The sequence below is a fragment of the Aptenodytes patagonicus genome, chromosome 18, assembly GCF_965638725.1.
Source record: "Aptenodytes patagonicus chromosome 18, bAptPat1.pri.cur, whole genome shotgun sequence".
Classification (NCBI taxonomy): Eukaryota; Metazoa; Chordata; class Aves; order Sphenisciformes; family Spheniscidae; genus Aptenodytes; species Aptenodytes patagonicus.
Genome location: NC_134966.1, coordinates 12912501 through 13056588, shown reverse-complemented (window position 1 = coordinate 13056588; position 144088 = coordinate 12912501). Strand labels below are relative to the sequence as shown.

General features: G+C 49.3%; 1 protein-coding gene and 1 long non-coding RNA gene across 5 annotated transcripts; both read right to left on the bottom strand.

The window, feature by feature from the left end:
* Positions 1-61563: 61563 nt before the first annotated feature.
* LOC143168799 (uncharacterized) lies at positions 61564-66124 on the bottom strand. The gene is made up of 2 exons (XR_012996781.1): positions 65123-66124; positions 61564-64849 (listed from the first exon to the last, which is right to left on the bottom strand). It is a non-coding gene; the product is annotated as an uncharacterized LOC143168799 (long non-coding RNA).
* A 130-nt stretch (positions 66125-66254) lies between these two features.
* MVB12B (multivesicular body subunit 12B) lies at positions 66255-131769 on the bottom strand. 4 transcript variants are annotated; one of them, XM_076355643.1, is made up of 11 exons: positions 131749-131769; positions 125299-125384; positions 124110-124232; positions 117896-118003; positions 114096-114192; positions 110886-111015; positions 110457-110579; positions 95798-95895; positions 72807-72862; positions 70919-70978; positions 66255-66440 (listed from the first exon to the last, which is right to left on the bottom strand). In XM_076355643.1, the coding sequence occupies exons 3-11, from the start codon at positions 124218-124220 to the stop codon at positions 66354-66356; spliced, it is 870 nt and encodes a 289-aa protein (XP_076211758.1). In that variant the 5' UTR covers positions 124221-124232; positions 125299-125384; positions 131749-131769; the 3' UTR covers positions 66255-66353. The 4 variants fall into 4 exon arrangements, with proteins under 4 accessions (XP_076211758.1, XP_076211756.1, XP_076211755.1 ...); XM_076355641.1 differs by lacking the exon at positions 131749-131769 and adding an exon at positions 131311-131379; XM_076355640.1 differs by lacking the exons at positions 125299-125384; positions 131749-131769 and adding an exon at positions 131311-131396.
* Positions 131770-144088: the final 12319 nt, after the last annotated feature.

Sequence of the window (144088 nt, the reverse complement as noted above, 5' to 3'; positions counted from 1 at the left end):
GCGCGGCCGGTGGGTGGGTGGGCTGGAGCCGGCGGGGTCTGCGCTCCGAGCCCGCCGCGCTCGGTGCCGGCGCGGCCCTTCAAAGGGCCCGACCGCCGCCCGGGGAGCCGGGGAACTCCCGCGCCGTCCCGGGGGGAGCGGGCCGGCAGACCGCGGTCGGAGGCCGCGCCGCGTGGAAGGCGGTGAACACCGAGCTGGTATTTTAATTAAGCAGGGTCTCTTTGATATAGGCAGCCTGATGCTATCTCTGCGCGCTGTTCCCTTCACGGCAGCTTTTGGGTAGGAAAATTGCTGAGAAAGCTGGATCACACGAAGTGCCGGAGCTGCTCCGAGCAGCGCCAGAAAGCCCCGGGGAAGGCGGCGGGTGCGTGTGCGAGTGCGCGGCGCGCTGGGAGTTCCAGCTCTGCTGTGGTGCGGTGCGCGCTGTGTGCATTTTCGGGGGGCCTGGAGCAACTAAGTCAATTTACCATGATTAAAGGCACAAGCAAGGAGGCGCCACACATTTGCATGCGCCTTCATCTTTCCTAAGTGGATTTTTGAGGGCAGCGCGGCAGACAGACTTGGGCTCCGCGTCCCCCTCCGCCGGCGGAGCGCCTCGCCGTGCGGCCTCGGGGACTGGAGGTCTCGGGCCCCTCGTCCGCCCGAGGGCCTCGGAAGCCGCAGGACGGGCCTGGCACCAGGACACCGTCGGGGCCGCGCTGCCCCAGAGCGGTGCCGCTCCGCCGCCCGGTCCCTCCTGCGGCGACAGGCGCGGCTCCGCGCTGTCCCCCCTCTCGCCGCGGGCCAGCGGCGCGCCCGGCGCCGGGCACGACGCGCAAGGGCCGCGCCCGCGGAGAGGACTGCGCGGGCGGCGCGCACTGCGCGCCCCGTCTCCCGCTGCCTGGTCGCCCGGCTCAGCCCTCGCCCCTCCGACCCTCCTCCACCCACCTCCCCCGGTCCCGCGTCCGGGCACGGCCCGCGTTACCAGCGCAGCGCCGTCCCTCGCCCGGGCCAAGAGCAGGCGGGGCAGCCCCCCCGAGCCCCCGTTCTGAGCCGCATGGTCGGGCCCGGCCCAGCAGCAGCCGCGCTGCGGAGCGGCCATCGCGCCCGGCCCAGCGGCCCCGGGGCAGACGGCTGAGGCCCAGGGGCAGCAGTGCCGGATGCCGGGGTCGGGTCTCCCGGCTCCGGGTCCAGATCGGACCAAACCGAAGCGCTCTCGCTCCCGACCGGCTCGCCTCCCCCACCAACCCGGCTCGCCCTCCCGGGGCTCCTTGCGCGCCAGGCGCGAGCAGGGACCCGACGGGGCGGCCGGGGCAGGCCGAGCCCCGGCTGGCAGCGGCGTGGCGCGCACATGTGTCCTCGCGGCGGCCGGTGCCAGGTGCAGGGCTGGGGGCAGAGTTTACCGACAGGCTCTGACGGCTCCGCGGGTTTCCCAGCCCGGGGGGCTGGGGGGGTCTTTCCCCAGTTCAGGGCAAATACCTTCGTTTCACTGGGAAATTTAACCTCTCCTTGGAGTTGGATCCATTATACGGGTTTAATATCCGCTCTTTTACAGCTCAGTGTTGTAAAGGCAGCAGCCAGGTCTGTGAACTCTGACATGTGCACCCGCGGGGGGGGGGACGGGACCTGCCGGCGCGGGCCGCGCCTGCGAGCGCAGCCTTTCATCTGCGGGGCCGCCGCACCGGCCCCGCCGGCCGGCAGCGGGAGGGCGCGGCGGCGCTCCCCACCCGTGCCGCCCGGCCGGGCCCGAAGCGCCCGCGCTCCCGCCCGGTCCCTCGTGGCCCCCGCCGCGGCCCCGGGGTTCCGCAGCCCCCGAGGCGCCCCCGGGGGTGCTGGCGGGGCTCCATCGCTCCGCCGCTCCCGGGGAGCGGGCTGGGCCGGCGCGGCGGAGGCCGTGCCCGCGTCGGTGGCCTCCCCTGCGCCACGACACGGCAGGTGCCCCGGGGGCGCGGGCGGAGGCCGGGAGCCCCGGCTAGCCGGGCCGGGCGCCGCCGGCGCCGCCTGTCCCGAGGGCTGTCCCTGCTCCCGCAGAGACCCGCTCCAGAGAGCCGCCTATCCCGCACGGGCGTGAACGGGGCGGTGCGTCGGAGGGACGGGAAGGGACGAGGCGACCCCGAACCTTCCGCTTTTTCTCCCGCGAACTGGCAGGTGCGTGGGGCGGCCCGGGCGGGGGCACCGGGCCAGCGCCGACCGTGGGGCCGGGCCGGGTCCTCGGCCCTCGCTAGCGGGGCAGGAGGGACCGGCGGTAGCGACCCGGCCTGGCCCGGCCCGGCCCCACGGGCACGGCGAGCGCTCGGCGCCTGCACTGCCGCCGGGCGGGCGGTGGTACGGGGCGGCGCCGGGAACCGCGCCGGGAGCCTGCTCTGCCGGTGCGGCCGGCCGCGCCAGGCTGCCCGGCAGGATCCCGGCACCCGCGGGAGCAGCCGCCGGGGACCGCGGGTCCCGACGCCCCCCGAGCAGCAGCCCCGGCTCCCGGTGTGCGCGGGCAGCCCGTGCCGAGCGGCGTTGGGGCCCGTTGGGCCGGGGCGGCCGCGGGAGCGTCTGTGCGGCTGCTGAGGGCGACGGAGCCGCTCGCCGGGCGGGGAGCAGGTTCCCGTCGGAGGGGGCCCGCTCCTCGGAGGGGAGGGAGCCGGCCGGTCCTCTGCTTTTCCGACGCGCTGCGGGATCATTTCTATACGTTTAATCGAGGAATCTAAATAAAACTCGATTTTCAAAAAAAAAAAATCCCAGAATTCCAACAACGAGAAATCGTTTCCTCCTGGGGCTGGGCAGCCTCTCGGTTTCGACTAACGTTTCCCCCCGCCGTGTCGACGGGAGCGCGGACCGCGGCCGCGCCGAGCCGCTCTCCTTCCTCCCCCGCAGCGCCGGGGCCGGCGGAGCGCGGGCAAGACGGCGCCGGGCCCCATCGACACCGGCTCCATCGGCCGCCCGCCGTTCCGCGCATCCCGCGCTCCCAGGCCCGCCTCGCCCCTCGGCCGGCGGCGCAGGGTCCGCTGCGCGGAGGGAGCCCCGCCTGTGCCCGCGGCCCTTCCGCGCCCCTCGCAGCTGAGCCCGCTCCGCACCCAGCTCTCCGCCGGGAGCACGGGGACAGCGCGGCGGCCGGGGCCCGACCCGCCGAGCCCGCCGCCGCAGGATGCTTCTCCCCTCTCAGACCGTCCCCGATCGCCCGGGGCCCCGCGTGGGGCCGGTGCGTGGGCCAGGTAGGGCCGCGGCCCGGCCCGTGGAAAGTAGCCGGCCCTGCCCCGGGGCCGCGCAGACACCGGTCCGCCGGCGTGCCCTTTGCGCGCCCGCGCAGCGCCGCGCTACCCGCGGGCCGGCTTGGGCCGGGAGCCTCCACCGGGGCAGCGTCTTCCGGATCGGTGCTGCCCCCGCTCCCCCGTCCTGCCCCGCCGTCCCGGGGAGACCGGGCCAGTCCCTTAGCGGCCCCCCCCCCCCCCCCCGGGCATCCCCTCCCGCGGGAGCCCGGGCCCCGGCCGGTCCCGTCCTGGCAGAAGGCCGGGGCGCAGCGGGGGCGAGCGCCCACTCCCCCCGGGGTCCGGCGGGCAGGGGGACGCCGGTGCGGAGCCCTCTCCTCGGACAGGGCTGCCCTGCAGCCCCCGGAGCCCCGCGCCCAGCGGGCCGCCGGTAGCTGGAGTCCGTCCCCGGCGCGGTGCCGGGATGGACAGAGCCCCGCTCCCCCCCGGCGCGGCTGCTCTGCCCGGTGCTTCTTGAAGGGAGAAATGAAAAGCAAAGAGTTTGGAGAGAAAGAGGAGAGGGCTTTGCCTGCAAGACGGTATCGCTTTTTACATAAAGATATTAATAGTTAGCAGAAAATGCAGTCCGTAGGTAATTGTGTTACATTTTCTGATTGTGCTTTTCTGCTGTGGCTCTCCTGAACCGCCTTTGTAAATAGAAAACGATCACGTAAAATGGGGAAATATCAGAAGCCGTGCAAATAAATAGTGCTGCTAACCTCGCCGGTCTGAGCACTCCCTTGAAGAGCGGAGCGGAGAGGAGAGCTCCTTTCTGGTTTGTATTAGTGATTATTGCACTGTCATTAAGGAATGCAGGGGTGGAAATATTTGCTTCGGGACTCTAAGCATACGCGGTACAACAAGAGGGAAGCAAAACGCCGAAGCGTGCGTGCCGCACAGAAAGCGGAATAACGCTCAACAAACCCTGAGAATATCCACAGGCAGGAGAGCCTGGGCGGGGAGGACCCGGTCCTGCCTGCTCCGACGTGAGCCCCCAGCCCTGCGGAGCTGCTCCTGCCTCTCTCCGCTTCAGATCCATCTTGCTTACAGGCTTCTGCTTCCCATCTCCCCAACGCACATGCCTGGCAGCTTGTCATGCAGAGTGGTTGCGTGATGTAATTCCCCAGCATGACACGTTCTCACCTGATGCCAACTGATCACTCTGAAGATGCACACGAAGCTGCAGGCTCTTCTGGCAGCATTTTCTTGTCCTCTCTCTTTCTCTTCCATGTCTGCGTTTTTATCTGACATGCTGAGTACTGGCAAGACGAGTCCTGGAGCAGCCCTTGGAGGTCTCCGAGACGTGAGGGCTCCGATCGCCCAGCGTCGGGTCTGCGCTTTGCTGGCACCGGCTGCCCTCGCCGTGTTCCCTCAGCTGCCCGCCCTGCCTGCAATCCTGTCCCGTTCTGGGACACCGGCAGGCACGGAAGAACACGGTTATTTTTTCTCCCGTTATCAATAAGCACAAAGCTTACTATTTGTAGTTATCTCGGAACGTAAGTTTATATAAACTCAGCTGTGGCATCGGATTGAACAGGAATCCCTTCTAAAGGTGTTTTCCTAAAAGAAATCCTCTGATCCCGGGGCTCAAAGGTTATCACGAACAATAAACACTTTCACCCTCAGCCTCATTTAGGCAATGACAGATGAGCCAATTTGACACTCCTCCCCGCACTACAGCTTTGCTCCTCTAATTATTTTAGCATTTTCATTTTTGGCCAGAATGCGAGATCTGCATCATTTTCGCTGGAGTTGCGGTGCCCGATTTTGCCTCTATTGCACGTTTTGGTGTCTTGCAGCTCCGCATGTGGAAAACGGGGGAGGACAGTCAGAGGGCGATGGAGCTGGTTCGCCCGCTTCTAGCCCAAGCCTCGGTTTTGCTCTTCCCGTAGAGATTCCCTGGGTATTTCTGAAGTTCAATATTTGCATAATGCACGGGGAAAGGTGTTCCCGAGAACAGTCAGGTTATCCGATAAACGTGTACCGAAACAGTCACATTTACCACAGATTTGGAGCACCCTTTCAACCTGGCTGAAAAGGGACTATAAAGCAGATAACTGGAACAGTGGATGGAGAACTTCAAAGTCTGATTTTCAATGGGATCCCTGCAGACGTGAATGCATTCGGTTGCAGTCTCGGTCACCTGAAAGCTTGGGGTATATAGCATGCCACTCCCCTCTCTCCCCCCCCGATAATGATCTTATACTTCTGAAGCAGCGAGTTTCATAGCATAAATTCTGATTTGTTCAGTCACTTGTCCACACAGAGCGAGAGTTAAACTCTTGTTCAACTCGTAGCATTGTTTAAGCGCGATTTAAAAAACCAAAACACCACCCCCCCCACCCCCAAGAAGCCCGTCATACACACTAATCGATAAAAGCATTTACATTTCTGATTTCGGCTGCAACAGTATGATTAGAGTGACCGGGTTACTACACTAGAGCAGACGGTCAGCTCCACGGCCGTAGGCGAGCACCGCACCTTCGAAAGCCCTCGCTCAGGACCCCCCCGCCACGGCTCGGCGTTTCAGCCTGGCTCAGCGCTGCGCTGAACCCGGCAGACTCGAAAGGAAAAACAAAAAAAAAAGGAGGAAAGGCAAGAGAGAGCCGGCCTCCCCCCTCGCTCCCTGTGCGGGCTCTGCGCGTTCTCCCGGCGGAGGCTCCCGACCCGCGGCAGCCCCGGGCCGGCGGTGCGGGACCCCGCGGCAGCCCCAGCGGGCTGCCCCCGCCCGCGGCACCGGCTGCGGAGCCGGGATCTGCTGGGACAGACACCTAGGCTCAGATTCTTAAATACCAACAGCACACGAGCGCCCGGGTCTTAATTTTTACTAGTGTCAAGGAATAAACCCATTGCTCATAAAAGTGGGGGAAGACTGAGTATGTTGATGTGTTGTTATACCGGTTTTTTATATGACAGGTTATAAGATTACTCAGGAGGCCAATACAGCACGTTAAAGGGGCTCTCACGTCCTGTTTTCCTCAGCTGTGAAAGCTGGTGAAGTGATGGGATTAGGGGTCATACACATTTAGACTCCCTTTATCATATGGAGGAATTTCGCAGCAGAACACAAGGAAAGCATGAAACCTCAATTAGTTGATTTCAAGCTATCATCATACACTGGACAGTGCGCGGTATTTTTAAAATTTTGTTTCTGACACCTTTTGTGCTCGAGATTCTTTTCCCTGCCTTTGTGTGGGAAGAAGGATTTGCAATCAAAGATGCTAAGAAAAAGTGTGGTTAATTAGTAAAAAATTATATTAAAATATTAATGTCTTTATTAATATCTTATAAGTTATTGATAAGGTATTAAAATGCTGCTGTTAAAATGGGAAAAGACAGTCGTGAAGCCTGTAAGACTTCAAATTTTCAAGCTCAGTTCGCCAAAGAAGATGGAGAAATGTTGCACAATGTTAACATTTTGTTGTGAAATCCCAAAGCATCTCTGTTGTCAGAGCAGCTGCTGCTCACTGAAGCAACTGCTGTTAGTTTCAGATATCTCTGGATCCATCACCTGAGGACAGATATGATGACCCTGGGACCCCATTGCTCCTGGAAGGGACGATGTCTCTGTTTGCCATAGGCACAGATGGGCCAGCCCCTGTCGAGGACTGGGCTCTGTGTGAAGAGGCAGAGAGGAGGGCGAGACAAAGATGGGCTGAAACTGCTTGAATTTGAACGCCAAAAAGGCTGGGAAGAGGCAGATAACAGGATGTATGAAGGGCAAAACATGGTAAAGAAGAAGAGGAATTTTCAGGGTAACATTTCATTTCCTTCTGGCAGGTGAAAGACATACAAAGCAGTTGTTATTGGTGGCTAAACAGAGTTTCCAGTGCTCTGAGATGCACAGCTGAAAACATCATATGTCCACCAGCAAGAATGCATGCTTCTAAAACATAATTACCTTGGAAAAAATAGCATTTTAATTTCAATTACAATTGTTCTATGAGAGACAGATGTGAACTGCTAAAATGTTTATAACGTGGCTTAACAGTAAAAAAACAAATATTAATGAAATGTGTTTCACTGATGGGATTTGATTGGCATGCTGTATTAATTACAGGCCTTTCACCTCTGAAACTGCTGTTCTAATCCTGTCAGTGCCCAGGGAAAACAATTTAAAGCTTGTTTATATATTCTAAAATGATATAGAACCATACAGGCATCTTTAAAAAAAAAAAAAAAAAAGGCTGAATTTCAGCCTTGGTTTCACTACAGTGAAATACTTAAAATGGAGCATCTGCCAACTTATATATTCTGGTCACCATCCTACAACCCCAATACACCTAGAATATTTACAGACACTACTACGTGCAAATAATATCTGTCGGATCCGTAATTTGGAATGAAAATTAAAATGGTAACCAAATTTCTCTAGCATGACACAGCCGAGACCTCTAGGTCTCCAGCAGGTGGAGACAAGAACACTGGCGTCCTTTATTTAAATAATAATAAAATAATCAACGAAGGGCAGCTATTTTCAGTATCACTAAGCCAAGGTGTTCAAAATCCATCATTTAGCTTTAAAAATATCATAAAGGCAGTTTAAAAGCATGGGATCTTAAACCATCCTTTATTTTTATTCCCAGTGGCTAAAGCAGAGGGTACTTTCTGGTCACATTTGTAAGTTTTTCTTTGCAGCCAGAAGAAGAACGAACTTTCTTAACCTCAGAGTTAAGAGGTTTCATTGCTTGAGATGTACCTGTACCCAGGGAAAAGCCAAACTTCTCTCCACTGAGCATCCCATGCTGATTCAGTACAGACCGAGAGAGGAGACAGACACCCCCAACCACGGAGCCAGAACCAACGTTAACACCTGCGTTCACGGGGCAGTCTCTGCCTGCGCAAGCCAGAGCACTCTTGGCTTTAGCAGAGACACTCTGTCCCCTTCCAGTCTTGGGCACTTCACGCCCCTGCGCACCCACAACCAGGGAGACACCAGGGCCCTCTCCTTTCTGTACCGGGTAAGAGCACACACTGCTCTGCCAGGCTCTGTATGGCACCCGCATCTGGCAGACCACAGGAGAGGACAGCTGAAGGAGAATTTACTAAGGGGAGAGTGTTTTAACCCTTTCCGTAAGTAGGAAACGTAAATAAAGAGAGAATAAGCCATTTATTTAGAGCCCAGAGACCTTAAGTGCAAAGAAGCTGTTTGGCCTTTAAGCTTCCACCAAGCTAACGTTAGGGTACCGTAAGCACAAGAAAACAGCAGAATAAACTGGCACTGCTAACCAGCAATACTAACCAGCAATACTAATGCGCAGGGATGAAAGGCAGCACAAGCAGCCTAAATCCTGCAGTAACCCACTCCTCAAGACCTCAACCCTCTCCCTACTTGTACTGGGGATGGCATCCCGTGTAACAGAGACCCTCACAGGTGACATCGACAGAGCAAATGGTCCATCAGCTGCCTGCTGAGAAATCCTGTGTGGGACCTAAAGTGATCAGCGTAACCTGTGGGCTGATTTAGGTAAATGAAGAGACCTAGTTTGCAAATACTAAGGATGTGTTTTTCTCTGTAGTAGAAACACTAACATTTAAAGCACCATAATGTAGAAAGCAACTTAGCCCCTGTGTCAAAATGGAAGTGGGAAGAAAAAAAACTGTAATAGGATAATATTTTGAACTGTAAACCCCATTTTAGTCTATTCTACATGTTCTATGGCAGGGCATTTTATGTGATTTGGATACAACTCCACTAGCACATTAAAGTTTATTGGCCTTGAAAAAATGGATGCATCACTGGTGATAGAAGACTTGGTGTTATACTGTCGATGCATATTTTATTTGATCTCTGTCTTAAATACAACTCAGACCTTTGGACTCCATACAGAGTTGGACTTTAGCCTTTTCCTGTAATTATTTGGTGTCTTGTTAACATTTTATGAGCATGTCTGTTTAAATAAACTTATTTGATGTGCATTTATTTTGGCTGTAGCCTGCTGTAGAGGATGGATGTGCTTTTCTCTTTGTCTTTTAAAAGAAATCAAAATAAAGCTGAACAATGGAACTGCAAGGGGAATAAATTTAAATACAGTGTTTGTTTCATTTAACAACAATACAATACAGTTGAAATCAAATAGGCCTGACAACATTGTTTATGAGGATTTAATATTTATGTGCTAAGTGTAGAACATTTGGATAATTACAACTGTAAAGCATCGGTTTGTTTGCCAGTTGCATTGACTGACTTATATCTGAGCACTACAGGCATAATTTGTTTGCAGTAATGGACTGTAAAAAAGGCTGGAGTTTTAGAGGGCTTTTTGAAACCACCCTTCTACTCTTTTTATTCGCCTTCTGAATACTTTTAGAGAAATAGAATATCTTCAGAATTTTTACCTGTTTGCATGAAAAGATCTCACTCATTTCTGTCTCTGCAACTATCTTGGCACACAGAGAAGAGGCACCGAGAACAGCGAGGCACGGCCAGCCCTCCTCAGCCACCTGCACGGAGGCCTCGAGGTGAAGAGAGAGCACACGTGCATCCTCCCCGCTGCCGTACTCTTCCTCCCCCAAAATGCCTGCAACCAAAGGGCCCAATGTATCCACCCAAATGCTGCTTTAATAATTCAGTAAGCTGTGTAGATTGTGTGCTTTCTATACCTCCTTTTAGGTCTGTTGGTACCATTGGTCATATACTAAAGGTGTAAAAGTGTCTTGTGTGAGAATTACGACATGCCTCCCCACCTCTGCTCTCGAACTCCCAACCTGCAGAGTGATGCTGGCCGTGTCACACCCAATGCAGGCTCAGGAGGGGAGGAAGACAGGTGATAGCAGAGGAAGCTTGGAATAACGTCAAGCTATTTATTTTTCCTCTCTATTCTTTACATGCAAAGTATTCCTGGCAAGGTTTTAAACTTCAGGCGCTGAAAATAAAACAAATGCAGAAACAGAAAGAACCATACTAAATTACATCTTGCCTTTCTTTATCACCTTTCACCATACGACATTCAAGAGAACTTGCAAACATGCAGAGATGTGTTTGCTGACCACTAGAATGCAGCAACTTCCAAAATAAAGAGCATCTGCATAGAGCAACATTCAGCAAGAACTAAAAATAAAGACATTAAACAAAGAAATATTCTCAGTTTGAGTTGCGGGGAGGGTTCAATACTATCTCCTTTGTCCTTTACTATTTCAGCTCCAGTAACAGTCGCCTAAACAAACTGCTGTGAGTTGCTCGGAGGCACGTAGACGCCAACGGTGGTGTCCTCTGCTCTGCCCCCCCAGCAGTGCTCTGCCCTCGCCCTGTCCAGCCATCCTCCTGCTCCCGGGGCTGAGACAAGTCCCGCCTGGCACAAGGCCATCGGGGCGGTGGGGGCAAACGCTCCTGTTGGTTTTGCTGAGCTCTCACCCGGACATTCACCTGCCCTAATCCCCCGAGCTCTGGGGGTCGGCTGAGCCGGCAGCACCGAGCAGCCGGTGCAAGGCAGGACAGCCCTGGGCTGGGAGGGGAACAGCACTGCCTCAGTGAGGCGCAGCTGGGGCCTGAGCGGCAGAACTCTGTCAAACCATCAACTCATTTAGTAACTATCCTGCACTGAAAACAGAGACTTTTGTGAGCACTTGAGGTTTTTTCCACAGGTTTTCCATTTCTCCTGGTAAGTAAAGTTTTTTTCCCACAAACATGGAGATGGTTTGGTGTAAGCAAAATAGCACACATTCTAGAATATGCCTTGGTCAAAATGTTACCATTCCAACATCTTTCCTAATGAAGTGGGCTGATTGTCAGTGTGGATGTGGCCTTTCATTTTGGTGTAACAGGTACTGATGTACAGTTTACTCAGTGTGCAGAAAGCAAATTTCCTCTGTTTTTCTAGCAATTATAATCCTTTCTCCTCACAGACTACTACTGTTATATTGTAGCAGAAAGAAGCAAAAGAAAAGGTTTCACAATTCCTGGAGCTCAGTGATGCTTTTTAATCCTTGTGTTCTCTGTATTTCGCCTTGCACAGTAATATCAGGGGCTCCTCCTGGGTTCCTGTCTGATGTTTTCATATGGTTAATATGTGAAAACAACAGTGCTGTTGAGAAGGTACAGTCAAATAAAATCACTGTCATGAGGCTGGAAAATATTATCAGACATCACAAAATATGACAAAAATGATGGATGACTTTGGAGTATAAGTTTGCATGTGAGCATCTTTACCGATGCAAGCAGTATTAAGAGTTTTCAGATTCACGTGCCTACACCCTAAGCCTTTTGCAACAGAGGTTTGCTGAGCACACCACCTGCACTCCACAGCTTGGTGAATCGTGCGGTCCACGGTTAGATAATGTTGCATTACCATTCATCAACCTCAGTTTGTTCAAACTGGAGGTCCCCATAGCAAGCTTGTGCAAGCCCATTACAGAGGATGAATTTCACCTTCCATGTACCTCCTGCTATTGTTGTCAAGAAGATAGCTTCTCCGGGGAAGCTCTGTGACAGTGGATGATGGCACTGGTACTGCACCTATTCCCTGAATCTGCTTCCCAGGCTTGTCACATCAAGAGCGCATCCTCTGAGATGCTGAGGATAATTAATGCCCAGCTGAGTAACTTTCCAGGGTTCACTGAAGAGGAACGAATATTTCAGTGCCCAAAACCCTATTGCCACCCTCACAGATTACTCTGCTCATCTCTCACTTCCCAGAAAAATAAAGCAACTATCCTCTTTCCCTTTCCCTGTATACTTTGTCCCTCAGGCTAAACTGCCTCCAAGTCTTTACTTTTCCAGAAGTCACTGTTTTCCACTGGGTATCGTGCTGGCAGAGCTACACATAACTATTCCCCATATTACTTTCAAAGCATCAGGAACTAAATGAGAGATTTTTTCCTAATCAGGTCAAATCAAGAGCTAAACCTGCACCGTGGGAGAAACACTCAAACACTCTAATCTTTCTTTTCTCACTTAGCTCCATCTACTGATATTACAGCAGATTGCACACAGTTGCAGAGCTGTGCTACACATACCAGACATGCTTTGTCTTCCATCAATAATAATTTTAAGGTTAATTCTTCAAGAGATTAGAAAAAAACTGCTATCAAGCGAAAGACAAGTGCTTGTGTATGTTTACCCTGTGGGGTTTTTACATCAGAAGTGTGAAGTGAATTACAGGGTACGATAACCCAGAAGAAAGTTAGCTGCTTCTTGGTGAAAAGCATTTTGGAGCCAGTTCAATAAAACCCACCATGAGACCACACATCAGAATTGTATTTATTTAGGGAGCTAATTGAAATGGAGCCTGTAAGGAGGAGCCGACATCAGAGGCAAGATGTAGTTAAGATCTGGGAAAAGGCAGTGCTTGTGGGCAGAAATAGCAAAGAGTGTATATGAGGCCAAACGTGGTAGCCCTCACCCAGGCAGAGTTCCCACTGAATGGGATGGGTTGAAGTCACGAGGTGGTTTGCCAGGGAAAGGCTTGTTAGCTCAAGCCTCTGGGTAATTTTCCCGGGCTGTGATGCAGGTCTGCTTGCACAAGTGCTGGCACTCTGTCTGCCTCTTAGCTCTTCTGAGTCCATTCTCCATTTTGCTAAAAATCTAACCACCAAACCAAGCTGTGTCCCCCTCCCAGTGCAAACTGATCAGACGGTTGATAGCATTTCACATTTGGTCTAGTGGTATTGTCTGATTACTGTTATTTTGTTGGTCTGTGCTGCAAGATGTTCTAAGCTTGTTTTTACCAAAGGAAAAAAAAAGGAATGTCAGATTGGAAAAACCTGTCATCATTTAAATGTGAACAAGCATTTTGGGGCAAAATGCTGAAATCCTTATTTGGAAAAAAGCTTCAAAATCAGACTCTTAAAACCCACTCAGGTGGCTTAAAACCATTAAGATCAGTAAATTATGGTTGAGTTTGCCTCCTGCTCTCAGAGTACCACAAGTCACACTGTCAGCTCTTAGCTGTGAGCACGAGGATTAGAATCTCACATTTTAAAGTAAGTGCTAGGAGTCCCATATAGCCCGAGGGCTCCTGGAGCTGGGGCTTTAACAGCAGTATTGAATCCCACGACACCTATGATAAAACCCCAATATTGTATACAGCGGGGTCATAGTCACTCATTTAAGAAAAGGCTCAATAAAAGTGCGATGGGATCACAAACAGCTGCACTTTGCCTTTTATTTTAACTTTGGAACAGCACTTTTAGAGCTCATATTTTGCAGAATTTAGTTAGAAAAACCATAGTTGTTACTGGGGCAAACAGCTTCAAGGAGAAGCAGACGTTGTCAGCCATTTCCCTCCACCGTGGTCCCCTCCTCCTAGCACTGGGCATATACTCCAAGGTAAAACTTGCTCTACTTATGTTAAACTGATAGTGTAAGTAGTAAAGTCTTTTCCCTTTTGGTTTAAATGAATCCTTGCCACTTAAGTTCATGTTTATTTTTATAATATGGACTCTCTGTCATTTATTGCTCCCAAAGGGACTCCAAATACTGTGATGGTTATGAGTGAACCTGGGAATATACTTCTGAATTGCTTGTGATTTATCCTGTTTCTGATGCACATAATAACACAGCTCTTCCAAAGCCTGTTCAAGGCTTTTAATTATTAATTTCTGTATTTTGTGTGGCACCATGTGACAGTTATTGCTGCTGTGGGTGGGAATTACTGTGTCTGTGCTTTCTGGTAACAGCATTGTCATTGGGAATTTCATATTTCATGCTAACTGCTGAATGGCTTTGGAACAGCTTGAACCTGTCCCCAGCAATGGAACAAATGTCATTTAAAACTAGGCCCTTTGCAGCATCAGGATGCTGAGGAGTGCAGAGCTCAAGGGAAAGATGAGACCAATAGGAGCTGTGAAAATACATGGTGGGAACAGAAGAGCGACTTGCTCTGTAAACATGTAGCACACCTTCTGAGTTGCCCCAGACTTCACTAAACCTCTTACTAAAGATAATACAAGAATAGGATGACTCTGCATATAAGCAAATTTTTATTCCTCAGTGCCAGTTGCCAACAGCTCTAACCCCATATAACTCTTTGAAAAAGCCAACAGATCCAAACAGGTAACAGTCTGATAATTTCAGTGTGCCCATCTGCTCTGATGAGGCAGGGCCTCCCATACCGTTCGAGGACATTTTGCAGCACTGTGTAAGCAGTACACACTGGTAAGCATTCATCCTCCTGAGCAGCACAGGACACTTTCGGTTGCAGAGTCTGTGTTGCCCTGCGTGGTAAAACGGGTCCCCAGCTTTGTCCCGCTCCATGCTCCCCTCTCTGCCTCATGCACCCAGCTTTTCTCAAGAGAGACAGAGATTTTACCACCCCAAACACGTATCATGCCAGGTGCTGCATGCAGGGCTGGACCCTTACACCAAGGACGCTGCAGAACTGGGTCCGTGCAGAGGACCTTCAGCAGCAACCAGAGGAGAAGCCCTCCCTCCCCCCTTACCCCTCAGTTACTAAATCTGTTTAAACTAGGGGAGAGGGGTGAGGAAGCGAGACCTTTTGGAGAAGCCACATAGATGTTTGTTTTCCTTGGGGGTTTATATCAACATTGGTCTTGACATTTTGCCTCTTATTATGTGTGGCTCTTTAAAGGGTGAAATAATATTTTCTTTTGCTTGAGAAAAGGACAAAGTTCAGACAAAGCGCTCAACCCAAAATAATTTTCTTCTTTCCCAACAGTTTACACATTGTCTACACTATGGCTCTGTGTAATGCGCCACTCTGCAAACAAAAGGAGACTGGCAGAGAGATGCTGCTTCTCCAGGCCCACCCAGCCCACGTGGACCCGGTGCTCTGCACCGTGCCGTGTCCCTGCCTGCTCCACAGGCAGAGGGCACACCACAAACCCGCTCTGGTACACTTCCTAGCGCCTGACTTTAACAGGTTTCATAATAGGCAAAATGTGCTTTGAAGTTTGAAAATACAGTTTTTTCTCTCTGCCAATCTAATCCTCCTTCATCTGGCAAAAGCCTGTTTCCAGCACAGGCTGTTTATTTGTGCACCACAGTGTTGATGAAGTCCCCAGTCAAAGCATCTAGTAGCAACCAGGGCAGCATCTTTTTTGCGCGCTGCCCAGAAAGAGCTTCCTCTGCCTTTTCCAGCTGTGGCCTCGAGCTACACAGGTTTGGAGGGGAAGCAGCAGCAGGGACAGGGAAGGGTCAGGCATGAAGTTACTGCCTCCGAGCAGAAGTTACAGGATCAGGAGGAAGCCTACCCTTAGCCCATATTGATGTTTAATTAGGGTCAATCTAACTCTTGTGACTCTTCACCTGTATCCCAAAGGGAGTAAAAGCAAAAGCTTAGTTAAAATGCCAGCTTTAAAATTATTTCTATGCTGCCCCTCACAAAGAAAAGAGAGTCATCTGAGCAGGAAACCCTGGCAAAACATACTAGCAATTGCAGAGGCTCAGATATGATTGAGAAGCAAACCGAGAGAGTAACATGGGGGGGGGGGATATATATATGAAAGACAAAGATGTGGGAAAACCACTGGCTTCAGAAAGCTGCCAGAGTTTTCGGATAACTTCTCCTGGTGGTTTTAAGTGAACAGTCAATAACGCATCCTGTCACAGCTCCACAACCCACCCCGACCCTCCCTGTGGACACAGGAGCCGACAGAGCAGGCTGGCAAGTTGGTGCAGAAGGGAGGTCACTCCCTCTGCACCGTGCAAGTGTGGAGGGAAGGAAACGGGGGATCAAAATTAATTTGGTGATAGAATTCATAAGACAAAGATGCAAAGGGCCTAAGCCAGAGGAAAGCGAGTTTGGGAAGAAGGATGCTGCTGGGCTCAGCGCTGCTGGTCATGGTGGGGACACAAAGACCAATTTCCTTTGCTAACCCATAAACTTAAATGTCAGAGCTGTAAGACGCTGGACCGTCTCTCCTCCCTGCTTTGCTGAACATGCTGTCGCGAAGCAAAGGGTGCCTGACACCATCAGGAATGAGGGTAAAGTATTTTCCTAGCTGGCACTGAAAGGTGCTGACGGCAGTGAGAGCTGAGGCCAAGCAGATGCACCACTGTGCAAGAACCATCTCACTGCAGCTTCAGCTGGAGATCAGGTGGGCAAATGGTTCACGGCAAAGGACCTCAGGTATCGCCATGGGTCGGTGGGATGGGGGGCAGAGTGGGAGGTGCAGGAGGGATGTGGGGAGGAGACTGGGCCAGGGTGAAACAGTCCGTGATTGACAAGTGCAGACAGGAAATCAAAGATGAAAGCCCATCCTTGCCGTAACGTCCTCTGAACACGAATCACACCACAGCACATGCATCTATCAGGGCACACTGCCTCTCGCATGCTTTAAACCTAAATAATGCCCTTTCGTTACGCACTTTCCTAGGTTTTTAGTGGCATTGCGTCTTCTAATCCTACCTGAAGCTCAGAAGTGCTAATGGTTGGGTAAATAAAGTATTTTCTACTTTGCAAAGCTGGGGTTGTTTCTTATTAGCATAAAGTTGTAGTTCATTTTTGAATTAGATAAGGTTAGCCAGGTCTATTGTCCTTTGTAGACAGATTTTATTTTGCGAAAGATGCTGGAATTTGGGTTTGATTACATTCAGTAGACAGCTAAATATAATACTTAAATTGTAACATACTAATTGCTATAGATACAGAGCATCATGTTATAAACACAGTACATCACTCAGTTGCAGAATTATTTTACCCCGATATTTAATTGTAACCTAATAAATCTGCATAGTGTGAAATCAAGTGAAAACAGACCCAAATAATAATCTGCAAACCTCTGGTAGTAAAATGGGATTTTTCTGTAACTCATGCACTTCTATTTCAGACTTTTTTTTTTATTCAGTGTTCTCTCTAGGAATGTATTTCACAGACAGACAGCCTTCAAGCAATACAAGCCCATAAAATATGTATCAACAGAAAGTTAGCAAATGTTTTACAGAGTCACATAACTAGTTGTGATAAGAAATAAACACAGAGGCTACACCGTGCTCTCTAGGTGGGATGGAAGGGGTCGCCCTGCTAAGTTTGCTCACTGTGATGTAACCTACCCAAATGACTCTGAAGTACGCGACGCATTACCATTACCTCAAAACAGCTGTTCAAATGCTGTAGGACATGCAGTGGACCTCTGACCTGCAGGTGATGAGGGAATGAATGCAAATCATAATTCCCCAATTATTTGGGGGTGAAATGTGACACTGGAGTTAGTGCTCACCAATCAGGTTAACAAGTTAGCTGAAACTTTATCTTTCTGTACTTAAATTACTAGGAAATCATCTTGCTGCCCTGATTGAAGAGATATCGATCATCCCTTGTTTACAGAAGGGCTGCAGGGGTCGGACGCTGTCCCCGACCGGGCGCTGCAGCATCCCCCACCCTGCGGCACTGCTGGGCTGCAGCCGTCCCAGGCACGGCCCCAGCTGCCCTCGCCTTCCCGTTCCCACCACGCGGCTCAGCCACCGCAGCCCGCGCTCCACAACTGGGAAGTGTCATGCAGTTTCTGTCTTGCACATGTGGGAGCTGGAGCAAGCATGGCAACACATCTCTGGTCTTGAAGCCTTTAAGTAGTCATGTTTACTAGGCATTTACCTACAGAAAACAAGACTAGCTCACTGCAAAATGAGAAGCTAATGAGAAGCTCAGGAGCTCTCCATATGTCCAACACCTCCATGTCGTCAGCACAGGGTCGCCAGCCTTGCTCAGGAACGGGCAGGCGAGACCAGGAACGCTGCTCCAGAGCACCCAGCAGCAGCTGCAGCTCTGCCCAGGAGCCGGAGGCCGAGAGACACAGACCCCTGCCCGTCCCGCTGGGTGCAGCCATGCTCCCGCTCCACAGCACCTGGACGGAGCAGCACGGTGCAAACAAGGACCGTGGACGCACCCCAACATCCACAGAGCAAACCTCTCCTCCCCCTGATAACTGCACAGTAATTTAAGGGCCCCATTACAGCAGTAATGGTATTTTGGGTGAAGGCTGATGCTTCTTTGAGTTTAATAGCTCATGGTAAATATGGTGTATGTTGTCAGGGTAAGATTTATCCTTTCCTTCCATTCTACCAGCTGTCAAATGTGTTTGATTTTTCTCAAGCTTTGAGTGTAGCAGGAATTTAGCCAATAAATACAACTGATTATGATTTTCACTTCGGTTTAAAGCATCTGCCATTCATAACAAAGCCTGATTAAAAATGTAAGAAGATTATTTTTAGTTTTAGAATGTGGCAGAGCCTCACTGCAAAACATGGTGTGAGGCATGAATAATTAACTTAAAAAAAAAATCAAGGTATATCAAGCTCCATAAAGCAAATGAGTGAACCCTCCCTAGAGCGCTGCCTTTGCTGTGAGGCATCCTGGGTGCAGAGCACAGCGTAGCAGGCATGCCTCCTGTGCAACAGCCAAGTCTTCAGCTCTCATTAAAATTTCTGTGCTTTTTTTTGTGTCTTACTGGCAGTGAGTTGCAAGTTGGTGACTCCCTGCCCTGTGAACAACTTCAGCATTGTTTTAGAGCCTGCGAATCCTTCAGAAAGTGATGGGGGAAATGCAAGAGCAGCTCTCCAGGTGGTGGCAGGAGCAGACAGGACTGTTGAAATCAGTTTTTCTTCTCTCTGTAGGGCTCGGTGGCTCTGTGTGTGGAGAGAGGCTTCCCTCCCTGCTGAGCTGGGCCTGCAGAGATGTAGCTTTTGCACTGCATAAAGCCCTGCCAGCAGCAGCATGCGCACACATCTAGTGTCTCCCCAGCGGGAACCTGCCCCCCGAGCCCTGCCAGCACCTCCCTGCAGCGGTACCAGGGCCCACGGATGCGCCTCCACCTCACTGCTGCTGAACCCGCTGCTGGAGCCTCTCTGCCTTTCTCCATTTTCACAGGGTGGATGTTAAAAAGAGCTTTTCCTAGAAACTGTGCAGCAGGTAGGACGTTGTGGCGCAGAGCGGGGACTCGCTCTGTTACTCCCCATCTGTGCCAGGAGCTGGTGGGCATTCCCATGGTGGGACACAGGAGATGGTGGGAGAAGATGAAGGAAGGTAATACGGCTGCAGGCCCCAACTCTGGCAGTAGTTGCTGTCATGCCTGTCGTACTGTTAACTCCTGAATGTTTAGTATACGAAGATGTAAACGATGAGGATCAGTTGTTTTAGGGATGCACTTACTTTTACACACGTTACAAAACCACCTCTAGTGTCTTGGAAGGAATTGATATTGACAGGACCGAATTGTCTGATAATAAATTTATCAAGATGTTAATGATCATCAGCTTCTCTGTGTACTACTTGGCAAAATCACTACAGGTCTTCCTATTAGCTGGAACTGCTACCCATTTAGGGCTTGCTTTGAAATTTTATCTTTCCACCTTGTTTTCTGTTTCCTCCTTTTTTTTTTTTCTTTTATCAGAGACCTCATCTGTTTGCCAGCATTCTCTGATCAACATCTCTCATGTGTTTCCTATTAAGGCTATGATGTGTCTAGCCATTTTACTTCTCCTGCCCTTTTAAGTGGTGTCAGTCTTTTTGCTTTGCTACTAGTTGCCTTTTATCTCTGCAGTCTCCAATTCTCAGCGCACATCATTACCTAACTCTTTAACTATCTTTTTCTTACTCACTATGACAAATCTCAGAGGCCTGTGGCAAGCTCTTGCCAGGATGTAGCTAACAATGCCTGACCGGTCGTCAGGAGAGGTGGCTTTCCGTGAAAAACCAGAAACTCCCTGCTTTCATGACCTCAATTGTAGATGTGGGTGTCTGCCAGGCATCTCTGGCATTGGGCATCATCTGAGCACAAGATGCTCTGCCAAACTCAAGCAGGTTTCTGCTGGGACCACAGCACAGAAGCCTGCATTCCTCCTGCCGGTGCGAGGCCCTGGCGGACGCTGTGCCTGTCTGTGGGTGCCTGATCCTGTCCTCAGTTCCCTGAACTCCGGGGTGTCAGGGTCCGCTTTATTGCACTGTGGGGTAGCATGCACAGCTAGCTGAGAAGCCTGAGATGCACCTGAAGGCTGGTGCTGGAGCCTTCAGAGATTCGAAGACCTTGCTTAAAAAAAAAAAAAAAAAGGGCAAAAACCCATCAAACTTTATCCAGTATTGATCAAGGTGTTCCTTATGGCCCCGTGAGCTCTCTTTGAGTGTGAGAATTTGCTTGTGAGAATCTGTTTGAGGTGTCTATTTTGGCTAGTCTCTGTGCTTTCATGATTATTTTCTTCCAGGCTTTTCTCTTTCTAGCTGTTTTCTTACATGGTATGCTGTGTATGGTCACCTTAATGTCTGGCTTATTTATTTGTATTTCATGCTGCATTTAATTCAAAAGTGGATGTCACTAATGATCCACAGACAACACCACAGAGCACCACATAACCTCAATCTGTAACTAACTACGGATAGTGTTATCCTACACCGTTACTAAGAATAGCTTCTAAATATATAACCAAACCCCAGACTCCAGGGCCTCCCTCATCTCGAATGACCGGTAATCTTTCCGTCCCAGCTGTCACAGCCCTTCTAGTGGCATTAGGCTCTGACGCTCTGCCAGGGACTGTCCCTGAGCTTGCAGAGGGCTAATCCAGGGGTAACAGATGCTATCTGGTATCCGCACGGACAAAATTATTACAGGGCTCATTTGCAGGCAGTGGACATATGTTACGCAGCCGCTGTCTCTGCAAGTCCATGGAACAGACTTGTCAGAAATCAGACACTGGCATCCCCTGACTCCCAAAGCAATGTGAGGCTGGCTAGCCGGGAACTCATCAGGGCCGGCTGGTAGCACACAGCGGTGGAGCGGGTGAGAAGCTGCATGCATAGCCCCTCCTGGGGCTGCTGGCGATGCACACACGGTCACCTTTCAGCACGCTGGCAGAAGCAAGCAGAAGGCTTAAAATCACAACTCAGACTTAATATAGCAGTTTTTCCCATGCCCTTCGCAGCAGGCGCTGTGGGATGAGCAGCATGCTCTCCCGAGTAGGATGGTGCAGTGTCAGGGCACGGCCACCCCGTTGTGGCTCCGCTCCTGTCTGCGCTGCTCTCAGCGGGTGCACCCAACAAGGCACTGGGTTTACTCCACGCCGATCCTCATGCACCCGCACAATGCCTGTCCCCATGGGAATTCCTGCTTCCCCTCCCATTGAGGAGCATGCCCACCGGTGCAGGGAGGCAGGGAAGGCATCGCGCCCACGCTGATCAGGTGCTGGGGTTCCCTCGCTCCCACTCGCTGTCACTCAATGTGATGCTGCTGGGGAGCTGGCAGCAAAGACAAGCAGCCAAATAAGAAAATGAAATGTGGTGTGGCCAACTCAATGAAACGCATACGGTGTGGTTCCCTGTCCAAGTAAAACTCCTCAGGATCGGAAGAAATCAAATCTCTACTTCTCCCCATGTCCAGTTTTCCATATGAAAAACATGAATAAATGAAAAATCCCCCTGTGAAAGTTTCTCTAAAGGTGTATAAAATAAGAGTCAGATTACATCTGATCTATACGACTTGCCTGTAAAGTCTTAATCTGTTCTGGGCTGGTTTATAGCAAAGGTCCTGGATAGCACTTAGAATCAGCTAGAATTCAATCAAAACATTTTTTTCAATTCAAAAAGAAGAAAATCTTTCATTAGGGTAATTTCAGCATAAACCCATTATTTTTTCTCACACTAAATTATGAATTAAAAAGACATTTTAAATCCAAATGCAACAACATCAAGAGTTTTAGAACTGTTTTCCTAAAGGAAATCATAAAAATCCAATCAGAACTGATTTTGAAAAAAAAACCAACCAAAAAACCCACCCACTTCTGGCACTACTTATTTCTAACAGCTCTGTTACAAATGTGATGTCCAATTACAGAAAATGAAGAGAAAGCATTCTGTAAATAAGTCCCTTTTTGTGCTTGTACTTGCCTCTCACTGAGAAGAGCCAGCACTTTCTGCAGCGTCTGAGCAGCCCTGCACAAATGACAACTGATGGAGCTCCTGCTGCAGCTCCCACCAGGGAGGCACACACTGCCGATTCACATGCTCAGAGACAGTTACTGCTGCTGCTGTAGGGAAGCTGCAGGAGAGACTGGAGGGTAGCTGCCTGACAGCAGCGAAAAGCTTGTGTTGCTCTGGGTTGGTAGCAGTTTATTTGCACACTTTTTTCTGAAAGCAAGGGCTTTCCCCTCTGTCTGTAGCTATACGGGAATTCTGCCCCTGTAAATCGGTCACCAGTGAGGCTGTCACCACTTGCCCCTGCAGCAGCTCCAGGCCATGCTGCACCCAGGGGAGCCATTGCAGCAGTGTTAGCACTCGTAACTCTCAGCAATACCCAGCTGCTCCTGGGAAGGGCTGCTTCCAGGGCTTCTGTCCCCTGTGCAGTGACACCTGCAAGAGGACGAGCCTGCAAAGCCCCGTCACTCATGGCCAGGGCTGACACGGCCACCCCATTCAGCAGAGCGCTTTGAGAAACTGAAGGCCTCACCGACGTCAGCACCAGCACCCCTGCCTGCTGTAGGGAGCCAGGTCTGAGCCATCTCTGCCCAACATGCAGGCAGCACGCCTGGCCAGCCGCTCGGGCCAGTCTGTGCTCTCTGCACACCCCTGCGGAGGAGGGTCCTGGACGGGTCTTTAATTATGCCTCCCACACGGTCTGTGCTGGTGCTGGCATTCCCAGCTTCAGAAGACTCCCAGAAACCTCCTTTGAAAATACCCGGAGCATCACAACAATGTGCCATTTCACCCGGTGCCCCGCTTTGCCTGCACCCTTCTCGTGAACTTACCAAGCTTGTGCTTTAAGCGTTCAGAGATACTAAGGCAGTAATTGGAATAAAAGCACAGAGCTGCTTTTGCTCTAGGTGGAAGAAAATCTACTCATTACTCTTTGAAAAAACCCAAAGCTTTCTATTTTTGTAAGAATAAGAGTAAGTGAAGCAGAAGGCAGCAGATAGTCTCTTTGCATCTTTAGTGGGCGAGTGCTCTTGGTTTCGCCATGCACCTGGGCGTGCAAAGCCTCTGGCATTTCTCACAAAATGCCACAGGAAGGGCTGCACAGTGACACCAACAACGTTCAGAAATCACAAGACAGTCCTCATTTTTCAAGTGCAAAGTGAGTGATAACTGTTTAAGAATTCAGCCCCATACATTGAACCAGAAAGGTGTTCCAGCTTAGTTTTCCAGGGGGTATGAAAAGGATTTCCTGCAGTGTGGTTCTTTCAACTCACTTTTCATAAGCTAGTTTTCAACAACATCATCCAAAAGCCATTAGTTTCATTGTATGTATCATGCAGGGTTATTTAGTAGGTCAGAAGGAAAATTTAAATGGACAGGTGCTTTAAATTACAAAATGGTGGAGGTGGTTAATAAAAAAAATAGTAGAAAACATTGGTAACCTTATTTCGGGCTTGAAGTGGGTTCTGTAGCTGATGGGCAAATGGCTTGGAGAAACATTGAGATCTGTCAGAAGTGGTAGGTTCAAAATGCATTCAGGAAATCAAGCTGCTCCCCAGAGATCAGAGCACAGTGCATGCTTCCCAGACGTTATGCACCTTTAAAACTATTTATTTCCTCTTGGATATTTGCACCATGGGGACAATTAATTACATGACACAAATGTCCTATATGTGTGACACAGAGAGAAACCTCAAAACACTCGTATTTCTTGTCACAATCTGAAAGGTGTGAGAACCATGATGGGCTGCCTCCAGGTACACTGCAGCTGACCTGGGGAGAGACCAAATCCCCCTCTGCACTTCCGTGCCTTGGGCTGCACAGATGTGAGGAAGGAAGAAGAGACTGTCCCGAGCTCAGGGTGCTTCAGCCGTAACCAATAACCCACCTCCACCCTGCTCGGAGTATCCAGCTTTGTACCAAGACTGTATAACGGGTCCCACCATCTAACAAGAACCAAGCAAGGGGCTTCTTGCAGCTGAGCATCTGTGGTGTGCACTGGCCACCAGCGTTATCCAGAACCTGGCAAATGACCTCAGCAACAGCTTAGCAGCCTCCTGCCACCGCCTCATGGGCTGACACAGTGCACGGATACAGCACGCAGAGCACAGATACAGCACCCAGTGCACAGTCCTGGGGTCTTTCAGCACCCAGGGACTACTGGGGTCACAGTTCATACCGCCACCTCTTGGCTCCTTGTCCAGAGTTAGCCAGCACCTACGCAAAGGCAGAGCAGGGCTGTGACACAGGGACATGGAGGAGACAGTCACATGTGTGCAGCAAGTCCTACCGCGCGTGCACGAGGGACTATAATCACTCAGAAATCCTACCAGTATCAGCGAGGCAGCTCAGGAAAAGTGGTACTAGCACAAAGGAGAAAACACAGGAAGGATTTAACAGGGAGATGAAGTAGATTTCATACATTGGAGGCTACTTATTGAGATGTCTACTGAAAGATCGGTGCTTGTAATGCATTCATGTATACAGCATGCAACAAGGGCAAGTCTGGTTTGTATAAGCATTCCCCAACATCACCACGTCTTATCTGATTCCTTTGGCTCAGAGATCAGGCTGGAAAAAATCTAATGGGAGTCAACTGCTTTCCAAGATGCTTGATATTTCCTAATTATTCCAGGTTGGAAACATGTCAACAGCTAGAGCAGAGATGCTTTAGTATCTATTAATTCCTGGCCAAATTCAGACTGTTCCTCTGTTCTTGAAGCTCAGAGCACAGGAGGAAGGATGAAGGCAATTATGTTGTAGGAAAAAGCTACTCAATACAGCAGGCAGTAACAGGGAACAGGCAAATCACTGAGGGCATGACTGGCAGCTGGGACAGCAAAAGCTTTGGACTGCCCCATTGCTGCTTTCCACGCTGCCCGGGACAGCTCAGGACCATGGGGGTCCCTCCGGTGGGGGAGGGAGGCTTGCAAAAACACAGCCTCCTGCCATGCACGTGCCTGCAGGATGTTCTCAGGCTTCAAATGCGATTCACTTCTGAGGCTTGAAAGAAAGTTTGTCTTTATTTGTCCACAGTTTGTCTTGCCAGACTGCAGAGAGGTTAGCATCTTTAACTAGTTTGGTTGATGCTGCCCCAACCTGACTGAACTGTGCCCTTTAGCCACCCTAGACCTCGTTAGGATCTGACCTTGAGGCTGGGGAGAGAGGAAATGCACAGTCACAGGGAACAACAGGAAATAAAAGGAGCAAACCCCCTGATTTTTTCTGCCTTGGACGCCCTGATGATGTAGCCTCAGATGATGATGTGCAGCCAGTGTTTGGGTAAGAGGACGGGGTTACTGTCTGAGCCCCAGAAAACAAGGCTGCATGCTCTGTGCTTCATTAGACCACTCATCCTGTGAGACATGCTCTAGGCAGCATGGCTCGCAGTCACTGGAAATTCCAGCTTTTTTTTTTTTCCTCTGCATCTTCCCCCTGTGTGCATAGTTTGCATGCCAGGGGATGAGCTTCTCTGCCCACATGCTTTTCTGATTGTTTGGTTGGTGGACTCCTTGCGGACATGAAAAGATTGAACAACTTGTGCCAACGCGCCATGAAATCTAATAAACTAATTGCTGCAGGAGCAGGTGATGTTTTGGACTTTGGTCTGGAAAACATACACATGTGTATATTTGCTATGGTATAGCATGCCTAGTGTCATCTCCTTTCTAGCAAGAAATGATGGAAGAATCTATAGGATACCTTTGTTTCATGCAGTGTAGTATGCATGCTGTTATGCAGACAACACATACTTTAGAAATGGATATTACATACTGTCAAAATGACAGACGCATTTTGTATCCCAGAAAAACATTTTAATCTGTTACAGTGGGCCAAATCCTTCTGCTGCCTGGTCATTTGGGTTCTGATGGCATTGGTGAATCTGAAACCTGAACATACAGTCTAGCTGTGGGATGCTAAACCCAGATTGTGAGATGCACTGCAATGAGATGAAAATTACTGTGCCATTGAGGATTGTATGGTTTTGTGTAGTAAACACACTTTAGAAGCCAAACTTTTCCAATAGGTTTCTAGTATGGATAAAATAAGCAAAATGTGATATTAAATAGTTGAGATAGGCAGAATTTGGCCTGGAATCTGGATTTCACATCTGAGGTTTTTAAAATCAAAGGAACAAATACTGTAACATAAAAGCAGCCTTTTAAAATGAAGGAATAACACACAAAAATTTCTATTGGGTTCCTTCTAATACTGATTCGGGCTTCCACTCATCGCAGGATAAACTGACATGGTCAGTGTTGTCAGTAACAAACTGCAATCTAGCCTAGAACTATATTTGCTCATAATGAAGCTTGGAAGTAACATTTCCTTCCTAACTACTTAAAGTGGGAAAGTTATCCACAGAGTTAAGATTTTAAAAATCCTGAAAATAACTTCTGACTACTTTTGCTTCCTCATCTAAATGTACAAGCATATGTCAGATCCTCAGAGATCATCTACTTTACAACAGTAATTCAGTGCCTCTGTGAATACTGAAATACCGACAGCACAGGCTGCGACCCACCACCCACTCCTCACCAGAGTTGGTCCTGCCTGTCCCACGGCCTCGGGGAGCACCTTGCCCTGGACTGGGAGCCCCCAGGAAGCCGGGGACACCCGCAGCAGCCCCGGTGGCTCAGCTGCTGCCTTGCTGACCTTGAAGCAGGAGCTGCACCCCGGGAGCGCCCTCTTTGCCGTCTGGCCTGGTGCCTCAACCCCTTCCCCCCCCCCCCCCCGTTTTGCACAATCACACTAGATGCCCCCACTCTGATCAAAGAGCTCTAGCTGCTCTCATGATAGCAGTAAATGAGGCATCATGAATGCGGCCAATTATCACAGAATTGGCAACATCATTTGGGCAAATTCCAGCACCTGTAGCTGGCATTGGCCAGGTTGGCCTGCGCCTGTCTCCAGTGCTGATGAACAAGTGAAAACGGAGTGAAGATGAAAGCCAGGATACCCACAGGGTTGCCCCATGCTGTTGGTGCTGTTACAGTGCAGAGCGGGAAAGAGCGCGGCCCTTGAGGACAGACCCAGCGCTGGGATTTGCAGCCAGGCCTCACCCATCACCCTGGCCATGCCATGGCAGGAGCAGCTGGGCCCTACCTCCAGCTAACGAACCCCAACACCGCACACCGCAACACCTGCCGAGCGGTGGTTTTGTGAGGAAGCACAGTGACTGCCCTGTGTCCGAGACTGACACCCGCTGCTCCTGACAGCGGCGAGAAGCCGGGCTTTGAGAGGAGAAACCCGAGGGGGTGCGTCCCATCTCCCCGGCCACGAGCCCGTCTGCCTGGCCTCAGAGCACGGGGCACGAGGACTTCAGGAGGTTTTCATTAAACTTGTGTGCAGGAGTAAAACTCGAAAAGATTACACGTAGGCCCAGATACTGCCCTGAGCAGCATCCTGACGTGTTTCAAACTGAGCCTAAACTAACATAGGATCATACATGTGTTTTGAATGTTTTTGGCATTTCTTTAGCATGCTCACAGTGTTTGTACTACTAAACCACAGCTTCCTTCTTTGGGGAAAATAAGAAAGGTCAGAGGAATATCTAATAAACACAAGCAGAAAAAAGCAAGACGTATTCCACATCCTGCTGGTATGTAACTGAAATGCTTAAGCTACCAGGAAAGTGCAGTTTTCAATATTTGCTCTGGTAGCTGCATGGCTGCCCTTACACGAGGCTGTACGCTCCCCCCAGGCCCCGCTCTGCCGCCACTGTCCTCAGCTCGCTGCAACCGCCTGGTTTTCCTCGGCACGGACATGCAGCTGAAAACTGACCTTTTCTCCAGCCCTCCTACCCCGAGCAGGGCCACACGGCAGCCCCGATGGCAGCAGGGCAGCTTCTGTGAGACAAGAGACGAGGAACATTAGAAACCATCCTGTCTTATAAGAAAGCGGATTTTTTGAAGCTATTTCAGTTGGGGTTCAAACACGAACAATGAAGCTAAGTCTATGAAGTTTCATATGTTAAAATCTGACACAGGAATTTTTAGTGTGCAGAAGATAAAAGAAAGAACCCTCAGCCTCTACATTTTCATGTGTTTTATCCTCAGAAAAGAGGATTTGGACAATCTAGCTTGAGCTTTCGCTGTTGCCGATTTTTGCATTGATCTGAATAAGTAATGCTTGCATTAAGGCAAACCTGTGCCTCATCCGGACTTAAAACCTCCACAGAAGGCAGCATTTGCTCTGTCTTTGGTTATCTGCAGAAAAGCTTAATTACTCTTATTACTAAAGATGAACGCTTTATTCCAGTTTTGTCTTATTTCAGTGCATTTGGTGTATTCCGTCTCCTAGCTCTGTGTGCCAGGTAGAAGTTGTTGAAACTTTGGTTTACTGTTTTTTTTCTTTCCTTTGTTGTTAAACATCTATCATTATATTAAAGTCACTGAAAGAAAACATTCAGATTTTAACAAAACATTACTGTAAGTGAAATAAACAACTAGCATTGCTTAAAATGTTGCAGTCATATGTTTTGCATTTTCATGCATCCAGCCTCACTTTCACAGTTCTCCCTTTCCACTCTAGTGAAATAGCCTTAAATAAGAGAAAATAGATGCAAGAGTAGCTGCTATTTCTCTAATTTTTAAAAGCAAGCGAACAACAGAAAAATTATTCCCCCCCCAATTTTCCTCAGGGAAAAAGGAAAGAAATGAGAGAGAGTCCTCCTTCCGCTTCCTTTTTCTAAGTTTCTGTTCCCCTACTAAGAATTCAAAAAGAAGAAAGAAACTAAAAATACAGTGGAAAAATGAAGTTATTCTACTTATTTTAAAATGAGATTAATTCTTAATACAAATTTTATAGTAATAAAGCCCCATGACAAAATTTATATTTCTACACAAAATTACTTGAATGTAACATGATGCTTTTAAAAAAAAAAAACACAACTTTGTTTATTATGGCAAATGGTTAGATGAGGGGTTTTGGCTGAACAATCATCTGAAGTGGTTTTATCCTAAGCACAGAGCATCCTCTGCTGTTGCGCATCCTCTCCTGTCTGGGTGCCTACGAACTCAGTGGTCTCTCAGCCCTGCCACCCTCTACACGCACCAGTGTGGTCCTTCAAGTCCTTGGCAGTGGATGACAATCCCATGCCTGTCAATGTCATGGGATGGAAAGAGGGTGAAAAGCCGATTTGGAAGTAGAGAGCCAGCACATGGAGCCCTGACGAGGTGTTTCCCAGCCAGCGCATGGGGTCTGCCCTCTCCTCCCATGCCCTGGAGCAGCTGGCTGCCCCAAGTGGGGCAAGGGAGCCATCTGCTCCCCAAAACCTCCTCCGCTGCACCCCATCCTGCTCCGGCAGCAGGGCAGTTTCCTCCCCATCCCAAACACCCTCCAGCCCTCCGTGGGCACGGTTGAGCTGTGCATGCATGGGGAGGGCGCTCCACCAACACCAGGGCAGGGGTGACAGCAGAGCCCCCCCCCCCCCCCCATGCCCTGGGGAAGGGTCCTTCTGCACAGGGTACAGGGGAAGGTGCCTGTGCAGTAAGGAGAGGGAAGGGGCAGCAGCCTGGCTAGCCCAGACAAGGAGAGCAGACACCTATCCTGCTGAGATAGCACTAGACGGGCACCTTTGTTGCCCAAGAAAGCAGCTTTTGTACAAAATACCTCGTCTCTCTTATTCCAGTAGTATTACAACTGTAAAAATCACACCTATGAAATTTTATATTAGATGGATTAAGAGGAATTCACTTCAGTAAAACTTCATGAGAGCAAATCTTGCAGTTTTATGGTGTTTAGGTGTGAATTTTCCATTCTCTTGATGATTTTTTTTCTTGTTCGCAACCAGAGCTCAAGCTTGCACTGAGCTGGCACATGACAGTGAAGAAATACATCACCAGCCTGTTGTGACTTAGTGCAGAAGCCAACCCTGGGGCAGCTCAAGCCAGCTGAGAACGTCACAGGTCCTCCAGGGAGGAATAGCCCAATCCTCAAATGACCTGTTTTCAATCTGCCTCATTCAAAAAGGCCCCCAAACAGGGAAATCCAGAGCCCTCAGATTTGGTTTTGTGTATCAAGCTAAAAATAAACACCAAAATTGAAAAAAGGATCAGGTGAAATCAGTGAATTTTGCCTGGGTTCCATCCAAAACCTCAAAGCTGCTCAGGTCGTACCAAAACTCACACAGGTTCACCAAAAGCTCACCTGGTTTCTAGTTTCACTGCTAGAGTTCTGCATAGCTTTACAGGAATCCCAATTAAACCCAGAGCGAATCCCTTGTGAAGCCCTAGGTATAATACTTCTATATTCTGCCTTTTTTTATGCCTATACCCACATCGCTGCCAAATCGAGGCATCTATAACTATTGGAAACACTTCAATTATTTAAGAGTACATGCACAGTGGAGAGTCAATTAAAATCACTGACATGCTTTTTTTTTTTGTGTTGTAAGTGTTCCCATTTGGAAGCAATTCAACTCAAATTCTAGCAAAGCCCTTCAGAGCATATTGAACTGATTTAAGGAGTTTGCGTCCAAAAAATTTGAAATTTAAACAATGAAAAAAGAGGTTAAAAGGCACATTAATGGTTGTTTATAAATCATGCCCTCAAATGTTAAGAAAACACACTGCCTTCCTTGTTGGGAGGAGGGAAAAAAGAACATACAGTAGATGCACAGATGTGGGCAGGGGATTAGGTGAGGTTTCCCCAGTGCCCTGGCAAAGCAGCCCAGGCCAAAGGCTGACAGGGCAGGAGGGTGGGCGAGGGGCCGCGGCCCCAGCCAGGCTGCGGCTCTGGCTGGCTGCACCGTGGCAGCACTGGAGCCACGCAGCTACCCCCTGTCAGAGGCACCGGACCCTACCATAGACTGCTGCGGTGTCCTCGCCTCTCCCTGCCAGGACAGCTGAAAGCCGTGCTGTGCCATCAGCCTGCTGGGACCCATTTTCAGGGGATACTTTTTTTTTTTTTTAAAAAATGCTTTGCTATTCTTTTTTAACATCTCATTTTTAGACTAGTTGAGAGCAAGCTCCACCAAGACAGAGCCTGAATCCAAGGGAATAATATTAGCACACCTGAACAGCACTTTTTTTTTTCCTTGCATGCACTTACAAAAAATGAAAGGGATCTGCTTTCATCTGTCTGAAAACAACAATTTCCTATGAAAGATCTTTAGCCCTGAGGGTGCTGTGGGTGCCTCTGCCCCTCCCCATCAATATTCTTTTGCCTGCACAAATGGAAAAAATTGGGGCAGCCCCTAGGCTATTAATACTTCTCCAAAGGTTTTTCTCAAAATAAAACAAAAACCAAAAGCATAAAAAAACCCCCTAGTGACTGCTGCAGAATGGGTATGGAAAAATCCAGAGACTTCCCAGAATTGCTCCAAATTCAAAATCCCCTGGGGAAATGGGCCTTGTTTTATAACTAGCATAGGAGCCAGTGACTCCAAGAGGGGTGGAAGCACACACGCAAAAAGACACAGGAAGAGACGTGATATTGAGGGAATTCACCCACAGGCTGCGAAGGGGAGGGAGAAAAGCAGGGACACGGGGAACGATCACAGACCTGCTCTAGAGCACACGGTGAGCAATACCTGCGCCTTTGCTCACACCTCTTCCCCACGGGCCTGTGCCCTCTACACGAGCACCATCCCTGCGGCTCCCGGGGGCTGTGCCAGCACACTGCCGGAGGGGCAGTGCTGCGGCCAGAGGAGCTGGGCAGGCACAGGGTCAGTGTCCGCTCTGAGAGCTGGAGGAGAGAGGTGGATGTTGAGAGCTGCCTTTGCTCTTTGGAAACAGCAAACACCCCCAGTCCATCAGCTGTCTTGGTGCTCTTGCACAATGGCTGTGGTGCTGCTAGCATAATTGGAAACTAGGGTCCAAGAAGATCTTTTGGACTCCCAAAATGCTACATGCCAAAATTAGAGGCAGCTTGGAAAACGTGCCTGCAGTTAAATAAGTAAGTCCCCTGGCAAGCACGGTGAAGCCTCCATCTCCCACCTGTGCCCTTCATGCACACACAGTTTGCTTACAGACATCTAGGCTGCTGCTAGGTGTTCTGCTGACATGTTTGTCTTTGTTAGAAAGGTAATTATAGAGCTCTGCAGGACACACAAAAAGCACCAATGAAAACTTGAGGCTAACTTAATGCTTGTCCTGTGGGTTCAGTTCTCTCTCTGTGCAACTACATTTTGTTATAGATGAGGATGGATGCATAGGGAATCACCCCTGCATTGGAAAAAAGCCCTGTTCCCCATGCACCCAGCCGCCCCCCTCTCCCCTCCTGTTAGGCAGCCCTGCCTTGCTCCAGCCCCCTGGCACTGCAGCAGATGGGATAAGCGGGCAGGTCACTGCCTTGGCACTAATGGCTGGAGCATGGACCTAGACCTGCCTTTCACGGCAAAGCAGCTCACTGCAAAGCAGCTCACTGCAAAGCTCACAACAGGTACCACAGCAGTCCCCACTCGGCTGTCCCCACTCCCTCTGCTGTGCGCGCCTCATGTCACTGAGCGGTGTGTGCCGCTGCCTCCCTCCCGCAGAGCCCCACAGGCTGCAACTCCCATGGTCCCTGCTCCCATCACTTGCCTGCAACTTTGAGACAAACAAGAGTTTCTGGCAAAGGATTTCTCAGCCCATCAAGTGCTTTCCTGCCTGGAAGCAGGGTTTTGTGTGAAAAGCACAGTAGGCACAGGCTTTACAGAGGGGTATACTTCATGCCACACCCAACTGCATTCAGAGACAGCTGTTCTCCCCAAACCCCTCGCACCAATAAGGACTGCAGTATCTCCATAGACAGGTGCTTCTAGTGTTAATGAAACAGCTGCTGAGATCTCCAAATCCCTCCTGCACAGAGAACGCCATTACCAGAACAGTCAGGAGGCAGCTCAGCTCGGTCTGTCTGGCTGCGGCCCTCCTCTTCCTTTCCATCATGTTTCTTTACCGTCTCTGTGCTTTTCTCACCGTTTGAGCTGCAGAGGAGTGAGCCCTCCCTCCATTTACATCTCTTCCCCCTGCAAGGGCACAAGGTCGCTCCTAGCACATGTGCACAGGACAAAGCCTCCTGCCACCACTCCCGGTTTTCCCCGAATGCTGCTGGCTGCCCTGTGGTGGCACTCACTGAGCTTTTAGCTTTTTGAATCATTTACAATATTATTGAGACTGGGCGTAGCCAGAAAGAATTTAACTCCCTGCATTGCTGTCCCAGACTCTGCAGGCAGCAAGTGCCGCAGCAGCAGAGCTTGTGGGGATGTGTGTGCATTCGCTCCCGACGGGAGAAGCCCGGCTCGGAGACAGACTGGTGGCTCCCAGGGCTGTCGAGGTGCGTGCTCGCTGGCGAGAACACTGCTCTCTGCCAAGCTACAGGGAAAACCAGATTTCAGCTAGGAGGTCTGCCTGGCAGGCCAGGGTCATATGCAGAGGGAGGCTGTGTAAAGCTGAAGTGGGTTCCTTGGTGCAGTTTAATGGCAAAGGGAAAGCATGTAGGGAAGAAACAAAATGGAAACAGATTAAGAGCAAAGCAGTGTTAGACACTTAATGCCCCTACGAAAATTTTTGAGAGTGTATCCATACAGTTATCCTGCCAGCAGGAAGGGGTCCGAGTCTAACCTCTCAGCGGCATAAACACTGCTGAAGAAAACTGAATCAAACTGATACAAAACCCATGAGAAGCATCTGTGCTGTATCCACATGGACCTTCCTCGAGGATATCCTGAACAGACCTAAGCCGCATACTGAGCAAGTGTAACTTTCCCACACTGTTTCTTTGCTCCCATCTTCTCCCATCCCTTACCTTTCCCTCTACTTATCAGCAAAAGAAGCAGGGACATTTCTCCCCAAAATTATAAAACAGCAATTAGCAAACAGTGCAAATGATGTTGTAGCAGGCTACAGGCATGTGTATCCCACCAGCAGAGCCTCAGAGCTCCAAAGGTTTTGTCAGTGGGATGTTCTGCCTTGGGACATCACAAACTGGGCTGAGCAAACTGGGCTAGCTGGAACCAGGATTTAACACACATAAGACAGGGTTCCCCATGGTTTCAGAACTTCAGGTGAGTGTTTACTTTTGCAGGCCGGGCTAACAATCCGGGGGCCGGACACTTACTAACAGCTCTGTGTCATACCCGGGATCAGCAAACCACTGAAAATTCTGCAAGGGAGCTCACTTTGTGGTGGATTTCCAGGGAAAATCCCAGCGGCTCTGAACATCAGATGCCTAAACTGAGCCCTGAAGCCCTCTGTGATTTGGCAAGATGAACAGGGACAGCTACACAGCCTGCATCGTCCTCCGGTGCTGGATGATGCTTCTGCATGTACGTGACCCTGCAGAGACGCCAGGGCCATCTTGCTGTGCAAGAGCAGCGAGCAAACATTGTGGCTGTGCCTAGTCTAGCACAGCACAGACCTCAGCACTTGGCTCTTTAATCTGTTCCCCTCCTCCTTGCTGTTATTTATAACTGTTTAAAGCACCTATTGAGCCCTGTCTGTAAAAGGCCTGGGTGCTTTTTGATCATGCCATGAATCTTTTCCTCACAGACTTCTCCTGGACCTACGCAGTTTTCCTGAAGAGCTGCACACACTTCTGTTCTTTTCAGAGGAGGAGTCCCAAGCGAGGATTACGGAGCTATAAAAGCGGAAGCAGACTGCTTGGCAGAGCATTCCTTGAGATTTGCCAGCCTAAGCACACAGATGTTTCTCAGATGGGTGAATTTGGAAATGAAGATCTACGTGGCATCTGTCAAAGGGCTAGTGTTTCTGATCTGCGACAAACACTGCGCAGGATCCTGTCTGTCCTGCCAGGCTAACACTGCACACAGCAGATCTACCCATCACTGAAGCTAATCCCAAGTAATTTATTAATCTTCTTGTGCGCACTCGTTTGTACCTCATAATTCTCTTGTCCATAATGAAAAATTATCTCTTGTTGCAGTTGTCCTTCCAGAGCCAAGGAGAGCTGCAGCAAAGGCATCCAAATGCTTTTTGGATGATGGACCACCCCTTAACTACGTTTGACACAGTAGTCCTCAAATGTGCCTGCAAACCCCCTTGGAGGGAGGTGTTTCTGAATTGTAACTGCAGTAACTTTTTTCCAATTATTTTCTTCAAGGAGCTGATCAGAGTGGAAGTGAGCAGCAGCTCTGTCAGACACCGGCGCAGGGCAGAATGCTGGCAGTACGCCCCAGTGCTGGCTGCTGCAGGAGAGGGAGCTTTTTGGTCTGCAACCAGTCCCAACATTTGTTCCTCCCAACAGCCTGTGCCTTGGTGAGAACAGGACTTTTACCTCAAACAACTCAAGTGGTGGCCACACTCGAGGCTCACATCCACCACTGCTCAGGGCTGATCTGGTGCTCAGGGTCCAGTACAAGGACAAAATGGGTACAACTGCAAAAAACCCCACGCTGGACCCATTGTAGTGCTTCCCCTTCATCCCAGCACTGCTAAGAGGTCCTGCAAGCCTACCCGCCTGCTTGCTGGGATGTGCAAGGAGCTTTCATCCATGCCCAGAGCTCACTTGCTCTGCATGGAAGGCAACACCTCCTGCTGCAGATGGGCCTGCGGTGTTTCACCTCTCACAAGCGCAACGGCAAAGCTGCTTTGGCAGTGCTCGCTCCTACAGACGGCAGAAGTTCCCTGCTCTGCGCAGGGGCAAGCTATAGATAGGGGCAGAGAAGATGAAAAGGATGTACAAACACCAGAACACATTTGCTCATCGTGAATCCCAAATCATAATTCTTCACTTTGGAGTATGCAATAAAAATCCAACTGCAAAGTGCTTACAGTTGTTGTAATATTCTGTAAATCACAAAAGAAAGAGAAAAGAATTAGGCTACAGGTTTCTGAGCAGTTATGAATAATGGATTGTCAGCCTCAGTTCAGACCCATGCTAAAAATCTTTTTAACTAATGCATTAACTCTTTCACTGCTACTGCAGATGAAAGCGTTAGGGTCACAAGATGTTACAATTTCAACATCCTGTTCCAATTCATCCAGATATATTGTAGGTGCCTGTTGGACCCAACTCCCCTTTCTGCAGAGTGAGATTTCACATTCAAAGCTGCTGAGAGTGTTAATTAATTACTAGAGTATTGCAGAAAACATAGGGAACTCATGCGCCTACATAAAAAAGTCTGTCAAAAGTCATCAAATGAAGAAGCCATGAAAAAGGGAAAGGGATTACTGGTAATCCCTCATAATGATACTCAGTCTGCAACATGCAATTCTTGCACAGAGGCTAAAAAAATACAATCATCTATAATTGTCATTCAGTGCTTTTTCCTCAAACAGTGCCTTGGGCTCCTGTGGTACACTCCAAGTTGTCTTTACATCTGCTGCCAAGATAAATGCCCACAAACAAGAGAATCCCAGTCCTGCCCACCACTCCCTGTCCCATGCCCTGCCAGGCAGGATGAGCTGCAGCCCCATACGATGCGGCTGTACCAGCAGTGGGCACGTCTCTGTGTTTGCTGGGCTAAAGCTGGAGCAGATCCCCACCCCGAGTGCTCAGTTCTGCGCTCCTGGCTGCAGTGGGACAGAACGCACTTTATTTAATGCCTTAATATTGTTCCTCTGCCCTGCCGCTTGGATTCACTTCACAGGGGCTTCCATGATTTCACCTCCACCCTTCAGAGTGCGACATTCCTCACTACTTTGCAATGAAGACAGAGGTGTCTGGCGCAAAAAGGGATGTGGCTTGCTGCTCTGAATAGCTGCATGGAGAATGCAGTTGGTTTAGGCACAAGGTTAACAACACAGAGGCTCTGCAGAGGAGGTGAAGTGACATGAAATGCATCACGCTCGTTCAGCTACGTTGCACTTTTCCTTGGGGTTGCTGCTCCCTTGCTGCCTCCTACTCCACCTTGCTACCACTGACCTCTGCGGTCAGGGCACCCCCAAAGCCCCCTTCTTGCTGTGGAGAGCACAGTACCTGGCTGTAAGCAAGCAAGAGGCTCAGGAAACAGGTAACTTCCAGCAGCAGGACAGCAGATGAGTGCTTTCTAAGGTGACCTTGCCTGACTGCTCATTTCTCACTGCTGGAAACCTCATCAGACTCCAGCATTCAGTGGCTCTAGGTGTCCTGCACTGGAGAACTTGCCTGTTCCCTCCTGGAAGCCAATAGGCAGTAGAGCAGCCGCGCAAGCAAGGGGGAACAGGCAGGCCCACTGCCAGGCAAGCATACCAGACAGCACGTCTGACCTCAGCAATATTGATTAATATGAGGACATTACTGTCTGCAGAACGTCTAGCAAAGTGCAGCACCGAATTTCATTCATAAACATTTGAAAAAGGCACAAATCCATCTGTGAGCCTACCAAGCCTCATGCTGAGTTCGTTCCCTCCCCTTCTCCAGCAGCAAGCCTGAGCACTGGGCAGAAGAGAGGTGCTGTCTGCTGGTAGCAACTTCCCTCCTACCACCGAGCACTCCAGCGAGGCCAGGTCTCCAGCATGTGCATTCAGCTGTGCCAGTAAATACACTAAATATTAAAATAGCATAATGGCAACAGTAAATAATAATGTTTTGACCTCATACACTCTTTGATCTGGGGATAACAGACGTTTACAAACAGAATTTAGTGAGGAACAGACCCTCCAGTGCCAACTGCCTCTGCTCTGCTCTAGACCACACTGCCTCGCAGCTGAAGAAAGCAAGCAACCCTGCCACACTATTTATTTTTTATTTCTATCTCTGACCTGCTAGATTTCATTCTGCAAGTGTTACAGTGGACTGCAGTTAAACTTTGCAGGGCAGACATGGCTGGTGAGGAGGGATGCTCACAGCCCAGTGCAATGGAAGACAGACAGCTTGGAAAGGCCGCCCCAGTTAGTGGGTCACACAGGACATTTGTTTGCCCTCTCCAGCTGCAGGGAGAGCTGCACAATGAAGCAATGATTCAAGCTGAACATCTGTCCCTGGTGCTAATTATAAAATAATTTCTGGTTTTGAAGAGTACTTGCACTGCTATTGTAAAGGTAGCTTTAGAAGCAACTGCTTGGGCTGTCATTAAGGGCTTGGTAACTTCATACCTCTCACCTGTATCCTCCAGCTGACAGCATCATCTGTCCTGGCACAACTCACAGCAGTTTTGAAAGGGAGAAAATTATAGAGTCTCTCTCTCATTGCTAGAAATAGGGATCCCAGCACATGGATAAACTCATTAACTGGGCAGGGTGACAAAGCCTGACTTGTGCTGCAATTGCTTTCAGATGGTTTGCATCATAGCAGCATCAGCAACACGACTCTCTGTTCCCCGTGCCAGACAAGCTCCTTGGAGTAATAAAGCAGTTCACACCAAAGTACTGAAAGGGGAAAACATCTTCAAACTTCTGCCTAGCAGAAATTACAGAGAGCACATTGTAGAAGAACTTGTGGATGCCAGATCACCAGGGGATACGCTCTCGTCGTGGCTGGGGTGCATTGCATTCGTTATAGGAGGCTATCATGACAGCTACAGCACTGGCTCCTGCCCTGCAATGGAAGCACTGCTGCAGGGGGTCCTCTAGCTGGCTGCAGTAGCGTTTCACAAGGCACCTGTCCTGGTAGGGGCCTACCACACCGGGCAGGAGGTGCCAGTGGCCCTGCCCGCTCCTAGCAGGGTGCACGCTCTTAGGTTAGCTTGGCTAAACGAAAGGACATTTCACCCTCACACGCTGGCAGAGCCAGGCTGCATTTCCATACAGTCCTGAACTACCACCAGCCTCAGGTCGTCGGAGACCGGGGCGCAGGCAGTGCCCGTGCTCGAGGGGGCTTCCTCTATTCTGGATTCGTAGCTGGGGTGCCGAGGGGCAGCTCCCTGCCGCTCCCCTGCGGCAGCAGGGCCAGGCTGACCCCCGCGCTCGGCAGTAGGTGCGGCTCCCCCAGCCAGAGACACCCCCCCCCCCCCCCGCCGTGTCTCCCCGGCGCTGGGCGAGAGGAGCGGGATGCGCTGGCCGCGGGCCGGCGCTGGGCCGCCTGCAGCTCACCCCAGCCAGCGGCTCCTCCTCCCGGCGCGGAGCGCGGCTGCCGCCGCGTCCCGCCGCAGCCCCCCCCCCCCCGGCGCCCCTCCGCCGTCCCGCCCCTGACACCTAGCGGCCGTTCCGCGGCGCGCTCCGTGACACGCGTGGGGCCCGGGGCAGAGGAGGGCACGGCGAGGACAGCACCAGCCTCCCCGGAGCCAGCGCCGCGCCCACGACCCGCGCTGCCCCGGAGGATGGCACCGCTCCCCGGTCGTGGGGACGGGGTGGGCGCAGGCGGTGGGGTCCCCCACGGACACCCCCACGCACGACCGCATCGGCCGGCCACCAGCACAAATTCATGATAAAAAGCACAGCAGGAAAACTTCTGCCCCTGCCTTTAGCTCCTACACAAAGGCGAAATAAAGTTGCCATTTCTTTGCCCAAATCCTTCCCTTCACACACCTGCCACTCGTGGGGGCATTCCTCCAGGCAGACAGAGCCCCAGGACAAAGGGAAAGGGATTGTGAATGACTTACGAGCAGCACAAAATAATTCTCCAGAATAAAAAGTAAAAATCATGGTAAATCAAAGACAAAACTAAGACCACCCAAAATAAAGATGTATGGAAAATGTTAAATTCATTTGTGTTTAAGGTAAAGTTTCCTTCCCTAGAAGGTTTACAGGTTGTGATATATGAGCAGCATGTAGGGAGATTTATGCGTGTTCAAATCTTGCCTCTCTCCTTCTCTTTTCATGGCTTTCGCAGCCTCAGAAGAAGCCCTCTAATGAACTGCAAGATGTGTGTTATCACACAGAGCATCACCCTGTATCATGTTAGGAATCAGCACACAATTTATAGGAGGGCTTTAGGCTCTCAGGTTCCACGATGGCCCAGCTGTGGTCAGTGCTGGATAACTGGCTGGGTGCAGGAGGTCCATCGATGCACCAAGCAGTGCGGGGGGGTCCTGGCCCGCTGGGGTCGGTAGGGATGGATGCCCTGTGCAGGAGCTCACACTCTTGCCAGCAGTGCAGAGCAGAAACACCCCTGTGAGTGAGCAAGGTCTGCCCTGCTTTGCCACGTGGTAGGACTGGCTGAAGTGTCTAGCTCACACAGATTGCTGGGCTATGGAGCCTGCACCTGAGCAGCTGCTCTTGGGAAGCACATTGTGCTGGGTTATTTATCTGCCTTAGTGCCCTGACTCACTGCAGGGTCTTGGCCCCAGATCACCTCTCACCACAAGTGAAAATATTTCTGTCTCTCTTGGGATGACAAAGGAATGAGAAAAATAAAATACTCTGCCACTTATTTTGCATTTAGCACAGCTGGCAAGACCTCGGTCCCTGGGCATAAGGCTTCCTGGAAATGGGTGGACACAGATGGGAGCACCAGCACACAGCTCTTGAGGTTCATGATATTCTTTGATGCCACATTTCCTGCCCTCCCCTGCTCTGTGCAGGCCTCCTTCCACCAGCCATTTAAACTTATTCATGGCAGGAGATGCTTGGCATTCAGGCACTCACTCACCTGTCTCAGAAGAGCTATTTGGTGCAACAACAGATGGGCAGAGGTTGGCGAGCACTAAACAGAGGACTCAAGGGGATCCGGCACACGTTCCTCTGGTCTATGCTCTTCCACATTGGCCTTTAGCTTTAGTTGTCATGAACAAAGTCAGATACGAACAAAGTCTCCTCCTCTTCTCGTCCACCAAAGCACAAAGTATTAGCATCCTTCCCTCATTCATTGGTCCTAGACAACACCTTGCACATGTCCCAGTGCTGTCTGTGCACTGGGCCAGTTTGGTCATCAGACCAGTTCACACTCTCTCCTTTTGGGTGGCTGCCATCCTGCGAAGCCCTGCCCAACCCAGGGCAGCCCAGTCCCAAACCCACCACAGTGTCACCAAGGTATATGAAGCTGTCCCTCTTGGGAGACTATTGCATAGCCAAAGAGCACTGCTGCTTTGGGAAGGAGCCGTGTGCTGCCTGTGACACAGGGCAACAATACACAAGGTCAGATGAACCTTAAGAAAGCTTAATGCCTCTCAGGAGGTGGGCTAACAAGATGTCTATTTAGCCAGAGTTCACCTCCAGCCCAGCCCAAACAGCCCCAGCTGCAGGTGCCAAGCTGAACCTGCAAAGTGCAGCAGTGACCAGGCAGAACCTGCCCAGCAGCAGCACTCAGGACCAGGTACTGCATAAAGTGATCTAATAGGCAACATATATAATTATTATTACTTATACTGCGTCAGAAGCACGCATACCGCTTTACAGATTAATAAAAGGAAATGCCTTACCACTGTGGTTTACAAGTGTAGAGATTCTGCAGTGGGAATCAGTAGAAGTTATTCATACAGTTGATACAGGAGAAAGTAGAAACACATGTTATATCTGCAGCATACTGTACTTCCACTGAAGTTATGTTACTTATCTCTAGGTACAGAAATGTTCTAAGCCGTTATTCCCTGCAAATACATCTGTTAGTTAGCATCTACGAACAGTCATCACTGTGGTCATTTGAGTTCAGTGGCACTGTGATCCTCCCTGAGCAGGACCAGGGCTAGTCCGGTATCTCATAATGGTCAAGACAACTCTTGCTGTCTGTACAAGGCAGAGGTGGTATTTCAGACTGGAAACCAACAGCTAACACAGAACTCCCAGGAACATGGGAGTTTTCTGCATGTCTAATGGACATGCAAACCCAAACTGATAAAATATTCCAAAATAAACCCTGCAAATGTCAGCAGCTGACGGTACAGAGTCTAATGCAGCCCGGCTGTTAATATCCAAGTGACACATTGGTCATTCTTACTCATTGTGATGTTCATTAGTACCTGGGGAATTCATTACTAAACCCATACAGGTTACCTCCATTGTAGCTACTGGAAGAAACAGGCACTTCTGTCCGCAGTTATGTATTTTACAACTGTAATGACATCAGTAAAAGGAATTTTTGGATCAGATTTAAAACTGAAAAGTCAAGGCAAAGCTTAGATGCCACGGTTGTGAGGAACTGCCACAAATACCTTCAGCAGAGCTGGATATTAAAACCTGTGAGCTTGTTTGGTCAGAGTAAAGTAATAAACCACTATGTTCAATCACATTGGAATGCAAGGGCTGCAGCAAGCACGGTGATGCCTCTATGCTGCCATGCCCTTTCCAACAGCTGCTTCATGCAAACTTTTCAGCAAAGAGTCTGAAGGAAAAGTAAATTCTGATGCAGAGAATACGCAAAACAATATTGCAAAGAGCAGCAATGACCAAAAACTAATCATCATGACACTTCAGCATGTATGACTGAAGAACAAGAGACCTGTTGCTGAGAGGCAAAGGGCAGCTGGGCTAAATTAGCTGAGCAAGTTTGAGTCTGGATAGTGTCATTAGGAGAAAAGCAGAACTATGCCATAAACTCTAATGAATGCATTAATGGATGGCTTGTGCCTCTCAAAAGGGGAAAAAACAGTTTAAATAAAGTTATTAACACAGCCCACCTGTGTTTGGCTCTTGGACTATGTTGTTTAAATAGCCCATTAACTCTTGGAGTAACTAATCTTGAAAGTGAATATAGCCTTTCTGAAGTAGACATTTAACTACATTCATATAATTCAATTAGATTGAACATTCTTAGTCCAAAGCCAGTATTCTATGCTTTCATCTCTAATAATGGTGCACAGCAAACTTGGTTAATATGGTGTTAAAAAAAGAATTTTTATTTTTGGTTACCATTACAAATGCATTGCTGGACTGAACCCTAAAATATAACATAATATAAGTGGTATGAGTTAGCATTATTATAATATACACAATTTTAAGGTTGTATTTAATTCTAAAATCAGTATTACAAGAGTGAGCTGGGGTTTATGGCTCTGCCTTAAATCCACAAGGGAAAATTAGTGATTTTTTAAAAACTGATATTGAGATAAAGTTTATTTTCTGGGTGCCAGAGCTCACATCAGTTAACAGACACTACCCTGGACTGCTTCTGCTTGGGTTTTTGAGGGGACAGGGGGAAAGGAATGAGGAAGAAAAACAAATCGCGGCCTGAACAAGTTCATCCAGTTAATAAATAGTTAAAGCAAATTCATTAGGAAACAGGAATTTTATAGATTTAGTTAAAGGTTTCTTCCTATTTATGTCACTGAGAAATGATAAAATTCCTTTTATCACTCTACAACTTGTTAATGTTTTACCCCAGGACCACTTCATCTGTAATAAACATCTTAACAAAATATGCATCCCTAGGGAGGAACCGTTAATTTCCTTAAGGCCTCACACATGTAATAGGTTTTTATTGCATGCAGGTGCTTTGTGAAATTGCATTGACTTGTAATAAACGTCCAGTAAAGAGCAGGTAGCACCTAAAAGGGGGAAGTGTTTGTGCACCTGTCTGAAGAGAGACTTAACACACCCTAATCCTCCACGGGCTTCTTCTTGACTGCACATAGACACATCACCGAGCCTCACCTTCTAGGGTGTCTGCTGCCTCTAATCACAGCAAGGTAAATGCTTGGATTTTTACAGTTGTGTTTAAACAGCTTAACAAATAAATGCTAGGTGAATTTAATATATATTCAAATATATTTATTGCTGCTTTGGCTAAAATTGCAGCCTAAATTACAATCAATTAAACACACTAACGGATAGGGAAAATAATGCATGGCAGATTTTCCTTTCCTTTTGTAGGAAGTTATCTGTGTAAGACTCTTCATGGAATTAATATATTTTATTAACCTGTTTAGAATTAAGTATAAAGAAAGTTTAACATAGTTCTTACCAGTAATAACATACCTTAGATATTTCAATGAGGATAGCTTTGCCTTAAGTGTTTAATTTTGAGATGATTTTTTTAAAAAACGTTTGAACAAAGATGTATCTATGGTTTTCCATGGATGCTTATTGAAGGGAGCTATTTTGCTCATCACAGTAATTAACGGGAATGACAATTCTGCATTTCAAGAGAATCCCCATCTAGCAGCAGCATCGCATATGTATGTTGAAGCTCTTTGTTCAAGCAATTGCTTTGCCAAGTCTCCGTGTTCTGTCAGAACACTTGCAATACCTATGAGCAAAGAATTGCTCCCCCTCCTATCCTAGGGGAACGCAGTAGGAATGTCTAAAGGACAACATTTGCAACAAACCAGGGAGTTAATGTTCTGTGTCGCCATTTGAGGCAATACTACAGAGTTTGTATCTTTGAGGAATTTCTAAGTTTAGTTAAAGTCCAGAACTTGCACAAGTTCTTCAGTAAAACCTCTGCATATTTCCTTCCTCTCCACTTTTTTTTCTTTCTAAATACAATTTCCCAGTAAAGGGATATCAAGGCAAAATTGCAGCTAGAAGCCAAAGAAATGGTTCTGGAGATCTCGAGTAGCTCAGATTAGAAATCTCTGAGATGAGATTGGATCAAATGCCTTGGTCTGAAACTGCCTGGGCTTCATTTACTACAGCATACCAGAAGCAGCTTGCTAAGAGCAGTGATAGAGTCACTCCACGCACCCTTGGTGAAACATAGGGCAAACTTTTTCAAAAGCTCCTGTGATGCTTAAAAATCCAAGTGTAGTTAAATTTTTTGCCCAAGTGCGTAGGAGAGCCTTTTGACCTTTAACAAGGACTATCACTAAAACACCTAAGATGCTTTTTCATTTCAAATTTGGGCATTTTTGAAAACTGTAACCATATGTAAGATTAAGAACTTAAACGTTTTGACTAGCCAAGACAGAAGGACATACACTTCACAGTCCAAAGCATCACCTGAAATATTTATTAATGACTGAAGCATTTAAGCTCAGCAAAAGTCTGTAAGAATTTGAGAAGTATTTTAGGTGTGTGTTTAAATAAAAAAAATATTTACTATTCACCAACTCTTTCCTGAACTTGGTACATAATATAAAAACTCAGCTGTGATGTTACTGAAGTCAAGAATAAAAACAAATGAATATACTAAAATGAATCCTGACTTCGGGGGGGGAGGGGAGTAAATTTACTCATTACTGAGTTACAAGAAAACTATTCCTATCAAAGTGAGTCGAAGAGACAAATTTAGAGTCCTATGTGAATAAATAATAGATAGTAGGAAAAAAAGAACAGAACAAAAAAATAATTTAAGAGCAAAGACTGAAATGGTGAATTCTGAAGAAAATCTCCCTGAATTTAAAAGGCAGAGAAAAAAGAAACAATAAGTAACCTCACACCTGAGCTAAGATGGCAAAGAAATAAATAGCACTGCAAAAATCAGGAAAGCATTTAAACACATAAGTCACTCGTGCGCAGCCCCATTAAGCCCGAAGGGGCTGTGCACACACAGAGGGCTCTGCTAGAGCCAGGCCCTCGGCTCTGACCCCTGCGAAACACCACATGCCCAAGAAGGCTGATGAATTATATGCACAGCATCTATGAGGGCTCATTAGAAAATATTGCACAGGGCTGCGGAGGCAGGAGGAGGTCCCAGCATGCAGGGGGTGTTGTGGGAGAGCAGACAGGGGGACACTGCGGGGATGCTGAGAGACTTTGGGGGTCTCCTGCAGCAGGTGATGCTGGGGACAGGGCCGTGGGAAGGAGCACAAGGCACTGCTGGCCACAAGGGCTGTTCCCTCTGCACCCTGACACATGCAGGGCACTGCTCCCATCCCACCTGGGCCAGTGCTGCCCCATCTCTCAGGCTCAGCCAGGCCAAGTGGGGAGAGCCAAGAGGCAGCTTTTTGGGTCTTTTAGCCAGGAAAACCCACCAGTGTTGGTGACTGTGCTGGGGAAGGGGCAGCCAAGATATACATCCCTGTGCCGGTGGTTCCAGCCCATCCTGGGAGAGGATGGGTGGGGAGGCTGCGTGGCGGAGCAGGGGGTGCTGGTGGGGACCCTGCTGTCCCGAACCTGGATGGGAGAGAGGCAAGAACGACTCCCAGGACCATGGTCATGCTCAGCGAGTGCTTGGTCTGGGCACAACGAGAGACAGTGACATGGACCCCTGTCCCCCTCAGACAGGAGCTGGAGGACAGCATGGTGAGCGGTGGAGCTCACAGCCCTCCGCTTCCTCACAGGCTTCAAGTGAGCCCTGCTCAGCTTGAGCTGTGTCCTGTGCTGAGGTGTGTTGAACCACAAATAAGCCAAGTAGGACTTAATGATAAAAGGAAAAAAGCTTATACTTGTCAGTAGGCAGCATTTGAGCAGTTTTTCCCCCCGAAACAGCCATACAGGTATTTCCTTCCACCCGAGCAGCTCCTGGAGGCACCCCCAGGCTGCACCACGCCAGGGGCTGTGTTCCCCATGGGCACAGGGCGAGCGCATCCCCAGCGGGCACTGTGCATGCCTGTGGCACGGGCCACCAGAGCCCACGCTGCAGGGAAACCCTCTCCTGTGTGGAGCCCCAGTGAGAGGAGCGGGCAGTCGGCACCTGAGAGCAGCTCCCCAGCAGCACCGTGTGACACAGGCGGGAGGGTGCCAGTGCCGCCAGCCCCTCTGGAAAACCCCCATCCCGGCTCTGCGCGGAGCGAAGGGCAGAGGCGCTGGGGTCAGCGGCAGTGGCAGCTGCGCTGTGCGGGACGGGGACGAGAGCAGCAACTCGCATTTCCTGCAGCTCTCACCGAGCTGCTTTTTAAAGGGGTCAAATAGTAGGAATGATCATCTTCAAAGAGAGGATTTATAGATGCTGCCAGGTCCCAGGCTTTGCCCGTCTGAGCTCTAAGCAGACAGGCACACTTCCTTCGCTCGTTATCTCAACCCTGCATTCACGTGGCTGCCCCAAGAGCTGCAATTTCTGAATCCTGGTGGTTGCCGTTTCAAACAGAAAAGCTTGAAAAATCAAGATGCTACGTCAAAGAAAAAAAAAACCAAACAAACCAAGAAAAACAATCAGCCCCACTCAGTACTAAGGAAAAAATAGAGACAGGAGTTGTAGAGGCAAATGTAATTAGGAAACATATGAGAAGATTCAAAAAAGTTCAAAAGAATATGAAAAAGGAAATGTATAAAAAGTAAATAAAACACATTGTTTAAAAATGTTTCATATTAGACTTCGCCTATAAACGTTTTACTTTTTATTTTATAGTTTTCATGCTATTCTAATCAACTTTATTTTTGTAACTTCACAACTGAAACTGCAAACCTTACAGCCTGTTTTCACATTTCTGGTGTGTCCTGTCAGTCTTTTATATCTCTCTAGATGGGGGGAAAATAAAGTCAGTGAAGTGAGCCAAAAAATTCTAATTTCAAAACTTTTATAGAAATTTCTCCTGAAGAAACTCAGGCACCACATCATGGAAAGATCATAAAGGTTTGGTGAAAACAGTTCCAACTCTCAGACAAATCAAAGACTAAATAGTTTGCTATTGCTTACGAAGAGTATGTAAACTTGTAAAGGATATTAATGAAGGTGTAAACTCTTATTGAGGAAAAACAAATCTTTGCTGTAGAGAACCGGGGTATTGAAATAAAGCAAACACAACACCTCATCTGCCATGCCTTAAACTGCGCCAGAACATTAGAATTAGAGAAGCCAGGTAATCTAAAAAACAATTTAGAGATGCAAGGCTTTCGCTGGCCTGCAGTCATCTGGATGAAGGTCCCGTCTCATCTTTACAATCAAAGAGTTAACTCTGATGTCCCAGCACACAAATAAGTAAATGTGGGATAATTAGGAAACAAATTCTGCAAACATCTTGAAAGGGGCTGGAGACCTTTGATCTTTATAGAAAAGAAAACATTACAATACAGTCTAGCTTTTGGGGTCTGCACACATTTTATACCAAGGCAGAGGATGGTATCTTTCTTAAAAATCAAGTAACACCTAATTCCATCATACCCTAATTATCTTAACTGATTTCATATGTCTAAAGGTATTTCACCAAAAGATTAGAGTAGAAAGAGGGACTGACAAAATAATTAAATATGCAATTTGCCAAGCTTGGGCAATATGGCTTTGAAATCACCTTTTCAGGAAGTTTTACAGCTTGTTCATTGACATATATATTGCAGCCTTCAGATTCTTATTTAAGCTCTTTTGATTACTTTAATGGATTAATACCCGAGTACCATCAATGTAAAGTCTAATACTCAAGCCTGTTTCTAATTTGCCAAAAGTTGCACTAGTTTCCTTTTGGTGTTATGATAAGAAAAAAATAATCTGTATCTTGATACATACATATTTTCTTTTAAATCATAAAATTCCTGCTTCCAAAACAGTTCTGTGAATACAGAAATAGGCCTGTATCTAATGTCCTTCTTGGTTACAAGAAGTGCTTTCATGTTTTCTAAGGTTTTGGTGACCTAACCAACATACACACAACCATCAACAACATCTGGGGTGGTGTGTTTTACCAGAAGAGTGCAGAATTGCCCCTTTAATAATTTCAGGTTTATTTTTGGCAAAAACCCCACCTTGTACTGAATTAATGTATGGAGCCTTCACCACTGCACCATTTTAAGGGGCACGCAAACCCGGGCCGGCATGGCAGCACCTGCCCTGGTGCCCCCCCAGCAGACATGTCCAGCTCCGGCAGCATCACCCACTCTCCCCTCCTGGCCCGAGGATGCTCTCGCCTCTGGAGCCGCCACATGGACAGCTCTAACTATGCATCCATGGCACAGGCAACACCAAGGCGGGAAGACAGCCTTACCGCGTTTCCAGGTCTGTCTTCCAGCCAGACACAGGGAGGACATTTCTATACTCACAGCAGTAGCAATATTCCTACCTCTCTTTTCTGCTCTGCATCTTTAGCAATGCAAAGTCTGCAGGAAAACTTTCCACGTAAAAATCTGTGACCCGCTAATGGAAACCATGAAAGCAACCACGAGAGGTCAAAGCAAGAGTTGTCCACCCAAGACTGACTGACACTGGCCAGGAGCAAATGCCCGAAGCAGAGCAGTGCATTCTGTGGATCCTCCTCTCACACTCCACAGCCAAGAAGTTTCCTGAGGCACGGGTGGTTTCTGTGTCTAGCAGCCCTCGGTGAACTCCTTCCCTCCCAGCTCTCATCACAACCCACGGTAACACATTTCACAGTACAATGACAGGCTGCGTGAAGAACCACCTTCCTCAGCTTGTTTTGCACAGCAGAACATAGAAATGGCTAGCTTATGCTACACATAAATACATATACACGCGGCTCATCTGGCTTCTTGTTATTTAAAGGGCCCGGTGTGGCTCTTTCACCCAGATGAAATATAGGAGGAATGCTGCTGAAGTTGAAAGGCATTTTTAAAAATAAAGTGAAAATACACATCTGAAGAGATAAATGATTTGGCCACAGACACCCAGAAGCATCACTACTCAAATGCAATTCAAGCATGAACCAAACAAACAATTGTGCAGCAGGGAAAAGGCAGCCAACTTCTCAAACACATTAAGCAGTAAAGCTCACTTTACCTTACCTAATTCACCTACTGAGGTTTCTTGCTCTGCCCTGTGTAAAGACAAACAACCATCCGAAATCCCTCAGGAAACCAGCCTTCTCCTTCTAACACTTGTTCGACAAACCTCCCTGGGCTACTCAGTTACTGGCCACGCACCCTGTAAGCATCCATACAGCCAAGGCCTGTACAACCAGGGCTAACCTGGCTTCTGCTCCCACAGCCTGCAGCACACACCACCTCTCCAGTTCAGTTCAAGTTTTATGAAACCAAAAGGAAAGACAAGCTTTAAATAGAAAAGAAATTCAAGTTTAGAAATGCACAAGACTCTGGGTACCAGAAAGGGGAAAGGTCTTCAGCCATTTCTCTGGAAGCCAACACACATTCTTTAACAAAGAACAGTTTTTCTTGAGATTTAACAAAACAATCTAACCCAAACCAGCATGGCCTTTGCCTCTTCCTGAAGAATTCTAGCCTAATTATAAACTTCCTCTGAAAGATGAAAAAATATAGCTGATACTCACAGTTTGGAAGAAGATGCAGCCAGCAGCAACTCTAATGCAGCCATTCTGCAAATGGCTGCTAATTGGCTCCACACCTGGAAGAGATGATGAGAAAAAGCTTTCCTGACAGAGCAGAGCTCTGTGTCAGGTCCCTCCTTTTATTGTCAGAGAGCCTGGCTTTGCAGGCTTGCACCTGGTTAACTTTCTTTGCGTGTGGTCACACTGGCTTCAGTGGGATTCCTGGGTGTGTTTTGTGCCAGTGCCCTTCATCCTCCTCCATAAACAGACCCAGCTCTAGATTGTTGGGGTTGTTTTCCTACTGACTTTTTTCAGGTTTATTATTTCTCTGTTCCACATTATCATTTGAAGCCATCAGAAATGACCCAGGATAGAGAAAGGGCACTTGCTGACCACAAACATGTGTGCAATGTTCTTGGTTAGAAAGGCTGTCTGTGGGTTACTTGAAGGTCTCAGAGCAGGGGATGGAGAAATGCTGGTGGACTCCAGTCTTTGCTGCCCACAGGACGCTGCTCTCCCCGCTGAGGAAGCAGCAGGTCCCCAGGGCGAGCACTGACCTGGCTTCTCCTCTTCCAGGGCAGAGGAGCGGGTCTGCTGGCCAACCTGGGGTGCCTTGCCCGAAGGCTTCTGCCAGGGCTGGTCCTCCTGCCCCTGCTGCGTGCAGCCGGGAGGAGACTGGCTGAGGCCACAGCCCAGGACGCTGCTGGCGCGGGGGCTCCGGGGCGGTTCGCCTGCACCTCTCGGGCTAAGTCCCCATCACGGGGTAGCCTGAGTCCAGATGGGCAGGAGTGTCACTGCTGCCATGATGCTGCCTGCTGCAAAGCCCACCATGGCTGCACGTGGGCGGCTCAGCCAGCGCTGCAGCGCAGGGAGCACAGGCTGCCAACAAAGATTCCTGCCTTTGCCAGTGGCACCGGGGAAGGTGGGGAGGGCTGGAAAAGCAGGAAAATAATAGTGCTGCTTTGATGCCAAGACATAGTTCAGGGCCTGTTTGTTTATTAGTGTCCATAAAGTTTCACCAAGTGACACACGTTAGGATTAAAAATATAGGTAATGTCAGAAATGTTCCCTGGAAGCCACAGTTCAGCAGACGCCTTTAAAAATAACTAATTGAACCACAACAGAGAGACACCAAACTGACCCAATCCTTTCCGTCTTTAAAATCATGTACATAGACTATATTTCAGGGTCAATTTATCACAACATGCCCCTTCCTCACTGGTGCATAGCAAAAGGGAGTGCACAGACATATTTATAGCAGTCACTGCTTATCAGATGGTATAAATATGTCCGTGCTAAAATAAATCAAGACATGGATGTGAAGCTCAGTGACCCATAGCGAGAAGGAAGTGTTGATGAGCATCTGGACCATGGAGTCTCTCCTGTGGGCACAGGGCAGGCTGCCCGCCCTCCGCGCAGAGGCGAGTTCCCCGTGGTGAGGGCAGATCGAGACTGCTGAACACAGGGCACTTCGGTGGGGATTTGCCTTTTTGTTTTCTTTCATACTTGCACGAAGGAGCAGATGGAGAGGATTAAAAGGAGCCTTCTCTGTATTCTCTTTTTCTGATCATTCCTCTGTAGCTGTTTGCCTAATTGCATTTTGGATATAATGAAGCTCCCCAAGACAAGGGTTTGTCTCAGCTTATCCTACTCAGGTCTTGGACTTGCCTCCTGTGATATTAGTGGCAAGGCACCGTTAAGGCATGTCATGCTCCTCTGCTGAACTATAGAAATAATAAATGGTTTTCCTAAACTTTTAGCTGTTACCGATTTACTCTAATCTCATTATCACTGTTGTCCAAATTCCAAACATCCCTGCAGCTGAAAAACCCCAAGGAAACTTCCAGTTATTATGGGATTAAAAAAAAAACCCAACAAAGCGGGTTCCCTATTAGCCATTGCTTTTAGGAGAATAGTATCTAGTGCATCCCCAGATACAGAAATAGGCTCAGAGTGAGGTAGTGCACAGGAGAGGTGCAGGGAGACTTTTGATTCAGGGTCATTTCTTGCTCACTTGTGCATCTTGTGTCTCCTGCAGCCTTGGGAAACAGCTGAGCTTTAAGGTTTGCCAAACTGAGAATACAAATATATTGATAGGAAAACCGGTTTAACTTTCAAACAGCAAAACATAATAATTCACAAATCAGCAGAAGTCTTGGGACAGAGCTGCTGGCAGCGATGCACAAAGTATTCACAAAAGAATTACAGAAACTCCACAGAACTGGCTTGTTAAGAAGACTACTTAGCAAGCAAAAATGCCAGCAAACGCTACCAAGATAGAGCTGCTATGTTTCCTTACGGGGACCATTTAAGATAATGCCCACTCCTGTGCCTGGACAGTTAGGGCCTTCTAAGAATAAACTGATTAAAGAACATTTTGCAACCTATAAACCTGGTGCAGTTTAAAAGAAGTCTTTTAACCTTGGAGGTCTTATTTTCCTTAATAAGAAGTTGGGAAACCCCTTGCTTTCCCTAGTTTGATCAGCTCATTAACGGACTGACAATATCTCAGGAGCTGCTGATACTCAATGCTTTAATAATAACATCTGCTGACTTCCTCAGGGCCCTTTTCAGAAGAAATTAGGTACAGGTTTGCGTGCCAAAGAAAGCAGGGATGTCATGAATCTGCATCCAGCTGGGAAAAGCAGACAGGCTGCAGAATCGCTGCTGCCGCATAGTCACCGCCCAAGCAAACCCTGGCCGGAGGAGGCAGGTTTTGTTCCCGTCTCCTTCCCCTTTTACGAAAAGCATAAACCCGGACTGCCGTGCCTGCTCCATGGCCCCCCCCGCCCCGAGCATCGCCCTGCGCGAGACCGAGGGGGTGGGGTGCCACCGAAACGGCTGGTAACTGCTGTGGGATTTTTTTAATCTAGTTTCCTATGAAAACAAGGTTCCTGTGATCCCTGTATGCTTGTCTGTCTGCCTGTCCTGCCCAATAACTTTGAACTCTTTTCTTTACTGATTTAAACCAGATTTCACAGAGAGGTAGAAGTCTCAAGGATAATTAAGTTCCTAAAAGTTTCATATAAGTAGGCATTTGGGCAGAAAAAGGAATTTAGAGTTAGAACAGGCAAAAAGTTTGCATTAAGGGCTTTGAGTCCATTGACTGGCTTCTGCTGACTGCGACAGGTCACTGCCAGGAGACTGTGGGAAAAGTTTTAGGTGTAGGTGGGAAGAGCAGAAAATCTTTGTATAATTCAGATAAAAGTCAGTCACAGGAAACCACCTCCATTACCGCCAGTGCTCGTGAAACAAACTGATTCTCACGCATCTCCGAAGTTTGTACTTCCTGGTTTTTGCCAACAATGTGGCCCAATTCATGGACACGATGGCTTTTCCCCAGTCAGTGGCAAACTCGTTAGTCACTATAAAATAAAAAAGTGCATGTTGTGGAGCCCATTTGCTGCTTCCCTTGTTCATCGCAATTTCAGGCGGCTCAGCTCTGCTGCGGGCAGGGCACTTCGCAGCGGCGTCCCATCGCGGGGGATGCCGTCGGGCAGCCGTGCCACCATGCCATGCCGGCTGCCAGCCGGGGGGCTGCCTCCGGCTCCCGTCCTGCCCGCGTCCTGCCCGGTGCCGCTGTTGGAGGGAGGTGGGGGTTATGGTGCTGTGGGTTATTGTGCCCTAGGTAACTGTCCCGTGGGTTACTGTGCCGTGAGTTACCATGCCATGGGTTCTCTGCCGTGTGGTTGCGGGCGACTCAGGCTGTTTGTGACCTGGGGGTGGAGGGGAATTTTGTACATGGGGCTTTTTATACAGGTAAGAGAAGTGTTGTTCCAGAAATGAGTCCAATTTAGCAGCAAGTCTTGGTGTGCTGTTGTTAGGTCCTTACACAGTGCATCTTGCCGTAGCATTCACGCTACATCCAGTGCCTGAACCACCACCACCACCGTCCCTGGTACGCGGCTGGGCAGGCAGCTCGGGAGAAGGGCTGGCCCGCTTGCAGTTACTGTCCCCCTCTCCTTCCCCTTGCTCACCTCATGCGCTCTGCTTTTTGCCTCATGCATCCCGACCAAGCCCTCAGGTGCTCCTGCAGGACACGCTACAGGGAATAGCAATAACGGGCTTCTTGCCTAGTTTTTGAAGAATGGCTGTGTTCAGACTCTCCTGCTGGGAGCATTTCCCTGGCAGGGAAATGACCTGAAATGACCTTACGGCACGTCGGCTTCTCGGGCTCCCTGTTTTCTCGAGAGTTCAGTGACTTTGTAGGCGCCCTCCCCCAGCTTCCAGCAAACCCAAACAACCGAAATCCCAAACCTTTGCCATGACCGTGGGAACAGCCCACTGGTGTGCTCCCAGAGGAAGGGCAGCGCCGAGGGAGGGAGGGACGCGGTGTTGGGCACCGCTGCACTCCCCTCCCCACAGAGGCCTAGCTTTACCTCTACTGCTCCCAACAAGTGTTTAGCAAGGACTTTTTGACAGAGACTACACAGCCCTCACAGGCCTCGCCTGTTTCCCCTTTAGGAAGTTTTCCTAATATCCAGTATGAATTTTCCTTGTTACCATTTAAAGCTGGCACTTTTGGTGCTCTCTGTCAAAGGAGAGGAGACCCACAGAGGGTCATGGGTCCATCACCGAGGAAGCGCGTCCCTCCCCAGCCTCTTCTGCTGATGCCCCAACAGCTCTGCTGGCTGCGGCATGTCCGGCACCATCCCGTGGTCAGGGTGCCCCTGGGCCAGCAATGCTAAACCTGCCACAAAACCACCCAAACCCAGCCTAATCTAAGACACAACCCTGCTCTTGGAAACTATCTGGTAAAACTTTTAAAAGTTGAAAATAAGATTTTGTTTCTTTGCCCAGCTGACAGTGCAGTTCAATTTGGTTAAAAAAACCGTTCTAGACAATTAGTACCTTTATTGTTCCATGCCAGATTAGTTTAAATTATAAAACTATAAACTATAAGCAAACCAGTGGGCAGACTCACCTGTTTGACATAAGAAAACTCTCCTAAGAGAAAAGCACAGCCTCCTCCTACCTGCGTCTGGTCTTTGCTGCAGCAAGGACCTGACAGCCGCAGGCAATGCCAGGGAGCACGAACCCCGAACCAGGCAGCGCTGCTGCCTCCGGCCAGGGAGCTCTGCCGCCTCAGAGAGCAACGGGATCCGGGGCAAAACCCTCTCCGTCTCTCCCCTCCCTCCTCCATTTTCCAAATGGCTAGAGTAACAACTGGTTTGCTAATTTTTTCAGTGATAACCAACAGTGAATTTCTGCTTATGATTCAATGTATTTTCTTTTCTTTTTAATAACCTCTAAACTAAAAATACAGGGAAAAAATGTACCAGTGAAAATGTTTCAGCAGGGGCCATGAGATGCAGGGGGTTCCCCCGCGTGGGTCTGCTCAGGTGCCTGCGGGGTTTCTCTGAGGAGCAAGGGCAGCACAAGAGCTGATCTCCAGGCACTGCCAGCAGCTCTGTCTGGGGCTAAGCCTTCCTAGAAAGGCCTTATTCTGATTACGAAAAGCAAGATTTTAGCTATAACTGCAAAAAAAGAAACAAATGAAGGACGACATGTTTTTTCCAACACGTGGCTGCAGTTACTTGAGGGCAGAGGTAACACATGGGGTTTCACAGCAACATTTTGTTCACGGGTCAGTTTATGATCGCTATGTGAATCATCAACATAATCCCCAGGGCTTCACATTGCACTCGCCAAAACCAATTGCTTCTCCTTCCCGCAGGGACTCACGCTCTTGAAGCCTCACCTGGGTGCCAATGGGCACAGGTGCCTCCCGCTGCCACCACCACGCAGCTGACGCAGGGCGGCTCGGCGCCCCGGGCAGCGCGGGGCAGCGGCAGCGGTGGCAGCAGCATGGGGCAGCCCTGAGCAGTGTGGCTGGCAGGTCCCCGCTCTGCCTGTGTGGGACACCGCCTGGCGTCGGTCATTCCTCCCCGGGATAGCACCCGGCCTGCTCCGAAGCACCAGGAGTTCTGGACTTCGGGTGGGGACGTGCGTTATTTGATTTCAGGTTTCTTCATTCACTCGTGTTCATTTTGGAGGAACCCCCGAGGATCTGCTTTGGTCCTGTTGAATGATGGATGTTAAATTGGGGCCTTAGAATATATAACTATATCTAACCTTTCTGAGATACAGTCAGCTGAGCATATAGCATTTAAAGGGCTATTCCCGTAAAAGCCCCTCAAACAGGATTACCTGGAGTTTGCTTTGGACTTTTTTTATCAGCAGCCCATATTGGCAAGCACATTGCAGAGCGCTCCTTTACGTGTACAGGTATATTTTTGGAAAGCTACGATACAGTACGGTCTCCATCATATGAGTTGGTGGGAAGACTGTAAAACAAAATCTGGCAGAGCAGCTGGATGAATACTCAGTTTAATTTAAGATCCAACACTCACAAGTCAAACTACAAAGTGGTCCCACTTGGGGTATTCTTGCAGTTTTTGGTTTAATCGAGCAAAATTCTAGAGGTCAAATTTCACCGTCAGTAGAAGTATGTCATGAGACTTCCAACATTTCTGGTGGAAAAAAAACCAGCCTAGAACCCATTTCCTCCGGAGAATTGCACTACGGTTTGATAGGGCTTTTTCTCCTTGATACATCGCCCATTTTATTAACTTCTGCTTTGCTTTAAAAAGAGGCATCTACCGTTTTGCTTCCCTGAAGAAGCTCATAATGTTATAATTCAAGTGTCAGGACAGATTAGGTTAAATGTACTGTGTGATTCCCAAAGGAAAACAAACTTCCAAACATACTCTATTTGCCTTGTTACATGTCATGGATTGCATTAGAGCTGAACATGTAATTCTGTCGCCTAATGTGTTAAAGTTGGCATGAATTTTATTCTCTGTGCAAGGTGAGAAATTACTTAGCTAACAAAACATTTCGTTTCCCCCTCTTTGCGTTCCTTCTTTATGAGATTCTGAATGTGACATTTTCACAAAAAATCCCTGCACTTATTTGTGAAAAATGTATATTAAAACCAAAACACATCAAATGGAAAGAAATCACAGATGGTTTTATTCACAAGCAGTAGAATTAATGGCCTTCCCTACTCTTTATAAATATTGGAAGCAGATGAGTTCATTACTATTTCACTCTAATAAAGAAAACCTGCTTTATTTTGACAAGACATCTACTTATCTAGTGTTTCTACTGAATAATAAATCTATTTTCTTTGAAAAATAAAAGAAAGGTTATCAATAAACAAAAAACTGCCTGGAAAATTTGTCAATCAAAAAACCCCCAAATATCTTCATTTCTGATAGTGCAGAAATGGAATTCAAGGGATTTTGAAAATGTCACTAATTTTCAGAATAGAAAGTTTTGAAATGTTTACTTTGTGGTTGTCTTAAATTTTTACATCTTTCAACAAAGCAAGCAGAAAAGTGAAAACATCTGAAAAGGCTTTTGAAAATAAAAGAGTCAGCACAAGCTGGATAAAGCTGTGGGCTCCTTTATCTTTGAGAAATCTGCACACATGGAGCGGAGTTTAGGACTTTTTTTTTTTTAACTATGCATTCAAACACTTCCCAGTTCACAGTCCAGGCTATGTTGAGTTTGCCAGACCTTCAAAGTACTGTTGGCAGCCTTTCCTGCGCTGGGATAAAACATCTTACCCTAGGGAAGCAAAAGCTGAGTCATTTTTAACCCCAAACAACATTCACTGATGTGGTCATCTTGTTAGTCATGGAAATCCTGTGTTATTTCTATTTATGCTTCTTTCAACACTTATTAACCAAGAAGTGAGGAGGTTTTATTTTAAACTGCAGAAGATGTTTATCCTCTCCAGGGCCATGACAATCAGTTACATGGCTTATCCATCATTTCAGAGAAAGGAAAAGATTTTGAGAAACTCCCAAGACAAGTTAATTTTTAAAGCTGTAGGAGGGAGAGGAGAAAAGAAAACAAACACCACCACCAAAGCTACAAGCACACAAAGCCGAACACAACTGTCTAACACTGCAGGGACCACGGCTGGCTCCTTCCAGCCCTTGCGCCTGCTGCTTCCCCCTTTGACAAAAGGAGGATTTCCTTGGGGCAGGAATGGCCAGGAGACACCTTCCCGGAGACAAACAGGCGCTGCCGGTGACGGGAGCACTAAGCAGAGCAGAAGGCTGCCGTGAAAGTTCCAATTAATTTATCGAGTTTCCTTAGAAAACAAATTCTGTAAATGACGGACAACGTAAACCTGCTCTGGTCTCACGCTACGCACCCGCCCAGGCAGGTCGGGTCCCTGCAGCCCTGCAGACACCCAGGGCCTTTGGTGCAACGTGGAGGGGCCGTACTGAGCACACAACGCCAAGCTCCTGGACAAGCCGATGGTCCGGTGGGTTGGTGCTGTCAACCGCCCAGGCCTCTGCACCACGGCACAGGCACCGGCTGAGACCCTGCGCAGGGCTTGTGGCGATGGCTGCTCTCGGCACCAGCTGAGCTCTCCGTCTGGCATCAAAAAACCCTTTGCAGACAAATCTAAATTTAGTTTGTCCAACAAGTGGGCATTGCTGTTGCTCCTAATGGTGGAGACCCCATTCCAGCACATCACCACCAGTAACAGCAACTCTTTAGATTACGGCTTTTTCAGAAGAAACATTGCAGAAATGGCAGAGAGATTTGGTGAAGAATTATTTTTTTTTTTTAACATTCAATAATTACCCCAAAATTCTGAGCAGCTGAATTAGGAAAAGCAGAAATGAGAGGCTGAGCAGAAATACTGGGATTTTGGTGCAGTCTGGAGTATTTCAACAGCAGAGCAATCCCAGAGGTCTCACGGGGGGAGGAGTGCCTTTCACCAGCAGTGGGAGGAAGGGCAGCTCGTGCCATACTAGAGTGGTCCTGGGTCCAACCACAAACAAAAACAAGGGTTGGGGGATGAGGGTCCTCCCTGGCAGGCGTGCCTGGAAGCTTGGCCGTAATTCCAGGCAGAGGATGCGCAGCCCCACACAGCTTCCCATGCCGCAGAACAGAGCCCACATCCAGTGGCAACAGCTAATCAGGCAGAAGTGGCTCTGATGTTCACAGGCATCACCCGCTCAGCGATGGCTCTGAGGCAGCTCACACGCCTGCCTGCCGCATGCTGACACGGGAAGACGTGAGCCAGCGTCCAGGACGGGCCCACTCTGGTTTATGTCCCCCCCGCGCCGCCTCCTCTCTGGCCAGGATATTCAATCAGGTGACGGTGACAGCTCCCACAGCAGCTCCAAGATGCAGTTTCTTAGTTTTTGGTGGAACAAGTGGTACTTGCTTTCAAAAGGAGGTTATAAAAACATGTGCCTGAAGAGAATGTCGGGAACTTGGGTATTAATCTCCTTTAATTCAAAGGCCACTCAAAATAAGCGAGACAGAAATATTGGCTGGGGTGAGAGAAGATGCCAGAGGTTGTACTGTGCACCACCAGCTTGGGTCAAGTTCAGAATAATAATTTAGCACGAAGAATAACAATTTTCAGTTTTAGTGGTGTGGTATTAGCCTCTCCCTAGTTGAGAAGTCCATTTCCCCCGCAGAGGCTCACTGCCGCCAGCCATGCAGGTACTTGCCTGCCTGCAGCGACGCTGGCCCGGCAGCCACTGCAGCTGGGACTCCTGCGGCCATGTGCCCGAGCCTGATGGGAAGGGTTCTGCCCCAAGCCGAGTGCTGCCCTCGCTGCTGCCGGCATGGTCCTTGTGCCAGGTATTTCTTTTACCAGGTTTCGCTCCGTCCTGCCCAGTAATGAGGTGTCTTCCCACTGCTGGGAGGCGGCCAAAGGGACTTCACCCTCCAGCACCGCGCAGACACCAGGCGCCGTCTCCCATCGCTCGAGCTGAGGCCCATCCTGGCAGCATCCCTGCGGTGCCCTTAGAGTGCTCAGTGCTCGGCCGAGCGCGAGCAAAGCAGGGCCATGCAGGACAGACCGTCAGTCATAAAAGCACGGCACCTCCCCTGCAACTCGCACTTCCACCCTTAACTGCCTCTCTTAAAACGCAGCCGTATTTCAGAGTTGATTATAAAACCCTGTTTATTTCTGCAGAATCCCAGTTTATAATATTTGTAAAAAAATGAGACCGTGGAGTCCTGAGCTGGGCAGGGCCGCTCAGCCTGCAGAAACGCTCCCACATGGCCCACGTGCAGCCTCCTTCCCCGGCGCATCAGCTCCGAGCTGAAACGCTGCACCAGAGAGTGGCTGCTGGGGTGGCCTCCAGGTGAGAAAGCCCTGTCCGAAAGCCCCTGCCTGCTGCCAGGTCACTGTGCAGCGGAGCAGGCAGCGGCCAGGGACCTGGGGGGCCAGGGGGCTGCGGTGAGGCATGCTGCTGTCACCTGCTGCATGTGGCTGCAGCAGTCCATTGCTGCTCCGGCTGCAATGCCAGGAGCTCCCGGCGAGAGCCATCACCGCCCCAAGCTGCGGCAGCACCGGCATCCCTGGCACGGGGAAGCACATCTGTACAGAAAGGCTGGGGGAAGAACCAGCCATGCGCAAGTGCACACACATTAAAAACAATTAATTCAAAGTAAGCCTATGCTGACAAGTCAAGCCTGCGCTGGCGTTTCCAAGCTTTGAGGCCAACTCCGTGACTTTAACTTGACCTCCTCATAATTACACACAATGCAAATCTTGCAGTTGATAATTATGACTGACTAAAGTTCTTAATCTTTACAGAGGATAAACAAGTTGTTCCACCGACGTTGCCGTCATTTACTGTAGTGACACACTTATTGCCACTTATATTTGGGACACGGCCTGTGTGGCAGTGTAGATGTCACGTGTGGCCCCTTATGCTCCAGAAAATGCTTAAGTTGAGCTATCTTGACTTCTGTGTTTTGACTTTGCAGCATACATTTTGAGAGAGACATTTTGGACAGATTTTCCAAGGCTTTTTATATCTAATTTCCATGGATAAAACCCCACAAACAGAAGCAAATTACCTACAAGGGGGATCATGCTGTCACCTCTGAAGCTGACCCTTCAGATCCATGAACAGACTGTAGCTGTTCCGGTCAGTCAAGAGAGTGGCCAACACTGCAGGCAATCACCGCCATTCACCAGCTCCTCCTCGGAGGCTTCACAGCCCCTGGTCCAACTCTAACGATGCCTCTGCTCCCATTTCTTTATTCCTGCTGTTCCTGAAATCAGGTCCCATCTTTTGCAGTGTCCTTCACCTTCCTGGGCAGCTTGAGAGCAGAGGCAAAGGCATCTCTGGTCTCGGCCCTCACGTCCCACCAAAACTGCTCAAGAAGTCCCCATCAGCCCCAAGCAGAAGCAAAAGGCAGTCTGCTGAGCTGTGGCAGAGGAAAAAGCACCTTGTAAGTGAGTCTCTCAGATGAAAGCCTGCAATCCCTGTTCTTTACTGAGACTCTCTAGTCCAAGGACTGACATGCGTGATGATTTGATATTTTCTTCCAAAAGTGGATAGGAGATGGGAAGGGGGGAACACTCATCTCCGCAGGACACCACTGGAAACATCCAGCGGGCGACAAACCCAGCTTTGTACCCTCGCGGTGTGCAAGGCTGACCCCGCACCATTCTCATTCCTTAACGAACGTCCATCAGGGCACAAAGCCCAATGCCTGCTGGAGTCCAAGCCCACTGAAAGAAGCATTACCTGTACCAAGCAAACCTGTAATCACATCAAGAAACAGGAGCGGTTCCAGGTGCCACAGCTACAACTGCTACATGGCAGCTCAGTTCAGAATAAGCACTGACTCATGTTTCATTCCTCGTGATGTTTTTAACTACTTTCAAAACATCCAGGTTTGGGATCTGAAGAAGTCAATGCAACGATGATGCAGAGGGAAAAGAGCGGCTGGTCCCAAGGGATGCCCCTTTCCACTCTTGCAAGTCAGAGCTGCGGTGTTTTAAGCTTCTTAAACTCCCAATTTAAAACACAAAGCACAGAGAATAAACTGATTAAAACAAGTTTTATTTAACAAATTATATTAAGAATACAGACTAAGTTATCACACAATGAAACTTCCCTTTGTAAAATACAGGAGGGTCATCTAAAATAAATATAAAACATAGTAACATTCATAAGATTAATGCACAGTAAATTCACTTTCAATAACCCAACAAAATGCATAGCATCTTAGGAAAACACTTTGCAACTGCATAAAAGGTTTCTCTCTTCCATTTGCATGATGACATTTAAAACTGTTGCTGTTAGGAAACAATTTCACAATAAACGACCAGAATATCCAAACTGTTTGGTTTCCCTGTGTTGAATAAATTGAGCAGCACCTTACTGAGCTTCTTCATGAGCAGAGAAGCACCCTCCCCACTGCAACGCTGTCAGAGTTTTATGGCTCAGGATAACTAACACTGACACTGCTCGGCTGCCCCGCTGCTGGGAAAGATTCCCGTCTGTTTGTCAAGGCTCGAAGGCTGAGGTAATTATTTGAATGCAGCGAGACACGCATGCCCTTCAGGAGGAGTGAGAACGGCTCGCTGGTGAGCTGCTCTGCCAGCACCCATGGGACGTGCCCGCTGCCACCCCGGCCAGGGAGCAGCAGTCGCTGGCTGCTCCTGGGGCTGCTTTGGGAGAGCGGCTGGAGGGAAGACCTGGGGAGACAGACCCCGTGTCGCCCGAGGCCAGCGGGGAGATGAAGGCCAGCGTGGGACCGGCCAGCTCCAAAGGTGCCGCATCCCGTTTTCCCTCCCCTAAGAGATTTTTAGGGCCCCACTGAAGAAGAGGTGCCCAGACCTGCGGACGCGTGCCCTCGCCACCAGCGTCCACCTGGCACGTGTCATGCCCACATCGGGATTTTCTCCAGGCTCTGCGGTGTGTGGGTTCAGTCTGAAGAGCTCAGGAAACCGGTGGGGGCAGGGGCAGGTGTGAAACCAAACAAACCCAAAGCTACAGACTACCAACAACCTCTTACTATACAAGAGGCTCATGGGGGACCCTCTCCTACAAACACCACGGGCAAACTCAGTGAGTCAAAGGAAAAAAGTTTGACGAAGTTTATTCCTATGTAACTACAGCTACGAGATGCTCCCACAGGGAAGACACCTGCTACAACTGTCCACACTTGAATTTTATCACAAAGTTCACGCTCTACATTACTTTCTGGACTAATTTCTTGCCTTTCCATTGTTAATACATTAGACAGCACAGCCTGGCTTGGATGGCCCACGAGTCATCTTGGCACGCTACCTGCTCTTTGCCGTGAGAAATCCAGGAGGCAGCGTGTCACTATTAATTCACATCAGAAGGTGTATTTTACAGTAAGCAAACCCCTCACTGCTGCTTTTCTGTCTCTGTTGCAGACATACGATAATTTGGCAAACTAGTTTCTCCATCAGCCACAAGATTAAGCTACCTAGAGGCTAGTCTTGTTCTAGAAATAGAGGCAAGGTAGCCAAGCACATCTGGTAAAGCTCTGCAAATCCAATTCTGTTGCTTTCCATTGACTCATCCCCTCCTCTTATGCTCCAGAAGGCTTCTCCACAGCCAGACAACATCAACATCAGGCTCCCTGAACATTTATTGCCTGGGCCAATGCTACCACAGTCGCCTTTTGGACAGGGAGGGAGTAAGATGCAGGGAGATGCTGGTACTGGCTACGGCACATGCCAACAGGGAGGACTTGCTGCAAGGATGCAAGGACCAGCCTTGCAATGAGTTGCTGTGAGCACAAAAGTTATGGAACAGCAAATAAAACCTGCCTGTGGAAATGCTGACCTGATGCCCAAGATCTTGGGAATTCAGAGATGCAATAAAAAAGCTTCCTATAATTGGTGGACGACACATACAGTCAACCACCCTGCACCGTGTGTCTCGCTGTGCTTCCAAGCACTGGCTCTGAGCCCTCTCCCCTTTGGAAATGCCCAGTTTTCCAGCCTTTGGTTAGCAGGTCTGAGAGCTCAGCTGGCTCTCAGCAGCTGTAGCTCTTTGCTCAAAACACCTCTATTGCATTTGTACCACAAGAACTGCATTTGCACTATTTGTGCTTTCAGTACAGGGTATCCTTGCAGTGCCACAGTGCAGAAACACACTGCGAAGATCAAACTAATCTCTCAAGTTTCTTTGCAGATGCACCCCTGAAGCAGCTTTGCTAGCCAAGTGTAAGAGAGGGAAGAGTGAGAACCAACTATACAAATATATCCTGAAGATTTCTTAGAGGCTTGTCCCAGCTGCATGTCCTGTCAGCGTGTTGAGCCATCCAGTGTTTCTTGTAGGTTACTGAAGAGAAAGCTGAGCTCACTATCTCTAAGAAGGCTGAGCAAACATAACTGTTGCTATAAATATTAAAGCACCAATTTTATCTACTGATGCTCTCTAAGCTAAATCTCACAGGAAGGGACTCGAAGCTACGCGCCCATTTTTCTGAGACATACCCAGGGAGTGCCTCACTGAATGCGGGGCTCGGCAGCTATCCGAACCCGCTCCTCAAATGAGCACTTCAGCTGCTGCGCAGTCAGCCCTGCCCTCGGCACAGGAAGATGTGGATTGACGAGGAGGAGCTCCTGGCAGCCATCTCCCCATCTCCTGGCGGCAGGAACTGCCCCTGGAGCTCTGCCCTGCACCAGCCTGCAGCCCTCACTCCTCCACCACCAGTAACAGGGAACGTCAGCTCTCTGCAGCTCCTTCATCCCAAAGCTATGAGGAACGCACCGCTGTGTACAGCCTCTACCTACCTGCAGTGTCCACTAAGCCACAGGAGAAGCTATAAACGGATGCCACAGAAAACCACAGAACGAATTACAGGCAGAAAAATAGAAAGACAAAAGATGGATGAGATGGGCATAGTACTACAGCATGGAGTGGATTTGAACTTCAAGTGAACCTGAGCCGAATGACCAGGCTGCCATGGTATGTTCATTTGTCGATGTCGGCATCATCAATCTAGCCTTTGTGAAGCTTGGCAGTGAGGTCTGGCTTTGCTTTCCTGCAGGATAAATAAGAACTAAAAATGGTGCTGCAACCTCCAAGTGAACGAGCACTTCCAGGGGGTCACCCAAACCTCCAGAGCTGGTGCAAATGGCATAGCTTTAATTCTTTTGCCCAAATATGACACACCTACAACCAAATTGGCCTCCGCTTTCCAATTGCACAGCCTTGCTTTACAGAGGCAGTTTTAGAAAACGATTTACCTGATTGGAAGACATTGAAGCAAAGACTTGGTATCACTCTGTCCCGAATGTTACGGTATTTTGTGCTCATCATCCCAGCAATACGGTATGGTGCCTTAAAACCAGAAATGAATCTTTGGACAAGAAATATTTTACATATGTACAAATAAAAAATACAAGCTGACAGTACAAAACCTACTGTTAGTCACCATTCTGTCCAACTAGAAAATGCAAGATCAATCAAAAGCAGTGCAAAGCAGGTCAGGGCATACGTATGACCCAGACTGAGAGCGACAATACTGTTATTTGTTACTATGGCAATTGCATTTCAGTAGGGTTAGGTAATCAGTATTTTACAATATAAAAAGTTGTACGTTTTAACACTTACTTAAAAATTGCATTTTGCTGCCATGATGTAGCTTTGTTCTACAGCAGAGACTTGAAAAAGCAGCACGGAGTCAGATGGGCACTTCTAAATAACTTATTACAGCAACAGACTTCTCCAAGACATGCATTTGACTCGGGAGCGAGCTAAGGTCAGTGATCACAAGAAGGCTGAGGTCAGGGTTTAATGCATCCCACTCTCATCCTGCACTACGTCAGAGTTCAGTGCTTCCCCGTGAGTGCACAAGGGAACAGGCACATCTCTTTTGTTTTAGCAGCTAGCGGGGCAAATATTAGAAAACTTTCCAAAGTGATGGGCAGGTGACAGCATCCACGTTGTCAGCAGGGCCCCAGCTCTGCAGGCAGCTTGGCCAGGGGTCAGCGGGGCACAGCCGTGATTGGCCTGGGCCACTGCCAGCATCGAGCCCAGAAAGAAATACAGGACCTTTGTCGCTCTAGGTCCTGACGGTCACACAGACACCCTGTGCAAAGTGGAGGTGCTTCACCTCGGGAACTGCAGTACAGCTTGTGCTCTCTGTGCCCCTCCGCCTTGCCAGTCCCTGGGGAGAGAGCCCAAGGCAGGTCTGAGCAAGTGACCCCGGCTCCACCAGCCTACAGCAAAAACAAGTGATCACAGTCTGGGGCTGATCCCAGCCGCGCCAGAGCTGCCGTGTGCCCGGACCTCGGCGGAGGCAGATGGGGCATCCGCCGTGGCTCAGTGCTGCCCGCTGGACCCAGTGCTGCAGGGGCCTCCTGCCACAAGGCATTGAGAGCATATCAGTTCCACGTCAGCTCGGGCAGGATGCCCGGGGTCTTGCGGATTAACCAGCCGTATCTTTTACTCTTCCTTACTTTTAGGGCTCGCTGCTGAGCATTTCTTGATGGTCCATGAGCTCACAGCTTTCTGTTCGCAGCAGGTTATTACAGCTCTGGTTTTTGTGACTGTCCTGCAGCAGGGGTTACGAAGTGGGGACAACCGAGGGGCTGCTGTCAGGCTCCCAGTCATGTACTCACGTGGAGAGGCGTCCGCAGCAGCGAGGGAGGGTGGGGGCAGCTGCCGAAGGGTTGCACAGTCCCAACACGTGGAGCGGCGTGTGCAGGAGGAGGTGGTGCAGTGCAGGGCGGGCGGCGATGGCCGGATGAGCGGAGGTCTGCCGGGATGGCCCCGGCGCCGCATCCTGCGTCCCACTCAGTAGTATGCACGCACACGCCTGCTCCAGCGCCGGTGGCCCCTCTCAGGACTGCGGGACCGGTGGGCACCTGGTGGGGCTGGGTGGCAGGCGGGCCGCCGCGCTCTGCTCCGTCCGGAAGCTGTAGTCGTACTGCGGGGCAAAGCAAGACAGAGGGAACTGTGGGGCACTGCCTGACGGCAGCCCGGGCCAGGGTGCACGGCCACACAGCCACACAGCTACACTCCCCGGCCCGCGCCTCGGGCGGGACGATACAACAAACAGAAGCATGAAGTAAGAATTGGGCCTGGCAGCACCCTGAGCTGTGATCTCATCTCCCAGCCCCAGGCAGGGCCACGCTGGACGAGCCTGCCGGCACCACCTGACCCCACGTCGGTAACCGTCCCGGGTAGGATTCACCCCCCTCCCCTAAAACCCAGAGTTAACACAAATGTGACCACACTCATCCTGCGCATAAAGCAGGTAGTCAGAAAGATTCCCCTTTGCAGGCCTCATTTACACAAGTTGGTACCATCATAATTAACATTTTTGGTTTGGCAAGGTGGGTGAAAATTCCTATATACATGTCCCTGCACTCCACAGATGGCACTGCAGCTAGCTAGACAATGCTGCAGCCCGAGGGACATCCCTGCAGCTGAGGGACATCCCTGCCACTGGCTGGACGCAGCAGTGCGGGCCTGGGCACCGCAGTGCACGTGGAGTGCACCGTAGCAGTGCCATCTCGTGGCACGCTGTGGGCCGCACCTGGACAGCCCCAGGCCACCCTGGACACTGCTGTGGCCCCTTGCCGTGCCATGGCACCCCCAGGAGAGGCCAGGGCCGCAGTGGCTCTCCCATCGCGGGTGGTGCGGCCAAAGCAGAGCGATGCGCTGGGGCTGCTCGGGCAGGAGCGGCCCACAGCCCCGGCACACCCACTGTAACAGCTCCGGATATGGACCGTCCTCCCCCACGTCTCCCAGTGTCCCATTTGTGGCTCCTGGGATGTCACCAAGACGTTCCCCTGTTCTCTTGGGCCAGGCCTGTTTGTCACCACTCCTCGCCAGCCAGCCTCGGGCACAGGACATGCTGCCAGCGAGGCGGGAACTTCATCGACTTTGCTGGCACCTGACCCCGGCCACGTGCACGGGAACAGTGTCACGGTGCCGGATGGGCTGGCTGTGCCAGGGCTGCCGCGGGCTTGACCACGGTGCTAAGACCCCTCGGAGCTGTGCGAGGGCTGCATGCTTCTTGTGCATGCTTCTTGTGGAGAGACAAGCTGGACCTGCTCTTCCAGCCGGCTCCCAGCGGACGTGGGCTTGGCCTTCTCTGCTCCAATGCCGAAACCTCCTCTCCGTCCCGGTTCGACATGCCCAGCAGCCGTGCCAGCGAGGCCACCAACGCTCCCGCAGCTGTCACCACCGAGACACCCAGCTGCCGGAGGACCAGCTCCTCCCGGAAAGACGGAGCCAGCAGCCGTGGTGGGACGTGAGCCGGCACCCGCTGAGCCGATCCCAGCCCCTCCGTCCCGCAGAGCACCCGTCCCCGGCCTGAGAGGGGGCCCCGAGGCGAGGGGGCCCCGGGGCGAGGGGGCCCCGGGGCGAGGGGGCCGAGCCCGGAGCGGGCGGAGCGGGGCCTGCAGGGAGGCGCGGGGCCGGCAGAGGGCGCGCGGGGACCGCGGCGCGTCCCCCCCGCTCCCAGCGGCCCGGCCGGGGCTTCGCCGCGGCGGGAACCGGGCCGGGCTCCGGGAAACGCCGGCAGAACTTCCAGCTGGTCCAAACGACGCTAAAAAGCCCCGTGCAGCGCACACTTCGCGTCTCGGGTGAACCGTGCAAGGGGACGTCTCAAGGAGTCATCTTTCTCAAGACTGCCTTTTAATTGGCAAACATGTCTTCATTAATTTTACCTCAATGTCATGATGTCACAGCTAGCAGTACCAGCCCCAAGCTAAATAAGCAATAAGCCTCATTTTTCAACACACAAACACATAAAGATGTCAGCTCAAACTGTTTACTAATTAACACTTAAAAAGACACAAATTAGATATGCGTGGCTAAGAGCAATTATAATCAAGACGAATTTCTCTAGTCATTTGGGAACTGAAAAAAATGCCTAATTGCTGGAACCAATGTTTTAAAAACTGAAATCATGCCAGTTAGCAAATATGTTCATTTAAAGAACATTTCATGTGACTGCACTCTGGAGAATTGACTACAAACATGAGAACAAGGAAAAATATTTCTGTATAAAATTAAAATTTTAAGCTCTTTTAGATTTACAACTTCTTCATTAAATATATTTGCAAAGAGCAGCCCATGAAAACTTGTAGCAATTAAGTGGTTAAATGAACTGCCTTCCTTGTCAGTTTAAAAGGAATGATTAATATTAGACGCTCACTTTACTAATTAGACTCTCTGTATTTTTCGCTCAACAACAAGCTAAAACAAAGATAGGGTGCACTCTGCCAGCGCCCCGCGAGTGCAGGAGGCCCATGGCAGCCCGACGGCTGACCGCGCTGCTGACAGCCACGTGGCCCAGCAGCACCCGCTGCTGCCGCCGCCGCCGGAGCCATGAACAGTCCCGATGCTTTCGCTGCTGCCTGCACTGCTCTGCACCATACAGAGGCTGCCTCGCCTGCCGAGATGCCCGCTCAGTGACGTTCCCCTACTCAGCTCAGGCAGGACCAGCGAGGACAAACCCCCTGCAGCCCCACAGCGAAAGCCAGCCATGGCGCTGCCAGGGCTCTGCTCCTCTGCGCCCTATGTCCACCGAAACAGCCGTGAGCGAACGGTGCCCTCAGCTTAAACCTGCCTTCACCCGCTGGGCTTCACTGCCTCTTCATACACCACTTCTTCATACGCTCCTCAGGGCACAGCTGTGCAGTCCCGGTGCAATGAGATGCTGACTTCAGGTGCAGCCTGAGTGTGCAGTACAGGATTTGCGCCTATTTTCATCAGCTTTCCTGAAAGGGTGGAGTCCTTTCATTCTGCTTGCCTCGCAGCTTGGAGGATGGGTGCATACATCTGCAAATGTGGCGACAGAGAATAATAACTCTTGGAATTCTTTGGGAATATTTTTTGCAAGGCATCTAGCTCCAGGGAAAATGTTCTCGCTGCTTTGGAAATCCAGAAGATTTGCTGTAATGGTGCTATTGCTTGCAAGGGAAATAAAGCCATGCAGAAATTCACAATATTTATATGCATAGCTATCTATGTGCAGACAAGATGCTCCATCAAGGAATATGGGCTGCATAATTATACTTTTCATTACTCTGAAACGCACACAGCCTGTAACGGAACAGGAGGGTGTGGGGAGAGCCAGCAGGTATCAACCTCTCCTCCCAAGGCCGCACAAATGACTCCGGTGCCGGTGACCCCGCACTCCACAGGCCTGCGAGTGGCATGGGGGAGGGCTGCACAGCCCACCCATCCAGGCAGTGCCCTGAGCTGCCGAGATCTCTCCCCGCACCAGGTGACACGCAGAGGGCTGCAGAAGCAAATCCAACGCCACTTTGCTTTCCCTCCGGCAAAGGGGACCCACTGCCCCATGGCCAGCTCCTGGCAAGCGCTGGGGAAAGGAGGTAGGCATATGTAGGGGCCACCAGCCCTGAGCATCCCTGGCTCCCAGTGCACGGTGCCCTCATGACAGACGCAGGCAGTCCCAAACAGAAACATGGCACGCGTGTCATGCAGCGGGACTGCAGCGCCCGAGGCAGCGGGTGCTTCTGCCAGCGATCGCCCCCGTTGGGCAGCATCTTCAGAGCTGCTGTCGCTGCCTCCCTGGCCCACCAGGTGCCTGGAAAGCCCTGGCAACTGACCACCTTCTCTTCGCACTCAGACAAAACTTCCAGGCAGGAGAAGAGGATGGATTTAGGAAACTGGACTCACAACTGGAATCAGAAAGTAGAGAAGCCATGAGGAGTCTGGAAGTTTTGCTATGCCATCTTCTTACTCTTTGCCTTTAACCCAGATGGTTGGCACAAGAGAAGATGTTTGTGACCGACGGTGCCCAAAGAAGCATGTGCTGCTGAGACAATTTTCCTCCTGGTCTGAAACTTCAGCTGAGAAGCAGCCTTTGCAGAGCAGGTGGCTCCTCAGCACCATGCATGTGCCAAAATCCTCCCTCGGGAACACGAGACCATCCTCAGTTTGATGGCTGTCTCCTCCCTGAGCTCCTGGAAGACTCACACGCACTGAAAGCACAGCCTGTTTTTCCTGGTAACAAGTTACCAGCACCATCAAACTCAAAAATGATGAAGTAGTTCACCTGACATTGCTTAATCAAGTTCATTTGCTTCCCCGAGATGCAAGAGGCAACCTAACACAAACAGCGTCCTGCTTGTAACGTGTTTTGTTAATAAATGAGAAAGAAAGGTTAAATAAGACAGACATCTGGAATTAAACAGAGGGCAGCAGACTTTGCCATTAGATTCAACAGCTAAAGCATCTTCACCCAGCACAGATCACAGATGACATCCCTAATTCTGAGCTTACTGTTTGACTCCACATTGACTTTATCCAGCAGCAGTGACTTCGGAACGACAAGAGAGGCCTTTTCCGTAAGGGAAGGGATCTTACAACAAAGTGAACATAGCTCTCGTGACACTTTTGCTTAGTGCCTGGCTGGGTACCTACCTCCTTTTCGATTTCTGCAAGGGTTTTGATTGTGATGCCCAAGAGATCAACTGGCTGCATCTAGCAAGGGGGGAAAAAAAAAATTGGTTTTGTTTTGTTTGAAGTCAGCAAATACTCTATCACCAGATTTAGAGGCACCATCTGTAAACACATGCATAATCCTGTTTCTCAGACCACCACAAGAGTGAAGAAGCAGTAGGCGGGTTAGGGATAACAGCTCTAACGCCTTTCTCCCTAAGCAGGGACAGCTGACGCTCATCTCAGTGTTGCTTTGCACAGGTAGATCTTTAGCCACCTCCCTGCCACAAGACGGCTGTTACTGGAACGCACTTTGTTAACACCCTATGGATTTCATATGGCTGCAGCACATAGGTGTGAGCAGCACCGGCTGTGGGAAGCCCCGACCAAACTGACCATATGGTGGCAATGGTGTCTAAAGGATCCGAGGGGAAGATTAGCATGACCTAATCTCTCTGCATTTGTCCTCGCAGCAGGGACTCCAGCTTTCTGGGAATAACAGCCCATAAACAACCCTTTCAGAAAGCAATGGTTGTGAAAAACTGCGTCCAGTTGCACATGCAGGTTGTGTCAGCAGGAAGAAGAAAGCACAAAGCGGGAGCACAACGTGAAAAATCAGATACAGCTGATGGCTCAGTGTTTGCCATAACAGCTTCTCGTAAACTGATTTTTAAAGAGATATTATTTTAGGATTGGATGGATTAGGGAACTGCTAATGGGATGCTGAGCCTTTGAGCTCTGGATCACCAACTTAAGTTAGTGCTGGGCCAGCGATGCTCAAAAGTCATTCTGAATTGGTACTGGGGTTTCCGTTTCGGCTGAGCAAACCTGCCCTGCCCAGGCTGTTGGTGGCACCCTCCGCAGGCACTGCAGTGCTCAGCACCGAGCAGGCAGGACGCAGTGCCGAGCTCGCCCCGCTGCCAGGCAGGAGCCGTGCAGCACAGGCACACCGAGCAGGACTCCGCTTGAGGAGTGAACTCGCTTAGAAACCTGCCGTATGTGAAAATAACCCAGTCTGGTTTGCTGCTGTGCTTGAGACACTTTGGCTCAGATAATCTCCCATGACAGAGGGCAACGGGAATCCTAAAATCATTTTTCCATCCCTGCTCCTGCTCCCTGGAACCCAGCCGAGGTCCAGCTGCGGTGTCATTAAGACACAGCCGCCTCCGCAAACTTTCCAGGCTGGAACTGGTAAACAGGAGGGCGCAGCCTCCCCACCAAACTGGATTTTGGCCAGCGCAGCCGTGGCAGCCCTGCTACCCCCGGTCAGCTACAGCCGCTCGTGCTCCACCTGCAAAACCACCAGCACCCACCAAGACTGAGTAGCTCTGGAAGATCTGGAAGATCCTCGCCCACACGCCGCTGCCCGGCTCTGCCCGCACAGGAGCAGAGAAGCCTCAGGAGCCTTGTGGCAGCCTGCCGAGCTGCGGCAGCTGCCAGCGCCAGGGAGCACCATGCCGTCACCATTGCCTTGAACTTCTGGGGTGCAAAAGCAAAGTTGTAAAGCTGACTGCACTATTCCATCTCCACAGCAGGTTAAATCTAGGAGAGCTGTACATTTGTAGCTTTCTTTACAACCTATGCTAAGAAGTTTGAAATGCTTCCAGCACTATTCCTATTCCTATTTCTGATGGTGATAAACCTTCACCTCCCTAGAGAATTCAGTTTTAGAAGTTATCTGGCAAAAGCCATTCCCACCCTATGGGAAAGTATTGTGAAGTGCAACCCTGGATCATCTCAAGCACTGGGTATGTATTACGCCCCACAAAAGAAAAGCTCCTGGAAGCAGGTAATTTGTGTTGATGCTTTGTGATTGCTCTTCACAAAAAGATCAGTTTCAGACACTGGGAGAACAACGAAGGCAACTCACCCCTTCAGGAGCGCAGGCAAACTTCTCTGAAATCATAAAAGGCACTCCATCCATTGCTGAAAGGGACAAAATGAGCAGACATGTCACATTTCCAGCTGACTTCTGACATGCAACTTCACACATTCCCAGTGACAGATCAAGTATTCATGGCATTGACACATAACTGATAGCTCGTAGAAGTTATTGCCAGCCTTTTCCTCCCTCTAACCTGCCAGTGGTTTCTCTCTGTTCGAGACACAGCTGGGTTAGTCCCTACCAAATCAGGAATTCAATGAACCCTCCCTGCTCTATCCATATACAATTTCATGGTCTCAATTTTGAGTCTTCCACAATTTGGTTCAGCTGCCAAAACAGGACAGTATTTGAAACTGAAAACCAATACAAACAGTTTAAGAGGACAGACATCTGTTTACCACTACCACACAGAACCATCTGAGCGAACTCGGTGGTGTCCGAGCAAGAGGATAAGGAACATGCCTGGTTCAGGTGACTTGTACCTCCCCAAAGCAGTAAGTACTACTACCTGGGCAGAATGAAAACAAACACCTGCGGCCAAGCACCCTCCCTGGCCTGGCTGCTGCCACTGCAAACTTAACAGTGAGCAACGGAGCTCAGACACTTGCAAACCACATCTGGAGGATGGAAACCAGTGGAGTATGAGGACAGACACAAGGACATGACACCCCATGACACTGGGCCAAGCTCTCTCTGTAGCACAACCTTAATGATACTAAGAGGATTGTTTGCCTTTATATTGTCTTGTGTATTCTTCTTAGATAGTGCAATGTGCAATGATGTTCAGTGTTTCTGTCTTGCTATCACCACCTCGGAAACTTCACAGAAAGCCTCCCACAAGACGTGTCAGTACAAGGCAGACACTTACTTTCAAAACATGCAACACAGCAATTTCCCCACAAGACTGAAAACGGCACATTTCTAAGGCAGAGTGCAGCCCCAAATACACCTGCTTTATTTCAGTTGCACCTTTAACATTTTAAGTCTTTAAATTTCAGCTCTGAAAGAAATAAAAGCTTCAAACTAGACCAAATTTAAGCCCTGAAATGCCTTCAGGTAATCCTCAAATAGGGTTTTCTTTCACAAAGCATCTGCACCCACGAACCCGGCATTTCTCTGCTTGCTGTTTGTAACTTCCATCAGCACCAGTGAGTTACCATGTTAGTGATTTAACAAGGGTTATTTAAGAATACTTAGCATTTTACATTTGCTTTGTGTATTTTTGACTTAAAAAAAACCTCTCCACTGGAGTAATTTCATTATCAAAGGTGCTATGTGGCAGCCACAGTGCTACATGAAACAAAAGGAAACAGATGAAAAGCAGCATCACCAAATCCAGGAAGTTTTGAACGTGAAAGACCATCTGCATTTGTTATCCCGACAGAAACCTGCTTTGATCAGTCACACGCTGGCTTTTGTAAAGTAATTTAAAGAATAAGCCGCGATGAGCGTGCACGTTCCCCCGGCAGCTCCCGCCAGACTGCCTCCATCCGTCCTTCGGTCCTCGCGCACTCCAGCCCTCCCGGAGCTCAAAACTGCAGAGCAAAGCAGCAGATGAAAGGAGGGTGTGCCAAAGGCTCAGCAGCGCAATTAGCACTCTCCTAAACAAACGAGCTTCAACAGAGCTGTAATTAAGCAGGCCTGTAATTAAGTATATGCCCTTTATCATAACGATCATGCTTAAAAATGGCATGATGCATGGAAGTGTGTTATTAATGCTGCACTCCCAAAGCACAGGAGCGTACACAGGAGCTGGCGTGTCAGGCCCGTCACTAGGCTGCTGGTAAAATACATTAAAGGGAGAAATCGGAAAACAACACACTCATTCAGTGGCTCTTTTCACAGCCAAGCACTAGGAGTCACGAGGATTTACATACCCACCAATTCAGGAAACTTTACGGAAATAAAGCACCAGGCTGCCACAGCCGCCCGCCTCCCCCAGCCTCCCCTAGTGCTGGGAGGGCGGCAGCCTTCGCCCCACGGCTCGGCTGCGGGAGCCTGCGGCGCCAGCCTGCAGGCAGGAGCTGTTTGGGCACGTAAGGGGCTGCAGGCAGATGGTGGGGACCCCCCTGAGACGTGTGGGGAGCTGCTGCTCATCCCTCGCCTCTGCTTCCAGGCTGAACGATGGCCTTGTACAAAGCAAACGCTTCAGAGGAAGGACACCCTCACGTCCCCCACCTCGCCGTCAGAGGTGCTGCTTGCCGTCCCGCAGCACTGGCCGCAGGAAGAGAGAGATTCAAAGCTACTGCTGCCTAAGAAGGTTTTTTTCACATTCACAAGGATTTCAAGGGTGAGGCAACCCAGCTTCCTTTTAGGAGTGTAAATCCAAATCCAAGAAGATTAACAAACACAGTGACAATTTGTTCCACCACAACATCAAACCATCTCACGTGAATGTTAGCTTTTGTATCTTGTGGACAAGGCTTTGTCATGCGATGTGTAGAGTGTGCTCCACGGGGGTCCTGTGCACCAAGCTGCTTTGAACAAAACCCCAGCTGCAGCAATGCATGTTTGCAGTGATTTACTGGGGAGGTTCGGCACCACGCGCCCCTGCCTGCCACACAGCCCCTCGCCAGCTCCGTCACCGCTGGTTCAGCAGCCCGTGCCCAGCTGCGGCAGACGCCCTCTCCCTGCACAGGGCCCACCTCTCCGTTTCCTGGGTGGAGTGCGGCACGAGCAGCAATGCTGCTGTGATGTGGCTGCACATGTGCAGCCTCACGCTTGGAGCTCGTGTGGGTTGAGCCCTTTAAAAGCACTCCCCCACCACACTCCAGCTCACCGAGACTTGCAGAAGACGGAAGGAGGTAACTGCAGGAAGTGATCTCCAGGGCCGAGCACCTCCAGCAACAGACAGGAAAGAGCTGCCATCGCTGCACCACAGTCTGCTGGGGTGTCCAGCACCGGGGTCTGGGCACAGGCGCCATCGCTCCCGCCGTGCACCATGAGACAGTATGCAACTGCCGTTTACAGCAGCCAGTTAATTTCATAATAAAATTAAATGAAACCAGAACTGTAGGAGGCTTTTAATTCCATGTCCCTTGTTCTGATGTTGTGCTGTAAATAAACATCATCATCAGCCTCTGATTCCTCCCTTTTTTCCTTTTTTTCTTTTTCCTATTGCTTTTGAAGCATTCCTGGCAGTCTCTGATGAGCAGAGCACTGTGCTGAGATTCTGCCCCATGTTACCATTTTCATGTGCAGCGTCAAGACTTACCAGCCAGGCTTTGGCCTGGAGCTGCAGTTCTTGTTTAAGTCTGGCCAAGAGCTATTCAATGCTCCTCGATGTCGATTTGCGCCACATTCGAGACCAGCAGACGGTAACACACAGGGATAAAAGGAATTGGTGCTGGTGAATGATAAAGTACAGCCCTCTTTCCAAAGGCAGCATTTACCGATTCAGAACAAAAAAGGTGGGCAAGGTCCCATTTTTAGAGCATTACCACCAGTAGCATTACTCACACCACCACATGAGTAAGCTCACATATTGACCCACGTAGGTTTTAACATCTTCAAAAGATTGTAACTTTAAAATATTTTTAAAGACCTATAAAACGTTTGCACCTTGCACGTTTCACTTAAAGCTTCCTTGCACAGGTAGGCAAAGCTGCTCTTGCCCTGCACTGCTCCGAGCGGGGCCAGTGGCAGGGCCAGCAGGAACACCACCTCTGCTGGCACCTCCCAAGGCAGCCGCAGCCCTCGGGTGGTCACAGCTCCTGGCCCTGCACGTGGAATCGCCACTTGCCCACAGAGCCTCACCTACCAGGAGGATGCCTGCGGCACTACGGCCCGGCACCGAGGGGCTGAATCCAGGAGGCAGCAGGTTCTCCCTGTGCAACTACACCCACAGCATCTGCAACAGATTAGGGAGGTGCCTGCGCTTTTCTCCCTCAAAACGGAACAAAATAAAAAGGGATTTCAGAAAGAAAATTATTTCAATGGCTGTTTGCTGTCTCCCAGGAGCAGCTCCTCCCTGGGGGTTACATCCAATTAGCTCAGTCACTGCAATTAGATAAAAGAGTTGAAAGGAGCCAGCGGCCAGAACCGTGCTCCTAAAACCAAACCCCGAAGGACAGCGTCCCCGTGAATCCCCAATGGCAGCTGGGAGGAGGCCGGACCTCTCTGGTGAGCGGGGCACCCAAAAGAGCACTGGGGCCACCCCCTTAGTCGGTGCAGGACCACTGAAAACCATGACCAACTTTTAACTGGTGGCTACTTCTTCGTTATAATTTACTAAGACTTACTCTCAGCCTTTAAAGGGCAGGCCACAAAACTGCGCTCTATAAATACAACTTGTTAGCTCGCTTAGAAATTCTCTCTTTAATCTGAAAATGTACTGTCACCCTCCTCTAAGCACACGATAGATGCTGCCTTCTGTGCTGTAGACTCCAACTAAACCTCAGTTGTCAAATTAGTAATTCATCTTTCTTGAATAACTATATTTTTAGCAAAGCTACCAGATTTAAATAATCAGACCTGCCAATGCTACCCTAATTTAAACATGCTGATGAACTTTCACAGGCAGCATCAGCTAACATAATGAGTTTCTGGATCACAAAGAACTTCAGACCATAGTTCTCTACACTACCCAGCGTAATAAGCACTTGTTCTTTTCTACAATGCGCACATAAAAGAGGAATCTAAATAATAATTGCTGTAATTATCTTGAAAAATATGTGGTGATTAATGGTGATTATGAAAATCTGTATAATTGTTCATTGAATCTCCAATGATCAGATGCTTTCTTGAAACAGCCATTAATGAAGAACTTAGGAACACAAAAAGCATCAAAACTCAAGCCAAGCTCCTGACCGTCTGAAGCGCCTGAGGATGCGATTGCACACATGCCGGCTCAGCTTTCACCCCTCCCATGAACTCTCTGCAAGAGGTTCTAAGATGTCCATGATGTGACGCATATGTCATTGCGGTTCAAAGCACGAAGTTCAACCTGTTATTTATGCAAATAATTAATTACTCTTGTATCCAACTAGCAGTTTGTCATGACACATTAATGACTTGATAGACTTCTATGAACTAGTGAACACAGGACAGCAGAGCGCTTTTATCGTCATTTAATTTAAAAACGATCCTGTGTGAAATTATCTAGTCGTGAGTGATGGAAGCATAAAGAACAGACTCAGCAAAGCTTCTTTTGGATCATTGCTTTATTAATGGTAACGTCAGGGAAATGAAAAATGCTAACATTGTCATATTTAGCTCCTGGGTATAGATGAATAGCTGCCTCAGTGCTTGGCGGGTTCAGTTTGCACACTGCAGTGAGCGCTAATTCTTCACACCACTATTGTGGGGATACACAGACATGGAAGAGTTTATATACCTCAACTCCCAAGGAAATAACAGCTGTTTCTGCATTTAAATTCTCACCATAAGCTTTTATAGCTTTGGATTTCTTTACTGCTATTTTTGCATAGCCTTTTACACTGGAATTTTCAACTGCTGATATTAAAAATATTTAAATAAATAAATCCCTTGCAAAACATTTTCCTACATGACTTTGAAAGCTAAGCATTGCTAATCCAAACCAACAAAAAAACCCTAACACTGAACGTACTATTGCTACCTTTAAAATTTAAATGATCTTAGATTTTAGAAAGAGCTTTCTGTAACACTGCAAAAGTCTTCAGATTTTCCCCAGACCTGAAACGCTAGCAGAGTGTTTATGTTTAAGCAAGATGAATATCTCATAAACCAGCCTACAGCAATACCATAAAACCAGCAAAGCTCACCTGTTTAGAGAAAGCCTAATTTTCAGCTAAATGACACCAGAAGAACTTGGAAGCGGGTAAGAACCAGGGGGCTGGCAGAAAGCATGGGCAACAGCAACGCTCAGACCGGGCGGCTGCATGCACCCGCCAAGGGAAGCCACGGTTAGACTGGAGGGACACATGAGCCCCTGTCCTGCATGGACACCAAGGGCGCCCACCAGAAGAGCCTGCTGCCCCCCGCAGCACACAGCTCAGCCTCGTGCGGGCGGGAGGGCACCCCAGCTCACGGGAGGGCCCTTCAAACACCATTTCCACGTAAGCAAGAAAGCGCAGCCCACATGCAGTCCTGTCCCCCAGGCCGAGGAGGGCAAGAGACAGCTCTTGCCATCAGAAGCGGTGCCCTGTGTGGGGTGAGGCTCTTATTCAGCCACGGAGTCACCCCACAGCAGATGGAAATGGCTCTCCCCCAGGGAACACCCACTCTCTGCAATCATGACTGTTAACTCCGGGTGACAGCGCTAGGCTGACGGCTTTCCAAGGAACAGGACAGGGACTTCCCAAGCCCTTGCAGGGCGCGCAGGCTGCTGGGTCCAATGCCTGCCCGCCCAGCAGGGCTGCTTCTGCCAGCGGCATGGCCCTTCCTGGCCAGCCGGCATGCCAGGACTCGCACTGCTACCTGGGTCGGCTAATCAGCCACGGGGAGCTGGTGGGACAGCGCTGTGCTGGCCAGGGCAGGCTAGTCAGGCAGGGACCAGGACATCCCCCCCTTCACGCCCCCTCCCAGCCCCTGCCTGCCTGCCTGCCACAGCCACCCTAACATGCCGTGTGCTCAGCACACACACATCTCTAGCTCCCGTTCGTGCCCCTCTGCTTCCCACCGAGTGCCCCGGCACAAGCTCTGCACACCTGAGCCCTTACACCTGTGCGTGGAGGACGGCACAGGACACCTGCATGCACCCAGGCATGTTATGTGATCTCGGTACAGGGGGAAGTAATTCAGAAGTATGGAAAAAATGTTTTACAACAGTCTGCAACACATCAAGAGAAGGATGCAAGCTTTTCAGAATAAACCACACTCTCCATAATGTACAGCTAAGACTCCTACTTCTGTATTTCCGTACACGGTAATTTAAATAGCAGTCTGAATAGTAAACATGTGTGTGCACTCTCTGTGCTACTGTGCACCAAGTCCCAGATGGAACACCACCACTCTGCATTTCCAAATCACTAATGATAGCAAAACCTCAGGGGGAAAACAAAAGCAAACTCCCTCACGAGCTCCTGCCAAGCTGGCTGCAATCGGGAATGCTGCAACCGCCCCAGGCTGCGCTCCCCGGCTGCAGACACCGCCCTCAAAATGCACACACTTCTTTATTTAATAAAGAAAAATATCCAAATATTAAGACATTGACCCCGTTTCCTCTGGCTCCTCTCCAGTCCCTTTTCAGCCTACCCAGAGCAGCCCCACAGTAAGGGACCCCTCGGACGAGGGGCAGGGGAACACAGAGCTGCCCCCAGCCCAGCAGACCGCCACAACGCAACAAACCAGCCGCAGCCCGGCAGCATCTCCAAGACATATTGCAGTTTATGTTGTCGCTCGGGTTCGCCATCTGTGCTGTTCCCGCAGAGGCCGCCGTTGCCGGCTGTGCCGAGGGGATCAGTGGGTTGCTGGCCCTGCGCGGCCCCTCGTTAGTCGAATGCGCTGACGAGAGGAGGCCAGAGCAGCCAGGATGGTCCTATGCTCCACTTGAGCGATTGGTGCTGCAGCGCTGCGTGGGCTCTGCCCACACACCTGGCCCCGCAGGTGCCTCCAGCAGCCCCTGGCCTGCCCGCGGGCAGGGGTGCAGAGCTCAGCCCACCACCTCTCCCCTTGTTCAGCTCCACCAGACCAAGGCACAAGCCCAAGCTCACAAGATGGCCCCAGAGCACCACACCCAGCTCCGGGGGCAGCTGCGCTGCTGGTCCTGCAGCTCCCGGAGGGAGCAGAAGCTCACACCAGAGAGCTGTCGCGGGGGAGCAAGGAAGTGGTAGCACGGCCCGGCTGGGAACGCCCCGGTCCCGTGCCTGGTGTCCAGGCCTGGGCCAGGCAGCAGGATGGCAGCAGCACCGAACCACACGACGCTCGGTGCGGTGAGTGGGAGAGCAGGGGCCTCCCGGGCTGTGGAAGGAAACCTCTGCAATGGGAAAGGTTTACAGCTTTCCTGTTCATCTTGAAACGACTTTGATTAAAAAAACAGACCTGGACTAAATTTTCATTTTTGCTAATTTGATTGTCAGCCTTGATTTTCTCTGTTTCCTGCATAGCTCACAACATGGCACAATTAGTTCTTTACTGCTAGATCAAGCCACGAAAACACTTGAGAAAATACTCCTGGTTTTGATTATTTTCTTTTTTAAATAAAGTGAAGGTTAAGCACTGCATGGTGACGGCTAAGCAGTACCTCAGCGCTATGGCTGTATCAGCACCAGAGAACATGGAGAGACTTCAAACAAGCTCTTCAAATTGCAAGTGTTTAGGAGCTCTTGATTTTATTATTTTTTAATAAAATGTCCCCTTTGAAGTCTCCGCACCACACTAAACTTCAAAGATCACACCTAAGCATGTGCTACTTCCAAGCAACAACCCTTAATTAATTAGACCAGAGCAGATACAAAACAGGGCACTCGTGCGGGGCTGCGGCAGAGCCGGGGCAGGTCCCGCTCGAGGACAGGGAAGCGAAGCAGAGGCACTCCTCCAGCCTCCGCACACGGGCCGCTGTGCTGAAGAGAAACACAGACACTTTTCAATTACTTTCAGCTCTAGCTGTAATGATAGACAGACTCCTTGGAAGTCATTAAACATGTAATGTCTGTCTGCTGCAGAGAGGCAGGGAGGCGCAGGCAGGCAGGACTCGGGCTGGAGCAAGCAGTTGCAAAAAGCATCTCAGTAAGCACCCACAATAGCTGCAGTGTTCCCCGGCCGGCGGCTGTAAATTTTTCCCTCTTGATGAGAGAAACATCCTGTTGGGTAATGGCTGCTTCCTTCCAGCACTGGTATTTTTTGCACTTCAGTCATTTCAGTACTGCAGGTTAGGAGCAGGGTATATTAAAGAAACACACTGCATTTTCTTAGAATATCTGGCCCTGGAAGCTTTGATTTTCCTTTGCTGAGACACCTACAGAAGTGTGATTTTGTACAATGGGGAAGGGAGGTTGTCACTGCGAGGGTACTGGGCTCCCCGACTCAAAAATCCCTCTGGATGGGGGCCAGGTCACCGGGCAGTGGCAGCTGCTCACACTTGCAAGGATGGCTGCCACTGCCCAGCACCAGCACCAGCACCATGCGATCTCCAGCTGTGCACTGGGCAACCAACATCTGTCCCACAGGGCTCCCTGGGGAGATAAGGGTGCACAGCACCCTCTCTTAACATGGTTTTGTTTTAAAGGACTTTAGTTTTTTTTTTAAACACACAGGCAGCTTTTTGTTTCCAATAAAAGCAGGGGAAAGACGACGGATCAGCTGTGCTGAAAGCACCATGCTCTCCATACCACGGGCACCCCTAAACGTGAATGGAAGGCAGAAACTCATCACGAGCATGGCTACAAAGGACGTGGGACTCCCATCTCCTGCCCGGAAGCTCACTGATGCACAGAACATGTGCTCCTACCATCCAGTGATGTAATACTTATCTAGCCAGAAGAGCCTTGACAAGGACCCAAAGCTGAAGTCTCCAGTGCAGGAGAGGACGGCAGTATGGCAAGGGTGATGGCGATGCTGCAGGAGAAACCGCCCAGCTGCAGGAGGCTGTACCTAACACTGAGGTTTGGTGAGCCGAAAAGATGGTGGGAGGTTTCCTCGTCCTCCCAACAGCCGGACCACGGAGCCATGGCCCTGCAGAACCAAAAGCTCTTCTGCAGGAGGAGATCCACCGTGCCACTGCACAGCAACTCGGGATCCGGATCTCCTAATGTAATTTAATTTTTAAGTGCTCAGAGTCATTAGTGGAGCCACATTTTTCTATCAGGTAAATTTCATTTGCATATGCAAATTATATTTAAATACACTGCACCATTAATATGATCACTAATTACATAATAATAGTCACCAATCTCCACACAGATCAAACTTAGTTTTGTAGCTATTAAGGAAATAGTGCTTTGTAATTAAGATAATCCTCATTTCCAGATGCTAATTAACTATATAATAATTAGCTTCTTTTGCTAATGCAAATGAAGTATTTTCATCCTTATTGGTAAAACAGTTGCTTATCACTTAAAAAAGAGACAACCTAGAAATAATCCCTCCTCCCCCTTACAGGTGAAAAGGTAACTCCATTTTTAGCAGCCTCATTTGCAAATGCAAATTAGCCCTGATTAATCAGGCCACAGATAAACGCGCCCGTCTCATAGCACGGACGGCCGCCTGGAGCTTCCCTCCTGCCCTCGGAGGACAAGGACCATTCGCGGCCCACAGGAACACCCGGCCGGGCGCAGCCCCTCTCCCGTCGGTGCCGGGCCGGTCCCGCAGCGCTCGGCCGAAGGCCCCCCCCCCCCTGCCCCGAGCGTGGCGGGGAGCAGCAGCGAGCCCTGCTCCAGGAGACGCTGCCCGGGGGCTGCCACGCCGAGCGGCGGCAGCGCGTGGCTCGTTCCACCGAGCGCCCCGCGCTGCCGAGGAGGGGCAGCGGGCGCGGGGGGCAGGCCGGCCGGCGGCGGGCAAGGAGGCCTACCTGCCGAGGAGCAGCCACCGACAGCCAGCCAGGCCGCCCTGGCAGGACTCAGCCTCGGCTGCAGCGCATTCATCATCCGCTAAACCAATCCACCCGCTCCGCACCACCATTTGTCATTAATTATGCTAATCAGCAAACCATTACTCTCTGATGACACCACGGCACTTATTAGCTAGTTATGGCTTTTCAAAAGCACAGCTTATTGTGTATGCAAGTGCCGCACACACATTAGCCTACAGGGAAGAAATGTCCAATTATGAAAAGAAGAAATTTGCTATTATCTCCTTCTAACAAACCAATTTAGTAATTATAAAAGTCTCTGAACTCAGAAGGATTTTTTAAGAGGAGCTGAGTGATGAAACTGGAGAATTTTGTTTGCAATAACTTTCTGAGTTGGAACTAAAGTGACAATAGGGGAATGAACAGTTTTTATTATCATAATCACAATTCTTGCATCTTAACTTTAGATGCTCAAAAAGCAGAATTTATCTAAAAGCATGACTGTATTTGATTCTTTCCTTAAGGTATCCGATTTACTTATTTAGTAGATATACAACCAACTTTGCCTAACATTACAGATATTTACATAGGTCTAGCCTAGTCTCAACCTGCAGTTTTTCCCATATACGTGGTTATACGAGCAACAGCAACCCCTGCTACGCCCTTGCACACCCAGGAGACAACACACGATGAGCAGGTCTGAACGACCTTGCCGGAGCCCAGGTATCGCGCGTTAGGGGAACGCTCGAGGAGCACGCAGCAGCAGAGCTAGGACACAGCCCGACGCTTACGGAGCTACACAGTTTGGAGAGGGTGGCTGAAGACTCACGTTGAAAAACAGCCTTGTTGGAGCATCCAATTAATTTACAATTCCTCAGTTGTTTTGCTCACTGTGAGAGGAATACCACTAGTTTTAGAAGCTTAATATGTGTTAAGAGCTCATTAATATCATCAGAGTAAATGGGCCTATTAAAACATCTTTAAGCAATATCTGAACATAAATCTCCCTAAACTATATTTGATGACTGTACTTAAGATACATTATATGCAAGTCTTAATGAGACATTAGATAGCATTTTGAAGATTAAAATTAGAGAATCCATATAAAGTCTGTCCACTTAATGTAGCCTTAAGCTACACTGATGAAAAGCATTACTACCAAATTATTACTTCATTAGAACAAATATTTTCTAATAATTTCTGATTTATGCTATTAATCGTCTCCATATATATTATTCGTATATATATATAAGAGTATACACAAAACAATTTTCTAGTTCCACAGGAGACGGGAGAAATTTTGAGCTTTCTAATGGCTGAGTTAATTACTTGTCTTTTTTCTACTGAGTTAAAAATAAGCACTCTTTATAAAAGTCCATTTACTGTATCCCCACTTTTCTAATTTAATTGGCGATTTTAATTCCATTAACCACCAGGTCATTTTTTAAACATTTGCTGTTTTGCTTTGCAAAGATTAGTAAGATGTCTTGGACTCGGCTGCTGACTGTCCCTTCAGCCCCCCCACGGAGGTCTAAGCATGGCGGCAGAGACCCCAGGACAAAGCCCGGCCCGAGGGACAAGCAGGACCCTCGCACCGCAAGGCCACCCGTTGCTTGTTGGTGAAGGCGCCGCAGCCCCGGGGCTGGCCCGAGGGAGGAAAATCGAGCAAACTCACACAAGTCTCTGTCGGGAGGAAGGCGGCAGTGCTGCCCAAGCAGAGCACCTCACTCCTGCCCACAGCACGGCACGACAAGGGATGGGACACAAATTTAACCAGGGCCCAGTGTTACTCCTGGACAAACCCGTGGCAGCAGGTGAATGCCCATCGTGGTGTCCCGTCTGCTCCGGCAGGACCGAGAGCAGCTGTGGGAACCCCTGCCCACGGCATGCCCGCAGGATGGGCGCCTGTCGCCGGGACCCGGTGCAGCACAGCCAGGACAGCGAGGCAGCAGGACATCTCCTCCAACAACTGAGTCACCACCAAAACGAATCGCAATAACCTTATTAGCAAGAGGGCTTTATGTGTGGTTTATTTCGTATAAACAGCTTTTCATTAGATAAATGAAGCCCAACAACCTTTATAAATGTTTTCAATTATGAAATTATGCCATTGAGATATCTGGATGATGATAATCAGGGAAAACACCAGTGACACCTCTTGATAGGAGCCACGAGCATGCTGCCTGGATGACTGCTCCTCCCAATAAAATACAGTCTAGCCACACCAGTCATTTAAAAAAAAAAAAAAAAAATCCTTCTTTATTAGATGAAATCTGTAGCAACAAGACTATTTTCATTTGTTCTGCCCAAGTCTTCTATCCAAAAGAGAGAACATCTCATTGTAACAATTTTGCATTTTTAACTGTGCAAATTAAGCATTCTTCATAAATAACAGCCTGGTTTTCTGCACTAGAACTCCTTTTTATTAGCAGCACAGTAACGAACAATGAGCAATGTGTTCTATTATTCTTTGTCAAATCACAGAATGCTACATTAGAATAACTCTGCTGGTCAATGTAATATAGTAGATTAAATTCAACTTCTGTGCAAAAACCACTGTAAAACAGCATGATAAGAAGGCTATAAAAAATTTAATTTTACTCCAAACTCCATCAGAAAAAAAAAATGGTGTGAAAAATAATTTTGCATAATCAGTACACGCCATCTGGAACAATTAACTGATTTCTATAGAACTATGAGGATCAGTCATATCTGCTTATTAAAGATCAGAAATTATACAAGTAATAAATCCTTGAAAAAACTAAGCGTACTCCCGCCTGTCAACGCTATTTTAACTTCAAATACTGAAGAACGCCTGATAAGGCTGAAAAGAAGAGATTAATATATGCAAATTACATCCAGCATTTAAAATCCCCAACAACTGTCTCCGGTTTTCTGTCCCTTATTGCTGCCTTTATGTTTTATTCATACACCAACTCACCTGTCACTTCATAAGCTATAATATTATGGGGGTATTATTAAACAGCATAAAGCCATGCTTTAATTGGAAAGCTTCATTGCATTTTCCAATTATTTGGAGTAAATTAAAAGCAGATGCACATAGTTTAATAAGGAGTCTAATATCAGTTCCGGGAAATCAAAATTCATTGTCATTACTATGCCGTGATAGTTTTGCAAACTGTACTCAATTTCAGAGGTTTTGAAAAGAAAATCTGTCTATGCAATCTGTTAATTGTCATTCGGTTAATAACTGTTTAAATATCCAAACCACAGAGCGGCTTCCTATTTAAAAAAAAAAAATTAAACTATGGTACTCAGAAAAGCAAAACAAATACAGCACAGCCCGCCTCAAAGGTTATGCTCCACAAGTCCCGCCAGCTCATCCTCCTCCAGCAGCCACATTCCTACCATGACTGCTGCTGGGTGTGCGGAGCAAGGGCAGAACAGCACCCCTGCCCTGGTAGGGCTCCACGTCATCGGTGGGGTCCCCTCCGGCGTCACCCTCCCTCTCGACACAGCCCTGCTCCAGCCGCCGCTTGCTCTCTGATGCTCCCTGCACGCCCCGCCGGCTCAGAGCCGCTAGCGTCAACGCCTTCGCCACTGCCCACGCCACTGGGATGGGGAACGTCCCTGCCGGTACACCTGCTCATACATAATTCAAGGCTTCGAGGGGTAGCAGCCAGATAATCCTCTCAGCAGAGATCAACAAGCAGCTCCCTCGGAAGGTGATGTGTAAGCTGAGAAAAATGGGTGAAGTCTGTATGTCTGGTACATCACAGCAGAAGACAAGGCTTCCCATGCCAGCCTGCAGCTTCGTGGGATAGCCGAGACAATGCAGGAGAAAGAGCAGCACCACAGCCAGAGCTGTCGCACTCTTGTACAAGTACGCAAAAGTGAGATGATGAAGATAAAGAATGCCACTTTGGATGACAGCAGGTTAATCAGAAAATCACGTCTGAAAAATTATACAGGTGGCAGAACTCGTGGCTTCATCTTTCACCGTTTGGGCCAAGCCTGCCTGCGTGCAGCACTGATAACATGGGACGGTACACCGCAGCAGCAAGCACGCAAAGAATCTGTATACCACGGATGAGCTAGTTTAATAAGAAATACACTTTTTTGAATCTCATTAAATATAGTATTAAGCAAGACATTTCCTTTTCTGAAACATGCAGCTGCAGCATTTTAGATGAGACTTCAGTCTCCCTGAACTGCTGGATATTAATAGAGCCTTTTATATTTTGAAGATTATCCAGGTCTCTTAGTCCAAAGACTGGAAATTGCAATAGGGCAAAGAACAGGCTGACTTTAATCTCAGTAAAGAGGTTTCAATGCAGAATAAAGCTTGTGTCACAACTTGTCTGTTTTTTGGACCATCCTGATTAAAATTCAGTGTCACAAAAAATAAATTTAGTTCTGCTTCTATTCTTAAGAAGCGCAAAGAACGTACATGTGGGAATCTGGATCAACAGTAAAATGTAGCACAGGGCCTCCCCCTTTAGAGAGTGGAGCATACTAAAACACTTGAACATAGGAGGGTATCACAAAACCACCAAAACTATGCTGGAAGATGAAGATAAAAGCAATTCTTGTGCAGTGATCCAAAAAATAGCATCTTCCTTTTTTTCAAAATTACCTGTTTTAATAAAGCAGACACACTGTGCCAAGTGAACCATTTAATTATCTGCAAAAATGATGAAGCAAAACAATAGTTTGCAAAAATAAATGACTAACCTCTGATTAAAACGTCTGTCCTCATTACATACAGATAAAAGATACAGTATCTTTTAAAAGAAAATGTACATTGAAGAGAAGTAAGTGGCAGTTGTGGCATAGATAACCTGACATTTTGCAACAAGAAAGAAGTTGACATATGGGCACTGAAATGTAACAAAATCTTTAATTTTTCTTCCATTTCTTAATCTAGGAAGACCTCTGAAAGAGACTTCTTTTGTCATAAGAAAAGATGAAGAGAGAGAAAAGAAGAAAAGATGAAGAGAGAGAAAAGAAGAAAAGAAAAGAAAAAAGGGGGGTACATGCAAAAAGGCATTCCTGAGTCAATCGCTGAGCAGCGGAAAAAACAAAGCCGCCAGCACCCAACCCAGTCAGCCCGGCCCCCCGGCCCCCGCAGCAGTTGCTGCCGCAGGGCTCCAGCCAGGCTCCACGGCCATGCGCCGGCGTTTCGGAGCAAAACTCACAGCCACGCTGAATAAATTGACTGAGCTCCAGAAAGGAAGGAGGAATCTGGAAGCAAACTGCTGCCATAAGAGCAGTGTGTGAAATAAATGCTTCCAACAAAGCTACCCAGACAAATTACAACTCCCCCCTGCCAAGATCTGCATTATCCAATACAGAAAAGCAACTTGGTTTCCTTTTCAGGAATCCACCGGCTTTGATGTTTTTCCAGATCATTAACATCAGTTTCCACTCTCTCTGCTGCCTCCAGAGAGCTGGATTATAAACCAGCGTGGAATGAACACCAAATCTCACTGTATTTCCTACAGGAGCTAAAAAGCACCCCCCCTGTTCCAACACCCGTGCTGTGGATGGACCCCGGCTCACCGCACCCTCGCTGCCCCAGCCGGGCTCCACGGGACTGAGCCCCTCCGCCCCCCTCCCCAACACGGGACCTGGCCCCAGGGGACTCTCCTGCTACTTCAAAATGACCTCGTGCCGGGAAAGTTTGCCTGGGTGACCTAGCAGATCGAACTCTGACTGGAACCTACGTTTGCAAACGTTTCCCTCTACAACCGCAGCCCAACCATCCCACTTCACGACAGCAACTGCTTCGCTCCCTTGCCTGCCCCAAGTCACTACCTATGGCCCACCAGACACCGCAACAAAACCATCCTGCTACCCAATCAGATGACAAAGTTTGTTTTGACCTTTCTAGAAAGTGTCTTGAAGAGGTAAATAAATATTTAAATGTAATAAAGAAATATTATTATATAAAATATAATAACAAACAATCATTTAAATAAATATTTACTTCTTTAAGGTAAATATTAAGGTAATAAATATTGGTGCACAATTCCAAAATAAACAAATCAGAGATGTGGAGAAAGTGCCACCTGTAAAAGCTGCCCACAAAAACATCCTTCTTCATGGCCGCGAGCTGGCAAACACGCACTAGCCAACACCAATCTGGCAACCGGCTGTGTTTCCCTTCCTTGGTGCTCAGTCCAGCTTCTCTGGGAAAAATACTTCACACAAGTAACTGTGTTGATAATGTGGTTAAAGACAATTACAAAATAATAGTTTTTAAGATAAATACACGCAAAGGCATTGCTGCATCAAATAATTGCTTTGAAAACCCGCCACTCCTAAGCAAATGAATGGCAAATATTGCAGCCTTGTTCACCATCACGAATGTTGCTTTATCAGTAGATGAAGTGTGTGATGTTTCAGGATGCGACATCTAAGCTTCAATCCAGAGGACATGGCATTTTTCCTTTGAAAGAGAATGAAAACCTTCACCTTCAGTTCAGCATCAGCAAAACTGAAGAATGCTGGCATTTTCAGAAAACAGCAGCCATAATCATGGATAGAGTCTGAACATTAAGAAAGGATTTAAGAAAAGTGAGAAGCGGTGTTTGAATGGCGTACAGTTCCACGCAGGAGCAGCGTGCAAGGCTGCAGGCAGACGGCACAAACGCTTCAAGCACAGGCTCTGGCGACAGGCACGGGGTGACGAGCTCTGCTGTCCCTGCTCAGGGCCGAGAGCTCTGGCAGGCACAGCTGTAAGACGGGCTCTGCACAGAGCCCCGACTGCTGCTCCACAAGCACTGTCTGCAGGATCTGTAACTCAACTGAGAACTCTTCAAATGGTATGAGATTCTTAAGCATATTTTAAAAAACAATTCCGTTAACTTTTATACAGTACAAATAATATGTGCTTCTGGATCCTGTTTTATTTCTATGGATTAACACGACTTGAGGTACCGAACTTATGGATGGCATATCAGTATGTCAGGTTAACATCAAATATCTCTAAGTATTTGCACAAATGTTTTAATTGTTTTGGGCTGACAGCTGGCAAGTATTATTTGAAAATACTGTCAACAAACATACATCAAAGTATGTTCTGCTTTTGTTCTGTTGCTTTTTCAGCATGGTTTCCATATTTAAGTGTTCAAAAAATGAAACTTGGTCCTATCCAAGGGTAACTGTGATCATCCTGTTATCTCCAGGTTTCTGCTAGAACAAAAATCCTTGGAGATAGGATTATACAACTGAAGTTAGGTTTCTGGCTATGAGATGACAGCTGTAGCAGCATCTGTAAGTTCATACACTTGTTTCATATACAAAATTGATACAGAGAGGCTCTAATTACTCTGTGCATACATTCTGATGGGGCTGAGCAGAAGTATCTGATACACTCCATGCAATGCGATTTCTGTCTTGACAGTCTGAGAGCAGGTCAAGAGAAGGTACGAGTATTGACTGTCCTATACTCAAATTACATTAAGTTTGCATGCTACAACTGACAAACACATCTATCTGCAACATAACTCAGAACACGACAGTAAAACTTCAGGGCAAAAAAAGACAACCCTACCCAGCAGTGTGCAGGCTCGCACACCAAAACCAGCAATGGCTTTGCCCACCTGACTTCAGCAGAGAAAGCCCACGCTATGGGGAAGCACACAGCTTGGACCAGCTCGTGATTTCCCAGAAATCACAGCTGAGACTGTAAAAATCTCATTTTGCAAACTCAGTCACTAGTTTCCAACGCAACATCCTGCCATGTGGTCTGCAAGGTGTGTTAAGACTTTTTTCCATCCCTAATCCTTTTCATGAGACAAGTCGGTTGAGTACATCTCAAACTGGCAGGTTGAAGCGATTCTGAAAGTGAAATCAAAGGTTAGAGCTGGTGTGGGTGCGGGGAGGCTCTGCCAGCTGCGACGGCGGAGCGCTGTCCCCCCTGCGGAGGAGGTTGTGCATGGCTGGCTGTGCAACCTCTCCACTGCCGGCCTCGTCCCCAGGCAGGAGACAGCTTTCGCCTGTAATCAGAATTTGAAGGGGGCTTTCAATAGAAGATTTTGTAATTCGAAAGGTTTACGTTTCAGTGGCACTTACACAGCAGAAAACTTAGTGGAGGCAAGATCCCCAAGAGGCAGCAGCACACTGGTCTGAAACACACTGTTTATTAACTTCAGAAAGAGCTACAGTGGTATTCAAGCCCATCCAATTAAGGAGGCCTGCAGGAATATTTGCACGCCTAAATCTCTTGGTTTCTGAAAGGGTTAAAGCTTATTATTAGCATATAATTTACAGGTCCTTTCTCCCAGGAAAGAAATAATGCACAGTAAATGCCACATTCATTTTAATAATACATGTTACAGTCTGTGCCCAACATCTGCACAAAGGTAAAGCAGACAGATTTTTTTGACATGTCCCACTCTGCCATCCAAACACAGGCTTTTTGTTTCTTAAGTGACGGAAGGTTTAATCAAGAAAGCAGGCAATTCATCAATCGAAACAAGGCTGCTCACACCGCCCTGACAGCACACACATGGTTTGATACAGAAGAAACCTGGCCACCTGTCAGCAGCACCTTTTACATCAGGATATACAAATACACCGAGTGATCAATCCTCCAGCTCTTCCCATTCATTTTTTCGTTTTCTTATTATATTTTTCTTTATGCTAGATGTTGCGCTCATTCTCTGCAGGGATAGATGGGAGACAAGGCAAGCTATGGCTGTTTATACACTATCATAAAAATTTATATACCCTTAGAGTGACTTATTTTCCCTTCGATTTGAGTACCATTATTATAAATAATTTTTCACTTCATTCAGGAATTTTCCCTGTATGTTATTATCTGTGGCTGCCTGAGAGGGCTCCCTCTCTCCCTCACTGTCCTTGTGGCTCTGATAAGCCAAAGCAATATGCAGCCAGAAGATGCTGAAGTCTGAAATGAAGGCAGTATGTAGTCACAACAACATCTTAATTAAGCTGAAGGCCATGAAGAAAGACTATGCTGTGAAATACTGAGCAGTGTCTGTCGACAGGTCTGTCTGGAGCAAGGCATTCTTCTTCTAGCAGCTGCCCATTCGAACATGCATATTAAACCTGTCAGCTCCTCAGCACCGTGCTCCCAGCAGCACCCAGAGACCTTTTGCAGATCAGCTTATAAGTAATTCTGCCTTTTGGTCTTGGGTGCATGGCACGGGGTGGCACCAGGGAGCCTGCCGGGCACGGAGGATGATGCCAACAGTGCAAGTGTAAGTGCAGACAGCAGTGCTGTGCTGCAGTGGCACGTGGCAGGCTCCCTGCGTGGGGCTGCGAGGTCCGGGCAATAGTTTCCTATATGCACCCTGTCAAAGACTGATTTGTTAGTTTACTGTGCTAAGAGGAGTCTCCCTAACTTTCTGGTCACCAATGTTTCATTGCCAAGACTGGAAATAACAAAAGGCTGGTTAAAAACTGTAATTACTACTTTCAGGACCATTTTCTCCTCGATTCCAGCTTTGTGATAATAATTACATTACACGCCCAAAGGAGTAACAGGACAGTTCCAGTGGTGATCTGGCAATTTCTGCCAAAATGTATTTTGAGATACAGAATAGGCTCCAACAGCCAAAATTAATTTCACCTTCCATAAATAGGCTGAACCCCAGATAGAAGTGTCGTTTTCATTGACTACCAAGAAAATCTTGGGTGTCTACAGATGAAGAACCGAGACCATGCTGCAACTCTTAATTTCACCCTCCTTTACAGCCCTCCCTTCCTAAATAGCCCATCCTGTCACCACCACAAGAATTCACACTGAGGCGATACCAAAATTGGAAGATAAGAGACCGTTCATAACTGCTTTTGTTTCCCTGCGCCAGCACCAGGAAACCTTCCATTTTGCTGAGAGCCAAGAGAGGGAGCCCGCAGGCTCGTCCACGTGCGCGGCCACCCAGGCGGGACCAGAGAGGAGTCCCGCACCCGCCAGAGCCCCAGTCACCTCACCCGCCACACCGGCCACCACGACCCGCACATCTTCCACGCACCCACACCTCCCCTGGCGCCGCGGGCCCCGCAGCACGCTGCAGCCAGGACCCCACCGCGGCAAACCACATCCCGGCAGAGCAATTAGGGACGACAGTGGAAGCTCGTTAATAAATTTTCCGTTGCCATGGCACTGCAGTGAGGTGCTCGCGTTGCAGCGCAGATAAAACAGACTGGCTGCAAACTACGCCGACGTAACAGGAAACTTCGGAATGGTTTCCACAGCGCGGTCTGGGGGCTAATCTACCTCGGCAATGTTTAAGCACGCAAAGGGAATTGTCACAGCACCTCATCACAGCTGCTGAAAAGGCAGCAGTGGTCAGGAGTTATGCATGAAGATCCCTGCCAATGCACAGGATGTTTCATATGACAAGACCCTTTCTTCAGAAACGATTCACAGCTGCAATAGCCATTACAGCACATGTATGCACAACAACTTGTATAACAATGTGTCTGGAGGAGAACGTGCAGTTGGGGGGGGGGGGGGAGAGAGTTATATACTTTGACTGAAATGTGCTCATGCAAACGTGGAGGACTAATGCCATGCCCAGTTTTGCAGGCCTGTTTTGCGCTTTGCCTATAATTATCTGGTAAAGTATTCAGGTTCTTTGCAAAACAGGTCATCTTCCCAGGTTGCCCTGCAAGCAGGGGCAGCCCACAGGAAGTCCCAGACCAGGGTCGTTCTCAGTAACATTCACGCAGAGCTGCTGCCTCGCTGTTGGCACATTTGATGCTTTCTCAGGAGAGAAAGCACAGCTTTCCGTCCTCCATGCAGGACTGTCTCATATGAACACAAGAACAAGCCTTCCCTTACATTTCTAAACCTATTAGGGCAGGAGAGTAACAAGAAAAACGAGTACTGACAAGAATTATGCAATTGTTATATTCCATCTATTTAGGAACCTGAAGCTGCAGTTTCAGTCAGAGATTACCTTTTAAATAACCCTTTGATTATGGTACATGAATTAATGCCATGTTCCCATGTTAGAAGTGTCACTCACTATTAATAGCAAGAACCTGTGAATGGCACATTTTTGCCATCTTTTCTTCCCTGATTATGCACAAGCACTACCTATTGTACAGCCCACTGAATCCACTGCTGCTTTTTCTGGGTTTCCAAACTGCCCTGAAAATCTTCTTCAGCCAGATGAAGGGACTGTACTTTCATTAGGTTTTGACAGAGTCAGGTTTAAAGCTAGTATTTTTCTCCTCTTGCAAAAAATGACGTAACAAAGAGAAAATTGTGGCTAAGTGTGATTCTACCATGCCTATCACAGTATTTGTTCAGTTGTAATGCTACTTAAAAAAAAAATAATTCTAAGGAAAACTCTCTTGCACCCCAGCACGACTCAGCTGAAGCACAGAATATGAGCTAGCCCCACAAGAGGCAGACGAAACGCACTGCTGTGCCACAGCTGTGCCTATCACTTTTCTTCAGTTTGCAGAACCAAAAGTCCTTTTGCTGTGGTTCATGAATAGCTTCCAGACCACACAGCTCTTGGCACATCCAGGAGTGACAGACTCCATGAGGTACAACTCTGTAAAGCATCCCTACCTCTCACTCCCAGAGGCATTTCTTCCTGGGTCCCGAAAACCAGGCTACATTCCTTTTTAGCTCACTTCTCCTTCAAGAAAGCAAGCACTTAAAGGCAGGACCTTCTCCAGAGAAGCAGAGCTGGCAGGGACGGCTCACAGGGACCCCAGCTCAAATCGAACCCACTGTGTGGTCCTGAAGCACAGTAACAAGTACCTGTACCTGCATGGGTGAAGGAACAGGCTTGATCCTTATCACCACTCTATTTGAATACATGTTTTTTTCCCTGCAGACTAGTACTAGTTAAAAACAAAAACCAGCTAAATTATTCATTAGCAGGTTTTTCCCACACTGACACCTGGAAACTATCACTAGCTCTAGCACTTGTATACTAGCCTGGAATGGTGAACAGAGAGAAAGCGGCAGCTAGAGAGACCAAGCGTGCATGTGCAAGCGCATGCTTCTTAAAAATAATACAGACACCCCCCCCCCCCCCATATCCTAACATCTTATTTCAAATTTTCCCTAATACTGGGGAAACAAATCTATGCAGTGCCAGTATTCAGAATACAGAAGTGGGAAAGAGTAAAAATCTTTTCTGTTTTTAATGTGTATGTTGAGTGTAGCAAAGAACAGTGTGTATGAAACTCATCCTTGCTAGGCAGGATAAAGCTTCCTGGGCAGAGATGTCATCTCTTATGACTCACCTGTGAAGATCATGCAAAAGATGACGAGCAAAGTTTGTGTCAGTGTTGCTTTCCATCAGAACTCTCATCTAGTACCCCTGCAGGCAGCAGCATCCCTCCCCGAGGGCTGCCATCTCCCCAGTGATCAGTAACGATTGCTGCCAGTTACATGTGTGCCTGGGCATTTTCTGGGGTCTCTCTGCACCCCTTCTGCTCTCAACACTTAAAATGGCACTGAGGAAAAGCTGGACGTATGTTTCATGGGTACCACACACCTGGCTGTTTGTGCAAGCAGGGCTGCTTTGTTTGGTTATACTTCTGATTACACAGAAGAGCAGAGAAACCATTGCGTGTGCCAGCTTACCTGATATGGCATACAAATTTGAGTGCTGGTGCTCCAAGTCCAGGCGAGTGCTGTGACTTTTCCCTCGAAAGCTGGCAGGGAGTGTCAGTGAGATATGCCTAAGGAAGAGAGATGGGAAACGGAGATGACGTTACTACAGAGCAGAAGATACTGCTGCCATCAGCTCGCTCTTGCCTGACGATTCCAGTCAGGTTAAGCAGCAAACATCAATTTTAACATTGCTTATAAAAGCCAGAGTGGGCCCCAAATACCAGGAAGAGACCGAGGTGGTGATTCAGCCATTACAAACAAGGGTGGTTCAGCTGCTTTACCTGCTCCTCAGTCCAGCTGTGAGCAAGACCATCTACACCCTGGTGCAAGCCCTCTCCACCCCACTGAACACTGGACTCAGCCAGCAACCAAAGCGCTTACAGAGGCGGCCATCCACCCTCCAGCAGGACACGGCAGCTCCTTGCGAGCTGGCACCCGGGGACAGCCTGCACAGTGGCTGGCAAGTACGATCCCCCCTCTGCAAATACAAGCCTCAACATAAGGCATCGAGAGTGCACCCGAACACCCTGTGGGACTCAAACACGTTTCCTTCAAGGCAGAAAGTGCTAACAGCAAGTGCTTTGGGTTTATCTGTGCCAAAAAATTCCATGTACATTCATAAATAAGATCTTTGAAACTCTCTTGATGACTAAGGACTGCTCCAAACCTACCCAGAGCCTGCTGCATGTTCCCATGCTCCCTGAGGCAAGGGGTGATGCACACACTGAGCTCCCCTACACCAGCCCCTCAGAAAAGAGAAGCCAAATTTCACTCGTCACCTCTCTAGCTGCAGCAGTGCACGACGCCCGCCCACCCACCCGCCCTCCCTCCCAATAATGCTCTGCCCAGCATTCCTGCAGCAGAGAGATATTTTTACATCTTACATTAAACCTTCCTATAAATAGGAAAAAACAGAGCTCATGGAAGCAAAGTTGAAACTATTTTCAGCACTCAGAGCTTATTAAAAGGAAAACCCAGCACACGGCAAGCCTGGACACAGGCTAGAAGATGAGGTGGGCAACCTTCCCAGGAACACGCGCTGTAGGAGGGTGGGATGTGACACCCAGCAAGCCCCGCTCTCGTCAGGCCCTAGGGCCAGAGAGGGGGCTGCACACAAAGCTGCCGGAGCCCAGAGCTGCTGTGCACCAGCCTCTGGCACTGCGGATGGACCCGACAGCCCTTCGGGCAGGGTGCAAACAGCCAGTGCCAGCTCCCCCTGCCCAGCGGGACACAGCCCAGGAAAGCTGTGCAGGCATGGGAGCGCTGGGGCTTGGGAGAGCCTGAGCAAGGCTGCTCACCACGGCGGACATGGCTCTGCCTCTGCCGTCACACTGCCCTCACCGTCTGGCCAGCGCGGCCGCCCGGCCAGGCATGAAACTTCACTGAGAAGTCTGCCGTGAGAAAAGACTTTTTGCTAGTAACCGTTATTGACAGCCTGCAGATTTCTATGCTTTGATGAGAGATTCGGGCTTTTCCCTTTTAATTCAAATCTGTATTTTTCTAATACTGATCCCAGATCCGTGTGAATTTTTATAAAATGTTATCATTAATCTTCTGGATCCCACTGCCATACGTAATGAAGATGCTCCCGCTTCATAGAGAGGCTTAAGGTAGCATCAGAGCAGAGGCAGCAGCTACCATTTCACAGGAGTGAGAGCTACTGGACATGGCAAGGCCCTTGGCATCACCCTCCTGCCAGAAAAACCAGGCAGCCTTTGTGTCCTCTCACAAACGCCCTATCTGCGAGAAAGGGCCCTGTGTATTCTCCAGCAGAGCATCAAATCCGTGTTCTTAGCTAGCAGGTTTTATCTATCGAGGAAATCATCTGGAAATTATCTGCCTTTAAAAACAGGACACATTTTGTGAAGAACTATATATTTTTAGATTTTGATGCAGCTGATGGTGAACAGCACGGATAAAATAAGAAAAAGCAAACATCAGTTTGAGTTTGCTTCTGCTTCCCAAAGCTACTTCTAACCAGAAAAAGATGGTGTGAAAATATTTTCAAGTTTGGCTAACAGTTTGCTGTTTAAAACACAATCCATATGAGACTCTTTGCGAGCAGAGGCAGGTTTGTCATGAACACACTTTAAAACAGAAGACGACTGCCTGCAGGCATTACACGCTTTTCATTTGTTTTTTTTAATAGCAGTATCCAAAAATACTTTCCAAGGCACCAAAACAGCTAACAGAAAGACTTTTGAATTTCTCCTGCTTGAACAGGGGACCATTTTCTTCATCCCAAACAAAACAGCAGGAATTGTTTTGGAAGTAAAAAAGCAGATCTTAAAAAGCCCATTTCTGAACAGAGTATTTTAAAAGTTTCCACCAGCTTCTGCTGCAGGAGAGGCTGACCCTCTTCCACCTGGACAGTCCTTTTCCACAACCCACCACCAAGCCGGCCGGACCGCCGCAGGCTGCGAGGGAGGTGACGAGCATCCCTTTGGCCAGAGGGCCGAGGAGACAGTCCCACAGGCGGCTCGTGATGGGCACTGTGTAAGCACCACGAAGGAGCTGTCACGCAGCAGCCTTCCAGTAAAGCTCTGAATCCTTAGTTCGCAAAAAACTTTCTGAACCAAGTACCCAGTCGCCGCAAGTGTGCCAGGCAAGCACCAGGTTTCACAAGCGCCATATGCTGAAGCGGTGCGCACGTTCCACGCGTGTAATTAAAATGAATCACTTGCCGTCCAAGGGGCTGTGACCACACACGCACAAATACGGCAGCAGAAGATGACGTATCCAGACCTCGCTGCCTAACTCCACAGGGTATCCCGTTTGCTCTCCATTTCAGACATATCAACGTTAAAAGACACACCGAGGTATTCCCTCGCAGCAGGGGGAATTACAAATGCTATGTGTGGGGATGCACCGGGTGACCTGCTCTCAGCGGGCTGGCACTCCTGCAACCGCTCGTGGGGCTTGTGAGCCGAAAGTGCCAGTTCAGCCGCTGCCGACACCGGCCTGCCAGCAGTGGGGGGCTTGAATGCAGGCTGTTACAAGGGCGTTTGGAAACGACGGCCCACACCCCCCCCTCCATGGCCACTTTCCATCTCTGAGGTAGGATGAACGGGCATTTCATCACTCCCACCGAGCTGCACTGAGGAGAGCCAGGTCTCTCCAAGGAGAACATTTAGCTGCAAGACCACAAGACGGAGGGCAGTAACCGCTAGAAGGAGATCAGCTCTCCCCTTCCCCCTTCCCTTTTTCAAAAGCATGACATTGTAGGGAAAAATGGGAAACAAAGTCTAACTTATTTTAAATTAATGCAAACTTTGGCCAGGATCAATATAACTTATACCTACTAAGTTGATTGCATAATGCATTTTCCTTATGCGTTGTGAAAGCCAAATCATTTTGCATTGTAGAAGACAAAAAAAAAAAAAAGAGGCTGCCATTGAAAAGCAAGAAAATCCCAATTACAAAGTCCCCAAGTTCCTAAACACAAATCGTGAAAGTATGTGCAGCTCTGCAGCATATGGCAAATCAATTACTAGTTTAAATTTTAAAACAAAAACATGGTAAATGTGTTGCAGAAATAATCAAGAACAACGGTTTGGTTTAGATTACAGCGGCCACTAGAGTTTTGAATACAATTAATCATCATTCCAGGCAATGGGAAGCCATATTGACACTTATTCCTAATTTGAATATTTAATTAGGGTGAAGTTCTTCATCAAATTATCACAGAACTGGGAGGAAAGCCTAAAAGATTTAAACAATTACTACTTTAACCCTTCACCAACTGCTCATCTGTGAGCACAAGAATCTTTTCCCCATTCTGCAAAGCAAGAACATGCTCAGGCAATACGAAAAGACAGTATTTAAAAGACACTATAAATACCCTGGGACGCTACACCGACATTTGGCATCCTGCAGGGCTCCTTCGGAGATGCCAGACTGACACAGGCTTCTGACTACCTACGCTCCTCGACCTTTATCAGAGCAAAGCTTTCAAGCCAGATCTCTATTTTAGCATCAAGTATGGTTCCTACTAGGGCTTTTGTGTTTTGTTTTGTATTCTGTTGGGGGTTTTTTTGTTTGTTTTGTTGTTTTTTGTTGTGGGTTTGTTTTTTGGGTTTGTTTTGTTTTGTTTTGCTGGGGGTTTTTTTGTTTGTTTTTTTTTTTTAACTGAAGAGCCTGTCCAGAATCATCCACCAGGTTCATGTGCCGAGGGACAAAACCCTCTTCTGAGGGATACCGAAGGGGCCACCCACCAGCTGACCTGGCGCAGCCGTGCGGTCCTGCCCGCCCTGGGAGGTTTCCCAGCCCCTGTCCTGCACCAGGAGCTCACAGGACGGGGCCAGCCCCCAGCACTGCTCTGGACCCACTGCACCTCCCGCCACACCATGGGCATCCTCCCTCCACACAGCTCTGCCTCACATCGCTCAAACATCCCTTTATGTGCTGTATTAATCCATATAAGAAAATCTCTTTTAATGAGGAGTGATATAGTTATGAACTCTCTAGAGCCATAATTAGAGCAAACTAATTGAAGTTGTGTTTTGACACACTTTCCAAATTCACGGGTACTGCATGACATATTCACAACACTACTGCTGCACAGCCATGGCGACAGCAAAATCATTAGGCTAATAACGCTTATTTGCATTCTTGTCATGCCAGCAGCATGCCGTTAAATACTGCTTCAACCAGTGCTCGTTTACTCTGAAAGTTTCCACTGAAAGATATTAACAGTAATTATTAGTACTTTAGTGGAATCTCTGATGTTAAGGAATGGCAACTCACATTAACTATCCCCATGCCAATTATTTTCCTTTTGAACTGTCACAAAAAGTAGCTTTCTTCTTCCCCGCCAAACGAAAGCAATGAGGTGGATTTGGTGCTGCCGGGAAGGAGGGAAGGACAGACAGACGCCTGCCCTAGTGAGGTCAGCCGTCAGGGCTCCAGCCCGCTCTCTCCAACACTGAAGTCAAAACCACACTGTTCCAGCGCGGGTTAAATACAAAAAATATTTTTCCCCAGCATATGATAATTTCCAGGCAATTTAGGATGAAACAACTGCAACAGCACAGTTCAGGACAGGGCAGATTTAATTACTCTCTTAACTTCAGTTTTTCTTTTAGTCATTAAATCTACGGAACAAGTCTACATACGACAGCAACAGAAGAAGCATGTAATGAGAGAGATCCTTCACACGCTAGCAAAGGTGGTTTGAGGTCTGCGCACATTATGGCCACTTTTTGAAAGTTTTTGGAGAGAAACTCGCATAAACCAGGCCCAGGAATGCCCAACAGTTCCAAATCAGTTATTAATAACTGTCTGCAGGAAGGTGATGAACTGCTTTTGAAGTTAGAGGGCAAGTACTCATAAAATGTAACAGAGGATCATAAGGGGAAATGCCAGATATCAAAGGATGCTTCGTAATTCATATAAAAATATCAACAATGCACAGCAAAAGAACAATGGTAAGTTTTTGCTTTCCAACCAGATTGGATGAGTGTGGTAGAGAAATTGGGCAAAACTTCTAAGAACTGTCCCACGTTATCAAATATATTAGAAACCATACTGCATGCTGCAGACTAGAATCGTCCTGTTCTTTGATGTACCACTGTCATGACTGCAATTTATTTTAAATGAACTTAAGTACAGTGCTGCAAAAACTACAGTCTCATAGGAATACCTTCAAATAAAAAGAATCATATCTTTCATAATCAATGGATTATGCAAAGATCATGTCTCACAAAAAACTGAGGACAGAACAATTAAATTCCAAGCTGTAGAAAGCTGAAAACACACCTACAAGAAGTTAGTATCAGACTGTAGCTCTCAAGAAACATAATTCAACTTGAAAGCTTTGCCTATGGAGGGAGGAAAAAGCCCATTTCTAAGAAACGAGCTGCTGTAGTTTCACTGACAGACATCAGAGGACCTCTCAGCCACTGCTCACTCTACCAGAATGCATTTTCCAAACTGCAGCTTAGAGACAACGCCATAGCAGATATCTATAGCTCCGGCGGTGTCCAGAATCCCATCTACAGTATTTATTCACAGTCCTTAACTTTTACTGTGCTCAGGCATTGCGATGCCAGAACACCTACCTCATACTCCAAAGAACTGCAATGAAAAACAAAACTGTGAGGCAAGAATCACCTCGGGTAATGGACTTCAATCCAGACAATCTATTCTAATCGTGTAAACCAAATATTTAAATACTTTCTAAAACCTTCCTGACCCTTTCCCTAAAACAAGCAACATATGGGCTTTGCAAGCATTTCATCTCATTCCAAGCTACTAAAATATCCTGTTTCCCAAAAATCAATGAGAGCTGGTGGTGCCAGATTCAGATTTATAAAAGCCCAAATGCATGAGAGAATGAAAGAGGGAATGAGTGAGTCTTTCCACTTTTAGATTTACCCATTTAATTTTCCCAGCTGTAGAAGGGGAAAAAGGCCTGTCTGCAGCACGCGTACTCAATGCATTACATACCGCATGCCTCTGTGCATCCCCCTCCCGAAATGACCACGCCTCAAAGACAGGGGAAAATGATGTTGTGCTCTTCTGTCAAAACTAAAGCAATCACCAGCTGAATAGAACAAACCCCGATGATGCTAACAAGGCAGCATTATCTACTGCAAACCAGCAACCCAAAATGTAAGGCTTAATGCAGAATGAAGCTCCTGCAGCTTCCTCTATACAGGGATTAATTTAGATCAGAGGACTTAAGTAACCAGGATAGAACAGCTGCCAAACAATAGAAAAAACCCAACAAGTTTAATTTACACTGCTTGAAAGTCTGAGCTGTAGCCCATTAAATTGTTATAGGCAGAGGACTGCATCAAAGAACTAAGACCTCATACTGTAAGCATGAAGTGCTTATGAAGTGGTTGTCTTAGATGAGCAGCGCAGTGTCTCTGGAGGCTGCAGCGGGAAGAGTGCAGCTTTCCACATCCTTCACTAGCTACTCTCCAGAGTCAGGAGTTTTCAGATAATGAAGCAGTAGGGAAAAATTGCCAAACAGCAGAAATACTCCAAAAAGATAAATTACACACGGCGTAAGCTTCCTTGGTTAGGATTTTAAATTCTGTCAAATTAATCAGCACAACAAAGCCTGGGCTCACACGTCCAACGAGAAGCATACCTCCAAGGCAAGCCCCTTGCCGGGGGCCAGGCGCAGAGGGGGCTGCCGCCCAGGCAGACCCTGCAGCACCGGGGTGCTGCAGGCACAGCCCAGCCCGCGGGGAGCAGCAACGCCTCCCCTGCAAAACCTGTTAAACAAATATTCCACATAAAGACTCATTTGGGAAGAGCACGTTGTCAGCACCTTGCCAGTAATAAATAATGACAGTCCAAACACTTTACTAAAAGCAATAAACTCAAGAAGTGTTTTGGAAAATGGTGAAAGTGATTGATTTAAAGAAGGAAATATCTGAACACAACCACATGCACTTCAGGGTGAAAGCACAGATTACAAATCAACAGTGGCAGAGATCATATTAAATAGCAGACAACACAGAAGTTTTAGGGAAAAAACGCTCAATTCCCCTGCAGGGCTTATTTAACAACTGAGTATATAGCTTCTTAGAATGAATACCTTCAGTTTGTACTTAATGACCCTACGCTATACCCTAAAGAAAATATGCCTCCAGGAATATTACTATACCAGGAACAGGGCTCTATAAAGAAAAATTACTCGAAGGCTATCGAACCCTCTTCACTTGGAGCACTCCCCAGATTTTTCAATGCATCCTCAAAATCAGCTAAATCAATCAAACTTCTAACTACAGTTAATGTCTCTCTTTCTCGGCTGCTGCAAGGGATTCTTGTGCCTGGAAACCACTCATATTGTTTAAACATTTTTTCCTAATCATCATTTTCTACCACTAAAACATACTGGACCGTGACCAATTTTTGCACGTCTTCATCCAGCTGAGTTGGATGCAAGCCATACGGTCAGTGCAGTTTCATAACAAATTCCTTATGGAAAACAGACTCTGGATAAATGTATGCCAGCACCCCTTACCCACTCAAACCAACCATGAGATTACCCAAACAATCTCATGTTCAGATTTGCACAGCGTACACGCATCACGGACATTTCATCCTTAAATTTTGCTTCTTACCGTACCCACTGGAATGGGTCTGTGGAAACACTTCCTCCAAGCTTTAACTTACTGTTTCAATCTCGGGTTTGGGGTTTTTTTAATCTGTAGCTACTGTGATGTGAGCCCAGCCCTTGTACCATCCTTGGCCTCTTGTAGGGTATGTAACTTAAAAACTAGGAATATTGTGCTGTATTTCACAATACAAGTGATTTGAGCATTCAAGCCAAAGAATATGTTTTATTAGTTGTAAATCAGAAGGTAGTTTTACTTTAGAGCTCTTTTGATGAAACAGATTAGAAAATGCAACTCCATCAAGAAGGAAACATTTTGTAGAAAGGATCAGACTGTCGAGAGATCCCACCGACAACATTTCTCAGAGCAGTTTCCAGTCAAACCAGAAACATCCATCCCAAAGCACTCCTTATTTGGTAGCATCTGGTTCAGATGAGGGACTTTAAGGTAGACCCCCACCACTCTGCGAAAGCATCCTGGCCGGCCATCAGGCTATCAGTGGTGTCTGCCTCCAGTCCATGGCAGCTTTCTGAAGTCTTGGCTTTGTTCCCCACCAGAGCAGAAAAGCATTGAAACCCTGGAACCTTTTCCTCTACAGACTCTCCATAAAATCTATTTTAAATGTCTTAAAGAAAAAATTAAGATAGTTATTTATAAATAAATAATTTATTTATAAATTATAAATCCCACTTCCCTTCAATTAACCCACTGCACAGAGTAAGACTGACTTACCATCGACCAAGTTCAGGTCTCCAACATACCGGCTTGTTGGTGCTGCTTTATTAGCTGCCACCTATTGCACATCATCAGCCTCCAGCAGAAAGCCACACACTGATCACTTTCCAAGCTTACACGACAAAGTTCAAACACCATTAATAAATCAATTTGAAAAAAATCAGACTTCTCTGCCTAGAAAGGAAATTCTTACATTCCTTAACATTAAACTCTACTGGGAGCAGAGGAACAGGAGCAAATCATTTCCCTTTTCTAAGGGGGGGTTGCTTAACTATTTAAAAGGTAATTGGGAGCACGGGAGGAAAATTTACACATCCTGCTCTTATTTCAGGGGTTTAAGTAGGGCAGTTGTTATCTTATCAAAACCAGAGGCGCACTCCCCTGGTGTAATACTCCTGCCAGATCAGTGTTTCAAGACCTGAGCACTTGGTGGCACAGACCGACTGTGCTCACAGCACAGAGAGGGTGTGCGGGGAGGGACGGCTGCCAGCCACGCTGCAGACCCACAGCTGCGAGGGGTGTGAGCTGCAACACAAATGAGCTGTTTCTGTAGCTTATTAGCCATGCGGATCAGGCAGGAGTTACAAGCACAGCAGACGGATGCTGGGGCCCCGGGTCTGGCACGGCGCACAGCCCCTCTCCCTGAAGAAGCCCGGACCCCCAGGAAAGAGGCAGGCAGCAGGGAGCGGCACACATGCTGCTCTGCCCCTGGGCATCGCTCCTGGGCTGGGGCAGAGCCCCCACAAGCAGAGTCTAGAGGGACCACTGCCTCTCCTGGGACAGACCAGCATGGGGCCCTGTGGCCACACTGGTGCTGCCGTAGGGGCCGGGACCCTGGCTGTGGCCCCTTCCAGCTGGGGTGGTACGGAGCACCCGCTGCCTTTTCCAGATGGGCCCCACCTCCCGCACCAGCAGCCCGGTCCCTTGCCTGCCCATGGTGGGCATTTCATACTGCCCGGCTGGACACAGAACCCCTGCACCCAGGGAGACTTCGCCTGGCTCCCCCCCGACCGTGACAGGCTGCCACTCTCCAGCTCACCCCATGCTCGCTGCCCGCGGCCTCTCAGGCCAGCCCAGCTGCATCGCCTTGCTAACTAGGAGAAAACCGTGCCCTTTTGATCTGGCTGGCTTGTGCCAGCTTCAGCTGTCCCCGTTGCTGTGCGCACAGGAGCGGGCAGCCACGCTTCACCAGCAGCATGCTGCTCTCAGGGAAGCGGCCACCCCTCTCCCGATCCTCTCTCCATCTGGCTCTGCAGACTGGTGCCTCCTTCTGCCGGTCCCCACGACAGCTTGTGCCTGGCTGCACCAGGAGCCCCACGTGCGAAAAACCTGATGGTGCTGGTCAGCGTTCCCGACTGCCACCCCACCAGGACAGCAACTCCCTCCCGAGCTGCAGCGCTCCTGCGCCGCTGGCGTCTCCTGGCCAGGCATCACACCAGCTCTGCCACCTCTCCTGGTCACCAGGCACGCTTGGAGGTGCAGCACTCAGGGCCAACACTGTTTTTCTCACCCGCGTGCCTTTTTGGTCAGTCCAGAGCACGAGCAACCAACTCGTGGCTCTGCCTCCCGCACAGCAGCGGGCACCGTGAGACCCAGAGACTCCAGCTCAGGCTTACCCCCTGCCACAGGACTGGCCTGCCCTCTGCCCTGCCCTACATCCGTGGTTCTCAATTAGAACAGCCATGGAGACGTGCCACAGGCATCCCAGGAAGGCAGCTGGAGGAGTTCTGCCCTGCTGAACCAAAACAGCAAGTGCCCAGCCACGCTAACAACTGATACGAATACAAGCGGATTGTAACAAGATCCTCCTTCTCTCTGGTAAGCCATTAACCTTTCAGATGACAGCCCTGCAAACTAAATGACTGAACAATTCCCAGGGTCAGCGCAAATCTACATTTTCAAAACCTGACATCAACAAGTAAAAGTTGTGACTGAATCCTGGTCTCTCCGAGAGGAAGATTAAACGCCTGTGACATATCATCTGCAATCAGACTGCTCCATTTCCCAAAGTATCCGTCACAGATTGATAACATCCACGCAAAAAGTTAAGTGCAATTATGTCTGTCACTGTAAAACACACTTCAGCAGCACTGACTGACATCTTGCTTGCAGCTGACAAATTGTGAGAGGGCTGTTTGAATGATGGTGGTAGAGACTCCTGCAGCACCTCGGGGAGGGATGCGAAACTCGCTCCCGAACCACAGAAGCCACACGGGCTCATAAAGCACTGCGGCTGTGATGGGAGCCATCACGTAGGCAGCTGCAAGGCAAAATGGTTTGAGGTTGGCTCTGCATGCATTCACAGAAGTCAGGGACTTGCTCCCAAAAGGCTGGAACTGGACTCGTGAAGAGGAGAACATCACACACAAATCCTGCTCTAGCCTACTCTAACAGAGCTTGAGGCATGGAGGGGCTGAGCCCTACGACACTGCTCAAATGCTCATGACATGTACTTTTCTCCAAGTCCCCAGACCATGCACTGGCAATTGCCGATCCACAGGCTGGGTGAAGTAAAAGTGTGCAAAGGGCCAGGTGAGTTACCTGTTACTAGCACCTCTTTTGGGGAAGGATTACCTTCTTGCTTCCCAAAGCAATGTCACCATGCAGCACCAGAGAGTGCAGGCCTTGAACACAGAGCAGAGGTACTGAGGAAAGTTACATTAAACTCCCACTGGTGACTCAAGTCAACAAAAGCAGTTCTTTACTAGCAGCCTTCTAGGATGGGAAACTGCAAGTGCATTTCTCCAGGCTGCCATTAGTGCCAAGAAGCTGTCGCAGAATTTGGAGAGAAAAGACAGTAAAGCAGCTTGATGCCTTGCACAATGGCACAGTTGTGTTCCACAGCACAGCACGCCATCCTCACTGGGATGGCGAGGGCTGCCGTTAGAGACCATTAAGCCAGATGCCTGCAGTAGGAAACACCAAGGAGAAGAAATGGCTGAAAAATAACATATGCAGTCCAGCTCAAATCTCAAACAAAGCCTCCCCTTGTGCAGTTCTGACTGCGAGCCATAACCCCGCGACACAAGCAGCGGAAGCAGCATTGCTGACGTGCAGCAAGCTGTGGGGGTCAAACCTCTGACACATGACAAAACTCTGATGTGCCGCCATCCACTGCCATCAGTAACTTACATCATGGATCTGAGGAGGAAACATGACTGGTGCAGAAATAAACATCTCCCACAGTAAAAAGTCCTTCCATTTAGGAAGGTTTTGCTGTGCAGAAGCTCACTGGTGTGTTTTACTGGTTTAGTTTATAACCAGTGTTAGCAATTGTTCTGAAGCACCCAAGCATACCCTCTTGATTTAAAATTATTTTATAATGCTAGACAGCAACTGAAGAGAATAGCTTAAACAGGCTGGTCAGCCTAACAGCAGAATCTCCACAGTGCTCTATTTGGCACTGCTCACCAATTTTCTCTTAGCACTCATGGCAGCATCAGAATAACTCGCTGCTGTTCCTGTCAGGATATATCCACACGGAATAAAGCAGCAAACTGGCTACCAGTGTAATCTCATCTCTCCATGGTGATGTAAAAATAAGAGGTTACTTGTGACTACAATCTTCCACAAACATTAAGTGTTGAGTAACTTACCACATTGCTGATAAAGTATTAGAAAAGGCTTTCAAGTAGTATGTGTTCCCCGTAATAATGAAATATTTGCAGGATGCACCTTTATATACATTTCTATTTCTTAAAAAATATATTAGATAATAAATAATCGGAGTAAAAAAAAAAACAGACATGAAAGATGCTTTGAATGATCAGGCTGGTGGTGTAAAAGTTACCTGTAAATCACACACAGGGCATGAGAGTGGAGCTGGCTACAGACAGGTGGTTTTTACTAGGAGGCATTAATGTAACATTCAATTATTCCACTGCATACTGGCTGTTTTAACTCAGCCAAATTAGAATACATTTTATATTGACTATTTTGACATTTGCTTTATTTGGCAAGTAAAACAAAACTGATCCAATTTCCTTGCAGCCATTGTAAACCATAAACTGTACAACAAGAGGTTATAAAATATATAAGCCTTGTAAACACTTCTTTTCAGACTGTCGCTGATGCTCTGAGCTCTAATTTTGGCCCTGTTCCCAATAGCTCTGACGCTGCTCTGTAGCCTTCCCTGCTCGGCCATAAAGTGACCCTTCCACGCTTAGTGATTAAGGACCGCCATTGACATTCTCTTGCTATGATAATTTTTTCTCCTTATTGTGGAAATCTGCCCAGGCAGGAATTTCTTGCAAACAGAAAATGAAGATCTGTGCTCTAAAATCAAGGTATCTTTTTCTCTGATCTCGCATGGCCTGTGCTAAGCAAGTAGCTTACGTCCAGTGAAGCTTCAAAACAACGTATCAGCTCCTGGTGGGACAGGCTGAAATCTCCAGAAGACTGCTGGCTTTTCATCTCTTTTGCCTCCATCTCTGTTTGAAAAGCAAGACAGCATCTCTGCCTGCAGCACACCTGACAGTACAGGACAGCAAGCAGTGTGCCACGGCATGGCAGGTGACTGAGCAAAACTCTCAGTGAAGGAAACATCCAAATGCTTTGGAGAGTTCAAAGAGCCACCGCAAGACAGTAGGTTTAAGTCTGGGTCACGGGTGAAGGCTCAAATGTAGACACCTGCCTTAAAAAGATACCCAATAGCTTTTTTGGGAACAGTTTACAGCAGTTTAAAAGTGCCACTCTCTGAAATGACCTGTAAATCAAGAGTCCGAAGGACATGAGTATTTTCCACCCATACGATACAAGGACCTTTGTATACAAACCAACCCCCCTGGAATTCCCCTCCGCTGTCTCCTTTGAAATTCTAGCTCTCAACAGTTATTGCAATACTGTAAACGTATCTGCAGTATACCAAATGCCTAGTGCAAAAATACATGTTTGCTTAATTAAGCAAAAGCCCAAAGGGACCCACAGAGAATGTGCTGTCCCCTGGCAATAGCCTGGCCTGGAGTTCAGTCGATGAGCCTCATCAGTAGGAGCCCATCTCACACTGGATGCTGTGCTTTCATAGCAAATTCCAGGAGTACGAAGCACTCAGTTTAGCCTCCGTCTGTGTTGGTTTGTTGCTTAACAACACTCTGCTTTGTCCAGAGAAATCCAGCAAGTAAGCTGTCAATGCAGGACTACTATTATATGCAAGTATACACACAAGTGCATACATTTATACACACAAATACTGTGTATAACACAGGGAAAACAACCTGGACAGACACTGCCAGTGTCTGCCCAGAAGTGCTGCTCCTGTCAGTCACTGCAGGTTGAGCAGTCTGCTCTGCATGCCCAATGTCAGCTGCAAGACTGGAGCACAGTAGTTGGGTCCAAGAAAAGAAAAAACACGGACAGTACTTCAAACCATGAGTGGACTGATTCTGGAGAATGAGCAAAACAAAACTTGTCTCCCTATGCATTAAAATCTGTATGAACGCTTCTCCCTCCCTTTGGACAAGGAGAGAAATCGACTTGGCTATAGTTCTGGCCCACCCTCCAGGGGTGACCCACGTGTACTTGTTGAAAACTACAATATCCCGCACAGTTTAAAGAAAAAAAAGGTGTAGTTTGCTGTTTCCCTTCCTCTGCAGGCTTCTTCTTTCTTCTGACTTCTTCACCCATATGCTTTTATACAACGACAGCCAAAAGAACTTCCAGTAGGCAAATACTTGAAAGAACGACACATTTCCTCATTATCAGATCATGCCACGTAATCATTCATACTGACGTGGTACCCTGGTCTTGATTCCACCAGGCAATGTTAGTAACAATACACCATGCAGCATCAAGCAGAAGGGGCTGGAAAGCAGAAATCTTACCTTGGCAAGTTAGGAGCTGGTGTCGAAGACGGTACTTGGGAAGGAGGAGTCGCAGGCTGCGAAGATTCATGGTTGCGTGGAACTCTGCCCATCCGGTACCAAATGCCCATGTTGTTCAACTCCCTATGTAATCAACACAGAAGACATTAATGCTACAAGCAAATGCTGCACACGTGCACAAGTATCAGGCACTGACGTGTTTCACAAACACCTTGGTTAGTGAGAACCAGTCTAATTGAAAAAAAAAAAAAAAGGGGGGGGTAGTTAATTCCTACATCAAACTCACTAACACTTGTACTTATGTAGACTTTTCTAATGACAAGCTTCAGCTCTTACAAAACTACTACTTAGTAATTATAGGAAAACAGGGTGCTTAGCCTTGGTACAATTGAATTTATGACAACAGCTTCTGGAGCGAGGGGCACTTACCCTATGAACGTGTACTGAGGAGGGGCTTGTTTAGATCTACCCAGGATTCGGATATCACAGATCGCTGCCTCTGTAGAATCTCGAGGGATGAATTTAATGCACAGCCTCTTCTTTCTGAAAGCTATTTCTTCTGCAAAAACAACCCAGGACACAGGGTGGTTTTTATGCAAGATTAGGGTATAAATGTTATTTATTGTCTCTCCAGATATTAGGCAGATAATTATGGCAGGAACTGGAGCCAAAGAACAGATATATGTCAACAAACCAGACAGTGCAGTGCCATTCAGTGACTGGAGAAATTTTCTATCAGGAGCTCTCTGTACACTGTGTGAGATTTGTTATTAGGCACTGCGATAAACCAATACTCCCTACTACCCTCTGCAGAGAAGATAAGACATCATGTATGCCACAGAGTACTGCACCACGGAACAGAAATGGCAGGTGATTTTTCCACTTACACATACTTCTCACATTTGCTTTCTCTTTCCAAGATAATGTTTGCCTTACCGGCCTGGATAGTCGTATCTAAATATTCCTCCTGCAAGCATTGCCTCTAGGAACATACCTGGAAGCTGCTGACACAACCGGTCAGTTTATTCTGCCAAGTGCTTCCAAACAGCCAACCAAACCGAGAGGAGGAGCAGGCAGAAAAACAGACTGCCATGCAGAGTGGCTAACAGTAAAAGCTGTCTGCCCAAATCTCACGCATCCTAAGTGTTAATGACCTCTCCTGACTCAGTCAGCAAGCACTGAAATGATACTCCCACCGTGTTTACCCTGGTATCTTTGTAGGGATAAACCAGATTTACAAAGCAGTAATTGCTAGGACCTCCTACAGGGCAGCTGTGCTGCACTGACCTGTGTTCAGAGGGTGAGTGAATTTGCTGCACGGCCCTTTCCTGCTATGCATCGCAGAGCAATTTCACTTTTTTCCACGTTATCCATCAAGAAAAACTCAAGCCCATCAGAGTTAAGGCTTATCTGTATGATGAATTAATGTATATGCACGCTGTCTGTCTGCATGCAGATACAATCCACATCCAGTTATGGGTCTGTCGCATGACAATGGGTGGTACCAGCACACAGATACAGATCTGTGGTGCTTGGAAGCCGTTGCTCTGTCTCACCCTAGAGTCCACGACAGTCTCAATGTGAGCAAGGTGAGGTTTCTATTTGTGAATGCAGGCACTTGAAAGACATGACAGAAGTCCATTGATAAACTGAAACTCTAAAGTGCAGCCACTGAACCAAAATCTGGAAACAACCAACAACTGCAAACAAGTGCCTGCAAAATCAAAACCCTTCAGTTTAATATGAATAAATATCCTCCAGCTTAAAAATATGCTCTCACTTCAACAGATGGCAAGCAGCCCTGTCTCTGTAGGCTCCTCCTGTTTCGTAATCCGCACCTTGGAAAAAGCAATCCATCCTGGCCTCTGAAATTTGCTGTCGCACCAGCACCAATAACTGTACAGACAGTGCGAGGTGTGTCACAATACAGCATCTGTGCATGCAGCTTTGCAGTTACAGTGCTGCTTTTTAGAGATGTTAAATACCTGTATCCCTGAAGCCTAGTCTTCTCCTGCTGTGGAAAACTGGGCTTTTATTTGAAGTGCCTAAAACTGATTTTAGGAGCCCAGGGTTTAAGGTTTCCACATCTGAAAATTTTCTCAGAACCTAGTAAGGAGTACTATATTTAATATACTTACTATAAAAAGTCAACCGTCAGAGAAGAGCACAGAAACATGTAAAACCACAAATTTAACTCTGAACAAAATCAGTGCCTCTTATTTGACTTTCACAGTAAGTACAAAGCTGACTATTTGCTTTTTTGTCTTTGGTCTCTTTCACACTTGGCTAGAGCCTGCAGTCTGTAGCAAACTTGGTTTAGGAGCTGGATTCATTAATTACACATGCTTAACCAGAGTTAATTTTAAGTAAACATATTATAAACAGTCAATCGACATGTGTTCGTTCATGCTAATGGAGGCAGGGATATGCACCACCTCATTAATACAGACAGTGCCTCTGCTTTAAAGATTGCATGGGTCGCAATCCAATGCATTTTAAATTAATTACAAAGTCCCCTTCCACCTTTCCACCAGGACTTTCACAAAAATTACAGCAGCACACAGTAAGTGTCCAGCACTCCCAAGGGCGAGCAGGATAAGCTGACGACTCTCCCCTGCGCCACACGTGCCCAGGAATTCTCCAGGGAAAGGGGGTGACCCAGGGGAATGGGAAATGGGCTGCAGAGCCTTTCACTTCCAGGTCACAGGTTCAAATCAGAACCAGGTCAGTAGTGACTGAAAAACCATCCTCATCTGCTGCAGACCCAGATGAATTATTCCCTGCAAAGCAAGCTCATATAACTCCTTTCTACTCATAACTAGGCTGGATTTCATTACTGACGAGCACTGGTACCAGCCCTGCTCTTGAGCAGTATCTGTACACTCGGCACCAGCGCGTGGTGTCCTGCAGCCCTTCCACACTCAGCTCCCACGGGGCTCGTCCCCAGCCTCCTCCGTACTGCAAGTCGAAAGCACTTGATGCCTGCTGCAGAGCAGAGTGCCGCGACCAGACATGGCTCCAGCTGCTGCTGCCATGAGTCTCAGGGGATCCAAATACACTGTTCAGGAACTGCTGACTTAAATGTTGCAGCGAAGCCATTTCTGCCTTGCAGAAATCAGGATGGTATTTTCCCTGGATGTTCCACTTGTGCCTTCTCTCAGCAAGTGCAAACATACCCCACCATCCTCAGCGCTACCTGCCAGGACACGGGCCTTCATTTGTTCACAGAGGGAGGCGTAAAGCCAGCGTGCATGACCCAGCACCACGAGCACATGCCCTTCCTTTCCGTATCCATTTGTGAACATCCCCCAGCACAGCAGTTCTGCTCCCACTAGGCCTAGTCCCCCCTTGCAAAATGAAAGAATAAACAACTCCTTCCAGCCCCAGAGCTGTGCTGCTCTAGCAGGCGAACTGGTGACAGTCAGGCAGCAGTATTAAAAAGCCTGAAGAGTACAGGAAAACCGAAGGCTGTTTCATTGCAGTCCAGAGCTGCCCCCAAACATGTACATGTAACCCCAGAGAGCAGCAGTGCTGAGAGCGTCCCTTGCCTGGGACACAGCCCTCCACCACCCGACCACACAGGCACCGGTGGAGCAGCTGCTCCCAAGACACGGGACTGAAGCACAGATGCCAACTTACGTGTATCGATGGTCTCCTGAATGGGGATGAAGCCCACGGGTAAAGTGTCCTTGATATCAATGAGCTTCATATCAACCAAGACGTTGCCTAAATGACTCTTTGGAGAGAGAAAAGAAACAGTTGACTATGACAATGTCACCACATTCAAACCCAGCTTTTCTCACCTGCTGAACCCCAAGACGCCTTGTCATTGTATCTGACCACCAACTTTAAAAATGGCAAGGAGGTACCAAGCCAACACTTGCAACTGTCCCTGCTGCAGAAACTACATGATGATCGACTAGGAGATACCAGACAACTTTCAGCATTTACAGATTCTTACACCTCACCCACTGCCATACTTCTGGATCCTCGGAAGCACAACCAAATTCTTCCCTTTGGAAACACGGCAGTTCAAAGTATTACCTCCACTAACTCATCCACTGAACAGGTCACCTTAGTTCTCACAGAGTCTACATCTGCAATAGCAAAATGACGTTTCTGTGACAGTAACAGCAGAAAGCATTATGGGAAGATGGTTCATACAGACACAGCCAAAGTTATTATGTGCATTAGCTAATTAGTACTGAATAGACATGATTCCAGCTCCAAACGCAGGCGCACTCCAGAAGAGCAGGCCATTTGGAATGAAGAACTTCATTTGGAGTCCATATGAATTCTGAACTGATGCCTCGTCCTATTAATCAAGGCTTGAAGAGCTCAAAACACAATTCAGAATGACAGCCTCCACAATTGTTTAGAGACCAGATTTTCTTTGCAGTTCTCGTTAAAGCCAGCATTGCTGCCAATAATCTGGATTCACGTATGGAAGAAAAAACACACTTTAGTTACTGCACAGCCTTTATAAACAGAAATGCAATACAGAACAATTAAAATTTCATCCTAAGCCATCAAACCATGTCAGTGTGTTTTACTGTTACTGGTTGCTCAGTACCTCCTTTAGTTTTTATCTGGCAGAGCATTTCAGGCAAACCTCTACTCTCTGATTATTACACTGAACTATTTTAAAACATATTTAAATTTGCAGCCTCTGAAATAAGGGGAGATCAGGCCTGAGATTATTTTTTGGAGGTTCTGCATTTCATGGTCAACTCCTCACCAGGAGGGCCACCACCCCTGCAGCCCTGTCCCACCACACACAAGCGTGGCACATGTCCTTTGCTTACGCAAAGTGGCTGAGGCCGGGCAGTCCCCACATGCCTCTGTCCCTCCTTTGGCCAGGGCATCTCAAAGCAAGCAATGCAGGATGCTGCAAAGTCTGAATGTATCAGTTAATGTGGTCCTGGCACAGCAAATGGTAGATGAAGTAGTTGCTGCTGACTCATCTTTCATGTTTTATTTATCCAAACTGTCTGGCTGTGTTACATCAGTGTGCAACTTTCAGCTGAACCAACGATCATTCCTCCATCAACAGCAGACAGGTAGGAGAGATGCCTCTGATAAGTTCGTTAGCTGCTGAAACACTGGTAGTCAGCACTGATGCTCTGCCATATACACGGGAGAAAAGGGCACAAAGCCTCCCCGTTTGTGAGATGTACCATTCGGGGCCTCCTCACCATGACACTCAAATACCAGCAACATCCTCATAATCTGTCAAATATTGTAAGCTGTTGAGAATGATGGTTCTGATAAAGAGGCACTACAGACTGTCTCCATTATAAACCAGGTATCTGAGGTGCATTAACTCTGCTAACTACAACATGTTCTTCAGGACAAATAGTTCCCAGTGCTTTGTTAAAAACAAAAAAACCCTGAGCAGTAAAACTTCCAACCCAGAGCGCAGCAACACATCAGTGTCCAGGCAAGAGTAGCCTCTCCCTCCCAGATGAGGGCTCTAGGTCACTGCTACAGGGAGGACCGAGGCCTTTTAACCCTCAGAGGTCCCCAGTCGGGCAGCACATTGTACCCCTGTGTGGCCGGAGAGTACTGAGAGAGGAGGGAAAACTCTTGCTGGGCTAACGAGGGACAAGGGTGCTGCTCCCTGCACAAGCGGAGAAGGCTGTTCCCCCACTAGTCCGGTCCCCTCCTCCCCCCAGCCCATCAGCCCACTTCCAGTCTTCAGCACTCCTGGTCCTCCAGCTGCGGGATCAGCTCTGTGTGCTTCCCAGGGGCTGGCAGACTGGCGCCAGCATCTACTGGTCTGGTCTCTGCCTCGCAAAAAGGCCCCCCTCGCACACGCGAAGCCTATGGCCTCAAGCAGCACGAGCGTACATTCTGTCTCGCATGGGCAGAGGGGTGTCCTTGGGAGGGAGCCTGCTCAGCTGGCCAGAGGAGGCTGACCAGCCTTGGGAAATCCACCCTCTGAGAAGAGAGTGCGTTCCCGCCATCCATCGGGTACAGCTGCGGTGAACCACAGGAGCACCGGCTCCACACCGGTGCCCAAACACCGGCAGCACTGACCGCAGGCTGCTTCCCAGGAAGCTCTGCCAGAAGCGCCCGCAGGTCTAACATACCACTGACGCAGGGCTCGAGACAACCCGTGCACGGGACGCAGCGAATCACGCCACACCTCGCACAGCAGGCTGCTGTGCAGCTGGGACCAGCAGTCTTTCCCCCACGCTGCCTTTAATTCACTCCTCATCAATATGAGGAACATATTCCCAAACCATGCCGAGCAGAGGATTCATGCCAAAAGCCCAACAGGCACCGACTGAGGGTATTTACACTGTCTCTGGTAGCCAGCAGTTGCTACTATCCTGTAATTATTTCTGACAACCTCGCATTTAAGGTAGCCACAGATAAACTTAATACTCAAATCATCACAAATCTGTTTAATACCCTCCCCGCCTATTCTGGGGCTATTATTCCTGCTCCTGCGGGTACTCCAGGATGAAAAGCACAATTATTGTTCATCCACCCCAGGAAGCGGTATTTCCCATAGCTTTGGAGCTTTATTTTAATCTAGAGGCAGGCAGGGAAGTGGATGGAATAAAGGTCAAATGCTGGAAATTGGCAGCCCCCGGCTTTCCTGTCAGGACCTGTGATCAGCCTCTGAAGTCGCAGTTGCTTTTCTGTTCCCGTCATTGGTGAAAGCACGAGTACAAAATGGTATCTCCATATCCTGACAACTGAGTCACTGTGAATATCCAAAACACGATGAAAAGCAGGATTACCCACTAGATGGAGTGCATTCATTGTAGAATTAAATAGATCCTCCAGAAAAGAGGAAGTTTTCACACTAGTCTCAACCAAAAACACAGTAGAAGGCATCAGGCTCTCAGTGCACATGGTCTCCTCTCCTCCACGGAAGATGTGGGCAGACAACTGCCACTAATCAGAAATTAACTTATGCTTAATAGCCATACCAGAAGATTACAAGAATACGGTAGCATATGCACAACATGGGCAAATTTTCAAGAATAAGCACGAAAAACAACAAAGAAATAAAAGCTAATCCTGCAAGAAAATATCTATGATGCACCTGGATTCAGAAACTAACATTTCCTTCATCAACACTACCTGCAGCATTTGCTTCTCTAGGTAATCAGAGCTAGAAATTCATCAGGATCATGAGCATGCAACGCCCATTGCTACAGCAGGAAACTAGCGTGATGGGGTTACTGAAATGCAAGCATTCCCTTTTCTGCTGCTTTTATTGCAGATTTTGCCAACGATTTCTTTCCATGAAGAACATAGACAAAATGCAAATATCTAGCCATTGCAGTTTGCCTCCTGACTCACCCAAACCCAGTGAAATGCCTGCTTGAATTATAATTGCCTCCATAAAATGAATCATCTTATGGGTAAGAGCATACCAGGCACAGATGCAAATCATGCAGACACTCAGCAAACGGACTTACATTTTCTTTTGAAAATGATCTCGTGAAGCACAGGTATCGTGTGACCTTGGATTTAAATAAGCCATCTTTCCAGAGGTCAGCATCCAAGCCATCTGCTGTTTGTGCAACCTGGAAAGAAGAGACAGAGGGAGAGAGGAGACATGTGAGCCAAGATAAAGTTAATGTATGTGCAGTATTTCTTCCTCAGACCTCTTCTAATTAACAGTAGCCCGAACTCTCACAGCATCTCATTAGTTTTTTCATGAGGTGCAGTGCAAAGAACTTTCAAGAGGAGGTATAAAAAGAAGTTCTAAAAACGCTGTCTCTCGGGAGTCCGTTGATTAAAGATGCTCTGACAAAGGCTATTCTAATGAGGAGAGAGCAACTTTGGTTACAGTCTCCAAACAATAGTTTGGAAAAGTCAGCATATCGAGGCTCTCATTACCACCCTACACGCAAGGGTGCACTGGGGCAAGCTGTGAGGAGCGTTCTGTGTACACAAAGCACAGAAACTGCCCAATCTCAGTATTATTTTCACAGAAAAGCCAGAGGAATTCTGGCTTCCAGGCCAAAAAGCTGCTTCCAGCAGGTGGGGAAAGCCCTGGTCACTCGCAGACTTTAGCAGCAGTACTGCGCGTGAGGACGCACCCTGCAAACGTCCCTCTCCAGTGCAACCCTGCATCCAGTCGAATCAGTGGCACACACCACACGGAGGGCAAAGGAAACAGACCCCAGGCCCTCCACCAAAGAGACAGAGGCACGTGCAGGAAGAGAAAGGCAGGAGAAGATCTCACTTTCGAGTGGATTCAGGGAGTGGGCACGAGGCAGCACCATGCCAGGGAAAGGACTCTGCTCTATTAGCAGCTGGGCACTCACCCTGCATGGTGCAAGCTGCTAAGAGCCCCTGCCCCAAAAGGTTTGTTGTCGAGTAAGACAGGAGACAAGAAGGCAAACACAAAGAGAAGGGTAGCAGAAATAAGATTACCCCACCAGACTAACGCCCAACTGATGGCTCCCAACAGGAGACTCTAGCATGGTCTGAAGCTACGCAGAAGCACAGCTGAACTTCTGCCTAATGCCTCTCAGATGGGGGCAAACCACTCCACCGCAGCTCTTCCAAGTCTAATCTTATTGAATTGAGTAAGATCTTGGCCCCAGAGCAGTCTGATAACAAAGAGCTGACATTTGTTGTTACTGTTTGCACCCATGTTTTGTCGAGCAGAGACTCTGCGCAGGGAGCAAGAGATGTGTGCTGACAAGACCCTCCAATTATCCGAAGTGTGGGAGAGAAAAGCGTGTTTATTGTCTGATCAGCAAAGGGAGCAAAGTGCATTGGCTGCTCTTCGCATTTCGGCAACTACTGTTCACAAGCCCCTGCTCAGCTCAAGCCCTTGTACAACACACACAGCTTTTCTGGTCAGGCTTCTGCAAAGAAACACGCATCATTTTTAAACAGTAAAATTTTAAAACAGGATTTTGGTGGGATTTTTTATTTCTTTATTATTCCTTGAATTCAACTCTTTCCTATAGTTTAGGAATATATAAAAATCCACGTGCATCTCCCTCCCCTATGGGTAAGTCAGTCATGGTGAAAAGATATTCAGAAAACAGACTGCTTAGAAAAACTGTTGGCATATAGGGACACTTAGCTTGAACTCCAGCCCTTGTCAGAAACAGTCTGAGGGACTACAACCAGATTTAATCACTTCATTAATTAACATGGTTCGAGTTCTACGTTTCAGTTTTTCTTGTGTTAGCCAGTTTTGTTTTCTTTGTTCCCACATTACAAGATGCTCAAAACTCAACAGGCAGTGATAGACCCAGTCTGCAACTGTAAAATTGGTGCTATACAAGTGGCTGTCAAATGCACTTTTTATCTAACCTCCTCTGTAAGCTTTGGGAACTTTACATTACTTCCACCTCAAAAATTATTTGGTATTGTTGTAAGTACATCACTTCAGTTGATATCTCCTCTACAACTCACTGCCCAGGGCACAGCTGGATCACACCTGGCTGAGACATCTGAAGTGCCCCCACGCTGGCGGGCTGGCACTGCCTCCCCTCCAGAGGAAGGGAGGCCCGGCACTGCTGTACTCTGACTTAAGGGTGAAAAAAACCCAAAAACTCCAACCCACACCACAAACCCTTTTAGGAACAACCCTGCCATTCTAACCCATCACATATCTAGTAGAAAGACCCAAGCTGGTTCTGCAGGGAGCCACGTGGCGAGGCACCCGACCCCTCTCCAGGGAGGTGCAGCAGTCCAGGCTGACCCCGCACTCCCCTTCCCGCTCCTGCCCCTGCCTGATGGCCGGCCTGGGCAGCGCAGGAGCCGGGCACTGCTGGCAGCTGATGGCAGGACCTGGGTCCTTGGCTCCCAGGAGCCAGCAGTGCCAGGCCTGGCCCACAGCGCTGCCCCACAGGGACAGGGTCCCTGCTGAGCAGCCACTCAGGCCCCTCCGATGCTTCCCCACCCAGCTGAGCTGCCGGCTGCTGCCCAGCTGCCTGCCTCGGCAGCACCAGGCAGGCTGCACTGTGCCACTTGCGGAGCCTCACAGCAGGAGGTGAGCAGCGGAGCAAAAAGCAGCCAGGGGTAAGAGCTTGCCAGCCCTGGGGCCCCATGGGAATGCCAGCAAAACCATTCCTGCTTCTGCCGAAATGCAACAGTCACAGGCGACATCCCCAGCACTTAACACTAAGTGCTCTTGCCTCCGCATCATCCTGCTGAAGACTTTTTCCAAGCCTGGAGAACGTAAGCATGCATTAACTTGTCAGAAAACTCATGGGGAAAGAAAACAGAGCAATATAAACAGGAAACTTCTTACATCATCTGCTGGGCTCCTGCAGGCAAGGAGGATCCCCACCACCTCTCAAAGCAGAGCTGTGCCTGAGCAGCGCTGCTTCATGATGGCAGCGTGCCCTCGGTGGGGCAACACGGGAAGAGAGCCAACCTGGAGAGGCCGAGGCAAACCTGTCCAGCGGGACAGGCACCGTGCAGCCCCAGCTCACCAAGTCCTCTGCTTGGCTAAGAGGCGAGGAACGTGCAGGATGGAGGACACAGCCCCCAGCACTGGGCACCCAGCGCCCCAGGCACAAGGAATGGCCCTTCTCCTCATGGAGCTGGGGGAAGACACTCCTCAAGCATGTGCTGCAAACAGATGGACTTGATGGAGTGACACCCAGTAAGGAAGGTGTCCCCCAGCCCACCCCTCCAAGTGCGGCGTGATCTACTGCCCAGCAGTCAGTATGGGGTTGCTGCTACCACAGGACAGGCTTTTGGCAAACAGGCCCACTAAACCGCCTGGCCCATGGGGTAGGTCTGCCCCACCGGTGGTGTGCAGGGCCATCCCTGCTCCAGCACAGCCCTGGGTGAGCAGCATGCTCGGATTCTTGCCCCAGAGCAAACCCCACCGTGGAGCTGGCATTCAGCCCACAGCAAGGAACGAGGCTGCACAGGAACCACACCTCTCTCCTACCCCAGGCTCCCTGCCTCCCACCTCTCCTCCCTTTCCTCCCCGCCCATACACTCAGTCTTGCCAGTTTGGGCAGATTTTCAGGAATCTAAGTTCAGACACACTCTGTACATTTTGGCAAAATTAAGTCTTTGGTGCTTCAGCTGTTAAAAGACCTGGCTAGTCATTACAAGCGTCAGTAGCTGTTTTCTAAGCAGACACAAAGGCAATGGAGATTTCTGAGTAATTAAACTACTGAAGGAAAAAGATCTCTGACCCATTCGCCAAGACTCCCCCAGGTCTGGTACCCTGGGATCTGCCACACTGTCACCTCCAGCCGGGCGATACGCCGAACCCTGGGGCTCCATGCGAACCTGGGAAACAGACCAGGACATCCCCTGGGCATTTAACTTACACCTGGGCTGAAAGCACCCATGCCTTTGCTTGTTTGTTTGAAAAAGGAGCAAAGGAAAAAGGAAGGAAAATACGGCAATGGCTGTTTATTGGAGAAAGGGCATGAGTGAAAGGGAAACTGGGTAAAGCCTATAAATAACATAGCTGTCTCAGAAAAAGAGAACTGGGTACTTCATCACAAAACTCAAAACCATCAGCGAAACTACATGATGTCAAATTCATCACTAATAAGAGGAAATACTTTCCCATGCAACTCTGAATCTACCTGTGGAACTGAATGCTGCAGGATGCTGTAGCAAAAGGCAAAGCAATCAGATCCCTAAGGGGACTACAACAACATCCCAAGATAAACTGGTGTTAACGCTTCCCAAAAGATGAGAGTGGTTCTCCTTTTCAGGGTGCAGGTTGAACCTCTAACTATTAGGGCTTTAGGGAGTACACTCCTAAGATGGAGCTGCCACAGATGCCTTCATCAAGGCTTTACACCCTGAAGCAACAATCAGCTGTCAGTGTCTCATTAGGGAAATTGCATATCTGGAGAAACACAGAGCCGAGACTGCCCAAGTCCACATACTGCCCACGTCTCAGAATATGACTTTCTCCACTGCACTGAGAAGTGCACTTCTGCATACTCGGCTTCGTGCCTTCAGATAGGACAGACTGGGTTCCAGAGAGGTCACGGGGAAGTGGCAACCCCGCATACCACACACTGCTCCAGAGCCCTGACTCACGCAGAGAAGCCACCTTCCCAGACATCCAGGCAAGAAAAGCACAGCCCTGTGTGCCACTGTCCCAAGGGTTTGGGCACCAAGGCATCCTGTCGCATCAGGGTGGCACCCAGAGTGGCCCCATCACAGCAGGTGCTGACTCAGGACACCGACTGAGGCTTATAGCTTACAGGCACAGAGCCAGACTGCTGATTTGTCATACACAAGGCTGAAGGAGTAAGCGTGTGGTAGCCATGCTTCGGGTAAGACAACTGCAGACAGCAGGCACTTCCCCATGGCCTGCAGCGGGGACTGCTGGCCCCAGGGTCAGAGAAGAGCTCCTTGTAAACAGAGAGGAAGGCAGAAGAACCAGAGGAAAGGCAGTCTCCTCTCTGTGCCCCCTAGGAGAGAGCGACCCACATTCACAAGCATTATTACAACGCCACCGTAATTGGATTAAGCCACAGGAAGACTCTTTTATCTTGTTTAGTTTAAACTGTTAGCGTTGAAGCTCTCTATTAAACCACAGACAGGCTATCTGGGGTGAGCGCTCTCTCTGCCCAGTCATTTAGGCAGAATGCAATTCTGTTATCACAACTCTCACATTGTTCTGTGCTCCTTTATCAGGGCAAGCAGCTAATTACACAGCCTGGCTCACACAGGTAATCAGCACTCAGAAAAATGCAGTAAATGCAAAAACCTTCCAGGTCTTTAAGAGGCCTTTTCACAATTCCATCCCTCGTGCCCTTACTTCAGCCTGATCCATCTTCTTCCTTCTCACACTGAACGGGGTATGCAATGATCCAGAGCTGAAAAGGTGTGAGCAAAGCCTCAAGTCAACTGGTTTCTACTCCCGACCACACAAGCTGTGCGACTCTGGAAACTCAAGGTGTGATGTAGTGCAGTTGGAGCAGGATACATAGAAAGGTGAGCAGATGGACTACGGGCCAAATCTTTCCATATAGAGCTCTACAAGGTCAGTATTTTATGGTATTTCACTGTTTGGGACACTAATCTATGGGGAGAAAAATCATGCTATTGGTTACACAGCAGCTAATCCAACAAACAAGCAGCTGTTAAACAGTGACCTCCCTTTATCCATTCACATATTCATCTCTGCTGTATCCAGCTGCCTCTTCCTGCTGCCCAGCCTCCTGCGAAGCTTAGTTTAGAGGTTTGCATTCTGTCCATCAAAATCATCCTTGTAATTTCAGCTGGATGCAAAACTCTTTGCCTCCCATTCTGGAGCTTCTCATCATCATTGTGCAGTGCTGATATGTGGGATTAAACAGCTGATGCGGGATTCATTTATTCAGAGATATAATTTGTGCAATACTTAGGACTCCTTCAGGATGAATGTTACTAGGATTATTAAATTTGCATGCCACAGTGGCCAGCTGTTTCTGAAAACCCCTCCTCCAGGTAATTACACTCCTCTGGAGTGGCACAGATGAAGTAGCACGATTGTACCCACAAACCTCCACTGAGGGAAAGCACTAAGTGCTGTGTGCTGAGAGGTGGGCAGCTGGATATCAAATTACTTCTAAAACCACACTTCTGAAGGCAAGCCCTCTCTGGAAGAGATGCTGTTCCCAGCGAAGTAAAGCCTCATTAGTGCAGAACCAAAGCATTAGCAACAGCAGCTGAAACAGCTCTACTTACTACATCATAACCTGTTGGTGCTCGGTTCCGGGATGCAACCACACCAACACCCGTGATGGGATCCATTGGCAAGTCAGGCAAGGCATCTGAGAGGTCTCGCACTTCAGGCATTATGGACTGATCCTGAAAGAAAGGAGCAGAATTAAAGGGCTGCTCAGCAGCACACCCCAGCAGAAGACAGAGAGCATGGAGAGCCTGCATGCATGCCACAGTGCCTGTGCTGACACACCACAGACTGCCAAGTTAAACACAGGATTAGGCCAGACACACCTTCTGCACTTTCATTTGCTTTTGATAAGAGGGTACATTTGTGCAATGCCCAAAAGGTTTGGAATTTGGGCCAGCAGCCTCTTCTGAGATTAATTTTGTTGTTTCCAGGATACTTAGCATGGGCTGGTCTCCATCTAGCAATGATGGGAAAACCCAAGCTCATTCCCTTCCCTCCCAAACAGAGAGCAAATTTCATCCCTGAGTCAGGCTGATTGAAGCAGCTCTGCCACTTTAAGCAGCAAGAAATCTGCTACTAATGGCTTCATTGGGAGGCTCCCCATCCACTATGGGTGTTAGACACGCTGGGGGTTCCTCCATGAGTCTTCAGTCCCATCACACCCTCCTGAACCAGACCATTTTCATGTAGCAGCACAGATGTATCTGGCGCCGTATGCAAAACCGCGCTTACTGCAGAGAGCCTTAACACCAGGGGAACACAGATGAAGCAGCACGGAATAGTCTGATGCAAAGCAGACAGAGGCCTTAAAGAGGCCTGAGCATCTTCCAGGAGAAGGGGGACATTACCGAGTACTTCAGGGGAGGGAGATACGCAAAGGGGGATAGAAGCAGGTAGGAACAACCAATTTTGGAGAGATGCTGTTGCAGGAAGTAGGAGGAGAGGACAAGAGAGCTGCTGAAACAACTCGCTGAGGAGGAGGATGGGGAAAGGTGCCACTGCCTCAGCATGTGGTCTCCTGCAGAGGCAGCCAGTTAGGGCAAGTCTTCTCCAGCTTTCAGGCAGGAATGCCCCAGGAAACCACCCCCCACGCACCCCGAGATAACAGGGCAGGCTTTGTGTAAACAAGCGTCACTGCTGCGCAGCCAGACAAGCCGTGAACCAGAGCTACCTAATTCAATTCCCTCCTCAGAGCAATTAAACCCCAGCATTTCTAGGCCGTGTAGATGGCTGGTTACTTACTGCTTCTAGAAAAGGCAGAGGTGAATGCTGGTGCCAGTGGGACCTGGGTTTACACTTCACAATGCCCAGTCTGAACAAACATCGTGCTGCAGGCAATAAAAAAGAGCAAGTCTGGGCCCTATGTAAATAATAATAATGTCACATGAACAGCCAGACTACCTGAGGAGTCCAAAACAACAGAAGCTAGTGACCAGTAATGGTGAAAACACTATTGCCGATGAACCAAACCCAGGAGAGAGCTCTGCTTCAGCACCTAGACAAGCATCCAACAGGCACAGAGCAAAGCGGACCCACTTTGCTCCCTATGCAGTTTAAGCCTCCAAAGCACGACTAGAAGAGCACCCTGAGCCGTAGGGGCTCACCCTCCCCTCCCAATGGGCTCCCTGTCCTCAGGGCGAGCGAGGAGCTGGGGACTCTGCTGCAGGAACGCTGGTGGCACCCAGCACAGCCCAAACAAACTCTGCACCGCTGCCTGCGCTGCTCCACCGGCTCATCCAGATGCCTCGCAAAATAATCCAGAACCCACTGCCTAAAACGCGCAGTACCGAGCAAACATAATGTGAATTTAACAAAGAACTTACAATCTGTTCCTCAGACAGATGCACATTTTCTGAAACTTTTCCAAGTCACTCTCAATAATGTGATGACTTGTTATTACACATCGGGAGGAGCTGGGAGATGATGAACACTGATATGAGCTTCTCTTAGGCCATTTTGAACTGAAATCCAGGTAAGTGATGATATTCCCCAGTGCACTAAGAACACCACACGGCAGGTTCCAGCACAGCGGCAGCTGCACCATGGGGAAGCAGACCCGCTCCCCCAGCGCCTCCGGCCTCCACCAAACCCGCTGTGACAAAGCGCTGGGTTCACTCCACAGAGGTGGGGGGAGCAGGGGCAGCCAGGATGGCACGGAAACCTCACCTGAGGGGGGGAAGCAGAGGGGCTGTGCCCCCTCCCTTTCAGGCCCTGAGAGAGCCCAGGCAGGCAGGAAGCCCCTGGCACTCCCTCCTCTTCTGCAGTGGTGAGGGCAGGGATGGGGCTAATGCAGGCCAGGGACCTGCTGCCGAATGCTGCCCAGGCCCTGGCTCACCATGCTGGGGCCTGCTGCAGGGAGGCCCAGCTGTCCCCGGCAGGAACCCGGTCGGCCTGGGAGAGGCCAAGGACGGGGCCCTGGGGGACCCTGGCACCACCGCAGGAGGCAGGGTGGGTGCCTCTACCCGCAGCGTGGTGCAGCTGGGCAGACCCCCTCAGCCTGACGGCACCCCATCTCGGCAGGAGGAAGAAGGGCACCTTTGTTGGAGCCGTTTGCGGTCCCGCTCAGCATGGCAGGGGGGAGGGGAAACGGTATCAATCCTCACTTTGTGCCGGCTCACACAAAGCCCCTCTATGGCGACCGCAGCGGCTAAGCACAGAGAATGGGACTTTCCGCCTCGAGAGGGCGGGAGGTGGAAGCCACGGGGTGAGACGCGATATGGCACCGGTGCAGGGCCCGGAGCAGCACCCCACACCAGCGAGGGCCGGGCCGAGCTCCCCGCGCCCGCCACCACTGCGCAGCACCCAGCGAGCCTGGCACCTTCCTCTGCCCGGCACTCAGACTGCGGCCCGTGCCCACAGCCCGGGGGGGGGGACAGGTGGGCAAAGCATCTGCCCATGAAATGCACCTCCGACTCTCCGGGCAGCGCGGCACACCCTGCCCTGCAGCGGGAGGGCTGGGGCAGCATTGCTCGAAGGTGGCTGGGCCTGCACCCGGCCACCGCAGCATAGCGAGGGGTACGGGCGAGGGGTGCCGGCCAGTCTCCACCGTGGCAGGCCAGCTGCTCAGGGCAGCTTCCCGCTGTGCGGGTGGCATCAAGCATGCATCTGGAACAGATACGGAGCAGCAGCAATCGGTTTGCACACGGATAAATGTTTTTGTGAACTCTGCACAGGTCAGAGGGGAGTCTCTGGCTGGGCAATCATACAGACGATTAGTTACATTGCACTTCTCCCCCAGGGCGTCTGCAAAGTTTGGTTTCTTTTCTATCGTGCCTTTGAACTTAAAAATAAAAAACAAACAGTGAAAGAACAGATTAAATTAAGGAGCAGGATTCTATAAATACTCCTATTAGACAGCTTGTTATTTTAATGAATTTCTCTTTAAACAACACGAGTTTGACCTATACGCCCGCCTAACATCATGGTGGCCACGAACTCAAACCAGCTGACCAGGAGATGGCCTTTCACCATTCTGCGCTAAGCTGCACTTGGTGAGCTCTGCCGAAGGCCCCGCGCCGCTCCGCCCGCTGCAGGGTTATTCCGGGAACAGCCCAAAACAATTAGAACATTTTTCCCATTAGTTGGGAGCATGCTCCCTGGAGGTCGTTCTCAACTGCAGGGCCACATCCAGCCCCCAGCACGCCCAGGCAGTGAAGGGAAGCCGGATGCGAGCCCTGGGGCAGGAAGAAGCCTCAAAACACTGCGGGGCTGCTCAGACAAAGCCAGCAGGGAAAGGATGTGCCTCCACTAGAGAAAGTCACCATCCAGCCTGCCGGCACCAGTCCCGAGTAGAGCGTGGCAGAGTGAGGCGGGATGGCTGCAGGACAAGATGCAGAGAACAGGCTTTGGCACGCAGCCGCCACGCTGCTGGCTTTATCCTGAATGCTTCCCACCCCCTCGAACCAGCCATGCCACGGGGCAGGAGGCACAGGGGTCCCAGGGATCTTGATGTCCAACTGCAGGAGAGGCCTTCAGGAACTCTGCCAGCCTCTGCCACAGCCTTCTTCCCTCTGCTCTCAGCCAAGGCCCTGACTTATCTTCTTTACCTCCTCCTGCCCACGGTTTGGGGGACCACTTGCTCTGTGTGGCACCAACCCAGGCCCAGCCCAGCACAGCCAGACCCAAACTGGCCCCAATAGGCACCTCTGCAGGCGCATGGCACAGATCCCAGCCCGATCCCTCAGCAGTGCAGCAAGGCCCCTTGCTTCAACCCAGCAGAGATGGCTCTGCGGGCTGCAGCGCATAGAACAGGTAGCAGAGACCGGCACAGGGGTGCCCTGCAGGCAGGCTCCAGGCAGAGCCACCGACCAGGCTTCCAGAAGTCTTTGCACCAGGGAGTTCGGGGACAGTGCACAAGTGGTGCTCTGTCCTGTCCTGCCACCCCCAACTCCAGAGGCTGCCAGCCCGCAGGGCAAGCCACCAGGTACAGGCCCGGGAGAAGAGCAGAGGAGGTGCAGGCAGCAGGCAGTGACATTTAGTCAGAAAGCCACACACATACAGCCCAGCCAGGGTCTCGGTTTGATCTGTCACCACACAACGCTCAGCAGTGCTCCGCTCTGGGTCCTCCTGCTGCGAAGTACCTACTTCCAACACCGAGTCTGCTCCCTAGGAGATATGTAACACGGGGCCCGTGTTGCCCTAGCAGTGCGAAGCCCTCTGCCGACTGGCTCTGCAGCTCCAGATGGCTGCCTCAGCACCCCAAGCCTCGCACCCTGTGGAGATGGCAAAGCTGAGGGCAGTTCATCACCCCAGAGCAGGCTGTCTTGCAGCCCATGCCCGCAGTCACACACATCTCCCCTTCTCCCAGCACCCGAGACTGTTTACGTCCTTTTTGCTCGCTCTCACCCATTTTCTTGCTAGCTCATCTCCACTTTTATTAGTTTATCCTAGGCATACTTTTCTGCTGGCTTCACTGTCCGTTTCAAGTATTCCACTGAGGTGACTGACCACACACACTGCTGGGCTTTGGCTGGGACACACATATAGCAAAGGAATATATTTTCAGAAATGAATGTATTATTGCAAGTTTGTAGAGCATTTTTTCCCTCTCGGTGTTCCTTTTCAACAAGTTAGGCAAGTTCAAGAGCTGGTAGGTACATGATCAGATCAGGCCTGACGATGTATTTGCTACAGAAGCATCACACTGGCAGCAAAGCAGGTCAAGTTCTGAAGTTAAATAGCAGGGGATTTGGAGAGAGAATGGTCTTATTGTTTCTTCCTTCAACTACAAGCCCTGCACTTTGACATTGACTTGCTCTTCCCACGGGCAGAGAAGTATGAGCTAAGGCAAAACTGGAAAAAAATTATCAACTACCTCACTGCATTCCTGCACCCTGCAGGAAATAATCCCATCAAACCAAAGCAGACACGCTGCTAAAACCGTCGCTCAGGTTATCGCGCCATCATTTTGAAAAGGCAGTAGGTACTGCTGGCACAACGCAGGTTGCTTAGAAGTTACATTGACGTACTCCCCCACATGCCCAGTCCTCCCACCGTGTCCGGCAACAGGACACGGCCCCAGCCAATTTTCTATTTCTGTTCATGGAATGGGACATAGTTTCAATCAGAAAAACAGGAGACCGCAGCGGGACGCAGGGTCAGGGCCCTAGAGGCCTCCATCACAAGCAGGCAGAATTTCAGTTTCACATTTCGCTCCAAACGAAGGTATGTCTGGAATCACCCCTGCACGCAGGCTCCCATCTTCAAGACAGCTGCCCTGTATCAGCTGCAAAATCTCTACAGTTTGTGACTGAACTGGATGGAAACAGGAACTTAAGTCACGGAATGAGCAAAATTGAGACCTCATATTGCTTCACAGCACTTCTAACTATGAACTCTCATTTGAGAAGAGTGTCCTATTTCAAACCAAAATAGGCTTCCATACACAGATGACCTTGCACCAGGGCAGCAAAATTTAAGTGACATTCAATTCAGTTATTTCCATCTTGGCATGTGTATGAACAAGTCCCTGGGAGCTACAGGAACCCTTGAGCCTGGGATTCACTTTGTCACATGCACTACAAGACTAAAATGTGTGGTTTATTTCACACCTCCAGAAGCTCAAACTAAGCCTTCGTCCCAGTATGCAGAGAAAATCTAACGGGTAAGGCTATCTCAGCTAAAAATTACAGGGATGACACTGCCAACCTGCCACACGATGCACAGGCTCCACTAAGGTATATGTTAGCATGTTCTCACTCAGTTAAAATAAAACACAAGAGGGAGAAACCTAAGTTTTAGCCCAACCAGCTGAACACCTGCTGAAGCCCAGCCTGTCTTGTTTCAGCTGAAGGACTCTGCTTGCGTTACCATGACCAAGCTGTGAATGCCCCAGCTCAGAGAAAGCACAGAAAATACTGAAGCTTGGTGGATCTTTGAGAACCTCTCCAGAAACCACAGTGAAAGCTCACAAGCCCCAGTAATGCAAGAGGCGAGTACATAAAACACAGGCAGCTCAGTGTCACTGCTCCGGCCAGTACTGTAAAGAGAAAGCCCACGTTATCACCTCCAGATATGCAGAAACCTGAGAACAGGTGAGAAAAATGGGCAGTCAAGTAAACCCACGCTGTGAACGCTTGCAGCAAAAGACCACGTGAAACACAGGGTTTTTTTGTTATTTTCTCTAACCAGTCACTAATAAAAACTGCAGTAAACTCTTGAGCAGGTCAAGGTCGTCAGGGCTTTGCCCCGCCGACGAACGCAGGAACGAAGGCGTTCCTGCAACTGACCGCCAGCCCCAGCAGAGCCCTTCGATCTTACTTGGAGAACAACAGGGAGCTCAGGACCAAACCAGAGCTCGGCCACTCGCACGCTGGGCTAGCAGCGCTGCGAAGGCGCGGTCTCCACGCGACGCACGGCACCGGCCGGCCCCCGCCCGAGCCCGGGGTGCTCCCGCCGGCCCCTCCACCGCAGGCAGCCGGGCACTCCGGGGGGCCCGGGAGGGCTCTGCCCCGGCCCGCAGACAGGGCCCGAGGGCCGCCCCGAGCGGGTGGGGGTCCCGGCCTGCCCGCCTCGCCCGGAGCCGCAGCGCCTCGGTCGTATGAGCGGCGCCCCGGTCGTATGAGCGGCCTCGCCGCCAGGCCCCCGCGGGGCCGGGAGGGGCGGTCGAGCCGGGCCCCGCTCTCAGACGCGCCGCCCCCGCCGGGACGCCCCGCAAGAGCCCCGAGCGCCCGCCGGGCCCGGCCCCTCGCCCGGGAGCGCGGCGACCGCGCCGGGCCGGGCCGAGTGGCCGCGGCGGGTCCGGGGACACTTAACTGTTGCCCGTGCGGCTGGCGGCGGGTCACGGCTCCCCCGTCGCAGGCAGAAGCAGCTCCTCATCGCCCGGCGGGGCCGGCGCGGCGCGGCCCGGCGGGAGGAGCGGCGGCGGCGGGGGAGCGGCCTGCGCGCCCGGGCGGAGCGGGGCGGGGAGCGGCGGGCAGGCCGCGGCCCGGCCCCGCGCGGAGCCTCACCCGGCGGAGCGGGCTATGCCGGGCCCCGGGGAGCGGCGGGGCCGGGGCCGCAGCAGCGCAGCACGGCGCAGCTCGGGCTCGCCCCGCCGCCGCCGCGCAGGCACCCCGCCCCCGCCGCTCCGCGCCCACCCGCGGCCGGACCGCAGCGCGCAGGGCCCAGAGCCCGCCCCGCACCGGCGGCACCGCGACCCCGGCCGCTCCGACCCCCTCGGGGCCGCTCCGTCCCGTCCCACGGGGCACTCACCGTGGCGGCCGCGCAGCGCTGCCTCCCGCCGCCGCCACCGCCCGGGCACGGCCCAAAGCGAAACCGGCCCCGCAGGCCGACACGGCACTCGCTGTCCTGCCCCACCCACGGCGGGCGCGCCCCGGGGCTCCGCGACCCCCAGCATCCCCGGGCAGCGGAGCTCTGCCCCGCCGCCACGTCCCGCCTTGGGTTCTAGCAAACGCAGGACTCGGGGCTCAGAGGGCAGCTCCTGCGAGCCCCGTGCCACAAAAAAATAAACTTCATAGAGAAAACGATTCATCTGCTGACCTCCGCTTGGGTGGAAACCTCTCAAGAGCTTCTCCTGGCTGGTGGTCTGCCCCAGCCACGAGCTGTGGTCCTTGAGCCTTTGGAAGATGGGCGATGCCAAGTGGAAGAAAAGCTTAATAACTGTAATTTGGTCAATGTGACCTCAGTCTTCCTTCTGAAGCACACTACATCTAGGAGATAGGCAGCAGCTGCTGTGGACTGATGAAGGGCAAATTGCGTCAAACCAAGCTTGTCGCCTTCTTGAGAAAACAGTCCCTGCTGTTAGGGGATAAGCAGCTTTGGGAGCTACCTTGACTTCAGTTAAGATATTTGATGTTCTCTTTCACCATGGCCTGAAAAACAAACTAAGCAAATATGGTCCAGAGAGGTCAGGGTTTGCCAGGCTTGTTGGATAAGCAGAAGCCATTAGCGGCCCACTCACAGCATGGAAGACATCCTGACCTGAGGGTCAGCAGAGGTCTGGTTCTGCTCAGTATTATCACATGCCAGTGATGAAATTGAGAACACACTTATTAAATTAGCAGATGATGCAAATCACAGCATAACCTGGAACAGTAGCATGGCCTGTAGCCATAATCATACAAACTAATCCTGCAGCTGTTCTGCATTTGGTTTTGAGCACCCTACCTCAAGGAAGGTCGTCAACGATAATCTGGAGAGCAGCAGGATCGGTGTAAGGGTTGACATCAATGCCTTTGATGCAAGACTGAAAGAGTCGGAGCTGCTAATCTAAAGAAAAGAAAAAAATCCTGGGGAGAAGAATGAAATAAAGGAGGGAGGAAAACATGTTAATTTGTAGGTGAATTAAAAAAGGAGGGCCGTAACCTGTTCTCCTGTCTTTTGTGGCTAGACTAAGAAGTGATGGGTGTGAAGTACAGCAAGAGATTCTGCAAAGGTACCGTGAAAAACTTTACAATAGCAAAGACAGTGAAGCACAGCTTGGAGAGTTTTTATCACTGGTCAAGTTGAAAGCCCTCCTAAAAGCGCTTATCAGACATCACTCAGTCATTCCCTCGGTGCAGGGACCAGGCAAGATGGTCTCCTGGGTCCTTTCTAGAGCTGGTTTCCTCTAACTATTTTCCATTACATGCTGCCTGCTTGGAGCCACGGTTTCCTTTGTGCTGGAAATGTGGCCTCTGTGACTTGTAAGAGGAGACAGATCTCACTCAGATGATGTCACCCAAATTTCTTCCCACTTCTCTTTTGCCCTGACAAAATCAGGTACCATCTGAAGGGGTGGCACATTTAATGGATGGTCCATCTCTGTTGTTACAGGGCGATTCCTTGTCTGATACTCTGTCTTTAACTACACCACTAATTCCCAAATAGTCCTGATTTTTTCCCCTCTCCAGTTTTCTTTTTGCTCAGATTTGGTCATCTTTTGAGGAGCTCTGTTCAGCCTGTTCTTTTCCCACTTGGATAACCGTTTGCTTCTTCCATCCTATTTGGACTCTCTACGTACATCCCTTTAGCCAGGCTGAACTGAGCAGGAGCGATTGAGCAAACAGCCCTTCTCTTTCCTTCCATGGGTATGTCCAGGCTATTTTTGCACCTATCTGGCTCTCACTGAGGTAGGTGGGAGCTTGGCTGACCAAGAGTTTCCCACCGGCCCAGCTGTGGCTGGTCTGTAGTTGTTGAGGTGCCTGCAGAGCTGGGTGCAGCTGAGGTCCGGGGGAGTTCTTGGGTTTGATCCTCAGGGTTGTTCCAGCTCCTTGCTCTTCATCCTGGTGTGGTTAGACTTACTGCCAAGAGAAACACTATGAGCTTTGATTAGTTCAGTTTGAGAGGCTTGTCTGAAAAGCAACATACACATTAGTGTTTTTGTATTCCTGTCCATAAAGCAAAGTGTTCTGCAACAGCAGAATCCTGGCGTCCCACTTACTTCTGGATACAACCCTGGACTGGGAGCAAACCTTCCTCCTGTCTTGGCTGGCACTTCTCTCCAGTAAAGCATGTTAGACTGGTGCTTGCTGAACTGTGGTAATAACTGGGTATTCTTAACTACGGCTCTATTCCCTCACTGTTTGACCAAGGCTTTCTGGCTTCTACCACGTACAGCCCTGATGGCTGGTAGTGGCTTCTGGGTCCAAAGATTAAAAATATATATATATGTATTTTGAGCGATAAGGAATACAATGCATTTTTTTGATTTGGAGAGTAATTTAGAGAGAAGGAAAGATGATGCCTGGTGGAAATGAGAAATATATGTCCCATACATAATATATGCCCCAAATGCCCTATTACAAATACAACAAGATTTCCTGAACTGGAGAAGTTGTTACACATTACAGTGTGCTAATGCTCCCCCACGGAGATGCTGATACTGAGAGAGTCTTTAGTGTAATAATATTAAAAATCCTAGAGTTTCAATAAGATCCTCCCTGCTACCACGGTGGTAGGAAATGAATTGATTCCAAAGGAAGACTCTAATTGCTGCTTAGTATCCACAAAATATTCTAAGATACACTGCAAAGATATATCCCAACGTGTCTGTGGCATGATCTGCAATAACATTTTTTTCCAAAGAGACAGTCACTTTCCAGCACAGTTTAGCTGCTGCTTCAGTTTTACCCTCGGAGAAGCTGCCCAAAGAGAGCACTGCGCTGCCCGAGGGAGCGAACATCTCTGCTGCAGCTGGGGAGGCTGCACAGCTCAGGGCAAGCTCTCAGCGCTTCTGCCTATGGAGACCTTTAAACCTTGGCAGAGTTTGGGGGCTGGGGAAAGGCACCATTGTGCTCTTTCACAGAGCATAAGCACAGGCTCTGAATCAGCAAATACTTGCACACTTGGTGTTAGGTACACGAATAACTATACTGGATTTGGTTAATCTACCAGTGTAAAGTTACTCAAAAGCATAAGTATTTGCAAGTATAATGTTTTCCTCTGAATATTTTACATAAATCTTTTTCCAAATGCATTTATTTACTTCTGTTTATTCAGAACATGTCTTTTCTCACGAGTTCTGCAGTCACGTACATGCCGTCCAGTTCGTAGCAGTGTCTTGTTTTCAGGATGCTGAATAGGAGGAATTTAAGTCAGTCTTGGCTACAATGCTGGATTTGTGGCTGAACGAACACGGCTCACTCATCCTTGAGTGGATGAGTGACAAAATCTGCATCCTCCAGAACATTGTTCCAAATAAATGTGCATGCTAGCTGGGTTTGTCAGCCGTGCACGACTTACTGTTTGCGTTACCCCACTCTGTTTGACCACAGCAGCACAGCTTTGCTGGAAGGGTGCGCTGGTGCCAGGATGGGGAAGTGCAGGGGCACTGGCCCAGCTCTGCTTCACATGCACGGTCCCTCACTCTCAAGGGGGAAGCAGAAATTCCTGGCAGCTGCTGGTCAGGCTTCACCATCAGAAGAGATCCTAGTTTGCAGGGGGAAACACTATGACAAACTGTAAAGGATCCTGTACCCTCATCCTGACTGTAAGCTCAAGCCCTCGTTTGTTTAAAATCCTTTATGTTGCAGGAATTCATCTCTCTCTGTAGCCACGTTTAGTGTAGCACTGAAATACTGCTGCATGTACCATTTTTTCCATGCCTGCCTTTAGAGAAAAATCAGCCCAGAGTTTAGTTTCATGCTGGAACGGCTGCAGGTTGAGGCTCAGCTGCTGCCTGATTTTAAGGTTTCTTGGAGGTAGGTTTAACCTGCTGCCTCTAACTTAGTGCACCAAAATGTCTCTTTGCAGCTACAACTTCCCTTCTATATTTCTATTTTAAATCTTGATTATTCTAAAAGGAATGAAAAGATCCTTGTATCTCCTGTGCACACTTTAATTCAGGCACCTCTGTAAGCGGGAAGGGTGTGGCTGCCCATATACATCCAGCCCCAGTCACCAATGCATCTTGAAGGACAGCGACCAGCAGGGAGAATGAGGGAAGTGCGCAGCTGCGGACCAAGTCTGCCCTGAGAGGGCCCTGGGTGGTTTTCTCTCTAACAATACCCAAGCAGGGTTTGCCAGAAACCCTGAGAGTTCCTGAACCTCTGTCCTTCTGTCCTCAGCGATATCCAGAGCCTGGGGCACGGCCCTGCCCTAGCAGAAGATCGACAATGGTAGAGCTAAAACCGCACTTTTACAATAGCGGCAAGTTCTTAACTGAAGCAAACAAGCTACTCCGAAGGTTTTTAAAGACCTGCAAGCTCTGCAGTAGGCACCTGCTTTCTACTGGAACGCATGGGGGTTGCTTTTTAATAAAGACATCCCAACGCATTTCAGGTAGCGACATGATCCTGAGAAGACATGCAGGGATATTTCAGGAGCTCACTGTAGTCAGAAACCCCCAGACCACCCACCACGTTTCACAGCATTTTTGCATTTCATTTTACTTTGAGTTTAATCTCTTGTTCTTGTTCAACAAGGCTGTGTAATATTTCCTGCAGGGAAAATAGCTCACTATTTTACTACTGCAGTCCTTCTCATTTTTGACTGTTTGATGCACCTTGGTGCACACTACTGCTGGCAGGCCAGGCTGCAGCCCAAGCGGAGCTCCTCACCAGCCGGACCAGGCATGCCACAGCCAGGCAGATACTTTGCTGAAAGTCCAGCAGCCCTCGCCTCTGAGCTGTGCTTTTGGTTCCCTGACACATTTGCACCGATGCTTTCTTCTCTCCCTTTCAGTTTCGTCTGGCCACGATACCGAGGAAACATGCAACTTCAGCCAAAGTTAAAAGATATAATTTCTGAATTTAAGCTCAAGAGTGAAATGGCACACGGCATCACTGCATCTTTAGTTTTGGGGCAATGCATGCAAATCTCAAGTGGCAGCCAGGGGGCCGGTGCCCATGGCTGGTGGCACAGCTCCTAGGTCTGCTGCCCACCCCACAGCAAGCTTCTCCCAACCACCGGGCTCACCTTCCCCTCCAACGGCAGCTTGTGGCAGCCTGGTGGCCTGCAGTTTGATTAGCGAGTGTGCTGTGTGACCCCAGGATGGCATGGAACATGATTTTTAGAAGCACCAAGTGTCTGTGTGAGTACGTGGCTTGCAGACACCTTCAGCCGGTGCAGGATTGCAGCATGCACAGGGCTCTTTACAGCACAAAGCAGCAGCAACACTCGGCCCACTATTTATATATTATGGATCATAATATTTAAGTGGCCTGGCTATAACCCTGTAACTAGTTTTCCTTGACAGAATGAGTATTGCTCAACACATACTAACAGCTGTCTGTAAAACACATTCATGAATTGTTCATAAACTTCCTGACAGTGGCAAACCCCGCATTGAGGCCCCCATGCTGCTCCCAGAACCCTTGTGCAGGTGGGTGCCGCCTGTCTCCCTCCCAACACCGAGGGCGATGCTGGTGTTGGCTGCACCCCAGGGGCAAGAAGCCCAGGCTGGCAGGTGCTGGGGGGAGCCTGGGGCAGGGTCCCTCCCACCAGGCACTGAGCTCACTCGGGCAGACCCCTGCCCGGGGAAGGCTGGGAGCCACCCCACTCCAGAGAGGGCTCATCCAGCTGGGACATGAGCACAGAGGATGAACAGCCCTGCTCATCGAGTGATGTGTCCTCATCGGTGTTTCTGTTCCAACTTCTGTCCTGCTTGGCAGACAAGGTGCCCTGGGGGCAGGAGCACCACCTCAGACCTCAAGGGTGGGTGGACCTCCAGCAGAGTGGAAATAGCTCCTGCGCTCAGTCCCTCATGCCTGTGTTGCAGCTACTGCCACAGCTATCACCGAGTCCCAAGGAGATGCTGCAGCTCACATGGGAGCCTGCATACAAAAGGAAAATGCTGTATTTAGTGTTATCAGCTCCTAACTTAGCCCCAGGTCAGCAAAGCACTAAAAACAAGTGTTCAGTGTCAAGCACGTGCTTAACCAGCTCCTGAATTAGAGGAACGGCTGCGGGGTCAGTGACTCAATGGCAGCCCCAAAGGAATGAGCCTGCTGTGTCTGCTTGTTGCAGTCAGACAGCCCCAACTGGAGCGGTGAAGCCACCATCCCGTCCCTGCTTTGGCAAGCTCCTGCAAGGAGGGCAAGTCCCTCCCAGGGGATGTGCACGGCCGTGGGGCACACACAGCCATGGGGCCTGGGCACGCTTGGCTGATGCCTGCACCCTTGCTACAGGTGGGTATGTTCAGAGCCTGGTGGGCATCAGGCAGAGGCGAGCAGGGGACCGGGCTGGCTGTGCACTGCAGGGTCCTGGGCTGCCAGGCAGCCAGCTCTGACTCCTCTCCCTAACAAGGGGATCATCAGACACCCCAAAACTCTTTTGTTGTGGAGGCAGAGGAGGCACTTACCTGCTTGCACAGGTCAGTGTACTGCTGGCCCCTGCAAGCAAGTTTCCAGGACCTTGCACGTGAACCAGCCCTGGCTGGCAGCTGACTCCTCCATTCACAATCCAGCCACACACATGCTTAGGAAAATATTGTTTGCAAGTGTATTTACTACCTGGAGCATCACACTCACAGGACACAAGTAAGCAATGCCTGGAAAGTTACCAAAATAGCCTTTGCAGAAAATTGCTCTGAACCATTGTTTCAGGGATCCACTCTGGAACACAAAGTGATCTGGAAAAGGCACTATTTCTTGATTTATTTCCTGTTTACCTTCCTATCCCGTAGTTGTTACTATTTAGCACTAATGCTGTATAGGTAAGCCCTCACATTTGTGTTTAGTCCCCATTTCAGTTATGATATACAGAACACCAATATACAACAACACTGCTAGCAATAATTGTGACTTACATAGCACCCAGCGACCGCTCCGGCCAGGGCAGGCGTTCAGCCTTACCCCCCCTTTAAAGAGGTTCAAGGCATTCCTCATCTGAAGAGATGGTCCAGGAGGAGGGACTTTCACCAGCCCCCTCCCATGACAGGGAAACCAGGGCCCAAAGCATCCTGTGACCTGCCCAGGTGGCAGAGAGCTCCTGACCCGAGGTGCACAGGGAGCTGGCACCATTTAATGGCACAAGGCTGAAATCTGGGTTCGTGAGCCCTGCTTCAAGGCCCTGCAGCCAGGACCAGCCCTGTTTGTTCTGCAGAGACACCCTGGGACTGAGGTACAACTGCTGTTCCACCCAAATGGAGGGCAGAAAAAAACTCCATGTGGCTTAATTACCAAGGAGAGCCACACATCTAGATTCTCAGATTATGAATAATAGCCACAGTGAGATGGAAACCTTTGCTTGAATAATTTTGAATGATGAACACATTTGGGAAATAATGTTTTCTTTGCAGACCTCCTCTGATGAAATGCTACTACTTGCCTTGCTTTCTTGCTCAGGGTGGGCACTGTCCCAAAGTGCTGTCCCACTAGCACTGCCCCAGGCCTGTGCTGTCCCCTGCTGCCAGCGGGACAGAGGGAGCTGGACTGAGCAGCACACTGCTTACCACTTTGCCAAGGCCTTCCCTGTGGATATGTGCAGGGAAAATCCACGGATGGTGGCTATCAGGGCTGTGAAGCTGCTGTCCCAGGAAGACTCTGGCAGCAAACGGCATTCAGACGACCAGGTGTTTGCACAAAGGAATGCCAGTGAATAACTTAATAGGTAACCATTTGGCAGGTGGTGCTGGGAAGTCAGTCACAGTTCAGCTGCCTTTGCAAGACTTTTTCTAGGTGCAGCCCCTTCTCCATTTAGCCATGCAGGACCCCAAAAATACAGCTCTGGTCTTCAAACTCCCCAGAGTAGGGCCACAGCCAGCACCCTTCACTCCTCTTAAACCAAAAGAAATAATTCACATATTGGTTAAACTGCTGCAGCTAGAGAATTAATGCCCCTGTTCCAGCCCCAAGCCATCCTCCCTGCCCCACTTCCCACCGTTCCAGCACATGCAGGAGCACAGCAGCACCAGGTAATGCTGAGGGCCCCATCCCCTCCTGCAAGAGCACGTCAGCTCCCTCCATCGCAATTCCCAGGCCAGCTGGCAGCATTAGACACTGCTGCTTGGCTCCTTGGCTACTGCAGCTTGTGCATATTAGCACCCCAGCGAGTTTCTCATCCGTCTGACAGGACTCAGTGTGGATAACGATGCCAAAGTCGGTTTTAACTGGACAATTACAGTATCACTGGGAGATCAGAAAAATTGCAATCCAAATATCCTTAATGAAGAGCCAGCAGGAACAGCAAGACCCTCCCTAGCCTCACCTGGCTGTCCCCAAACACAAGGTCACCGCCCCAAGGGCATCACAGCACCCTCGGGTAAGGGCAGGACCCGGCCAGATGAATTACGCAGCTGAGGGTCAGGATCAGAAATGGGGGTACAAGCTCAGAAATGGGGTCTCCATGGAAAAACCTAACCCACCACGGCCAGCAGTTGAAGCAGAAGCCCTGACTCTGCCAAACGGTTCCAAGTCCCACCGTGGTGCAACTGCAGGCAACGCCTCCTGCCCAGGCAGCTACAGCAATGGCAGGGAAGAGGCTGCACACTCAGCACCTGCTTAATGTGCTCCCGGCTTTACCGATACTTGAAACATCATGTCTGTAGGATCCCTTTAGGAAAACACACTTAACAATCCTTACAAGGAAGGAGATAAAACCAAAATGAAGCGCATCAGCCAGTTCCCTCAGAAAGATTTCTGCATCACTGGGAAGTACAAGAGGATGGGTATCGTGTGATGGGAGAATCTACAGATCACCCAGCATCACTAATGAGAAGCCATTCTTTGAATACGTAATTTGACATCCCATTTTATTTTCTTTCCAGCTTTGAGTTTATTCCTACGTAAATTTTAACGTTTTTGTTCCACAATTACAAGCCTGCGGTTCCCTCAAAGAACATCCTGAGCACACAGACACTTCTGAAGCGGGACTTCTCCTCTGCTGCTGAAATCATCAATTTCTTGCTAACCAAAGGGCGCTTCAACACAGAGCCAGAGTGGCTTTGCTTTCAGGGTGTGTAATATGCCTCAACAACGCGATAATGAGCTGACATTAGAAAGAGAAGGGCTCTTCCAGCTCCTTTCTAGCCAAGAGGATGCTTGTGCCAAGCATAGCTTTCATATGGAAAGTGGTGCATTTTTTCAATGTAAATATTTTAAGAACAGTGTTTTATAAGAAAGAGAAAAAAAGTCTCACCTGAGTTTAACAGGAAGGCCTGTTCATAGAGTTTCTTATTTTTCTGTCAAAGATCTTGTTGCAGGACACTCTGCTCCCTCTGTCTCTTGGGTAATTGTGGGTTTATTACAGTAACTTGTCTCATATTTCATTTCTTGGCTGTTCTGTTTCTCTTGTCAGTACTACCCTGCCCTCCGAGGAGGGGAGGAATTGGTGCATCAGCCTCAGCACTGTGCTAGCCTGGATGCCCATAACAGGCACCAACACGCATCTTCCCAGGGCTCAGCTGGGTGGGGAGCGGGTCCCTCTGCCCTGGGGAGGGCAGCAGCAGAGCTCCCAGCTGCAGCAGCACGGCAAGTGCTTGTGCAAGCTTGTGCACACATGTGCAAGCACATGCAGGGGTGCTGGGGCTCTGCTGAGGCAGCAGGGCAGTGACCCCACTCACCAGGAGCCCCTCACGGTACCAGAGCAAGGCAAGCAGGGCTGGCCACGGCCAGGGTCAACCCCCCATCCAGACCACCCAGCAAGTCCATGGGATGAGACAGGTCTGAGGCCAAGCTGGGAAGCCAACCCACAGGTCAGATCAGGTCTGGTCCGGTGGCTGCTGGGCAGGTCCACAGGGACAAGGCAGGACCAAAACCAAGCCAGGAAACCAGTCTGCTGGTCAGGGGCTGGATCCGCAGGGTCTATGGGGTATGGGCCTGAGCCTCCTTTGGCATAGCTCAGGCAGGGGCTGAGGGCCTAGAGTTGAGCTTAAATGGGCTCCTGGGCCCATGGGTGGGGGGTCCAGATGGGGCTTGTCAGGGCCATTAGGACAATTAGTGCCCTAGGCTCTGGGTGGAGCTTCCCGGGAAATGCTGCCATCTCCCACAGGTGTGATGACCTGTGCCAGTTCTCAGCGGGACAGAGGCCGTTGGCTGTTGCTGTGACAGCCCACTGAAGGAACCCCAATTACAGCCATGCTCAGGGCACCCTGCCTGCCCTCTCCAGTGACACAGTGACTGGAGACTCTGCCCCTGTGTCTGTAAAAAACACCTAAACTAATCTGAGACAAAACCTTCCGAAGTCCATGGGGCGCCCCAGCAGACAGGAATCCTGCTGCACTCCGGCAGCGCCGGCTCAGGTCTGGGCAGCCACTGGAGGAGAGAGCTTGTGTAGCTGCAAGCCTGCACCACTGCCCCTGTGCTGGGGCCGGGGCTGCCTGCGCACGAGCTCCCCCGGGGATTTAACAGAGGACGTGGCCGTGCAGCATGTCCCAGCGCTCGACGGGCTGCCTTCCTCCCTCCCTGGGCAGCAGGCAGCTCACGTACCTGGACAGCAGGAGAAAGGGCTGAGAAATGCCTCGTCCTATCCCACCCCATGTATTGCTGTTTTCATCTTAAAAGTGACAGTAAAACAGCATCCATATTACGGTGACATTAGCAGAATAGCTGCCACAGGGTTGCCTCCTGCTTTATGCTTTTCAGGCAGAGGCCAGCAGCAAGAGATCAAAAACTGTTTTTATGTTGCTTCAGAGCTGTGTCGGCTCAATGAGCCAACAAACCCTGCAGTGCCGGCGCGCGTCCTGCTAGCGCTGCTTAGCACTCGGAGCATTAAATTATTGACAGGATGCTGCTTGTGAACCTGCAGCACTCCTGACCCAGATACTCGTCGTCACTAAACCTGGAAGACAGAAGTCTCCAAAATGTCAAATTTGCTGAAATATTCATGTTGTAAATACAGATGGAGTAAAATCTCCAGCGAGGTTACAGCCTGCGTATTTACTTATGTCAGCTCCACTACCGAGAGCGAATGAGTCACAGCCACTTTATTAAATTCACACGCAACAGCAAGGAAGGCGACGCACGATGTTGAATGGGCTTTAGGTGACACAAGCTCCTTGCATACATTACTGCTTCCAAGAAAAAATGCTCCTCTCTTCTCTCCGCTCTGACACAATATTAACTCTGCTTTCTCCGTTGCCCTGCTGGAAGCAAGTCAAAGCTGCAGCATTATTTCTGCAACAGAAGGTGCAACAAGCAAATGGGCATTAATCCTGAATAATGGATCCAGCAATGTCAGGGACGAGCCTCTCCCACTCGTGGGGAATGCAAAATCCCAGAGAAGGCAGGCGCTCCCGGCCCAGCCTGGCCGGGTCCCTGGCCATGGCAAGCTTCTGGAGCAGTGCAGCGGCACTGTCCTTTGGCCAAAGTTAAATTCAGCTCTGTCGTGGGAGGAGAAGAGCGTCTGCCCCAGGAGGATCGATGTGAGGGAAGCTCTCCGTGAAAGGCCAGCCGGGACCCTGCCCTCTGCCTGCCTTCTGAACCAGCTTCTCAAACAGCACCTGCAGTCACCTCCCGGTCTCGAGCTCCACAAGCTGTGTCAGCAGTGCACGGAGCGGCAGTGCTTTCCCTGGGTAGACCTCCACCCCCAAAATGTATAGAGATGCATCTCCCTCAGTGACCTGACTCCCACCATTAGCCAGAAATCTCCCGTTTAGGTGGAAGCACAATCTCCCCTAAACCCCGTCATCAGCTGACAAAACGGGTGAGCAGTTTTCATACTTTCTTATTTAGACCCCAGCCTGGAGCTTCCCTTCCTGCTGCCTGAGTATTTGGGCAGGAGAAACAGCGGATCAAACCCAGATCTGTTGCAGCGATACGGAGTTGGGCTAGTCCCAGTTAGCACAGGAGTTAGCACTGGAGTCCCAGGACCAAACTCCCTCTTCCTACAGGCAGAAATGCCTTTGGCCTCTACCCCATGGTGACTTAATTCTTTTCAAGGACTCCATAGCATGGCCATAGCAAGGATGGCCAGACGACTTGTGGGGACCTCCACAGCCTGGTGCAATGCTATGCAGAGCGGCTCACACCTTCCCACTGCAGGGTCCCCTGGCTAGTGGCAGCATCACAGTGGTGTTGGCACTCGCTTGAGAAAAAGTCAGGTTCATTCCCTGCAACACCATGGGGAGCTGAAAGAGTCACCATTTCCCAGGAGATGGCTTTGATGGAAATGACGATGAGCAGCAGACTGGAGACTGCTCCTACCAAATGGTTTCCCAGACGTAACGAGGGCG

What these genes read in the sequence shown, in the direction of transcription:
- MVB12B (XM_076355640.1), bottom strand. Translation starts at nt 131,373, where the DNA reads ATGAGGAGCTGCTTCTGCCTGCGACGGGGGAGCCGTGACCCGCCGCCA. An exon ending in CGCCAGCCGCACGGGCAACA is followed by an intron (nt 124,233 to 131,310) that starts GTTAAGTGTCCC and finishes CCTTTCTTTCAG; the next exon opens with GATCAGTCCATAATGCCTGA. An exon ending in CACCAACAGGTTATGATGTA is followed by an intron (nt 118,004 to 124,109) that starts GTAAGTAGAGCT and finishes TCTTCTTTCCAG; the next exon opens with GTTGCACAAACAGCAGATGG.